Source organism: Amblyomma americanum, chromosome 1, assembly GCF_052857255.1.
Source record: "Amblyomma americanum isolate KBUSLIRL-KWMA chromosome 1, ASM5285725v1, whole genome shotgun sequence".
Classification (NCBI taxonomy): Eukaryota; Metazoa; Arthropoda; class Arachnida; order Ixodida; family Ixodidae; genus Amblyomma; species Amblyomma americanum.
The window spans coordinates 46,948,464-47,092,185 of NC_135497.1; the positions used below are offsets into that span (position 1 = coordinate 46,948,464).

The 143,722-nt window shown below is 48.1% G+C and overlaps 3 protein-coding genes, 2 long non-coding RNA genes and 1 pseudogene across 12 annotated transcripts; 2 read left to right on the forward strand and 4 right to left on the reverse strand.

Annotated features, from left to right (window-relative positions):
* Positions 1-6,881: 6,881 nt before the first annotated feature.
* LOC144132381 (uncharacterized) lies at positions 6,882-8,924 on the reverse strand. The gene is made up of 6 exons (XM_077664776.1): positions 8,722-8,924; positions 8,526-8,586; positions 8,172-8,280; positions 7,808-7,900; positions 7,262-7,461; positions 6,882-7,055 (listed from the first exon to the last, which is right to left on the reverse strand). The coding sequence occupies exons 1-6, from the start codon at positions 8,922-8,924 to the stop codon at positions 6,882-6,884; spliced, it is 840 nt and encodes a 279-aa protein (XP_077520902.1).
* A 4,042-nt stretch (positions 8,925-12,966) lies between these two features.
* LOC144132438 (histone-lysine N-methyltransferase set-17-like) lies at positions 12,967-16,422 on the reverse strand. The gene is made up of 3 exons (XM_077664888.1): positions 16,393-16,422; positions 14,880-15,065; positions 12,967-13,254 (listed from the first exon to the last, which is right to left on the reverse strand). The coding sequence occupies exons 1-3, from the start codon at positions 16,420-16,422 to the stop codon at positions 12,967-12,969; spliced, it is 504 nt and encodes a 167-aa protein (XP_077521014.1).
* A 30,308-nt stretch (positions 16,423-46,730) lies between these two features.
* Positions 46,731-105,466, reverse strand: LOC144112736 (HEAT repeat-containing protein 1-like). Of its 8 annotated transcripts, XR_013310426.1 has the most exons (18): positions 105,361-105,465; positions 105,074-105,243; positions 103,509-103,654; positions 102,020-102,112; positions 101,459-101,544; positions 100,811-100,996; positions 100,267-100,373; positions 97,679-97,828; positions 83,141-83,330; positions 82,343-82,503; positions 80,366-80,504; positions 65,775-65,903; positions 63,388-63,485; positions 61,594-61,720; positions 58,996-59,192; positions 55,829-55,957; positions 55,006-55,227; positions 46,731-46,776 (listed from the first exon to the last, which is right to left on the reverse strand). XR_013310426.1 is itself a non-coding variant. In XM_077645565.1 (12 exons), exons 6-12 carry the CDS (start codon positions 83,291-83,293, stop codon positions 59,133-59,135), a joined length of 864 nt encoding a protein of 287 aa, XP_077501691.1. In that variant the 5' UTR covers positions 83,294-83,330; positions 97,679-97,828; positions 100,267-100,373; positions 100,811-100,996; positions 101,459-101,544; positions 102,020-102,564; the 3' UTR covers positions 59,001-59,132. The 8 variants fall into 8 exon arrangements, 3 of the variants coding, with proteins under 3 accessions (XP_077501692.1, XP_077501693.1, XP_077501691.1); XR_013310427.1 differs by lacking the exon at positions 103,509-103,654; XR_013310425.1 differs by lacking the exons at positions 103,509-103,654; positions 105,074-105,243; positions 105,361-105,465 and having other exon boundaries at positions 102,020-102,552.
* On the forward strand, positions 73,584-76,246 carry LOC144132619 (uncharacterized; annotated as a pseudogene).
* A 128-nt stretch (positions 105,467-105,594) lies between the features above and the next one.
* Positions 105,595-111,695, forward strand: LOC144112743 (uncharacterized). Its single transcript, XR_013310434.1, has 2 exons — positions 105,595-105,835; positions 111,517-111,695. It is a non-coding gene; the product is annotated as an uncharacterized LOC144112743 (long non-coding RNA).
* On the reverse strand, positions 106,716-113,751 carry LOC144112746 (uncharacterized). The gene is made up of 2 exons (XR_013310437.1): positions 113,441-113,751; positions 106,716-107,111 (listed from the first exon to the last, which is right to left on the reverse strand). It is a non-coding gene; the product is annotated as an uncharacterized LOC144112746 (long non-coding RNA).
* Positions 113,752-143,722: the final 29,971 nt, after the last annotated feature.

Here is a 143,722-nt window from a genome sequence, read left to right on the forward strand (position 1 = left end):
GGTAAGAATAATCAGAATTACCGCACGACTACGAAAATCTGCTCCAAACGCCTGCGTTAGTAGGCACCTTTAGCGTATCACGTACCATGTTACCGTTACCGCCGGTACCGTACCGTAGTACCGGGACCCCGCGCAGCCAATGCACACTCGCACATCACCCTGACGGTGACAGACAGCAGCAGGTACCCGGCAGCTGCACGTGCGCATGCAGCATCAGGACCAATCAGCGCGTGCTCACCGGCGGTGGACGGGCTCCCGGTAATTCGGTGATGGTAGCACGGTACACGGTAGGCTAAATATGTCTAGTTATGTCTGCACATCTCTTTCAAAGTTATGATTTCGCCAATGACGTTCACACCTTCCATCTATATCACTGCCGCTGGTTTTAGGCACATGTTCGCCTGTTTCTGACGCAGCTCTTCCGCATAAGCTAACGTCTCACGTTTGCTCTCTTTCCGCTCCTGTTAACGTTTCCTTCCTATGTCCTCGCTAAGAGAACCTCGGTTGACCCGTACTTCAGTTGTAATGGCAGCGACTCAGCAGTGATTATAATCAGGCACCACTGCTGAGTTCAGCTCTGCAAGTACTGAAACACACACGCGCAATGTCACACTCAGTTCTTTAGCGTCCAATAAAGGTCAGCGCTTATGATGGGCTGGCCACAAGGCGACCAGATTTCGTGGGTGGCACGCACACTTGCGCCAGTCCTCGTGAGAGGCCGCTACCAAAATCACCAGCAGGGCCATTTCGCACGCGGTAGACTCGCTCAATTCTCACACCGCAAGAGCGGCTTCAGACTACCAATTCGCATACATTGGAGGAAGCAAATAACGGCAGCGGTTACAACTAACACTCGCCTATTACATATGAAGGTGGTGCTACCGTAAAAATTTGTATAAGAGGAATGGCACCGCGTCTCAGATATAACGAACGACTGCGGCCGTGCAACTCGGTTAGGACAAACAAGGAGCCGCCGTGAACTCGACCCCGCTGTCCAAAAACTCGCGCTTCCCGTGACCGCAGATGGCGAACAGCGCCACCCAGCCCCGGTGGCATCGCTCTGGAGAGAACTTCGAGACAAAAAAAAGCAACAAAAGGCAGCATTAAAAACACGAAAATTCGCTGTCGAAGCGCACGCCGACGGGTTAAGGCATAAAATGTTGATCACTGCGTAAGGGTGTGCCGGCTGGGCAAAGGCTCGAAAGTGCAAGTGAGATTACAGCCGGGTCGGCGATCAGCCAATGGTAGCAATTAGACAAGCTTAACAGCAGTCACGTGGAATACCTGGCTTGCCCAGCCGATCACCTGGCAAGCGTCACCAGCCCAATCGGTTCTCCACATTCTGCGCTGCCACCGTGAGTAGACAATGCCCAGACTGTGCAGTTGATATGTTCTGTGTGTACTTGCGCTAGCTTCTCCACCGCATGGACCCAGGCATGACAGACGACGGTGACGCACGTGGTGTTTGTGGCAACGTGTCGTTATTGCGCAGCTGGCTGGCACGGGTGACTTCGTTAATGCCGACATCACTGAGCCACGAACTGATGAAGCATTGTACGCTATGTACGAGCACTCCCAGACTGCCAGGAACATTATGAAGACCACGACGCGGAGGTCGACCTATTGCCACCTGCCTTGAACCCGTCAACCTTAGTTATGTCGCATCCCTAAAGCAGATTGTTGGCGGCAAGGTTCTCGGCCGGGAGCACATGACCACCGTGGACAGCTAGCAAAGCAACGCTATAGGGCTTGCTTTCAAGTATCAGACGCACATAACTCACTAAATCCCTTTTTTAAAATATAGGTATTGCTTTTCTTACTTAATAATTTGGGTGTAATGTTAGAAGTTCACTTACTACGAACTTCAGATACAACAATGCAATCAATGCGACCGCCAGGCTCGTTTGGACTGTGTTTGTTAGCTTGCTGGAAAAAAGGGCGCACTGTTTCTTTATGAAAAATGAGCACAAAGCGCGCACAACAAGCACGAAGGGACACTTTCAAGTGCGTTACTGCTACAAGTGATGCTGATGACTGCGTTGTGCACTGTCCGAAAATCGTGGCATTCAAACATTCAATTTGTATTTGCACGGCGACTTCACGATTTGTGCTTTTATAACATATTTACGGCTTGAAAAGGTGGCTCGTCATCAGAAAGGCCATCTCTCCAGGGGCCGTATTCTGTACCGCTCTCAATACTAAAACGAGACTGAAACGCTCACAATGCCGCCATATTGCCCCACTCCTAATTTTTGCGTCACCGGCGGCTGATATCTACGTAGTGAACACGGCTGAAGTGATGACGTTGCGCGCTTAATTATGCGGTCTTAAAATTGAAAGGGAAAAAGGTAGCACTTAAACCGCTCGCAATCTTTTTGTGAGCGAAAATGGCGGCGAACGTGGCGACGTACTTTGCAATACGCCGGTTGCGTCGGCACGAGCAACGACGTATAAGAGTGCACGAAGACGCTTTTGACTTGCCGGACCAGTTGTTTCGGCGCGAGCTTCTCCTGGCGAAGGACACTGCGTGGCGGTTGTGTCACGACCTTTGCGATGAACTGGGAGGTTTGCGAGCAAGTACGGTGTCTGTTGAGCGGCAGGTTCTGTGCGCACTGCGCTTTTTCGCCACCAGCGGTCCTCAGAGCGCCGTAGCCAATGAGGGCAATGTCGGCGTATCGCAACCGACGGTTAGTAGATGTGTGCGGCGGTTTGCCGAAGCCATCGTTCAGGTTGGGTCGCGGAAAGGGTGGGTTCGCTTTCCGGCGAGCCCCGAGGAAAAGGCGGCGGCGAAGGAGGGTTTCCATCGCTACGGCAGCATACTCGGCATTGTTGGGTGTGTCGATGGCACACTCATCGCCATTAAGGCGCCGCGGGGCAATGCTGCACACACGGCAGCCTTCTGGGGCCGCAAATGATAGTGAGTAGACTTCATCTGCTGTTTTAGACTGCACGTGTTCGCCTGCAAGTCCAGGCCGCCACAGCAGTTCATGCCTAAGCTTGTTTTGTACCAGCTGTTTTCTTTCAGGTCTGCGACTCCAACCTTCGCATCCTGGCCGTAGACCCCGGCTGCCCCGACTCGTGCTACGCAGCCTTCGCCTGACGCTACTCGTGGCTGCGGCGTGAGGTCATGATAGGCATGTTGGAGGAAGGAGAATTTCTTTTGGGTAAGCAGCAAAGAATGCCCTAGTCTTGGTTACATATATCCAGTTACAGTGGTCCGCACGCACTGAAGCTACAATCGTGCTAGTTGCTCATGCGCCTCGTGCAAGTTTTCGCCCCTGTATTGTCACCGCATGCAATAGAAACACAAGGCACATAAAGCATTTTTGGAATGCTTGCTATTTCAAGCCTAAGCCAAGTCAGAAAGCGTTTGTACGACTCTTGTGGCGTATTGGAATTAGTGAAACGTTTACTTCAATATGAGCTTACAAGGGTGTCCTTATAGCGGTGTATGCCTAAACATCTCAGTCATGCAGTACCTACACGCCCAAGAATGCCATGTTCAGCAAAACCTGGTAGTGGGCTACTTAATCTGAGTCTTCCATTGTATTGTAGGGCATACTTGAAGGCTGTTGAAACCAGTAACGGCAAAGAACATTGTTAACAGTGCATGATTCTGGTTATGCAGGAGACAGTGGGTACCCTCTGGAGTATTGGCTTTTAACACCTGTGCCAAGCCACCCAAGCGCATCGAACGTGGTGCACGCATCAATGCGTTCGGTGGTCGAGCGCGCCATTGGCGTGCTCAAGAGCCGCTTCCGGTGCCTGCAAAGGTACCGGACACTCTATTTCGTGCCGGAGCAACCGGCTCTCATCATCACAGCGTGTGCCGCGCTGGACAACCTCTGCTTGGAGGCCGCTATGTCAGCAGACGACGAGGATGCCCCTGCCCCAGAAGACAACAGCCTGCCTCTGCCTGCCGGCTATTTGCCAGGTACTGGGACCCGCATTACCTACCTGCGAGGGAAAGCTGTGCGCGCTCATGCAGTCAGCCAGCTGCGGAAAAACAGTCTGCCGCAGCGGTTGGCACGGTTGCGCAGGCTACAGCAGCATGCGCAATGAACTAGCCGGCCAAGTCGTCGCAGCCACAGAAGGCAGTGTCCAGCCAATGCTTCTGTGTGTGTGTGTGTGTGTGTGTGTGTGTGTGTGTGTGTGTGTGTGTGTGTGTGTGTGTGTGTGTGTGTGTGTGTGTGTGTGTGTGTGTGTGTGTGTGTGTGTGTGTGTGTGTGTGTGATGGCTGTTTTAGTTACAGCTAGCCAAGTGGCGGCTTCTTTTTATTGTTTCTTGTTCCCGGTATGTGTCTGGAAGCAAGCGTGCACACCACCTGCCACTTCACTGACAGTGCATTTGCACGTACACCTTCCAGTTGATCGCATAACTCGCCATGCACCCACTTCACAGTCGTCTTCTTCAGTCGGAACTCTCGCCAAAACAACTCGTCCAGCAAGCCAAAAGCATGTTCACGCACGCTCCTACACCATTGCCCGTGTGGACCCACCCGCCCCTCCACTGTCATCTTGCATCCTGCCTGTGCTGTGTGTAGAGCTACCTGTGCTAGGGAGGAAATATTAGCAAGGGAGGAAATATTTGTGATGCCTGTTGTAATCAGAAAGTAACACCGAAGCATTTAATCACTGTGCACCAGTATTTTTTTTCCTGCATGCTGCACCATTTCACACAAGTGGTCGCATCACCAAAGGCATTAGCAAACATTTTGCACGGCATAACATGGGCAGTAAATTCCATGCCTTGTCCAGTGCAGCACAATCTGTCATGCAGACATGATAAAAAAATATTGCCAGACTGCAAGCTTGCATGGTAATTATCCCGGCTTGTGTAGGCAGGAAGGCCACTTTTGCACATAACCATACAAACATGGTACGCAACTAGTGCCATGTTCAGTAAGTAGTGCATAATACATAGGCGCCGACTGCAGTGGGGCTGGAGGGCTCGAGCCCACCCAAAATTGATTACCCCCAGGGGGCTATTGATACGAGATTAAAGAGTAGTTGTATCATGCAATGCATATTCTAACAATCGTATCATAGCATAGTACACAAGACTGTTGTGGACATACCAGTACATAAAGCTGGAGATAAACAGAACCCATCTAACCACTGACCCATTACTTTGATATGAATAGCATGCAAAATAGTAGTACACATATTTACACGTTAATTTTCTGGAGGATAGCAATTTCTTCAACAGAGCATGGCTTCCAAACGTCTTTCTCTTCTGACATTCAACTACTTTCCTGCACTTACTACTTGCACTTCTATTTCGAATGCGCTTTTCATCTCACTGCATATTTCTTGACTTTGCTAAACCATTAGATAAAGTTAATAACTAACTGCTATTACATAAGCTGAGTGTGCTGAACATTGACCCTGAACTTGTGGATTTCCTTCTTCTCGTGTTGAATTTGTCAGCATTTATGATGCTGAATCCTGTACTGTAGCTCTTGGTGCTCGGGTTCCTCAAGGGTCAGTACTTGGCACCCTTACCTTTATTCATCTTCTATATTGCTGTGAATTGCAGTTCCTGTCCGGAATGTACTCTGTATCCTGAGAGTAAAATAAATAAATATCTTTTGTCGAGGAGCATGCCCAGAGGTGAAGAAGGCGAGTGAAAAAACAGAGAGGATGCTAAGTGGGCCCCAGTCCTCCGGACAGATTGAAAACTTGGTGCCTATGACTTAATGCATTTTACACGACTGGACATGTAAAAAAACTTGAATGTCACAATTGGCTGTTATCACTAAATATGATAAACAGTGCAGTAGTTCCCATGAAAATGGCACATAACCAAGTGCATGACACTTAATGCAAGTCGCAGTACCCACAATACTTGCAGCATGAGTAGAAAGTCCTCATACATATATAGAGACATGTAAGCATCACAGTCACATCAGTGAGGTGGTGTGTGAGTAGAGGTCTGATGATAGTGAATTTTTTTGACGCAAGGGCATGTGTGGCCAAAGAGCACCACGGCACAAGGTATTTTCGTTTGCTCAAGGTGTGGTCAAACACCCTTTTCCCAAGCATTCCACCCTGAATAAGCCGAGCATCAGGCCAGGGGAACCATGTACCCGTTGTATCACCGGTGGGTACACGGCAGCACTTGGGATCGAATCCCGCACCTCCCGCATGCGAGGTGGATGCTCAACCACTATGCCACCACTGCAGTCATTAGAGGTTTTCACCGAACAGCAAAACATGAAGCACAGTCATGCAGAGCTTTACAAAATATGCAGGCAACACTGCATGAAAAGCCCCATTACAGCAGGTGTATGGTTTGGTCACTAACACCTCTGCATCTTGGAGAACGTGAAATGGTAACAAAATGGTAAAATGGTAACAAGAAAAATGCACATACAGACTGACTAGATATTATATATCTGCGTATTGCACAATGTAAAAAGGCAAAATTAGAAATATGCATAAACAAACCGACTAGAAAATATCACACACGTGCATGTCGCTGAGGGTAAAAAGGTACAGTAACAAAAACTACAAACCTCCTGCGACTTGCAGAAGGCTATAAAAAACAGTACCAACGATTACAAGCCTTCAGCGACTTGCAGAAGGCTATCAAAAAACAGTACCAAAAACTACAAGCCTTCTGCGACTTGCAGAAGACTAAAAAAATGAGTAACAAAAACTACAAACCTCCTGCAACTTGCAGAAGGCTATAAAAAGAGTAACAAGAAATACAAGCCTTCTGCGACTTGCAGAAGGCTGTAAAAAAAGCAGTAACATAAGCTACTAACCTTCTGCGACTTGTTGAAAGTGATAAAAAACAGTAACACAAACAACAAACCTTCTGCGACTTGCAGTAGGCTGTACAAAAAATAAAGGCTGCACAAACATGACAACCGGAACTTAATGCGGTGGTGGATGTATCTGGTAGTGGAGCATCAGCAACAGGAAGGAGACGGCCACCACGAGCTGCTCGTGCAGGCGCACAGACTGCTCCCTGGTGTCCCGAACTGCTGCCGCCAGGTCTGCTACAGTGGCTGTTAATTGCCGCCTGTCGGCAGCAGCCTCGTTGAGGTGCTGCACATACAAAAAGGGTCGACTGCAAAATCAAGGTCCATTTCTCTTTCATGTTATCGATGACGTACTGAAATATGGTGAGCGACGTCCCACAACAGGTGATCATACAGAGTTAAGCACGGATTTGGAAAGGTGAATTTGACAACATTATGTTGCATGGAACTGCATCTGCTGTACAAAATGTGGTGCATGGTGTCAGCGCGTACCTCCAGGAGGCGTGCCTGAAATTCGGCATCCCTCCTGTTGCGAGCCTCAGTGAGGTCCGCTGTGCGCCGTGTCTCGCGAAGGAGATCAGCCACCTCCTCGTCCCGCTGCCTCCTCCGCCACACAGGACGACCCGGAACTGGTGGTGAGGGCGGTGAGGCAAATGAGGGCAGTGTGGACAGAGCAGTCGGCTGCTGGGTGCCTGCCGGAGGGAAAAAAGTCTGAATGTGCAACTTGTCATACAATACAGCACAATGTGCAATAAGCAAACTGTTGAGTGCAATGTCTGAGGGCAACAGAGCAGAGTACATAAAAGCAGTTACAATCAGTGATATGACAAAGGCAGCATTGTTTCAGTGTACTCAATGTGCACATCAGCCCTGTCACAGCTCCCACTGTAAGAGGGAAACAGCTGAAACAACGTGCCAATGCTGGATGTGCAGAAAACTTGTGCACATTGTAAAACAACTGTGACTATTAATTTGAGGCAGCTAGCAAAAATGGTAATTTGCACTCTGCATAGCATCTATACTGGCAGGTGAACTCACTGGCTATCTCGGCATGCTGGTGTTGCTGCTCCTCCTCCAGCAGCTCAAGAGGTGTTGTCTCACTTGCCCCTGCCCACGACATATTGGTGTCATCTAGATGAAATCATTACACAAGACACAACTGCTCAGTGAACAGTTTCAGTATAGCGGGAGATCTGTACGACTAAAATGTGAGCTTAGTGATTAACGCGGGACAATCAAGGCGAAAACACACTACCAGAAAAGAGAAGGTAAAGAAGCTGAGGCTGCATTTGCAGTCACCAATTTATGCACTCTTACACCTTCCAAATTTAGCAGGAACACATATGAGGTCATCACCAGCGTACACAAGCTGTAAGTCACACACACAGAATGGTTCAGCTACCAGCTGCAGAGCGGTGCTCCCTCTGTAGGCCGCTGGTACCCGGTACGCTGCCCACTGAAGCTCTGTGGCCGCGAGGTGGGCTGAGGGAATGAGGTGGGCTGGCCTGCTCCTGCAAGTAGGAAGGCACAGTACCTCACGTTCAAACATGAATGTCTTGCAGTTCATCAGAGGGCTGCATTGCTTACTGCACATGACCCTGAGGTTCGATCAAGAACCCTTCATTACCAGCAAGCTGCAACCTTTGCAATTGCTTGTAACGTCACAGCAGTTGACTAACGACAGTGGACATACCAGCTGCTGGCGGGGGGAAGCGACCTGCTGACAGTATGGCCTCCCGACGCTCCCGGCACTCACTGGCCCGACCAGCTGCACGACGTGGCCAGCCCTACCCGATAGCCTGCCGCCACTGGTGCCCCTGCGATATATGATGCGGAAATGTACGTTCAAACGGTGCTCCACAGACCACTGTTGACAGGCTCAGCCTTGGCTAGCTTGCAGCCGCGCCAATTCTATGCACCACTGGGAGGCCAACACATGCCAAGTGTGGCACCAGAGCTCAGCCGACTTCACAGCCGGACCCTCTCGATTCAGTGCGGCGGCAATCCGTTCCCACAGCTCCCCCCTGCGAGCCGCCGGATACTCGGGCGAGAGCTCTGACGCAGCCCGTGCCAAGGGCGGATGCTGCTCGAGAAGCTCGATCAGCAACAGCCCCTGGGCGACGGACATGCGTGGCCTCTTCGGTGGGGTCGCCATTTCAAATGATAACGGTTTTCACCCCAGTTCCCTAGGCGATTTCTCGGTATCGACCTGAGAGAAATTAATTTTGTAGAAAGGGAATTGTAGGAAATCTGCAATAGTGGTCACTTACATATATATACGTGTGCTGCTTTGAAACAACTTGTAGCAAAGTTATGAAAGAACACAGATTAGTAAGACGGTTTTAAATGTGCGCCTAAGTGTTTGCTCACCCTTTTTCGTTCCCATGCTCATATTCGTTTACTTTTGTCATGTCAGTAAGCGACCACCAACATAATTACCTCCACATGTCGTTTTCGTCGATTTTCGTGCCGACAGCTCCTTGCACGTTGATCTCTGCAGGCCCGTAGCAGTCACTGCCTTCAAACGAATTTTTCTGTGCACTTAATACATGCGCAAAATGCCTTGATTTTAGACGACACGCAAAAAAAGACAGGAACAGTAGCTGTGGGATCAGCGGCTTTCTAGCAGGCCACCATGTTAACTCTATACCACTGCCAGCGTGCCCTCATGGCGAAAGAATTTACCCAAAAGCAAATTTAATTGCGAACTGAGAACGCTTCTAATTTTCCTTCATGTTGTTGAGTTCGCAGCACAGTTTATTACCAAAATAAGCACTAGTTTTTTCCTTCATTGCATTTGTTTATTTTTAGACTGACATATTCACGCTTTACCGCTGACACCACACCTTCGAGGCAACAAAAGTGACTGAACAGCAAACTTAATTGCAAAACTGAGAACACTTATTGATTTCCTTGGTCTAGTTGAATTTGAAATAGTTTCTTAACAAAATAAAACAATAATTATTTTATTCACTGCATCTTTACAGGAACACGTTAGCCTGCGGTCCCTTGTCGTGCGAATAAATGCTTTCGGGGCGGAGCCACCGCAACACTGCTACTAATTGGTTGATCCCGCAGTTGGCGTCTTGCGGTGCCGTCATTTTGACGTCACGCTCTCAAACTTGAGAGCGATTTAGAGAGCGGTACAGAATACGGCCCCAGTTAACTTGCCACGATGAACAAGCAAGGTGCGACACTATAAAAATGTTTTAGGTCTACCTGTGACTGCTCGTGCAGGTGCAGTACGTGCAGCTGCAGATTCCCTGCGTCCTATGCCGGTGTTTCCGCCGGGTATGCATTTCTAAGTTGTATTGCGTAGAGAAGAGGTCTCCGCACTTTTCACAGGCGAGCAACACGCTGTGCAAGGGAACGATATTGACGTCCTCTGAAAAAGAACCAACCAGTGGGAGGAGTGAATGAGCACATGTAGAGTGAAGAACTGCCCAGAGAATTCAGTGTTCTTAATGAGTACTGTAGAAGAAAGGAAAAGGCCATCAGTAGTACTTTTTCACATCAGTTCCTCAGTATAAATTCTGTGCATGGCAGTTTTCTTAAGGTAGTAATAAAAAAGTACATCATATTAAATATTTGCCTGTTCGCGATACAAAGGCAGCGTGATTGTACTAACCCGCACAGAGCAGTCAGTAGGCAATATATACAATAAGATAAAAAGGCAGTGCCTTTCCTGGAAGCGCGATCGACCAGCTTCGCATCGGCACACATGCATCGAATGAGGAGTTTTCACAATGCTGATGTCTTTTTCATGCACTATGGATATATACATAAAAAGCAAGCACCCATTCTTTTTAATCAATAGTTTAATACCCCTGCTATTCAGGCAATGTGTCACTGTTCCTTCACCTTTTGCCCACATGTCCTCGCACAAAAAGGTCCGCCGTCTCTGCTGACATTCATAGTGTTCATAACTAGGCATATTCGAATTAGCTTAGACTTGAAGAGGGAACGGAAGAAGCTAGTGAAGAGGAAGTCCATTAACGGGTTAGCAGCAAGAAGGAAAATAGAGGAATTCAGGATATCGCTGCCGAACAGATATTCAGCTTTAACTGAGGAAGACGATCTTAATGTACAACAATAAACGATAATCTGACAGCTGTCATTACGAAGTGTGCAGTAAAAGTAGGCGGTAGGACGGTTCGACAGGATACCGGCAAGCTATCTCAAGAGACAAAAGATCTTATCAACAAACGCCAAAGCATGAGGACGCATAACCCTACAGACAGAATAGAACTAGCAGAGCTATCACGGTTAATAAATAAGCGCAAGATAGTTGACATAAGGAAGTTTAATATGGAGAGAATCGAACATGCTCTAAAGAACGGGGGCTGCCTAAAAGCGGTGAAGAGGAAACTAGGCATGGGTAAAAACCAGATGTATGTGTTAATAGACAAGGAGGGCAATGTCATTAGCAATATGGATAAGATAGTTAAAGGAGCAGACGAGTTCTATACAAATCTATACAGAAGCCAATGTAATCAGGACGGTAATGAGAGAGAGTAGCCCACACCAATGCATCGTCCCTCCAGTAACGAAAGAGGAAGTAAAGAAAGCCTTAGGAGCAATGGAAAGGGCAAAAGCAGCTGGGGAGGATCAGATAACAGCAGATCTCTTGAAGGACGGAGGGGAGATCGTGCTAGAAAAACTAGCCACCCTGTATACGCAATGCCTTATGACCTCGACCGTACCAGAAGCCAGGAAGAACGCAAACATTATCTTAATTCATAACAAGGGAGACGTCAAGGACTTGAAAAATTACAGGCCGATCGGCTTACTCTTCGTTGCCTGCAAGATATTTACTAAGGTATTCGCTAATTTATCAGGGCAACTTTAGACTTCAATCAACCAAATGATCAGACAGGCTTTTGTAAAAGATACTCCACAATAGGTCATAGTTACAGTGTCAGTCAGGTGATAGAAAAATGCGAAGAATACTACAAACCTCTATGCACAGCCTTCATTGATTACGAGAAAGCGCTTGACTCAGTGCAAATATCAGCAGTCATACAGGCATTGCGGAATCAGGGTGTAGAAGAGCCTTATATCAAAATACTGGAAGCTACATATAGCAAAATGGCATTGCTCTGGGACAGTTGGTATGAATCCATCTTTGGGCCAGGGTGAACTTTGGGACGCATCAACGTAGGCAGACGCATTGAAACACAGAACACCATAGCTACCTTAGTCCTCCATAAAGTCGGCAAGAAAAATCCAATAAGGAAGGGCGTCAGGCAAGGAGACACGATCTCGACAATGCTATTCCTCCCCTGTTTGCAGGAGGTATTCCGAGGCATGAAATGGGAACAGTTGGGGATAAGAGTTCAAGGGGAATACCAAAATAATCTGCGATTCGCTGATGACATTGCCTTGCTGAGTCACTCCGGAGGTGAACTACAAATCATGATCAATGAGTTAGACATGCCGAGCAGAACGGTGGGTCTAAATATTAACATGCAGAAAACCAAACTAATGATCAACAGCCTAAAAGCCTAGCAGGAGAACAGCAGTTCACAATTGGCAGCGAGGTTCTGGAAGTGGTAAAGAAATACGTCCACTTAGGGCAGGTAATGACGGCTGATCCGGATGATGAGAGGGAAATAACTAGAAGGATAAGAATGGGGTGGAGCGCATATGGCAGGTTCTCTCAGATCATGAATAGCAGGTTACCGATATACCTCAATAGAAAAGTGTACAACAGCTGTATCTTATCGTTAGTCACCCTACAGGGCAGAAGCGTGGAGGCTAACGAAAAGGGTTCAGCTTAAGTTAAGGACAACACAGCGATCCATGGAAAGAAAAATGATAGGTGTAACGTTAAGAGACAGGAAGCGGGCAGAGTGGGTGAGGGAACAAACACGCATTAATGACATCCTAGTCGAAATCAAGAGGAAGAAATGGGCTTGGGCAGGGCATGTAATGCAAAGGCGAGGTAACTGCTGGTCCTTAAGGGTAGCGAAGTGGATTCCAAGAGAAGGCAAGCGTAGCAGGGGGTGGCAGAAGATTAGGTGGGCGGATGAGATTAAGAAGTTTGCAAGCATAAGGTGAGCGCAGCTGGCAAAGGATAGGGTGAATTGGAGAAACATGGCAGAGGCCTTTGCCCTGCAGGGGGTGTAGTCAGGCTGATGAGGATGATGATGTTGAATCAGGCGTGTTCGCAGCTTGCATGCCCTATCAGCCAATTGTTATCTACCAGCTAAGGACTGCAGGATAAGCTTCTCCTCACCTTCTTTCAACGCCCCTCGTCCTCTTGGGTTCCCGAGCAAACTCTTCGCGAACGATGCTGAATATCCAACGAGCAGTTCTTCGTCGGGGCCTATGTTTCTTAGTGCGCGGTAGTAGATGTCTTCGTTGAAGAGCAAGGCCACGAGGTTTTGTTTGCACTTGCTGGGTGAGTAGTTTATGTTGTTCATCCAGTGACTGCGGTCTTGATTGCGGCCGTCTACCACGAAGAACTCCCCACATCGTCGCACCTGTGCAATGCAGAGGTTCAACCGTCTAAACGCTCAAGTCAAATTTTTTCTCTACCATACTCAGGCAAAACAACGGACGCAAAAAAACGTGGGGTAAATTTTAAGTGTCCGGAAACGGGCCAGTATTTTGGTATCTAATCTGATACCTCTGCCACTTGGGCATTTCGAACGCCCTCGAACCGACCAGTCTATCCTCTCTAAGGCCACTGAGCGCTGTTACACGGAAGGGTTCTTTGGCCATCGAGACACCGTTAGCGTACCGTGTACCATATTACCTTTACCGAAGTACCAGCCCGCCCACCGCCTGCGAGCACGCGCTGATTGGCTCGGATGATCCAGGCACGCCTGCCGGGTACCTGGCGCCATCTGGCGCCGTTAGGGTGTTTTGCGCGTGTGCATTGGCTGTGCGCGGGCTCCCGGTACGAATCAATGGAGCAGCGCAGAACTCTGGAGATTTCGAGGGCCTCCCAGCAGTTGCCGTGTGAACTCTCGGACGCGATTGCTCGCAGCAACGAGTAGGAGAATAAAACCTGGGCAGTATCATTTTTGAAAAAGTGGAACTAAAAATATACAACTTATTTAGATGATGATGATGATGATAGTAAATTTTTATGGCGCAAGGGCTTCTGAGGCCAAAGAGCGCCATGGAACAAGGTATTTTGGTCTACTGAAAACTTATTTTGCGGAAAAAAAAAGGGCAGCCCGGGCTACCAAACACTTCGACGTGCATATATGTGCCATTCTCAGCGATATAAAACAACCAAAACCAGCTTCCTTAAAAGTGCATGAATGCTACTACATTCATCTAACGAATAAATATTTTGTTTTTAACCTTTTAGCTTAGCCTTCAGCTTACACTCAAGAGAGCAAGCTGCCGGGCTAGTTGGTGATGCATGTTGTAAACTAGGAAGCGCAAAATACCGGACGAGGGACAGAGTAAGGGACACAAAAAACAGGTTCACGAGCGCCCGTGAACCTGTTTTTTTGTGTCCCTAACTCTGTCAGTCGTCCGGTATTTTGCGCTTCCTAGTTTACACTCAAGCTTCGAGCTTGGCCTGTGAGTGCAACTCTTGTACGGTGAGCGCGACGGTTTAGCGTGAACCAGCACCGGTAGCCGTACCAGAGGTTTCCCAAAAATTTGCAAGGAAAATGAAAAGGCCCCAAATGATGGACCTGGTGACTCATGCAGCGATGTCCCATGGTTTTGTTTCATGCTTTGCGTGCCAAAGAAGTTTGGCAAAATGGTTAGGCACTGACAACCATAGGTGAGCGTCGTTACATATTTTTTTTCTTTTTCCTCTGACATTATAATAACGCGGCCTTTCAGTGCAGCCGTACAGTATTATACAATGACGTTGGAAAGTCCGCATGCTCACTGTATCCTCGATATGCGGTTTGCAATTGTAGTCATCCGCTGTAATCTTTCCTTCTAACACAACAATGGCACGTATTTCTGCATAATCTGTATCCGCGAAAAAACTCCCCTCGAATGCCCTTGCAAGTATGGGACAGAGTAACAATGCGAGCAGCGTAGTGCAATTGCAACCCAAGTGTTCCGAACGTTGTCTATAAGAGCATTTACAACCTGAGTCTGAGTATTCTGCACACTGGCCGGGCAAGCTCACCGGCCAGGTGCAGCCGCCATTTTCGATGCTGTCCACCTTGACTGCGTGATACGGGCCCAAGTGCAGTCCCTTGGGCAGCGCCTTCAACGTGAACACTCCCAGCGGGACGCCCTTGACTGTAGACTTGCCCGAGGCCAGGAACTCGAACAAGCTCGTACCTACGAGACTGGAGTCTTGCGACTGCACCTGCGTATAGGAGTATTATTCTGCCGTGTTCAGCAGCCGCTGTACTGCTAAATGGGGGCTCGGGCATACAAGTTAAATATTATGGCGCTGGCTGTTAGTGCTAGGATTGCCGTGTTTCGCGCCGTAATAGCGGTCGTCATCCCGGCGCGTGTTTGCGATTAAGTACCCGTTACCCCCTCCCCCCCCCAAAGAAACGTTCGCGTGAAAACAGGTTGACTAGTGCAGGCCAAAGCTTGTGACCACCAAAAACAGACGAAAACGTGTACACGGCCTGGTTAATAAGCCGTATATAGCACATAAATGGGTGGACGCTATGATTTCGCGGGTGATTTGGAGCGCACATGGGGTGATGCATTTTTGGATTTAGTATCGCGTTCAAGCCGGTATCGCAACGTTCTTGAAATATACTCGACGTTTTTTCATTGATCCGATTTACATTGTCTGAGCTAAGGCGAGAAAGGACAAGCTACGACAGCGTTGAGGTTCGAACTGTTTTTAATTGCGCTGCTACCGCTGCATCGCCCAACTTGCTCTTTCTTGTCCGGCGCCGCGTGCCATGGCCTGCGAGCCGAGCGCGGCGCGAAGAGCGCTACAGCGCCCCCCCTCCCCGCCACCCCCCCTGCGTAGAGCGGAAGCCACAGGATGCGCCCAGCGGATGTGCTTGGAGGAAGGTGCGCACAATGATGGCGCAGCCGAAGCGAGAGTGAGTGGAGAGCCGACGGGCAGAGGAGTGGCCACGTAGGCTGGTTTGAGTCGGTCAGCAGCCACGACGTCTTCACAGCCGTTGACGTCAACGTGAAGCTCTTCTACGCACGATGGAGCATGCGGAACGGTCCTTCGTAGGCCGGCGTGAGGGGTGGACGGACATGGTCACGGCGGATGAAGACATGGGTGCACGAGGCCAGGTCCTAGCTGACGAACACGGACTGAGGTTGACGGGCTGCAGCGGTGACAGGAGTTATGTGGCGAAATGGGTTGCGTAGGTCGCGTGGAAGCGTCATGGATTAATGGAGGGTGAAAAGAGAAAAGAATTAATCAGGGAGACGAGGGAAACACCGTAGTCTACCTCAGCAGAACAGCTGCCGAGGTCAGCCTTCAGTGCCGAGCGAATGCCCAAGAGGTCCCGTGGGGAAGGTGGTCGGACCAGCGCTGCTTTGGCTGATCAGTGGTAAGGGCAGCCTTCAGTAGTCGATGCAGACGTTCCACCATGGCATTGGCCGAAGGGTGGTAGGCGATCGTATGGATGTGTCGGACGCCCAGAATATTGGCCAAGGCAGTAAACTGGGCCGATTGAAACTGGCGGCCGCGGTCAGTGGTGACGACAGACGGGCAGCCGAAACGAGACCCAGCCAGCCATGAAGGCCGAAGCAACGGTCTCGGCAGTTGTGGCAGCAATGGGCAACGCCTCAGGCCAGCAGGTGAAACCATCCACACACGTAAGCAGATAACAGGCCACACGTGATATTGGGAGGGGTCCAACAATGTCTACGTGAACGTGGGAAAACCGTGCGTCAGGCGGCCGAAAAGGAGAGGAAGGCGTGACGGTACGCCGGTGAACTTTGACGCGCTGCCAGTGAAGGCAGGTTCGTGCCCAGTGCGGATGTCGTCATTGATGCTTGGCCAAAGGAAACGAGGTGTGGGTGTGATCAGCTTCTGCCTCACACGAATGCCTGGGTGGCTCATACGGTACAGTTTATCAAAAATGGTGCGACGGAAAGCCAAAGGTACGCAGGGGCGCTAGACGCTAGTGGACGTCTCGCACGTAATGTTATGGGAGGAAAACGGCAGTGGACATTCGGCGGAGGACAGGCACATGGATAGGTGCGAACGCGATGCAGATATGGATCGTTGCGCTGTGCGGCCGCTAGCTCGGCCATGTCCACTGGTGATTCGGACGACATGAGACCGACACGAGAAAGTACATCAGCAGCAGCATTCTCCGGGCCATGGACGTGACGGAGATTCAGCGTAAACTCGGAGATAAAACACAGTTGGCGGACCTCACGTGCAGTGTAGGTACTGTGGTTCCTTTGGAAGGCAATCTCCAAGGGCTTATGGTCCGTGATGACGTGAAAGTCCCGGCCCTCCAGGAAGTGGCGAAAATGCTTGATGGCGAAGTGCACAGCGAGCAGTTCTCGACCGAAGGTGCTGTATTTAGTCTCAGGTGGCTTCAGATTTTGGGAGAAAAACTGAGAGGCTGCCGACTAGAGACATGCTGCTCCAGAACTGCGCCGACGGCAATGCAAGAGGTGTCGGTGACGAGGCGCAGTGGAGCATCAGGAACTGGATGTATGAGCAAAGTGGTATCTGCGAGCGCCTTCTTGGCAGCAGAAACTGTAGTTGCAGCGTCTTCAGTCCGCTCAAGTGGCGCAGCAGAACCTTTTTTAGTCGCCAAAAAGATCGGTCAGAGGCTCGGGAAAGCGGCGCACTTCGGAGGGAAGCGGCGATGAAAGTTAAGGAGGCCCAAGAATTCTCTGAGCTTTTTAAGTGGCGGGGGGTTGAAAAATCTTGAATGGCTTTGACTTTGCTGTCGAGAGGCCGAATACCTTGTAGAGTGACGAGGTGTCCAAGGAACTTTATTGTAGCTACACCAAAGAGGCACTTGTTCGGGTTGATAACGAGCCCATATTCATCACGTCGGTTGAAGAGGGCGCGCAGATGAGCTTCGTGCTCAGAACCTGATGAACTTGAGACGAGAACATCATCGATGTAAGCGAACATGAAGTCGAGGCCTCGCGTACCCTCGTTGATAGCTCGCTGAAAAGTCTGTGCGGCGCTGCGCAAGCCAAAAGGCATCCGCACATACTCAAAGAGGCCGAATGATGTGGTAATGGCAGTCTTAGGAATACCAGTGGGCTCCACAGGAATTTGATAAGTCTTCACGAAGTCTATATTAGAGAAGACCATGCACCCAGCCAGATTTGATGTGAAGTCCTGTATGTGAGGAAGTGGATAGCGGTCTGGTAGAGTGTGAGCATTGAGGGTGCCGTAATCTCCACATGGTCTCCAGTCGCCCGCATCTTTCTTTGGGACCATGTGAAGTGGCGATGCCTAGTTGCTTAAGGAAGCGCGTACTATGCCGAGTTCTAGTATTTTATTTATTTATTTATTTAAATACCCTAAAGGCCCAAGTGGGCATTACATAGGGGGGGAGGGCATGAAAACAACACAATACAGATTATTGGCACACAGTACTTAACAAATACAAAGAATAACTATATATACAAATTGCAAGTACACATCACTGCAGTCGCTGACAGATACATAGGTTGAGCGTATGAGACTTAATGCTTCAACAATACTGAAAATATCACGGTGAATTTTCTAGGCCAAGGTGCGATGAAAGTTTTGTTTGAAAATGTGATAACTCAGTTTCAGAAACTATGTCAGCCGGTAACGAGTTCCACTCTGCCATAGATAATAGTAAGGGTGATGTTTGATATTTCAGTGTTCGTGCGAAGATGGGTTGCACTTTGTGGGAATGATCAGACCGGGATGAAACATGATGGGCAGGGGCGATGCGATCAGCTGTGAACGGGGAGCCATCGTAGTACAAGGAATGAAAAAACGATAAACGAGAGAACTTGCGTCGAGTGATAAGGTCGGGAATACTGATAGTTTGCTTCAATAATGACACGCTTTCATACGGTGAGTATGAAGAAAGGATGAACCTCACAGCTTTATTTTGCACAGACTCAAGACGGTTAATTAATGAAACACTACTTGGACTCCATATTAAAGATGCATATTCTAAGGCTGACCTTATGAGTGTAGTATACGCGCGAAGCTTTGTCTCGGGGTTGGCAAGATATAGACGACGTTTGATGAGTCCCAGTTTCTTAAATGCTTTGTTTGTGATGTGATTTATGTGGGTGTTCCAGCTTAAATCTGCACTGAGATAAACACCTAGGTACTTAAAACAATCCGTTCTTTCAACTGTATTCTCATTAATTGTGTAGACATTAGAAGGTATATTAGTGCGCGTGGAAAAGGTCATCAACATTGTTTTTTTTATATTAATTTCCATCTGCCATAGCTGGCACCATTCATTTAGGCGCACTAAGTCGGTCTGTAGAATAACTGCATCAAGGGGGGTGACTATCCTTCTATAGACTACGCAGTCGTCAGCGAACAGTCGCACGTTAGATGATATGTTAGATGCTATGTCATTAATGTAAATTAAAAATAGTAATGGCCCTAAAACGGATCCCTGTGGGACTCCCGATATGACTCGTGAACTGCTCGATGAATACTCTTTAATTTTGACGCTTTGGGAGCGATTACTTAGGAATTCTCCGATCCAACGGGTGATATCGCGGTGCAGTTGTAGGTTGTTAATTTTCTTCATTAGTCTTATGTGGGGAACGCGATCGAAAGCTTTTGAAAAATCTATAAATATGGCATCAGTATATATTAATTCGTGTACCGATTCATGAAGATCTGTTAAGAGCTCAAATAGCTGTGTTTGGCAGGACTTTTTTTGCCTAAAGCCATGCTGGTTAGCAATAAGCAAGTTATTGGCGTTTAGGTGGGCCATTATGTTTGAGTAGAGGATATGTTCAAGCAACTTGCAACAAATCGATGTTAGTGATATGGGGCGATAATTTTCCGGTGACGTGCTATCACCGGATTTAAAAACTGGGCTGACGTTTGCGGTTTTCCAGTCATCGGGAATGCATCCTGTATCTAAAGACTGCTGAAATATTAAAGTTAGTAAGGCAGCCGACACGTGCTCGGTAAGTTTAAGAAGTTTGGTATTGATACCGTCTGGACCAGGGCTACAATTAAGTGGAAGTCGCTCAATAGCTCGGGCAACACCAGCTGCGCTAATGATGATTGGTTCTGATGGATGAAGCACTAACGGTTGTTTAGGTTCACGATAATTAAAAGGCACTGATTCGGTTGTAAAGGTGTCTGTAAAATGCTTGTTGAATAGGTCAGGCATTGCCTCTGGAGGTGCCACACGTCCGTCCGCATCTTTCAATACTGGTATCTCATGGCTGCCCTTAGGGTTTATCACTTGCCAGAATTTTGCAGGGTTGGTTCTTAACAATTCGGGTAAAGTGTGGTTAAAAAATTTGTTTTTAGCCTTCTTTATGGCGATTTTGGTCGTAGCAGATACGTCTTTGTACTGTTGCCAGGCGCTGTCAGAGTTGACTTCCTTAGCTCTACGGTACACTTTTTTCTTTTTGTTTAGACACTTCTTAACATCTTTTGTGAACCAGGGGGAGTCAGTTCTTGTTTTGATGTGTAATTTTGGGATGCAGGCATGCTCGATTTCCTTCAACTTATCGCGAAATAACAACCAATTTTCGTTTGCCGTGCGAGTTACAAAGGTGGTTTGAAAAATATGCGCAAAGTCTCTTAGCATGCGGTTTATTTTTTCATGATCGCATTTCGGGTAGTTTAGGATACATTTGGTCGTAATATGCTTGGCAGGAACATATATGGGTACTAAACTGTGGACGAATCTGTGATCGCTTATCTCTTCGAGTACGTAGGTGCGGGAATGAGTAGGAAGGTTTGTAAATAACAGATCTAGAACGTGGCCACCTCGGGTGGGCTCCTGTACCAGCTGAGTTAAATGAAACGCTGTCATTGTATCAAGCAGGCGGGAACATTCATGGCGATTCGATCCGGAAGTGACAGATGACGTTTTCCAGTTAATAGCGGAATAATTGAAGTCGCCTCCTAACAGTACAATGCTTTGGGGGTATGTAGCGAAAATGTATTCTAGTGCATCCTGCAGGTGATCGACAAAATCGGAAAGACTGTTTGGAGGCCGGTAGCATGCACCTATGATATATGTGACACCTTTGAGCCGAACCATGACCCATAGCAGCTCAAGACACGTTTCAAAGGCGACGGGACATGGCTGATAATCGCTCCGTATGGCGATCATTACGCCTCCTCCCCTACCCTCCTTCCTGTCTTTTCGAAAAACAGTTAGGTCCACAGGAAGTGATAGTTCGCTGTTGGTAACGTCGGGCGTTAGCCATGTCTCGGTGCCAAGAATGATGTCTGGAGAGCACGTAAAAATTATGCCTTTCATGGTGTCAAGTTTGGGAACAATACTGCGGAAGTTTGCAAGAAGAACAGAAATTTCTCGAAGCTTGCCGGATGACCACTTGCTTTGAGTTTCCGGTCATTTAGGACTGCGCGCTTCTTGTTCGAGTACCTTCACAACTTGTTCCAAAGCGGGGTCATATTTGTAGGTTGCACCACGCAACTGCAGCTTATTAAACCGAATAGTAAATCGCTCATTTTCCTTCCGAATACTTTTTGCATAATCCCTCAGTTTTTTTCGTTGTAGTTGGATTTTGGGTGAAAAGTCTTCTTCCAACCACATTTTGGGCACGACATCTTTTAGGTTGAATGCATTCCGTAGTACTTCTTCCTTTACCTTGAAATTTAGGAACTTGATGATGATTGGACGCTTGTAACCATCGCGACGCCGGCCGATGCGGTGGGCTCGTTCAATGTCGTTTGCATCCAGTTTAACTTTTAGGTGGGTGGAAATGAATTCCAGTATTTTGCTTTCGGTATTTTCATACTCTTCGCCTTCTGTTTCAGGCATGCCCTTTACCAACAGGTTGTTTCGCCTCATTCTATTGTTAAGATCGTCAACTACATTTCCAAGATCATTGCTTGTGCTTGCAACTACAGATTTGACTTCAGTAATCGCCCCATGAACAGAACAGACATTTTCCTTAATGCCGGACACGCCACCCATATTCTGCTCAATGACATCAATCCGTGATTTAATGTCAACAACATCGCGCTTGATTTCTTCCAACGTGGCTGTCGTAGCCTTGAAATTTTGGTCGTTTTCAGCAATGAAGTCTTTCAGCAAGTTAAGAACGTCCTCTACCTTTCCAGGTCCAGGATTGGCCTCAATGTCTCCAGCAGAAAGGAGGAGCAGCGCTAAGCATACAGATGCTAGTACATAAGAAGGTCGTGGTAAAAGAGCTTGTAGTAGCGCGGAAACGGTATTTCTTTGGACGGTTAATGTACTGCAACGATGTGAAGATGGTAGAAAGGTGCCAATGCGAGCGCGGTACGTGTTCACATCAGTGCCCATTTTGCAAGGTGCGTTTACAAGTTGCAAACATCCAACAGACCAGAACGGGATCAGCGGCCACAATGTACTAACAAATATAGCTACAAAGAAAAAGACAGAACCCTACCTACAACAAAGCAGGAGCAACTTAACACGTGTCACCAGTGGCCGCAGATCCCAAGGGTCCGGGGGCTGTCCGTTCCTTTTATGTATCCAGGTGGCGCGGTCAGCAGTGATGACGTCACGGAGACGACGGCAGCGCCGCTGTCACCACCAAGGGCTAGTTTGCAGGTCGATAAGGCGCAGATTGCTGAACTGATGTGCTGCTGACTGGCAGCGGCAAAGGCGATGACGTACTCGGCAGGAGCTGGATACCTACAACAAAGCAGGAGCAACTTAACACGTGTCACCAGTGGCCGCAGATCCCAAGGGTCCGGGGGCTGTCCGTTCCTTTTATGTATCCAGGTGGCGCGGTCAGCAGTGATGACGTCACGGAGACGACGGCAGCGCCGCTGTCACCACCAAGGGCTAGTTTGCAGGTCGATAAGGCGCAGATTGCTGAACTGATGTGCTGCTGACTGGCAGCGGCAAAGGCGATGACGTACTCGGCAGGAGCTGGATACCTACAACAAAGCAGGAGCAACTTAACACGTGTCACCAGTGGCCGCAGATCCCAAGGGTCCGGGGGCTGTCCGTTCCTTTTATGTATCCAGGTGGCGCGGTCAGCAGTGATGACGTCACGGAGACGACGGCAGCGCCGCTGTCACCACCAAGGGCTAGTTTGCAGGTCGATAAGGCGCAGATTGCTGAACTGATGTGCTGCTGACTGGCAGCGGCAAAGGCGATGACGTACTCGGCAGGAGCTGGATACCTACAACAAAGCAGGAGCAACTTAACACGTGTCACCAGTGGCCGCAGATGTGTTGTAACTCACGGCGAGCGATAGGAAGGCGTTCTCCAGACAAGCGGCGAGGGCGAGCAAACACCGGAGGCCCCGAAGTCACAATGTGGCGGGTGATCGAGTGCTTCACTGGTGACTCTCTGGTGTGCGGCTTTGTCAGGTTCAGAAAATCAGCGAGAACTTTCGCATACGGCGAAACAGGGAGGAGAGCGCCAAGCCCCGTCGCCGCAGCGGTGGAGAGTACGCCGTTGACGAAAAGGTGCGTGCTGAGATATATGGGCGATGAGCTTGCATGTCGACTTCTATGTTGAAGAAGCTGAGGAAGTTTGCGCCGAGAAGAGCTTGCGAGACGTCAGCGGTAGTGACAAAGGAAACGTACGGCGCAATGCCAGGTTAAGCGTAAGGGACCGTTGGCCGTACGTGCGAATGGGCGAGTTGTTGATCGCTTGAAGCAGGGAGGTCTGGCTGTTGCGACAGCGATATGCCCAAGAGGCAGCTATGACGCTGACCTGTGCTCCCGTGTCGGCCAGGAAGCGAGCGCCAGTGGTCTTGTCTTAAACATAAAATAGGCGGCATGCCCGTCCACCTGCACCATGCACTTGCCGCTGTCAGTGGCCGGTCGCAGCGTTTCCACGGGTGGGTGCACTTGCGAGCAGACCGAAGGTACGGTGGTACCAGCATACAGCCGAGGGCAAGGTGTCGGGCCGCACGGGCGTCAGATGGTTGGGGCTCTGAAGAATGCGAAGGTGGCAGGGAGCAGTGGAGTGACCAGAAATTTGGCGACGAACGGCGTGATAAGGGCGCGGGGACATCGAACCGGCTGGCATGAGCATCAAGTCGACATTCGATGCTGGCAAGCTGGGAGTCTGCGGCAGTAGTTGGAGGCGAACTGGTCACAGAGCTGACGTTAGGGAGCCGTGAGTAATCCGCAACACGGTCAGCGAGTTCAGCGAGCTTGTCTAATGAAACATCACCCTCAGCTGCGAGGATGGGGACCATGTGTTGGGGACGGATGGACGGATGGACAGACAGACAGACAGACAGTCAGAAAAACTTTATTGCTGAAAGTAAGTTTTATACCCATTGGGGAAGAACCGTTTGTTGGGGAAGACACTGAAGGAACAACTCACGCAGAAGGGGGTCGTGCTGAGCAGCGCAGCCCACAAGAAGCTGGCGCATGCGACCGAGGAGCTGCGAAGGGCGGCTGTCACAAAGCTCTGTAGCGCTGAGGAGCTGCAGGAGTTTGCTGCCCTCGGACACTGACTTGCGGTCGATGATAGCGGCCTTCAACGTGTCGAAGGGTCGAGCCGAGTCCGGCGAGCTGACGTCCGCGAAGTCCTCAGCGACGTCAGGAGGCAGGGACGACACGAGGTGGAGGAACATGGTCTCCTGGCTGGTGATACGTCGCAGCTGGAAATGAACCTCAACCAGCAGGAGCCAGGCGCGGGGGCTATTGGACCAAAATGGCGGCAGGCTGACTAGCTGGAACGCGGCCACCGAAGCACCAGGAGCCTGAGCGTTCTGGGACTGGTCACTGCCGGTAGGAAGGGCGGAAGAGTTAGGGGAATCCATGTAGGAGGATGGGGTTGCGTGTTCGAAGCCGGGTCGCCAAATCTGTCGGAGCTAAGGCGAGGAAGAACCAGATCCGACAGCGTTGAAGTTCGAACTGTTTTTAATTGCTGTTGTTTTTGTTGTTACCCTCATACAATGGCACATGCCCACATGGGGGATTGGCCAAGAATTGGGGGCACAGAGAGTTTTTCAGATAAATAATTCCTGGGCGAAAATGAAATAAATGCTGAGGAAGGAAGAAGTAAACAAAAAGGAACAGCGAAATGAAACGAGAAATGCATAACGCACGCAGGAGATCGACACTGAGCTTTATAGCCATGTGGCTAAATGACAATGATAATTGTAAGAATAATTCACATGAGGTTCCATATAGTGCACAACCATGAAGGGGCAAAATGCAGCCCCCCCCCCTCCCCATTTGTGTCCTGTCTTTTCGTAGCTTCGCTATGGAACCTCATGTTCGACAAATGTCCGAGACGTGCCTGTCCTGGTAAAGGGGCACAAAGAGTTCCTTATCCTAAACAACGACAATACTGGCGAGAATGAGAAAGTAATTGCGCCAAGCTGTCACGTGCCCACCTACACGTCCAGTAGAGTACTCTGTATAAGCTTACGTGCAACTATAAAACCCCTCCTTGCCGTTTCTGTTAACGTCTGCGTTTAAAAAAAAAGCGCGGCTTCGACGGCCTGCATTTGAAGTTACCTATGTTTCTCAGATCGGAAAGAAAACCGAAGCTTATTCACGGTGTTTGCGGAAAGACCAAGTAACACACAAAGACCACGATAAACTGATTATTCCCTCATGATTACAGGGGCAGCGTTATTGACTGTCATAAAACAGGTCATGACTTTATTCGTAGAGTAATAAACAACCCTCGTCATAATCTTTTTAGGTATATCTATTTGCCTGTGATTAGACATTTCTATCTAGTGACAGTACATCGAATATGAGATATAATATGAGGCAAAATGTAAACCCTTCTTACGGAACAGCTTTACTGAGCTGAAGCGATGACCATGAGGCAAGCAACGTGTCCGTTCCGATACGCTTCGGAAACGCCATCGAACCGAAGACCGCAAATGGAAGAAGCTCGAGTATGCACATGAGCGTATCGACGCCAAAAGGTGCCTGTAATGACCCCACCGGGCAGTCGCATGTGAAACGTCAAAATCGGCGTGCCGCTAACTCCCGACCACTAATGCGAATGAAGAAAATTGAGAACTGGTTTTAGGGGAAACGAAATGGCGCAGTATCTGTCTCGCATATCGGCGGACACTTGAACCGCGCCGTAAGGAAAGGATAAAGGAGGGTGTGAAAGAAGAAAGAAAGAGGTGCCATAGTGGAGGGCTCCGGAATAATTTCGACCACCTGGGGATCTTTATCGTGCACTGATATCGCACAGCACACGGGCGCCTTAGCGCTTCCCCTCCAACGAAACTCGGCCGCCGCGGTCGGGTTCGAACCCGAGTACTCCGGATCAGTAGCCGAGCGCGCTAACCACTGAGCCACCGCGGCAAATCAAGCTTTCGCTGATTAATGTGCTAAGCCAACAAGTGCAGATATAATTATTTTTAAAACTGCCTTCGAAGTAATTAACTACGGCGCCTCAATTTGAATTTGGTGCCAAATATTCCAAAACTACTCGAAAACCTGAGAGCGCAGTCGAATTCGTTTGCAAAATTTTCAACATGTACTACTTCATTCGCTCTGCGAATCGAATACAAGGGTATCCGTGCAGCTATCTAAAGATTTTGGATATTCGCGCACCGCTATTAATGAGTAATGTTCGATGCACCGAGGCTGCCCTAAACAATACCAATTACAGCTAAGAACCACAAGGTAAACTTAAATATATGAGGAAATTTTAGTTAATTACGCAAGATGTTAATTTATTGCGCTCGTTTCATGATGTCCGTCAACGTCGCCGGCATGACCGCTTAAAAGCGATCGCTGTATCTCAAAAACCGTTTTTTGTATCACTTAGTTTACCAGCGAACATTCGGTAGTGAGCGTAGTCTCTTCTCTCGCCCGCATTATCGACCGGCACATTTAATTTTTGCACGAGCCCACACAATATATTAAACGTGCGCCGCGGTGGCTCAGTGTTTATGGCGCTGGGCTGCTGACCAGAAAGACGCGAGTTCGATCCCGGCCGCGGCGGTCGCATTTCCATGGGGGTGAAATTCTAGAGGACCGTGTACTGTGCGATGTCAGTGCACGTTAAAGAACCCCAAGTGGTAGAAATTTCTGGAGCCCTTCACTACGGCGTCCCTCATAGCCTCAGTCGCTTTGGGACGTTAAAGCATAATAAAACCAAAATAACACCAAATTTATTGAGCATTAACGCCAGCTGGGGCCATCAGGTCTGACCATGCAACGCACATCAAAGGAAAAGGACAGTGTGAACACGGAATGTTGTCCTCACCTCACTGTGCTCGACAACCATAGGTTCGTCCTCTCCAGTGGGAACTCCTGGGACAAAATGCAAGAGGACATAAGGTGTGGCGAAAACAGCAGGCGCAAATTCTAGGTGTGGGATGTTTACGCTGAGCCGCTTTGCAAAAAACACACCTTGCACATTTCTCAGGAAATGAAAATATTCTATCCTTCGTGAAATGCGCACGTCCAGCGCACCACCAGCTCTTATTGGGTCCAGGTCATTGAAAACTTAGAGGGCATGATCTGTCATTCCTATATCGCGGGCTTTACGGCAGGATTTGTTCGTTGCCTAAGCGTGCCTTCCTGGGGCATTTTTTAAGGCGAGAATATTAGAAGCCTTGTCGAAAAAAATATTATTTCGGTCATAAAATTCGCTGATTGGCTGGAGGAAAGTGATGTCACCGGACCAGATATACACACTGGCAGGAGAAAAGTAACGTCCCCAGACTGGAAATTACGCGACTGCCAATAAAGGCATAATTAGCGTCCTTCTAATGCCATTGCATTACCAGCACTATGTAATTAGGGGTCGCTGTGGTATAAGACACCCCCCGGAACTGCACGGCGAGCGGTACAGCACCACAACTGTGATACGAAAGTCTGGGAAGGCGTACAATGGAAGGTTACTATATCGTCGGTTCAAATCCTTACCGCAAGCTAGCCTCCGAATTGACTAGCAGATGCAAGCTAAATGTAACGATAAATCATATGACACCATCGGAAACATTGCGCGACAAATGGTTGTGTAACAATTTGGGTACGAATCACAGCAAAACTAGCGCCTTATGGAGGTCGGCCAGAGGCGAGTGTGTGTGTGTGTGTGTGTGTGTGTGTGTGTGTGTGTGTGTGTGTGTGTGTGTGTGTGTGTGACATGTATAGAATTGTCTGAAGTGGCGGTGCCCGGCTGGCTGAGTGCGTCTTACGGTCGCTGATGACATCACCCAAATGTTCTTGTCATCGCTCGGATTTTGCACACACACGTCACCGCCTTTTATCGTAATGGTACTAGTAGCAATGTTTCCTCATTAAAATGAGGCACGCAGTATTTATTTAGCAAACCCTTGATTTTCAGCGCCGCTGTTCGCTGGCCGCCCAATGTCTGCCTATCGTAACACAAGGTGGCCGAGATGAGCTCTGCATCATCCACTTGGGATAACCGCGAAAGGGCAGCTACACTCTATTTCACACACCAGGTGTAACGCTGCCAAATGTAGCGCTCTTGATTGCACCCATCTCCTTCCTCTTTCACTCCCGCCTAACTTCCTTTCCTTTTGGCGAGGTTGAGGTGCCCACCGGGAAGTTGTACAGTTAGTGCGCCTTTGCTTTCATCAAAACTAATTGGCTATGAGCATTATAATAAATTATCTCTTATTGCCGACATGCTGTCGCTTTCTCGTGCCTTCGACCACTCGACCAGAAAAAAAAAACGCGAAGTAACACGCCTTCCTTCAGTGTCATGGCGTCTTCCGTAACTTTCACAGCATTGCACCTGAACGAAGTACAGGCGAGAGTACTACACTCTCGCACCGTGACCGGTTCGCGCGTACTCTGGGGCATCAGGGGCCATCTTCCCCCTGGCTGCCAAACCACTTTTGCGTCATGCACTACAAGCAGGCTTTGTAGTGCTTAAACATGTGCGTGTCATCCTCCTGAAAGTACAAGTCGTCAGGGCACGACTGCGTTGTCTACGTATGTACTAACAGACGAAAACCAGCAGCTGGGTTGTGGAGCGCTGTCTGCGATGTACGCGACGTGTGTCGAGATCTCTGCTGCTGCGGAGTGTTCAGCCTGCATCGTTTCCAACTAGGTGTTAAAAATGCGGACCTGCGTCAACCCGACCGGGGCTGCTGCGTTTTTATGGAGGCAAAACACTAAGGCGCCCGTGTGCTGTGCGATGTCAGTGCACGTTAAAGATCCCCAGGTGGTCAAAATTATTCCGGAGCCCTCCACTACGGGTACCTCTTTATTCTTTTGTTCTTTCACTCCCTCATTTATCCCTTCCCTTACGGCGCGGTTAAGGTAGTTAACGTGTCCAACGATATTTGAGACACATACTGCGCCATTCCCTTTCCATCAAGACCATTTATTATTATTATTATTATTATTATTATTATTATTATTATTATTATGACGGACTGCTGCTTTTCAATGTCAGCGGCTGCACTTTAAAAGGACAGCAGTTATTTGTGTTCCTTGTTAGTGATAATATGGACTTTATTAGGGTCCCCGAATTCCATACAATTATGCTGTTTTTGTTGTTTTGAGCGCAAATACTATTCACAAGGCCCCAAGTTTCTCTTGTATGCAAGTAGCACGGAGCATGCATGACATGCAAAATATAATATTTTTGCGTAGTCAACGTCCACTTTTCCAACATTCTCTGGAGTGACTATCTTGTTGCTGCACCGTATGTGAAAAATTCCACGTAATGTCACATTTCCCTTCCAAGTAATCTGTCGCCTTACTGGTCTGGAGTGAAAAGCTGAGGAAACGTCTGAAACCAAATGGTCATATTTTCTGAACTGCTTCCCTGAGTGGCTTGTGCCCCAACAAAATAATTCAATTGTCTGCGTTTCCTTTTGAATGGTGTTGACTACACGTAGACTGATGATGCGTTGCGACGACGTCTTCCTAATTCGTTATGACTAAGCCGCTTTATTCGAGAGCAAATTTAACTTATAATTTATTTTTCCTTTCAAAGCATGAAGAAAAATCATCAAAAGCGACTGGCTCACAAGGAGACCTCACAGAAATCAACCCCTGATAACTACTTATTCTCAATCTCATCGTCCCTGCCAGAGTAAACTAAGAGGTGCCGGAGCAACACAGGAAAAAAAACAGAAAATTAGTTTTTGAGGAAAGGAAATGACTCAGTAATTGTCTCGCAGTCTCGATGGACACCCGAACCGCGAAGTGAAGGAAGGAAGGTTAAACTAAAAGAGGAAAGAGAGAAATAGGCGCCGTAGTGGCGGGCTCCGGAATAATTTCGACCACATGATATTTAACCTGCACTGACATCGCACAGCACACAGGCGCCTTTGCGTTTCGCCTCCGTCGAAACGCGGCCACCGCGGTCGGAATCGCACTCCTTACTCGCTTCTGCGGAACCGTCTGCTCCAGTTGCTAAGAGACGCTTGCTTGCGGTCTCACTCGATAGTCGTCTGGCAAAACAATAGATTTCTCATTAAGGAATGAGTCTGGGCTAGCTGCAAAACCACGTTTGAGGTACAGCACGCAGGAAGACGCGGGCTGGTGAACAAGACGAAAAGCTTTCATCAATGCTGCAACAACCATCAAAAGAGAAAAAAAAAGTAATGTATAAGATACGGTTGCCCAGAAACACTCATGACGAATTTTACTGACGTGGCTGCGTGACGGCAATGAAAATAGCCTTTTTTTCTCTTGTTGTGGTTTCCTTAAAAGGGATACGGAAAGGAAGCAAAATAAACTATTACTGGGGGGGAAATCCATTTTTCTTTCTCATCACGCAGCCGCGGCTTCTTTGCTTACTGACGCACAGAAGATAGGTTTGGCGCCAGGATATCCGTAGCGAGCTGGCGCAAAGATGTAGAGAGAGGGGACGGGTAATAATGCCATCGTATCATTATTATAAAAAATATACTAAACAAAACACTGCGATGATAACTTCACATACGCTTACCCGCAAGAGCGCCCGAGTAATACGGCTGCCTTATTGGGAAACGCCTTTGAGATAAGACTGTGAAGAAGCCACTCGGCAAATTTTGATGTAGCCTGGCAGATTTTAACACTCGCCTTTCACCCTTCATGGCCTAGTGCAAGCGCTTGTGGTCTGGTGGGCAAAACATGCGACTCCTACAGCGTGGTGCAGAACGTGCGATGTGTGCCGAGACAGCTGTAATCGGGAGAAGGCCGCGACGCGTAACGACAGCGAGGTGCCTCTAATGAGAGGAAATGCGGCGGAGAACGCACAAAATTTGCAAAACCGAGGCGAAAACGGGCCACACCTCTTTGCTTGAAGTGAGCTCGTAGTGTGTGTGATGCAGCAGTCGAGACAAAGTTATGAGGGACTGTTGAGTTCCCGGGTATTCTGCCTACACTATTAAACTGCACCGGCTATTTGGCTTTGCTCGTGACAGCGCGAGCCGAAAAAATTGCCAGTCGCAGGTGAAGCCAAACTGCCTGACCAACAGTTAACCCCAAAGTAGGAGAGGTAAGGCATGCGAAATTCTTGTTTTCCAGAACCATATCTGCTGGGGACGGAGGCATAATGCACAACTTATCTTTGCATCCTAATTATTAAATTTAGCAGTCATAAAACGCACCTTCTCGAATTGATTTCATGGCTCAAAATAAGTACACCTGAGTTTTGGAAAAGTAATTGAAATGTAGAGTATCCCGGTCAATAGATTACAATAGAATATGCTACGGAAGTTGTAAGAATGCTACTATGAAGGAATACGGTGGAAAATGAACGCTGCAGAAGAGAACCAACACGCTTGAGTGCACAGACTATTCCCATGGCGCCGGCTTTCTCGGCAGATTAGCTGCGAAAGATAGTATACTTTAGAGTAACTACCTCTGATTCACTGTTCAAACAATCTCTGGTACCACTCTGTCTCAGCAGAACACCACTTTTCCTGAATTCCACGCGGCAGCTGCAGTTTTCACTGCGAAACAGCGCGCCACCGCGTTGCGCTCAGTGCAGCTGAACGGGAGAGTGGGACCCAACATGCCCCCGCCGAAAGCGGTGTCTGCACCCTGAAAGCGGCGCTGGCCCATCAGCACCCTACGCTTAGCCAGATATCTGCGTCTCCCTGCGTCGGCTTGCTCCAAGCGCCGGAATTACGCCTCTGGCGACTCCAGTAGCCGAAACGCTGACGCGACGCAGAAGAAACCCTGCCTTGTGGTTCGGCCTTGAAACGCGCGGCAGGTCGAACAAAAGCCAAACGCTATTGGCAAGCTGCACTTTCCGACACTAACCTTTCGGAGCAGCAATGAATGATTCGGTGGGCAGTCAATATACTAGCGCATGCTTATGGCACCGTCAAGTGTGTGCTCGATCAAAGCAAGCGGACACCTCACCAGCGCCTCAGTACAGCTTTTCTATGTCCGTTCCTCTCTCGATGAGGGCGCACGATCGAGGTAAAGCCACCGCACGTTAGGCTCAAGTCCGTTCCACTACATTTTTCACCCTACAAGGCACTCGTAACTCCGCCAGAGCGACCAAGCAACTGTCACCCAATCATGTTAGACAGCACAATTAAAATAAAATACAGAAAGCTCAAAAGCAATGCTGACAAGTTAGCACTCATCTGCTCGACCATAGCTGTAACCATCATTGTTTGTGTTCACGTGCACCCGCCGTGAACACAAATGAGTTTTTTTTTTCAAGTGTTTACTGCCTCGGCGTGGTTTTTCCTGGGCATAGCATTTCACACCACATTGACCGTAAAGAAACACAGTCCAACACACAGTTTGCAAAGTTTCAACGCGGAAATTTAAACTCATCCCGCACAAAAAAAATGAAACAGGCTGGGTGAATGTACCCAAAAATAAATCAGTAAGGGCCAAGCGAGCCTAGGTAGAGTGATAGTGACGGGACCCGGGACATGGAAACGAGATGATATACTTCCGCGCCCAATGTCCGGATTAAACCAAGGAATTTCGACGGAGGCGAAATTCTAGAGGCACATGCAATGTGCGATGTCAGTGCACGTTAAAGAACCCCAGGTGGTCGAGATTTCCGGAGCCGTTCTCTATGGCGTCCCTCATAGCCTGAGTTGCGTTGGGACAGTTAACCCAATCCCCCTCAATAAGGCAAACGAAACCAAACCAAAGAACAAGACTGCCAGTATCGCCGACGCGTTCGCTGTTGTCAGTGACCGCTAAGGTCAAGCGAGTGTAGTCCGCGTTCGGAGACAGCCGTTCTCTAGCCTTCACCCTCCCTCCTGCTTTCCCTCCACGATGCTTGCATTCGCTCGTGATTCCTCCTCCTGCACTTGTACACGCCGCGCAGGGGGAGACAGCGTAGTGGAGGACTCCGGAATCATTTCGACCACGTGGGGATCGTTAACGTGCACTGACGTCGCACGTGTGACATCGCACAGTAGTGCACGTTAAATGTACCCAGGTGGTCGAAATTATTCCGGAGCCCACCACTACGACTGCTTTCTTCCTTCTTTCACTCTCTCCTTTATCCGCTTCCTTATGGCGCGGTTTGGGTGTCCGCCGAGGTATGTGAAACAGTTACTGCGCTTTTCCTTTCCCCAACAACCAATTTTCATTTTTTTGACAGTGGAGATTTAAACCCTTGCAACTGAGGACGACCATATAGACGCGCAACCTAATCCAGACGGAGTCCCTCGACTTGCCAGGACATTCGCGATCCAAGCACTTAAAGCGCAGCATCCCCAGCAAGTACCTCCGCTAGGGACGCATAAGCAACACGCAAGCCTGCGGCTCTGCGACAGGGAAGAGGGGTCGTTAATAGGGCGTCCTTCACTGCGTTCTTGCTGCAGCGTTCGAAGCAAGCAACGAACAGCTCGACGCCGATAGCAAGCATGCACGCCAGGACATCTAAGTTGGTTTGGTTTATGGGGGTTTAACGTCCCAAAGCGAGTCAGGCTATGAGGGACGCCGTAGTGGTGGGCTCCGGAAATTAATTTCAACCCACTGCAGTTCTTTAACGTGCAGACATCGCACATTACGAGTCTACAATTTCATTCCGCATTTCGATGGAGGCGAAATTCTATAGGGCCATTCGCGCTTGACACAAAGCATAGATGGGAAATGCCTGAACATCCCAAGGTTCTATCGCGCAAAGGTGATGCAATAAAATCCATTCAGCAGTTCACAAACACAGGCAAAAACAAACAGTGTACAAAAATAACTAGCACTCACATTTGTCGCTTCAGGGATGAGCATTGGTCGTTTTTTATCGAAAAAACTAATCAAAAAAATTTCCCTCTGTGTAAGCTAGCGAGGGAGTCTGCCTATAGTCTGCCTGAAGGCAGACTGCACAACTGAAACGCGTTTTTTGCGCTATCCGCAGAACGCTTAGGTATCGCATTTTGGTGCGGCTGATCTGCAACAACCCGCCATAAACTTTTGTTTGGAGGACGACTCAGACGGAGCTGTTCACCTACGTTCCAAGAAAAAAAAAATGAGGTTCCCGGTGGAGCCAGCGCGCAACTATATGCATGGCGTAAGTAGTTATACAATAACGCCTTTTTGTAGCCCTAAGCAGTACTACTGAACAACAAACGCATGGAAAAAACTAGTAGAACAGGGGCGGACTTACCATTTGTTGCCGTTGGAGGGCAATCCTCCTCGAGGTTTGATTCTTCACGCTTGCACTCAAAGCTCCTTTTGGTGTCCATGTCGAACAGCAAAAATGACAAGAAATCCACCGAAGCAAAACGCTGACTTCTCACCGTCACTGTTGACTTTGTCCTTTGTGACGCTAGTCGTGAAGTGATGCAACGCAGCGATGCTGAACTATTAATTATTATGGAAATTGCTAATTTCTAGGCGAACGGTGTCTCATCAGTACATCCAACTGCTTAAGAGAGCGTGTCCGCACGTGGGCCCAGAGGCTTGGGCGCTGCCAAGACAATTCTCTGAGGGGGGTGGCTTGCGAGAGGCTTGGACGCTACCAAGGCGATTAAGGGGGGGGGGGGCGGGGACAGGTACTGAAGAAGTTGGGAACGCGTGCCGCTAGGTAACAGGCCGGCGTCTTTGGCTCGCCAGCGCGTGCGAAAATTGAAAATTGTTTTTTTTGGGGGGGGGGGGGGGGCGGGGGAAGGAATTGGCGCAGTAACTCTCTCACATATACACCTGAACCGTGCCATAAGGGAGCCCCGCCGCGGTGGCTCAGTGGTTAGGGCGCTCTACTACTGATCCGGAGTTCCCGGGTTCGAACCCGACCGCGGCGGCTGCGTTTTTATGGAGGAAAAGCGCTAAGGCGCCCGTGTGCTGTGCGATGTCAGTGCACGTTAAAGATCCCCAGGTGGTCGAAATTATTCCGAAGACCTCCACTACGGCACCTCTTCCTTTCTCCCTTCACTCCCTCCTTCATCCCTTCCCTTACGGCGCGGTTCAGGTGTCCAACGATATATGAAACAGATACTGCGCCATTTCCTTTCCCGCAAAACCAATTATTATTATTATGCCATAACGGAAGGGATAAAGGAGGGACTGAGAGAAGAAAGGAAGAGGTGCAGTAGTGGAGGGCTCCGCAATAATCTCGACCACCTGGGGATCTCTAACAAGCACTGACATCGCACAGTACTCGGGTGCCTTAGCGTTTTGCCTCTATCGAAATGCGGCCGCCGCGGTCGGGTTCGAACCCGGGTACTCCGGATCAGTAGCCGAGCGCCCTAACCGCTGAGCCACCGCGGCGGGTCGGGTGTGCAAAAAGCGCACTTGTGGAAGGTGGCGTCTCGCGCTCGCAGCTTCCACTCCATAGCCATAGAAAGCTGTATCTGCGTATAAACATTTAATCAGCCGAGGTGCACGTGTGTTTTCCAAGGTGAAAGACACGGACGCCACCGCATTCTCACAGCCGGCGGCAGCGTATTGAAATTCATGAACTGTACTGTGGGATGTCAGTGCACGTTAAAGAACCCCAGGTGGCCGAAATTTTTGGAGCGCTTCAATACAGCGTCCCCTATAGCCTGAGCAGCTTTGAGACGTTAAACCCTCATAAATCATAAATCTTTTGCGTGTTTGGCGGTTCAGCGTTCGACTGACACCACACACGGCAGTGTCAAGCAGCCAGGCATCAAGGTGGTAGTGTCATGTAGGAACATTGAACGAGTCGCTATTACTCAAGAAAACCGGGCAGCGTAGCCTCAGCATGCTGAGACAGGTTTACCAAATGCCACTGCCGCAAGCAATATTCGTTACCATAGTTCCCGATCATGCACCATGTTTTTTTCCTGTCACCTGCTCCTTGCGGGGAACATTTTGCTTAACACAGACGCTGAGCACAAGTGCATGCATTATTTTGTTTGCTAGAACTTACACTGGCCATTGCCCACATTTAGCCGTTGTCTGTAGGAATACGGCTTTATGGCAGGCTCCTTACCTGCCCGCGTATTTTGGGTGGGAAGGTAAGGAGCCGTAACCTGCCCACCGTGTCAGGCGGCCGCTCAATTAATCGTGAGGGGCTGCCCGGGAAGAGCAACCTGCATCGCAACCCAAGTCCCACCGATGGCAGAACCTGCCATAGGTCCAAACCATTACGGTTTCCAGGACCAATGATCGTCGGTACGAATTCCTCACACAAGTCAGGGTTCAACTCGACTAAAAACTTTGTGCGCAGACTCGCGCAGTTTATTTGAAATCGCTCCAAACCCTCTGCGCCAGACGGGTGAGCCACAATTTTGTCACCAATGGCGACACCAAGTGGCACCACTTTCGGCACACGCTCATGTTTTTTTTTTCTGTGGATCAATGGAGATTATTAGTGTATATTTTATCACTTAAAAGTGACTGAAAAAGTAGAAGAAAAAGAACCACATGCTGCCGGTGGGAACGGAACCCACGCCCTTCGTATTACGCGTCCGGTGCTCGACCAACAGAGCTAAGGCGACAGCTGCCAGACCTTTTGCTTTCTTCATCACCGTCATCATCAGCCTGACTACACCTACTGCAGGGCCAACGCCTTTCCCACGTCTCTCCAATTATACCAGTTCTTTGCCAGCTGCGGCCATCCTGCTTTCGTGGGTATTTAAGTTCACGTGTGACCTAGCCTTGAGAGTGCTCAACAGCGTCACCCTCATCCATAAGTGGCTGACGTAGTACGCCCTGCATCACTGCTGGTGTGACATGGAACGTCACCGAACGGCGAGGACGGAAGCTATGCGAGGACCCTCTTATGCATCCTAGGGCATCAAGGCTGCCAAAACTGAGAGCCTCGTTAAGCCATTAAGCAGACAAGAGAACCAGACATGAGGGGCTCGTTATCCATATGATGGAAGCCAACAGCCACAGAAAACAAGGAGCATAGCATTTTTAATTTGTGGCAATGATCAATGAAGATTGTTAGTGATATTTTATCACTTAAAAGTAATTGATTAGAAAAGCAGAAGAAATAACAACCACATGCCACCGGTGGGAAACCCAAGACCTCTGAATTACATGTCCGGCACTCTAAAAGCTAAGCTACCAACTACATGTACCCACTCTATATAGTGCTCTACCAAATATACATATATATATATTATTACTCCTGTACTCTCACAGCCGAGGTTTATTGGATGAGTATTTGACGAGCAAGGCTTCCAAGGCATCACGCTCGGCACTACTCAGAGATTTACTAATCATCCAACGCAGTCGTGAGTCACTGGCTGGAGCAGCAGCAACTTTATCAGGTGCGTGAGCACACAGAGCCCCCGAAGCAGGGCCATCTTGGTTACATAAGGCGATCTTCATGTGAACAGGCAAAACCACAGGTTGCGAAGAACAGTTGATGGCCCACAATTGTGCCCTGCCCTGGAACACCGTGACAGGCAATGCGAAACCAGAATGAGTATCTTGGCGCACTTAAACGAGAGAGGCGCCACTGTGGCATCGATGGTATTGGAAACATGGCTGTGGCATAAATCTGTCACGCACATTATAAAAAGCAGAGGCACATTGGTATCCTCGGATGTGCAAAAAACACATCTTCTCGAGCCGGCGGCTCCTCTAATAGTCCAGACGGAAGGGAACCGTCAACGCAGAGTTCCCGAGAGTGACAGTTGACCGGTGCATCACTCATTCGAAAAAAGTCACTACCAAATATAATATCATGCGTGAATCTTCAAAGCACTGCATACTCCACCGTAAAAACCGTTCTGCCAGCTCTGCATACCCCCAGAGTGCACAACAACTCACCGCCCGCGCCATGAAAGTCCACAATGCGGTCCCAGAGAAAGATAAATTTGCAGTCTTAGCAGGTTCTTAAACGACCAACTTATAATAGAGACAGCTGCACCCTTATCAATTAAGGCCATTGCGGGAACACCATCCACACACACATGAACCATATTCTTCAACATAACAACCGATGGAAGAATCATTGCACAAAGCGCACAGTCTTCAGTGGCCTCACCTCTAGGGGCTGCGCTGACTAGTTTTCCGGTGAAGGCAGTGAGGAACGTCGCCATGGTGACGAAAGATGGAGCGCAGAGGAGGAAGGTGGCGGTGAGAAACTTCGGTCGGAAACAGGAGAGTGGCTGCGTTGTCTGTCGGGCAAGGGATAATCGCTCGAGGTCGAGGGCTGTTGCCAAGGAGAGTCGTAAGAACGGTTATTTGGAGAAGCAGGAAAGACGGGACGTTCGTATCGAGGCGATGGACGGTGACAGCAGTAGCGAGCGATGTGCCCCTCGATGCCGCAGCGGTGGCACACGGGTGTCATGCGAGCAAGACATTGTTCCCTAGAAGACTCCGACGAGGCAGGAAGCACTGATTACCCACACGCATCATCAGGCCTTCTGGCTGGGCGCCGGAAAGAACAGGCAGGTGTTCGTAATCCCCATCGTAGTGCAATTAGAAGCCAGCCACGTGAGTGGCGTGAGAGCCACGACCAAGGCCAGCAAACCTAAACATTAGGTCATCGGGGCAGGCGCCAATGTGTGCAACATTTACTGAACTTAGACCGGGCATCGAGGGGACTAAGCAGGAAAACCCTTAAGAAATGCAAACGTCAGACGGCACGGATGGTGGACACCGTGCATGAGGCTCGAACCACAGGAGTTCTTCGCGAATGATCTGTCGGGTCGTCGATGATAGATCCATAAAGCGCTCAACGTTGGCTACAGGCCTTTGGCCATCCACCCAAATTTGGGCGTAATACGAGTCTTCAATGTCTTGAATGTGCGGACATGCTGAATTACATCTGAGACGGCTCCCAGGTCATCTTTTGCAATCAGAAAATTGTAAACGTCTTCTGCAAAGCCCTTCAGATGATGTCCTACTTTATCGTTCTCAGTCATATATGGTATTCGTTACTCTGCATAACTTGAGAACGTCCTCTATGTGGAAGTCTCTCCCGGTAACTGAGCCCTGCGAGCAAGCGTTAGTTTGGCCCGCTTGCGTCGCTCGAGGCAGTCGCTAAAACAGTCGCAATCTGCTAACAAAGCTGTCCGAGGTGGTAAACGAGTAATCGTGGTTGTCAAACCAGACCAAAGCAGTATGTGTCAGAAAAAAAAACACGTTGGCAAGATGAGAGGTGACGTCCCACCGGTTACAGCTGCTCACCCTTTGATAATGGGCCAACCCCTCATCGACGTCCTCGCCTGCTGCTCCTGCGAAATGGCAAGGCTCCTGATAGGGCTGCAAGGAACCGGTCACTGTGCCCACAGGCCGGTCTGCAGCTTGGATTGCAGCATCACGTCGTGCTGCGGATGGCTCTTCGGCCGGTTGCATGGTGCTGGTCAGCGATTCAAGGCTGGAAAGACGACGACTCCGGCGAGGTTCCAGTTGCAGCTGCACTGTTTGCAGCTGCGATCGTTACCCAGCAGCTCCACCACAATGTTACGGCTGTAATCTCCCAATAGAGGCGTTCTATCCGGTTCAACAGGCCAGGGACAATTCGCGAGTGGCAAGCACAGTCGAACTGGCCTGTTGTTGTTCGTCTTTCAAAAGATGGCACATACCCACACTGGGGGATCAGCCAAGAAACGAGAGGCAGAGGTTGCTATTCAGCTGTACTGAATAAAGGCAAATGAAAAGCACGCGTGATTGCAACAAGAGGAGCATGGAATGAAAAGGGATAAGAGTTTGGATGTAAAGAAAAGGAGAAGGATTAAGCCAAAATATAAGGACGCATAGAAAAGTAGGCCAAAACACCTCATCTTTCTCTTCTTTTCTCCATCTTTCCCATCCTAGCTCTTCAAGCCCGTAATACATATATGCGAAGGTGGCAAACCCTTCATTTAGATAGGGATGCCAACGCCTAAGAGAAGCAGGAACCGTGTAACTTCAGTCTTGAGAAAGGACAGGCTCTCTATAAAACGTCGACTCTACTTAAATGAAGTGTTTCAATACATATATATATATATTGTAAGTCGACATTTTTTTAATTTGAAAATCCGAAGTGGGGGTCGACGTACAATCAAAAGGAAAACATCGCACTATAACTAAAGGTGAGACAAACGAGATATCGGGCATGCTCCAGCAAGGCTGCATTTTTGCTGTGCGGCTCCGTCGCATCGTTCTTGGTGCTGGCCTTGAGCAACTGCTATGTTAACACGTAGAACTGGCATACCCTCGCTGCTGACTGCAGTTGTTGATAAGCAGCAGCGGCCTGATAACGCAATCGCATTCTATGGGAAGCTCAAGCGTCCAACAAGTTCTCTTTTTACTTTCAAATGTGCGCTCGGTGCTCAAGGGAGCGTTGATAGTTGATAAAAGACCCGCTGTTTCAATCGAGGTGGCACACCGACTCTGAACGGCAGTGGTGCTGGGAGTGTTGATAGCCGACGGAAGAGCCGGTGCCATTCACGCGTAGTTTCTTTGGCTCTGGAACATTTGACTACTGCCAGCCGTGTGCTGGGCCGCAAGTTTGACATTCGCAACGGGTGATACAGGAGTGGCAGCTGCTGCGAGGAATATTTTCAGCAGTACCACGTGATGCCGTGATGTGGCTGTTTGCGAAGTGCGGGATTTCGCTAGATGACGACGTTAGAACGACGTGCTCTGGGACCACAGCAGCGATCACGACAGCAGCGTTAGTGAGGACGATAGCGCAAGTGTGGACGAGTAGTAACTAATACCTTTTCGCTTTGAAATGTGCCCACGGGCATGCCCGCGCACGCCTGCCGATGGCGGCTGGATATAAACAGCGGCCGCTGAATAATGCTATCGTGTTCAACTATTAAAGGCCAAGCTTAAACAACCTTGGAAGTTTTTTTTTTATTTTTCGGAAATGTGATTTGGGGGGGTCGATTTAAATTCTTGTCGACTTACAAGCGTTTAAATACGGTAATATATATATGTGTGTGTGTGTGTGTAAGTAATCCCTATGATCCTTGGTATCTGTGGCTGTTGATTTCTAGCACGCTTCTAGAACGCCTAACTGCTAATTAAGAACAGCTAGCGCACCTAATTCGTATTTGGCCTAACAACATAAATCCACGTTAGCTCTCTAGCCTAGGATTATTCATTTGTGATGGGTTTGCAAATACTGGAAAAGAATCTTATGATATCTGCCTTCTAAAGAGGCTGTGTGGAATAGTGAGGAACTTCATAAAAAAAATCCCAACAAACCTCCCTTGGGAACATGTCCAATCGATGCAAACGGAAAAAGCCGATGATGTCTTGTTTGCCTCTGAAGCACAGCTAGCAAGAAAAGGTTGTTTCCTTTTCTCGAAAACAAAAACTGTGAAAAATTCTCGTAGACAGAGAAGCACAGAAGGGCAGCTGCACCGGTTTGGGAATCGAAAAAGGGGTTGAAACAGATATCAAAACAAATTGTCTCCTCTCTTAGGCTCCATTTGTGACCTGCATACTAGGCTTGCAAAAATTATATTCAGCGCTACTATTTATTTCTTGTAAAAAAGAGCAGTTGCAATAACTTTATAGGCCTAGCAACAAAAAAAAACATGTAAGCTTGTAATAAGGGAATAATTACTCATTGGCATCCACCCAAGCGTAGCCATACGGCCCTTAAGTATTTGACCAACATTTAGAGCCTCCTATTGCTTACCGAGTGTAGGGGAACCCTGAGGCACTGCAGCATTTCTGAACTCCCAACTTATCCCACTAGTACGAATTGGGTTCGTACCCCGGTGACCTAAACAATACCCCTTTGAAATATCAAAGTTAAGAGCCACACCAAACCTTGCAGAATTGTGCAGGTAAATGAAAAGTGGCAAGCACATTCTTTTTATCAGAACAGAAGTGGGCAAAGTCATCAGCACAAGATAAAATCGTAATTCCACATTGAGGAACTGAGAAACCAAAAATAAGTGTTTCCAATTATACAGAAATAAAGGGGCTCGAGGTAAAAGGTGTGTGGTTTTAATATGGAAGATAAGCACGTTTTCCCGCCCATTTAACCACGGCTGACACAGTTCAAAACCGCCGGACCCCCGGCCGGACCCCGTGATCGCGCACGCCTACCACGGCGGGCCTTGCTCTGAGGGAACAAAGGATCGACACATTGGTTGACACAAGCAGGCATTTATTGCTAATGAATCGAGGTCGTTAAACTCACCACCAAGGTTACGAGCAAATGTTTACCCACGCTAGGGCAGGGTATACTCCAAGGCCGGACGGGACGAGATGCAGGAGAACGGTCCTTCCCACGAAGCCTCAACCCGCAGGCGGTACGTCTGCTCCCGATAACGTTCTACAGCTGAAAAACACACAAAACGTGTAAACAAGCATTAATACTTGACAAATGACTCAAGATAAGCAATCTCATTTTTTGTCAAGGTAATAGATTCTTCTTCCTTTTTACGTTTTTTGTCGCCTGTTTCCATTTTACATTGTGTAGCGATCCCAATAAAATCCAGTTGAGAGAAAGTGCTCGTTAGTGCCCCCTTTCTTTCATCGCCATCCTTTTTGCACTATTTTTCCAAAATGCAACTCGGAAATACCTTCCATCCTGCTCTACTCATCCAATTAACCTATACATGCACTACATTACCTTAACCTATAAATTAACCAATATACATCCTACATGTAGCACACTCTTTTTTTGCGCAGTAGCTCTAAAAATTAAAAAGCTTGCCTCGGCTAACGTACATTCAAGAGCATCTAAACTTTTCTTGTGCCATTTCTGAAATTCGATCCCATTGACATTATATTTCTGCAAGAAAAACAAATAATTTTTGGGCGCTGCCATAAGAAAAGCACCATGCATGATGAGAAATGTGATTTTAAAGTCGGTGTCAAATTTTTGAAGCTTTACCACAAGTAACAGGTGGCGAATTTGCATAGTATCCTACATTGCAGAACGGCTCAAAAGTCAGTGTTGAGAAAAATACTATCGCCGATAAAAAGATTCTGAATTGTGGACGTGAAATAAACATTTTATATCGAAAACTATTTTAATTCTTTCAAATTTCTGAAGTTTTGGCATATATGGGTTAAGTGCTAATTGTTTATTTTAAGGTATCACATTTCATGTTAGCACGGTTTTCGGTTTCATCCAAGTTGTAGAATTACTGCATCTGCACAAATAGACCCAGCCACGAGTATATGAAGGGGAAGTCTGATTCCATATGAAAACGAAGGCGCTGCGTGAACACGGCATTGTCTTCCACGGCCTCAGTGTCATTTAAGAGGCAATAATGAAGAATCGTGCGCAGCTAAACCCCCCTCCCCCACTGCTGCTTTGTGCTTCACGCTGTCCAGTGCTGCTACTGTTCACCCCCCTTTTTTCCTTTCCGTTCACTGCTCAGTTGCTGCCTTCCCCTTCTCAGCAGCTTTCTCCACATTCATAGCTAGTTTTTCTTTTTCTGTGCACAGCACACGCATTTCCTCATGGCCTCAAGGCCTTCAAAAGTTGGCTTCTGCTTGCAATCCTGAGAATGATGGTTAAGCCATTTCAAAGAGCCCCACTGCACTGCAGCCGACTGTTAACCTTGAGATTATGCCGTTGCATGTCTTGTTCCAAGACGTTCTTAATCAGGGGTCTCAAAACACTCTCCCAGTTTCATTTTTTAGTGCCAGCTTCACGAGTCAGATTCACCACCAGACTTAATTTACAAGTGAAATCGGCCAAAAAGTTACGTCCGTAGACGGCCCTCATTCTTTTTTTACTACTACTACTACTGTGTGGAAAGGAAAAAAGGGCCCCTTTACGCAAGTTACCTTCTGGCAGACATCAGCTGCCTTCAAGGGGGCTTAAGGAGCAAGGTGCTGTACAACCCTTTCTCTCGGCAATAGCCTGCTCAACTTGTGTTTCACTTTTGGCACACCTATACAGTAGCCGACGGGTAATTCGGACTCCAATAATTCGGACTTGTAGGATATTTCGGACCTCGATAAGGCCCCGTCAGTCACCCCATAGAAGCACGTACATATTCGTTACGGATATTTCGGACTTCCAAAGTCCGAAGGTTCGATTATTCGGACTAAATTCAGTCGCCTGCTGGCCCAAATCGGCAATCTTATTGGCATTTCGCCGGCAAAAAAAGGCGCCACCATGGATTGAGGTGGATTTACGCTGCAGTTGGATTAGTTTGACATACTTTCGGTACCTCATTGTTGCCAGCGGACGTCGCTGCGATCTCTGACACTTCGAGGGGAAAAAACAACCCAACGACAAAACAGCACGTAGGAGTACGGTGCAGCACTGCTGTAGAGGTGAACTATCATAGCTGTAACCGCAAACGGCAAATCACAACACATGTGGCAGCGACCTCCAGAGTTAGCGAGTGCTCATTTCACAGCATTGACTAGGAACGCACTAGGGTAATAATTGCGATCTCAAATATTGGCTTTTTTATGATACGTAATGGAATGAATAACGTTTAAGTTGTTCTGGATGCATCGATTCTGCGGGTTGACCACCTTGGCACTGAATTCTGGCAAATATGCCCAACACAGGGCTCTGGGTGTACCAGAAGTTCTCATTCATCAAAATTTTTGGTGTTGTCAATTGAATCTTCAGCAATTTTGTTTGCAGTGAGCTACAGGGCCTTCATACACTCAAAATATCCGGTATGCGATGTTTAGTTTTAAAGAAAGCAAGATTGCCCGAGCCAACATTTTCAGGCTGTTTGGTGTTTAACCAGGACGCTGCCTACTGGTTGTACGAGGCTGACCGGCAGTTACTTTACTTTACGAAATGGGCTACACTGCTTACCAGAAAATTCATCCATCAACGTGCATTTGTTGAGTCTAATTTTATACTGAGGCCCTTTTTTTCACTTCGAAAAGAATTATCTCGAAGCATCAATTTTCGCCACATTTGAGCAAAGCTACTTTTTTCCCCCTAAAGCCAACCTTATTAAGACATCAATTTTCACCAAACTTGGCTCTTCTGCACAGGAACCACAAGAAACTCCTAACACCACACACTTAACCTAACAAACATAGGTGGGAGTCTAATGAAGCAGAGTTGTAGAATGAACGCAGGGATTTCGTTTCACAAAATGATTACTGCCAAATCGGGCTTGAAGAGTGGGAGTGTCCAGCAGAAAAAATAACAAGAATAACGAATTGGTAATATGCTACAGTTTGCTTCATTATAAACAGCAAGGAAAGCTGGTCATAATTATACCGATGGGATGGCTCCAACTCTGACAGTAGTAGTAGTAGCAGTGTGAGGCATTTATTCAGCCAAGAGCTACAAGCTGAGTATATTTCTTGTAGATACTCGTAAAAAGAGAAGAGCTGCCAACTGCAGGGCTTCTTTTCAGGGTATTTAAAAATTACCAATAAAAAAAAAAGCTGCCCGAACTAAAATACTGACCTGAGACGTTACTGGCATCATCGTTTCAACTACTATACAAACACAACGACTTCTTACTATAATGCCGTTATGTGTTCAAACCAAAGCTATGACGTTGCATATTCTTTCACCGAATAAGCACGGACTTCTCTAAACACATTACATCAGCAAGCAATATACAGCCAGCATCATGAAACCCATTCGAAACAGCAAGTGCACTAAGATAAACAACCCGGGGCATTTGCCCGCAGAGTGGATGCTTGGGCCATTTTATCTGTTTCCCAGATTCTTCTTACATACAATACAGAAAGAAACTAGATAGTTGTAACCAAGCAAGCAAGGACTACTTAACCACTACTTCTGCCAAATTCACCGTTCACACAATGCTGTTACTGACCAGTGCCCAAAGCTGTCCCATGTAGCAACTTTAGTGTTACAAATAAATAAATAAGCAACGCTGTTACTCAATGAATAAGCCTGCCCTGTTTCTTAATGAACCAGCAAAATGAGCTCTCGCTAACACCAAAGGTCGGTGCCGCATGAGTTGTGATTTACCACTTGCGGTTATGGCTGTGATAGTTCACCACTCCAGCAGCTGTACCGTACTCCGATGTGCTGTTTGGTCATCGTGCTGTTTTTCCCCGCACTCTTCTGTCGTCATGCTGTTTTTTCGGTTTGCTGTTTTGTCACTGTGCCGTTTTTTCTGGCATGCTGTTTTGATGCGTGCTGTATTTTCCCAGAGCTGCTTTGTCACCATGCTGTTTTTTCCCTGTGCCGTTTTGTTGCTGCATCCTTTCTTTCCCTGCGCTGTTTTTTCGTGTCCCAGGCAAGCATCACCAGCCAGTGAAGAGACACCAAACTCCAACATCTAATAAATGGTACCAAAAGCCCCAAAGTAGCATTAGGACATGAAATGCACTGCCATGCTGCAAACATGTGCTTAATACTTAATACACATACATAACTAGGTACAACCACTACCGATCACTTTACATATGAGCAAGATTAGATTAACAATAACGAAATGTACAAGATGGAACTGTTTGCGTTGCAAACAGACCACACAAAAAGAAAAACTATGCTAGCAGACTACATTCCAGAATAACAAGCCGTGCCAAGCATGCTTACAATCACAACACCCAAATGATAAAACTCTTGTATCGTCTGACGTACCCTTCAAGTCATCATAACCTCTGAACCCATATGCAATAAATCAATGCTGAACACTAAAGATTCACTGGTACACCAATAAACCCATCAGAAAGAGATTACGAATTTCTATGAAACTTTGAAAGACAGATAAAGCAGCACCTTACCATGAGCACCTCAGGGTAAGTCTGAATTTCATTCTTCCACTCATATCTGCAAGAGAACATTTATTTTTTATTTAGTAACAAATACTAAAATCTCATGACATGGGGACATTGCGGGAGTGGGTACAGAAATTTTGACATAAAACACAACATAAACATAAGAAAGTATGTACACGATTAGGTAATTCTCACACAAACTAATTGCCAAGCAGTTGATGTAGCATGCCATCAAAATTGTTGTGTAATTAAACTGCAAAGGCAAAAGAACACGGGAGAAATAAATTTCCTGGTTGATAATCTTGTGAAGAAGGATAATGCGTTCACAAATGCGTTGTGAATTTCAGCAAGGAAGCTTATACTAATACAGAGAGACAGACACAGCAGCTTTTGTGGTCCTTGCTGTGTGCCATTTATGCACATACGAGAGTTCTTACCACCGTTTCAGTAACCAATGTCGTTTTGGCCGCAGCTCATATCCCGAAAGTTGCCACCACCACCGTAGCACCCAGAGAGCAATCGTTACAACAGTTTTCCTTTCCACCAACACAAGCTATTGCAACATTATGTAAACCTATTCAGTAAGATATCCATCAATATAAAACCAACTGCAGATTTTGTACAGTTATCACAGCGCTCTTAAAGGCACAAACTCCTGACTGAGCACACTACAAGCTCAGAAATAAGCTTTCTCAACCAAGAACACCACTCACATGTGCCAGGAAAGTGTGTGGGTATTTGTGGATTTAAAAAGTGACAGCATGCAGAACAGTTTTATGCAAAGGGGTGCCTGTGGAGAGAGCAAAGCAGCAGAATAAACGAGAAAAAAGGAGTAAGGAAGATTACTGTGAAATTTAAGGAGCATATACGGAAATATTCAACAGTGCTGTAGACATCACCGGCCCCCATTCTTTCTTTTTGGATGGTTATTTCTGAAAAACCGTGAAAAGATTCGGTGCAAAGGTGAACTTGGTTGCTGACACCACGCTGTGATAATATTTGAAGCAGTAGTGCATTTAGATTGCATTATTTTATTGACTGTGTTGATTGTTTTATTGTATCGGCCTGCGTTTAGCTCAATTTGATGCTTGAACCCACTACTATGTTGGTTTGGATTGAACCGACAATATGTAGAAATACAGTCGAGCCCACTTATAACAGAGCTGACGGTCATGCGCATTCCGTTCTTTAGATCCCATGTTCGCAGTAAGTGGACTTTCCGTATAACAGCCAAGAATAATTAGTCTGCCAAAAGCAGCAGTTCTTTTTTAAAAACTGCGTTATGCGCGCCTACTTGTTCAAAGCTGTCCCTTCAGCAACTTTTTCCAGGCTCTCCAGGGTGGTCATCTTCTCTTCGCCTAGACCACTGCTGCCAGAAATCAGCTCTAGGGACAGCATATTGTAGCATGCAGCGTTGTGCCCGGCTCCAGAAGACGACATAACCCAGCATGCCCGGCAGGCGCGCACAGATCGGATCTCGGCACTGCACCTTCTCCGCTTGCCGGTGGCTGCGCTCCCACCTGGCTGAACGAGTCCTCTTAATAAATATGTGGACTCCAGACACCTTCGGCTTGTGTGCCATATGATATTCGTGGTTGAAGCACCCATGGTAGCTGGTGGCAGATGAGCCAGATTTACCAGAATCCTAGTGGTAGAGGAGTGCTCGTCCTATAGACGTTCAGAGGCTTCGTCAGAGTACGCAGCTTTGCGATGATGTTGCCTGCAGGAATGCAGTCATCCATAGAAACATGAGGCCAGCTATACATCAACAGCGCATTGCCACAAATCTACATGCGTCTGATCATAAGTGTTTTTGAGCGCTTCATCCATCCTTCCTAGGTCCATGCAGTGACGGAAGTAGTGCAGCGTTCGTGGCACACAATGTATCAGCTACATTGTCCACTGTCTGACGCTGCCTGCACGTAGCAACAGCATAAGAAATGGAGCCGAATGGGCAGGAGACGCATATCATGTGACCAGCATGGCCAGCAAGGCATTCAAACTTCTGAAATTGGTGCGGTTAGTTGATCCGCGGCCATGGGCAGTAGCTTCACTTGCAACAATTCCTTTGTCTCGCGTTCACCGTGCTCTCGCTTCTACTTGAGATGCTTTGCCCATCCAGCAAACATGCAAGCAAGAAGGGTTTTCTGGCGGGCTAGTTGGTGCTTCTTGGTCATGATTAAACTGCATGAAAGAACGGGGACAGACACAAGAAACACGTACACACACAAAGCTGGAAGTCTGCACTCTGTGTGTGTACGTGTTTTTTGTCTGTCCCCATTCTTCCGTGCAGTATAATCATGAACGCAAGCAATGGTTGCCCTTGTAGGCTGTTGGTGCAAGCTTGGATGATGGTTACTTGCTGTACCAATGGCTCCTTTTTATTGCTTTTTTGGGCCGACATGCTATTTCTGAGGCACTGTCGAGAGATGAGAGATCTTCTTCGATCTCTGCTTGCTGGAAGTACGACCTCAACTTCGGGGAGGAGAGTTCACAATAACCGAGCGATAAGGCCAAAGTTGTTCATTGTACAGTTGAACATTGTTATAACAAACACTGATATAGCGAATTATCGGTTATAGCGAACTAAATTCGAACTTTGGTAGGCCACGCTTCATTTTTACGACATTTACTGTTTTATAATAAAACTGCAAAAGCGAGATGCGCCGTGATATTGGCTGTGACAAAGAAATATTTGGGTTACGCGAGGCTCAAAACGATAAAGGTAGCATAAAAAAAGAAAATAAATATTGGAAGCCAATTCACAAGCACACTTTTTTTTTATCGTTTCAAAAGGTTGCAGAAAGTTTGGCGGCCTGGCACATAAATTGCACGTTTTACTCATCGTGCCACCTATGAACAGAGTGCAAAAACTGAGAGCTCATATGACGACAAAGGGCCGAAGGGCGGCGCCACTTGTCCAGCGGTGAAGGCAAGCACAGCAACACTGGCAACGAAGCGGAAGGTGGTCTCGCTCGAGAAAAAACTGCAGATATTGAGAGCTGTGGACAGTGTCCGCAAGAAAAAGGGTGTTGCAGTGGAGTTCAGCCTTCCCCCAAGTACCTTATCCACCATTTTGGCCGTAAGAAAGAAGATTGAAGGCAACACCAAGGACGCTACAAATGCTGACCGTAAGCGAGTTAGGCCTTGCCATCACCCGGACGTGGATGTGGCTTTGCTTTCATGGCTTAAAGACATAAGGGCACGAAACTTGCCAGTGTTGCGAGCACTTCCTCAAACTGAGGTCAACAGCGTGGCCTGAGCACTAGGGCATGACGATTTCCATGCAAGCAGCGGTTGGCTGCAACGTTTTAAAGATGATGATGATGATGATGATGGATTTTTATGGCGCAAGGGCATCTATGGCCAAAGAGCGCCATGGCACAAGGTATTTTTTCAAATTCTCAAGGTGGGGTCGAAGACTCATTTCCCAAGCATTTCACCCTAAATAAGCCGAGCACCAGACCAGGGGAAAGCTTGTACCCATTGTATCACCGGTGGGTACCCGGCGGCACTGGGGATCGAACCCCGCACCTCCCGCATGCGAGGCGGATGCTCAACCACTTGGCCACCGCTGCGGTGACGTTTTAAAGACAGACACGAGATCGCATGCCAGATATTGTCTGGCGAAGAGTCTGCTCTCGATGTGGAGACATGTGAAAAGTGGCTAGAGAACTTCCGGCCTCTGCTCCAGGAATACGACGAGTGCAACGTGTACAACGTCGACGAAACCGGCGTTTTTCACGTTGTTGCCAGAGCGGTCACTGGCAGTAAAAAACGAAACCTGCCATCGAGGCAAAAAGAACAAAGACCGGGTGACGGTTGTCGTTGCCGTGAACATGGACGGCTCAGACAAAAGACGACTCACCGTTATCGGCAAGTCTGCACGTCCGAGGTGCCTGAAGGGCGCCCGTAATTTGCAGGTTGCTTACTTGTCTAACAAAAAAGCCTGGATGATGGCCAAGCTTTTCGAAGGCTGGTTCACAGCTTTCGACCAGGACATGGAGAGGCAGCACAGGATAGGTCCTGTTGCTCTGGACAACTGTTCGGCGCACAAAGTCTTGATCGTGCTGAAGGCAGTTCATTTGGTGTTCCTGCCACCAAACGCAACTTCTGCTTTGCAACCAATGGACAAGGGCATTATCCGTTCGCTCAAGTGCAATTACCAGAAGCGTTTGGTGATGCAAATGGTTTTTGATATCTATCGACGCTGATTAACAACCATCAACATCAAGACGACACTTGAAATGTTGTATGGATCACGGAATGAGGTGAGGCAGTCAACAATAAGGAACTGTTTCGCGGATGCCAGTTTTATTTTGCCTGCCATAGAAGACAAAGTTCAGCCTAAAAACCTGGTAGAGCTGGACAGAACTTGGAATCGACTGGCACTTCCAGGCATCGCATTTGACGATTTCGTTTCGGCTGATGAGAACTTGGCCCTGGCACCTGAGCTGACAAATCAAGAAATTGTGGATCGCGTTGTGGTCCACGCGGATAACAGCAGCAGCGATAGCGGAGGTGACAGTGAACGTGATGGACCATCGATAAGCAGTGCTGATGCCATGGACATGGCCAGGAGGCTGAAAGGCTATTTAGAAAAACTGCGGACAACCAAAACTGCTGAAGTAGAAAAGGCCCTCTTGTGCTTGGGCACTGTAGAAAACTTTATTCTGCTCAGTGCTGTGAAGTGAAAAGCCACCAGACGAAGACCAGATCCTTCTTCAAATAAACGAACGCATACCTGTTTTGTCGAACAAACTTTGTTTTTTTGTAATTCGACTTTCCCATACTCCGGTCTATTTTATTTGAAATGCCACAATCCACAAGGAGAGAGGTAAGGATTACCTCGTTTATAGAGGGTTCGAAGCCCAGAATGGATTTTAGTATTTAGAACATTTTGCGCGAGTCAAATTGTAGATTTGTCAGAGGCGATATTTATGTATACAGTTACAACGAATATCGGACATAACGAACTAATTTATGGTCCTGATGCTACTTCGTTATAACGAGGTTCAACTGTCTCTGAGACGAACTGCCACTGTCCTAATGCATATTTTGACAGTAGCAATGCACTCGTTTTTAATAAGCGAGCACTCATTATATCTGAGCCGTTATAACTGAGCATGACTGTAAATAAATATCAAATGTTTACAATAGCTGTGCCCAATGCACATGCCAAGTCGGATTAGCTACACTGTACCATACACAAAAAAATTTCTGGCTACATGCCTGCCGTGTAGTGCTGGGATGCGCTGTCCTGGACAATGACGACGAGGCCGTGATTTCAATGAGCGTGCTGGTGATAGATGTGGATTACAGCTATGCGTCCCTTTCCTGGTGAGCAACCTCTTATTCACTTCTTGCCTTGTGTTTGTATACAGTTGTGAAGGAAGGCTAAATACCCTTACAGCTGTTGAGCACATCACACAGCAAGAATTCATTTGCTTTTCTTAAGTCAACGAAAAGCATTGTTCTCCACTAAAACGAGAAACTGACAATAAAGGGGCATTAGGCAATAATAAATCAGTTGGTCTGCTGTGGTATGAGGCACTTAGCATCCTGCATCACGCTTTAAGGGGGGAGACAGCTCTTGGAGGCAAAAAAATCACGAAAAAAAACGATTTTTCAAAAACGGAATTTTCGAAATCTGCAGCTGTTTCTTTACCAGCCTGTGAATTTTAAAATCTCCAGAGCCAATATTTGAGCTGTAAAATGAGTAGAAAACTTGCATCCGAGCTCTCTCTCGGCAGATTTTCGCTCAACAACAGGGCTTCTTCCGCGATATGCTTTATCGTTTCACTGCAGCGATCGGTGCCATCTTGGTCTCATTTGGAAGAGCTGCTTTTCGCTTTGAATTTCGCGCAGTTGCTCTCTTTTATGCTTATTGGATGAGAGAGAAAATGCCGCCAAAAAGCAGTTGCAATGCGCAATGCTATTCGCTAGTCGGTGCACGTGACTGAAGGCTGCTATCTAATTGGCTGAAGGGCTTCGTGTCGTATGCTGGAAGCATTCGTTGAGCGCAAGCGGTAGCCATCTTGTCAAGGTGTGTTCGCTAGTGTGTCTCGCAAAGATGTCAACGCCGGCGCCAAAGTTTGGCACGACTCACAGAAACGGGAAAAAGAGGAAAAAAATCGCTCGTTAGCAACCTGAAAAAGAGTGCCACGGTCACCTCGAGCAACCGCAAGCCCTGTGGATACGCCTCCGCCAGCGGATCGGGAGGTGCCGACCGAGCTAGGCCTAACTGCGGCGCCGGTCGCGGAAGCCTCATCGGGCAGCGGTCGTGTTCGTCATGATACCCCAATGCTGCAACCTTGTGAGATTGAAGAAAAGGGCAAGAAAGCTCAGGAGGAACTTCAGCAGACGGCATCAGCAGCAGCAACAAAGCGCAAGGCAGCGTTCTTCAGTGGAATGGGAGACTCCGCAACTGCCCCACTCGGCGACAGCTTCTCCATCGTCAGGTTGCATTTGGTGAACGAGATGCTGGCATCAGTGAAGTGCAAAGTATGCAATGGCGACGTGACGACTGAAAAATCCGACAGAGAGTACGGCCTCGCCACCAAACCGACCCTGACATGTGGGAACTGTGGCGACATCTCATCGCAATGGAGTTCGCCGCGTGTGGAGACCGACCGGACAGTGAGCCCGTTCGTGGTGAACATCCTCGCCGCGCCCGCAATGCAGTCAACGGGAAACCAGCGTGCCGCATTGAATGACATATTTTCGGTGATGAATATATCCCACTGCAGTCTGCATTCAAAAACTTGGCAGAAATACGTCAAAAAAGTTGACGCCCGTGGTGGACCATGCGGCTCAAATTGACTTCCGAATGTGCGCGATCAGTTCGAGAAGTTCACACGGAGTTGAATCTGCAGAAAATCTGCAGTGCACACTGAAAAAGCGCCATTTTAATCACTCTGGTCAGACACCCTACATCCCAGGAGGCTATTACGTGTCTGCTAGTGCCAGTTTGTGAATAAAATTGAAGTACTTTGCCATAAACAACACTTCGTTTGATTTTGCTGTTTTTCTCAAAATGGAAATTTTGGACTCATAGCAAATCCTAAACTTCCTAAACTAACATATCTCGGCGTCTATGGCAGATAGAAACACAATTCCTTTTTTAGCACGTAGCCATATGTGTAGACTAGGCAATGTTGGGAGCAGAATTTGTAATTATTGTTCAGAAATTTTTTAATTTGCTCAAGTTTTTGACTGCAAGTTAGGCATTTTTCGTAGTTTGAGTTTCAATGTCTTTAAAAACTACCTATGGTGATAAAATTAAAAAACTGTTTCCAACATTTCATCCCTTTCTGTTTCAAGAACCTAACCAAGTCCTATTTATGAACGTTTATAATGTGCTTTTTCTCTTAATTATTCTTATTAATGAGAGCATGTTAATTCAGTGTACCTCAGGAACTAATCAGCCTATCCTGATACCAATGACATTTTTGGAATCAGCACGAAAAACTAGTCAAGGTGGTTTCAGTTCATAAAATTTAGTGCAGAAACAAAAAATTTTTCTTTAAGAGCAGTCTCCCCATTGAATAATCAGGAAACCCCCCTCATCGGATCTGCTCTGCAGAAACAGACGTCCATCACGGACTTTTTCGCAAAGAAAAAATTTACTGTTTGGCAAGCAACTGTCTTTAAAGCTGTGTTCCACTTACTACGAACTTCGGGATATAACGAACTGACGCCGCGTGGCGCTCATGTTCATTATAAGCGGGCTCGACTGTATTGAAGCCCGAATTACCCATCGGCTACTGTACATCAAAGACGCTTGCAAGTGCTCAAGTAAACGTTTTCAGAAATATCGCTTATGACTAAACTCTGCACCCCCTCATGTTTTTGCTGACAGTTCTAATGTTAGGTAGCTTCCGAATATTTTCTTTAAGCAGACATGACAGACAAGACAGATTTCGGTGAGAGGGAGAAGAGTGTCTTTTACGTTTTTAAGCCCCTAAAGAAATGAAACCAGGCCCATCCCAAGCTGCGTCACTTTTCCACTACAGGTGCGAATATTGAACGAGTACATGTGTCTTTTTTTGCACATACGCACATTGTCTAAGTGGAAAGCGAGGTATCCAGGTGGGAAGCGCAAGACAGGTTTTCCAGCTGATCAGCACACCGACGGCATTGACCCCACCAGTCCTTTTACATATGGCATCAAGACTGCCAGAACTGAGACCCTGTTAATTAAGGTGTTGAGCAGGCAAAGGCATGACAGCATGAGGAAAACTTAAGGTGCCAAGAAGTACCAACATCTGACAAAAGTCACCTCGTCCACGTCCGTGCCACCCATCTTGGTGACTTGGTGCTCTGCCATCTGGGCAGCTAGGATCCAGAGGTGATCCCCAGCGCCAAGGGTTGTGGCTAGCTTGGCAAACAGTGACAGCCACCAGTGCTCAGGAATGTCCGGAAATGGGCCCACAAACACTCGCGTCACCGATGCCACTGCGCTCTCTGCGGCCTCAGCTGACTTGCTCTCTCCAGTGCAGGCCTGCACAGGCAAGATGGCACAATGATTACATAAATACTCACAAGGTAGAGCTACCTGCCACAGTAAAATACTCGACGCAGGCACCACCTCATTCATATGCAGATCTACTTGAAGTGGGTTGCGTGCTATGGCATGTTTTAAAAATGATTTCATGACACGGTCTATATCAGTGCAAAAGCTGACATTGCTATTACAGAGATGGTTAAATGCTCTGAAGTGGAAGTGTCTATAAACAAATGAGTTAGGCCTTCATCACTATGGGACAATCATTAGCACAACTTTGGCCTCACATCAAACTTTAACACAGAGGCCACTTTAGTTTCTGCCGACGAGCATAGTCCCACATATGACACCACAATGTCCACACAAATTTTATTACTACAGCATTCGACTTCACTAGCTGCCGACCAAGGTTACTAAAGCCCAACATGCCTGAACAAATTCAAAGTGAAGTAAGGTTATTGATATGCTATGCAAGCAGTGTCGACAAGAGCACAGTTGACAGAAAACATCAAGTGCATCCATTCTGGGACTAATCAACCTATTCGCACGAATCAGCTGTTTCAAGCCAGAGAGTCCCAAGTGGTGAGCGATGACCTACTTGCAGCAGGGCGGGCATGACAGTCTTGACGGTCGGCATGACCGTCTGGAAGCTGCAGTTGTCGACCTGCCACAGAAGGCTGGCCCCCTTGTAGGTGAACACTGAGGTCACGTTGTGCAGAACCTCCTCCTGTGGGTGCACCAGCAAGGCATATCATTGCTCAGACATCATAACCAGGGGCATGCAAATACTAATTTCTTTTTATGAATCAAATACAAATAGAAGAAGAAAAAGTCTTCAAATATAGCAAATTTTTCAGCGCGAAAAAATTTTAAGAAAAGTAATACCATATTTACTCGAATGTTACGCGACTTTACAAGCTGCTCAGCAGGAAAAAATGAAACCACGAATGTAACGCCAGGCTTAATGACGCAAAACAAAGTACCTTTAATAGACATCGTGGCCAACATGTTTATTCATATTCCTTGCTTTCGGAGGCCGAGTTCTCGGAAACAGAGTCCTCCTTTTCGCTATCGATGTCTCCTGGTAACTTCTGCCTTATCGATGTTATTCACCGCAAGAAAGAATCCATTCCTCTTTATGAATGTTTGGGCCCACCCAAGAGATGCTCTGAACCTCCCATTTCCCGAGCAACATTAACTTTTCAACGGATCAGCTCAACACTGACCCCATGCGACAGCTGCGCTGCTGGCTAATAAAGTACGCCACTTTTTTCTCTAGCTCGACGTGATGGCCGTGGTGAGGCCCACGAAATCCTTTGCACTTGGGCTCACATTTAAAAAGCCCCTCCCGCTGCAGCCGACCTCCGCGGATGGTTGACTCATTGAGGTCAAGTCTTCGAGCGGGTTTCGTAAATTATTCTCATGCGAGACGCAACTTCTATGCTTTACACAGGATCTTAATTTCATTCTTGACCGAGGTTCCATAGCTGACTGTATACAGTAGCCGACGGGTAATTCGGACTTGTAGGATATTTCGGACTTCGATGAGGCACCGTCAGTCGCCCCATAGAAGCGCATACATAATCGCGACGGATATTTCGGACTTCAAAAGTCCGAAAGTTCGATTTTTCGGACTAATTTCAGTCGCCTGCGGGCAAAAGTCAGCCATCTTATCAACTTTTCGGCGGCGCAAAAGGCGCCATCTTAGATTGAGGTGGATTTATGCTGCAGTTGGCTTGGCTTGACACACTTTCGGAACCTCATTGTTGCCAGTAGAGGTCCCTGCGATCTCTGACACTTCGAGGTGGCAGCCGGATTGTCATCGCCGCCTACTTGCGTTTGTCACCGACATCGTCGCGGGCAGTTATCGCTTGTCCGATGCATTGAAAATTGGTTGTTGGGAAGGAAATTGTGCAGGAGCTATCTCACATCTCGGTAGGAAAGGGTAAAGGAGGGACTAAGAGAAGAAAGGAAAAAAAGAGGTGCCATAATGGAGGACTCCGGAATAATTTCGGCCACCTGGGGATCTTGAACGTGGACTGACATCACACAGCACACGGGCGCCTTTGCGTTTCGCCTCCATTGAAACGTGCCCACCACGGTCGGGTTCCAACGCACCCCCGGATCAGTAGCCGAGCGCCCTAACCACTGAGCCACCGCGGCATGTCTCATACGTTCACCATTCGCCGTTTCGTCACTTGGGTTTTTCTGACCGCGTTGACCGAGTGACGCTCAGTCTTCACGAAGTTACATCTGTTCACCGTTTTGTGATTGTGAACGGCGGTTTCGCCGCTTTGAAAGAAAAGTGCCTTATCTTTGCGTGTGTTTAACGAGCGATGTGGTGCACACTCGGATTGTGGACAACATGGCCCCACCAGGTCCGTTAAAGAAGTGTGGGAAGTATTCCAACTAAATGCGGTGACCTTGCTGCCTAGCGTGTACTGTGAAAGCACAACCTTGGCGCAAATACGGGTGCAAATCGTCGCCAGCAAGAGAAATTTGCCGCAAGGTAAAATCAGCGACATTTTTAAGCCGATTTCATCTCAATAAAGTAATTTTTTTGTACTTCGCGGATTTTTCGGACTACAGTAAAAGCTTCGAATTCCACGGGGCCGCCAGGCCAGTTCGAATTAACCAAAATTTGAACTAATGAAAGTGAGCAAAAATGGACGCGTTTGATGCACGGAGGGCACAAAAAATATTTATTTAGCAAAACAATCTGTTATCTCCTGCTTTTTATCTCTGAGGGCTACCGTAGTCACTCGGTCTTCTAGAAGACAAGATTATGTCTGTCTCGAAAGCGGTGAAACCATCCTTCGGAGGCGACAAAATCTTCCACATTCATGCGCAGGACGAAATCGGCCGCCTTCGCCATGATAATTGGGCTGCTCAGTGGAATGCCTGCGCTTCTCATTTCCTTCACCCATGTGATCACAGCGGTCTCAATTTCCGGATACTTGGCTAATCGGAGCCTTTTTCTGTTGCTGGCGAAATCTTCGGCTTCGTAGGCATCCTCGATGGCCTTTCTATTTCGGACGTAGGTCGACAACATGCTTGGTGGAATCCCGTGCTTTTTCGCGATTTCCACTTTGCTGGCCTTCCGTTCGTCCACCTTGCGTAAAATCGCCACTTTCTCCTTCACCGTCTTGGACCAGTATTTCCCACGCGAACACATCTCGCGGACACAAGCTCACAGCAAGCGGCGTGCAAAACGAGGGCTAAAACACTAAAACGTCGTTCCTCGAAGCAGTCGCGGCAGGAAAGACTGGTTAGTACTTGTTCCAGCACCCTAGCAGCACCCCGATGATTGTGCCATCTATGGTTCTGCTGTGAAAGCTTCCAACGATGGTTTTCAACAGCGGCGCGCAGTTCGAATTATGGGTGGCGGCGCCAATTTTTGAGTGAATTAACGAGCTGTTACGCACATAGACTTCTATGCACTGCAGACCGGACCACGATGACTATTTCGAATTATCCAAAATTTCGAATTAACGAGTTGTGAATTAACGAGCATTCACTGTATTCAATTATTCGGACCATTTTTCGGGTCCCTTCGAGTCCAAAAAATCGGTAGGCGACTGTATTTGTCTACACACAGGGTTCCATTGCTATGCCCGGTTCCACTGCTATGCCCAACAAGTGCATGCAACCTCTGCTGCCGTCACAAACAGGCACTGTGGAATGTAGCCACTGGAAACCCTGTACTGCACAAAATTGTCAAGACAGCAAGAAGGAGCGGTGGCAGTGGCACTGCATTTCACTCACGGGGTAGTGGAGGGCGGCAAGGCTGAGCAAGCCCAGGACAAGCTGCTGGGTCTGGGCAGTCTGGGAGATGCGCAGGCACTTGACCAGGGAAGCAAGTTCCTGGCGGGGTGCCAACAGGCCATGCGCCTGCAGGGCCGTCAGCACGCACTGGTGCAGGTATGTACTCGGCATGGGGGGACATGCCCAGCTCCAGGCTTCTGCACCACAGGGGAGAAGGGAGAGGAAACATTTATTACCCCATCGCCCGTTACTGCCAGCTGTTGTGCCCACAAGATTTGTAAGATGTGATAGCAACACCCTGTTATTCACTCGTTTCACAGCGATAGCTGTTAATGAGAGGACCCTCCAAATCCGCAATGTTGGCGTAGACATTCCCACAACAAGGTAGGAAAAAAAGGAAGAAGGAAATTGCAGCTGCTGCATAGCAAGAGCGAGAGGGAAGCACTGCACTGCAGAGGCACAGCGCAGAAAGTAAGGCACCTGGAAGCTGCACAGTGGCATAATGCAGAGGTTCACAGCAACAACATGGCATGGAGGGAGGGTATGAGGCCCCAAGGCATGCCACAAGACAGCACTGCACTCGCTTTGTTTAACTGCAACAGCCTGCGAAAAGGCTTTCCGAGGCCCAAGAAAGGCCGCTTCCCGGAGTTGGAGCGTCGCCATGCAGAGTTCATTAGCGAGCAACGTTCCCGACTAGTTGGAGTAAGCATTGAAATGCTTCAGTGCAAAGCACAGGAGCTTGCGCGGGACACGGTTTTGGCCTAAAACCAGTTTAAGGCATGACGAGGCTAGGCGCAGAAGTTTATGCGAAGGGCCGGGTTCTCCCTTCGACGCATGACTTCTATTTGCCAGAAGCTGCCCGGGGACTTCGAATCAAAACTTCGAGAGTTCCAGCACTACGTCATCGATCTTCGTCGCTCTACCAACATGCCACTTGGACATATCGGCAATGCCGACCAGACCCCCGTGTATCTGGACATGCCTATGTCCAGAACAGTGCACAAGTCTGGCGAGCATGAAGTTCGCCTTAGAAGCACTGGCAACGAAAAAAATCGGATCACCGTTATGCTGGCATGTTTGCCTGACGGCCGCAAGCTCCCTCCATTCATCATTTTTCGCTCGAAGACGATCCTGAAGAAAACTTTCCCGAAAAACGTTATTATGCGCTGTCACGAAAAAGGTTGGATGGGCTCGAATCTTGTCATAGATCGGATTCAAAGCGTGTGGGACCGAAGGCCAGGCGCATTGCTGCATCCGGAACCAATATTGGTTCTGGACTCTTTCCGAGGTCACCTGACACCCGGCGTCAAACAAAAGCTGCAGCATGACCAAACGCATCTCGTTGTTATACTGGGTAGCATGACCTCCATTCTCCAGCCTCTGGACGTTTGCAAGAACAAGCCCTTGAAGGATTGCTTGCGACAGTTATACTGGGAGTGGATTGAAAGCGAATCAACAACAACACCTGCAGGCAGGCTGAAATGCCCAAGTGCATCTACCGTTGCCCACTGGGTTTCAGCAGCCTGGTAAGGGCTGCCTCATGATTTGGGCTACCGCGCATTTAAGAAATGCTCAATTTCAAATGCTCTACACGGAAGCGAGGACGACCTGCTGTGGGAGGCAGCTAGTGACAAAGTAAAGTCAAGCTGTGATGATGACAGTGACGGCGACAACTGCCGTGAGGATGACGGTGTATAGGAATGCCTGTTTGGCTTGTATTTCAATAAAGTTGTCTTTGACCCTCAGAACAGTGCGATGTCGGTTCCTCGCGTCACATTCAGGTTCTTTCGGTTTTTCTGTCGCACGCCCGAAGTCTACCCTCGCGTTACAATCATAGTTTTCTTTTTCCCCTTTTCACACCCTAAAAGTCGACCCTCACGTTACAATCGTGGTCGTGTTACATTCGAGTAAATACGGGACATAGCACAGCATGACGGGTATTGTTGGGTTCTCGCGTTACATAGCATAGCGCAACTGTATGCCAGTTATTTCTTTCTCAAAACATTGACAGATCCCCAGCATCGCAGGGTGCCCACCGGTGATGCAATGGATACAAGCTTTCCCCAGGCCTGGTGCTCAGATTCTTTAGGGTGAAATGCTTGGGAAATGGGCCTTTGATCCCACCTTGAGTAGAAGGAAAATACCTTGTGCCATGGCGCTCTTTGGCCACAGATGCCCTGGCGCCATAAAAAATCCATCATCGTCAAATCACTAAGCACAGAAGCAGAGACCTCTTAAAAAGTTTCCCAATGTGTCCATTGCACAAGAACTCCTCCAAGCTACATGGTTTCAGGACACAAAGGGTGTTAACAAAGCAGTTCTCTGTCAATGCCAAGAGAGTGAGGGTTTATTGACTTGAAAGGCAGAGAGGTTGGCCTGAAAGATATCTGGACTGCTACTCTGCACTGGGGAACGCAAAGAAGAGAAAAAAGAGGGTCACGATGGAGGTGATGATGATAAGAGGAGGCAGATGAAAAAATATATTAAAAAATGCACACTTTCTAAGATCACGAACATGAGACAAGATCCGTGTCACTTAAAAGCGTTGTCAATGCCAATGTAATGCAGCAAGTGAACAAGGATATGCAATGACTCTACCTCTTGAGCAGCGCATAAAGTGGCCCAACCAGCAGCATGACCTCTTCGATCGACTTTCGGCTCTGGATCCTCTCCAGCAGGATGAGGACGCGCTTCCACTGGGGAGACTCTGCTGGGTCCTGTTCTTCTGTAGCATCCATGAGCCCGCCAGCAGGCGAAAGCAGGAACACAGATTTTTGCGAAAGCAGTTGGGATTCAAACACTACGAAGTTGCTAGATGGAAGTTTCAAGATAAGCAAGACAGTCGAGCCCACGTACAATGGCCGCATTTATAATGAACATTCGCTTATTACGAGTGAGAGTGATGCTAGTGTCAAAATATGCTTCTCTAATTACACTGAGTCTTTGCTGAAACAAACAAACAACCATGGCTACAACACTGTTAGGGCAAAACAAGGAAGCTTACACAATGCACCACAAGCCCAAACTTCCACACGGTGTGGTTCCTCTTTATCTATGGCACTCCTGCTAGCATGACTCACGTATAACGTCAACACTCTGGGCCTCTCTACCGTGTCGGGGCATAGGATTTACTTATGCACAGCGGCACCCTCTACATGTGCCGCTCAGTCGCTTCTGTTGCGGCCCCTTCATATACAGAATTGTCGTTCTCTGCTCCGGCACCTATCCCTGCCACATACCTCTCCTTGCCCTCTCCCTTTCCAGAGCCTCCTTTCCAAATTTTTTTTCCCCATTTCTTGGTAGCTATTTTACAGCCACCGCTGTAAAAGGAAGTGAGGCCACAACCCCTAGCAGAGTGAAAGCCTTCTAAGGCTAATAGCTGGCCAGCAGAAAAGCCCACATAGCTACACCCGTGCCCTGCAAGGAATGCCTAAAATATCACCACCACCATCATCATCATCACAACCAACTTGAATATGCCCACTGCAAGGCAAAGGCCTCTCCCATGTCTCCCCAATTAGCCCTGTCCTTTGCCATCCACAGCCGCCGTATCCCTGCAATCTTCTTAATCTCATCCGCCCAACTAACTTTCTGCCGCCCCCTGCTACCCTTGCCTCCTCTTGGAATCCACTCCGTCACCCTTAAGGAGCAGAGGTTATCTTGCCTTCGCAGTACATGCCCTGCCCAGGCCCACTTCTTCCTCCTGATTTTGACTAAGATGTCATTAACCCGCATTTGTTCCTTCACCCACTCTGCCCGCTTCCAGTCTCTCAATGTTACACCTATCATTTTTCTTTTCATAGCTCACTGCAATGTCCTTAACTTGACCTGAATACTTTTGTTAACCTCCACGTTTCTGCCCCATAGGTGAATACCGATAAGACACAGCTATTGCATACTTTTCTCTTGAGGGATATTGGTGAACTGCCATTTATGATCTGAGAGAACTAGACACATACGCTCCACCTCATTCTTATTCTTCTAATTATTTCCCTCTCATGGTCCTGATCAGCAACCACTACCTGTTCTGAGTAAAGTATGCCAGTTAGAAAACAAGAAACTGAACCTTGGAACCTCCTTTTTGTTCACAAGGTTTGCCTTGAACACATGTCGGCTCTAAGAAAAAGCAACTGTTTGCATGTAAAAGTGTGAAACTTCTGCAACCTCAAATTTCTGGCGTCCAAAAAGCTTGCTTGGCAGTCTGTATTATCTTTATTACTAAGTGGCTAGTGGGCAGGAACTTGCATGCAACTACGTTTCACCAGTACGGCAAGCTCATTTACTTTAACACAAGCATCAGTTTAATTCAAAATCGCCAATTCAACTCACAAACAGAAGCGCTGGTACCGAAGAAATGAACCTCAAAGCCAACCAAGAAACCAGCCTAGTCACCTCATTTTCTTGGCCTCCCGAACCGTCCGGGCTGGACACTGCAGTGACACGCCAGTACGCTGCAGAGGTTCCACGAGAAGGCTTCCGAAGAAACACACCTGCAAGAACACACAGGAAACGCTTGAATGTCATGAGTGCTACGAGGCAAAGGCGAACTCTCTGTGCTGTAAAACAAATGTTGCCGCTCGACTGCAGCATCGTGACTGTCACAAGGTGTAGGTGTCATCTCATTCTCCCCTTCATCTGCATTGTTTTCTGTGCTTCTCCTCTATGAGCAACTGCCCCCTACTGTACCTCCCAACTATCCCGCAGCAGCAATGCTGTCTAGATTCAATAAGGAAAACACCAGGAAGTCCAAAGGCCAATTTCAGCAAGAATATTCTTTACCTGTAATGGAGCTAATGATGCATTTACCAACCACCAAACATCAGCTTACGGATACGCCAAATCAACGCAGATTGAACCAAAGCTGATTTAAGCACTCTACAGGAAAGCAGCTATCCACTAAATTTAACTCCAGATCAGGAGCTAAAGAGAAGTGAAGTAAAAAAAATGCATTTCACAAAAACTTAAGCAGAGGTGCCGAATGAGCAAGCAGATTTTCATGAAGCATTTGACTCTAGCCCCAGTCAAATTAGGAACTTCTATGAGGCGTCCATACATGTAATGTCATACATTAGATACCTGTGACTAACATGTGCAAGAAATGATGTTTATTTTCCAAGCCTGCACCACACATCCCAAATTAATGCCATTTATCAGAATGAAAGCTACTCATAAGCTTGAATCCATTCACACCAATACTGCAATACTAAAATCGCCTTGCACAGAATAAAATTCTTTTTAACCTGGAAAACTAGTTTTAAGCCAGTGCAATAGCAAAACAGTACCAGTCGGAGATGCAAGCAGAAACGGTGCCTATATCATCAAGTGTGCTGTGGAGATGCCTCATTTGACAGTTATGAATAAAATTTTAGCTGCTTGATAAGATGCTGCTGGAAATTGAATAATATGCTACTGCATGTAGGAGACTGCAACTGCAGAACAGTACTCATTCCATAAGCGAAAGAGCCGAGGTAAATTTATCAAACTGTAGATACCTCATGCCAAATGTCATTGAGCTTGCTCACGCAGCCTGACATCGAAAGGCTTTACAGCTAAGGGCGTGAGAGGGCTAGAGTCAACTGCTGCTAATCTGAACCCTCTAAGAGGACCAAAAGTTTCTTAATATTATATGTAGTTCGTGAAAATCTTTTTTTAGGAGGACAGTTATCATAAGAGCCGAATATTCGAAAAATAGTTTTTTCACTTTCTAGATTACACGAGTTTGAATTACCCAGAGTCCACTGTAATGCTGCTGTAGAACCTTGTTAACATGAAGCCCGTCAGAATGCAACATATTCTAATTAGGTGGGTTTAAGAATTGTCGAAACCTGAAGGTAAGCAAAGGAGGCAAGTACAAAATGTTGTCTAACCGCTTGTGGCACTGTTAAGAGTCGCTATGACTGCACACAGTAAAGCTGCGGCTGAAGTTAAACGAACAACTCTTCCTCCATCGGGAGCTCATTTCGACTCATTATGGTTGCCACATCAATGCCGGTTGCCCAAAATTTGGTCAGGCTGGTTTCGATATCTGAGGGATATTTTCGATGTTACCAGCGCACCAGGGCAGCGGCCAAGGTCAGATACGTCAGGTTAATGGTGCAGAGCAGCTTTAACTAAGGTGCATGCGCAAAACAGCAACTGTTGGTTAAAGAGAAGCAACAAGAAGAGTGTGTATGCAGTCTATCTCGACTATCCAGGCACTGCACAGCACAGCGTATTTTGTATCGATGAACTCGGTGCACCACACGAGGTGCAAGAGATGAAAACTATATTCTTTATTGGTGCCGGAACCTAATGCCACCAAATGCTGATCAGGCACCGGTGAACCACAAAGGGTCGCCATGACCAGCACAATGTCACCGTGCTGCGCACCAGTGCTGCCACTAATTGCACAATGGTGTGGGAAGCAGTGAAAAGTACAATATTAGACATCGCGCTACTTAATGTAGACTTGCGCTCTAAAATAAGCGGTATGACATTGTGTTACTATAGCAGAACTCAGGTGTTACCAAGTCTGGGTGACGGCAAACTTGGCAGTTCCCACATAGCACGTCTTTGAATTAACTGAGCCAGAGCAAGATGCTGGCTCAAATTATTTGGTAGAACTTACATTACAATCTAATGAACCTTAGAAACGTTTTTAATTATCCTGGATCTCGAATCAGCCGACGCTGACTTATCGAGGTTTCAATGTATACTTCTGTGCCTGTGTGGCATGGTTACACAGCAAAGAGAACCACGAAAGCAAGGAAGTTTTGGGCAGCTCAGCAGATCTTGCATACCTTTCGCAGTGCTCCGCTGACAGCTGAGTGCTGAACAGAAGGTGGGGTGTCAAGGGCCAAGTCGACCAAGGTGTCCAGAAGCATGGCCTGGTTTTCTTCGGGCAGCTTCTTCACCAAATCCTTGCTGACCTGCACATTGTGGAATGCAGAAGTCTCACTGCGTGCAGAAGCACTTAACAAACTAGTCGTTTTTTATATAAGAGTAGCAATCAGGGATACCTAATCATTTTAACCTCTCAGAACTCCATACTCCAAAAGATGCTAATAAACCCTTGTTTCTTGGCTTAGATTTCTTTGTGCCTAAGATGCATGCAAAAAAGGGCACGTAGATGCATGACCCGTCAAAAAGAACATACTGGCTAGCTGCCGAATGCTAGAACCTGCTGTGAGTACTTGTAGGCACGCATGAATTTATAGGTGCTCCTGCTGTGGAGCACTTAAGAGTATGAACAGTCCTCAAAACGAAATATGTAAAAGAAAGGGGCAGAAACATGCATAGATTCAGGTGCTCAGGGAACCTAAAAAAGCACTCCAAGGAACCAAAAGGTTCTGCAGGAACCATTCTAAGGAGCCATGCTGCAGGCTCGTGTCTTCTGACAAAAATAAAGAACCCACAAGCGCAAAAAAAAAAAAAACCTGCTCAAAGATGAGCAGGTGTTTAGCAATAGGCAAGATTCAATGCTTGAAGCACCACGGTGGCTACCAATGCAGCGCCTTTTCCAGCACCTCCACTGCTCCCTCCGCATCGGCCAGCCGGGTTACCCGGGGGTGTTGTACTTGGCACAGCAGGCCCTCAGCAGTAGCGCCTGACTGGAGGGCAGCGGTGTCGCAAGTGCGACGTCACGGTCTTCTGGACCAAGGGTTGTCGAGCTCAACTTCACAGCTGCTTACAAGGCAGCCTGGAATTTATTTATTTATTTATTTACTCAAATACCCTCAGGGCCCGAAGGCATTAAAGAGGGGAGTAGGAAGGACATACAGTGGGTCCGATACAGTGCAGCAGAAAAGCAAGATAGAAGAAATGAAAACGCGGCGAAAAATGAACAAAACATAACACAAAATAAGGCAAGAGAAGGCAAAGGGGAAAAAACAGCAATTCCCAAAAAAAGAGATCATTTCCGGCCGACAGCAAAAAGACAACGAAAACGAACGCAAAACAAAACTGACTAAAACCTACAAATAAAGATTACATAGGGCAGTCTTAAAAGAACTTGGATTAGAAATATCGACAATGTGCCTGGGAAGGTGGTTCCAACTGTCAGAAGTTTCAGGGACAAAAGAAGAAAAAGCGTGTTTAGTATGGAATGACGGAACACCTACTTTGCGAAGATGATCAATGCGGCCTGAGATATATGTAGGGGTAGTTAGTAGCCAGCTCTTAAGGAAGGGTTTTGTAGTAATAGATCTTATGAAATAGGCATGAGCGTGAAATTTTTCTGCGGAGTGAAAGAGCTGGCAATGATAAAGTAGTTTTCATAGCAGTAACACTGGAGATATGGTGATACAGTTAAAACTCGATTTAACGAAGTTGAGGGGAGCCGTGAATTATTTCGTTAAATCGAGAACTTCGTTAAATTGAATGAGGCATTTCTTGGGCACATAATTCAGTACATTCGATTACAGTAAAACCTCGTTAAAATGTACCCGCTTAAACAGTACTTTCATTTTAAAAGTAGTAAAGTCAAGTCCCCGACTGAGCACCCATTGAACATAATGCATCCGCATGAACCGTACCAGCTTATCGCGGTCGTATCGGTTAGCACGTACCATTTTCACTTTTCGTCGCACTCGCGCGTGACGAATTCACGCCGGTAGCACCGACCCAAAGGACGGTTCGGCTAGCGGCGCAACAATCTTCCCTAAATACCGCCGACGGGACGGCAAGCCACACAGCTAATGACAAATTGGCGCCAAAGTTGGTAATCATACAACTAGCGCAATCTTTGGGGGTCCGTATGGTCATCGTCATGACCCCCCGCGCTACTTTCGAGTGGGTAGCGCCAACACCACGACCGGCGCCGCTAGCGCGTATGAAAAGAAACAACAAAAATTCTTACTCTACAAGAAAGGCCCGAGGGGACTACAAATTTATTTTCCGCCAAAGAACTCGGTGATCTTTGCCTGCGTGCGCTTTGTGAGCAACGGCCGCACCGATTTCTCGTAGGTCTGAAGTGCGTCCAGCGCGTCTTCCGTCCCCTCGTGTGCGCCGGCAAAATGTCGCAGCAGATCGAGAGCATCCATCACCTGACCTGGTGTCGGCACGGGAGCTTCGGCACCTGCAGGGTCGTCGGCAGCGTCTTCAGCTGTCACTCCCTCCACGCTTCCTACAAGCCGCAACATATCGGCATCAGTCAAAACTTCCGTTGTGACTGCGTTTGCGTCGGCGTTCACGTAGTCTGAGAAACTTATGCCTGTGGGCACTTCATCCACTGAGCGAAGGTGTTCCCAGGCATCTTCATCCTCGTGCACGAGCTCGCGCAGTCCGGACCAGCTTCGGCAGTTTCAGGGCCTAGTGTACCGAAACCGGCAGTCCTGAAGCCGTTGACAATTATCGACGGCCTCAATGCTCTCCACACACCACGTCCGCGGTCACGATAGCAAGGCTAGACTGATGGAGGCCTAACAAGCTGAGCTTGACAAAGACGTGCGTTCAAAGGCACGGGGAAATCCGCACAAGAGCGAACACAGAGCACAACACACAAACACACACACAAAAAAAACACGCGAACTGCAACAGCGCCATCTATGAAATGTGGCACTTTTTTACTGCTGGCGCCATCTCGTGAGCGCGACTCAAAATTAAAACTCGTTTTGCGCCGCGCAGTTTGAAAAAAGCGACGGGATGAAGATGCTCCGCGCTGTTACCGCTGACTCGCAATCAATAAATTTTGGGGTGCTGTCTACAAAATAGACCAAAAATTAACACTTTTTCACCTTTATTTCTCGAAAAAAGGTTCGTTAAATCGGGACAGATCACGGAATCGGTTTCGTTAGTTCGGGTTAGTCAAAGCATTGAACCCTATGGGCGTCTGAGGGGGAATTAGGATACCTTCGTTAAATCGAGATTTTCGTTAAATCGGGTTTCGTTAAATCGAGTTTTGACTGTAATTGGAAAGTATGAAACGTGACACACGGTTTTGAACAGATTCGATTTCAGTAGCTAATGATGACAGGTCAGGGTCCCAGATAGATGCTGCATATTCCAATTTAGGCCGAACAAGTGTTTTATATAGGAGCAATTTTATTGAAGTAGAAGAAAGGGAGAAGTTTCTGCGCAGGTACCCCAACATGCGGTTAGCATTGTTAGCAATAAATTTCACGTGCAGATTCCAAGAAAGATTAGAAGTTATGTGCACACCAAGGTACTTATACGACGGCACAGTTTCAAGAGGGATATTATTAAGGTCGTAAGTGGCTATTCCAGTGTTACATCGAGAAAGATGCAAATGTTTACACTTATTATTGTTAAGTTCCATGTGCCATAATTTGCACCATTCTGAAACTTGGTTGAAGGACAGAAGTGTCAGAGTCACTGTTAATTTCACGGTAAATAACGCAATCGTCGGCAAAAAGATATACGGAAGAAGCAATGTTGTTAGGCAAGTCATTAATATAAATGAGAAAAAATAGGGGCCCTAGGACAGAACCCTGGGGAACGCATGAGCCCACTGGAGAGTAACGAGAGTTGGATTTATTAGCAGTCACGTATTGAGAACGATTAGTTAGGAAAGACTGAAGCCACGAGACGATGTTAGGGTCGAGATTGAGATTATTTAATTTGAAAAGTAGCAATTGGTGAGAGACTTTGTCAAAGGCTTTGGAGAAATCAAAGAATACAGTCGCCGACCGATTTTTTAGACTCAAAGGGACCCGAAAAATGGTCCGAATAATCGAACAGTCCGAAAAATCCGTGAAGTAAATCACTTTATTGAGATGAAATCGCCTTAAAAATGTCACTGATTTTACCTTGCGGAAAATTTCTCTTGCTGGCAACGATTTGCGCCAAGGTTGTGCTTTCACTGTACATGCTAGGCAGCAAGGTCACCGCATTTAGTTGGAATACTTCCCACGCTTCTTTGACTGACCCGGCGGGACCATGTTGTCCACAACCCGAGTGTGCACCACACCGCTCGTTAAAGGGACACTGAGGAGAACTCTATCATTTTTTTTTTGTTAGCAAAATCTGATACTTCGGCATTTCATGGCTTTGTTGCCGCTTGTCCGGGCGCGAAAGATGCATTTATTTCAAAGATATTTGGATTCGGAGTTGAGAAAGTTTTTCCCGCCGCTCTGATTCAAACTCGAGAACTCTTATGACGACATGGAGAACTCTTATGACGTCACAGAACGGAGTGACGTGATACGTGACGTAAACGCAGACTCCGTGATTTCTGACAGCTAGCGGTGCGGTGCGCAACCTTCCTTTGCCAGCCTCAGAGATTCGTCGCTTCCATGAAGTAAGGAAAATTCCTCCAAGGTGGCGCCTCTTGTCCTAGGAAGTCATCACGCTTGTACTTGCGAGATTGGCCTGTGGCGGCGACACCTGTATTTTGGTTCTTGCTATTTTCTACATTACAAGAGCTTTGTTTTCAGTAAGAGTGGCGTTTTTGTGATTAGGAGCTGCTATTCTATCGATACAAGCCAACTTCAATTTCTCCTCAGTGTCCCTTTAAACACACGCAAAGATAAGGCACTTTTCTTTCAAAGCTGCGGAACCGCCGGACGCAATCACAAAACGGCGAACAGATGTAACTTCGTGAAGACTGAGCGCCACTCGGTCAACGCGGTCAGAGAAACCCAATTGACGAAACGGCGAATGGCGAACGCATGAGTCCCACCGCGGTGGATCAGTGCTTAGGGCGCTCGGCTACTGATCCGGAGTACCCGGGTTGGAACCCGACCGCAGTGGCCGTGTTTCGATGGAGGTGAAACGCAAAGGCGCCCGTCTGCTGTGTGATGTCAGTGCACATTAAAGATCCCCAGATGGTCGAAATTATTCCGGAGCGCTCCATTACGGCACCTCTTTCTTCCTTTCTTCTCTCAGTCCCTCCTTTATGCCTTCCCGCTAAGATGTGAGATAGCTCCGGCACAATTTCCTTCCCCTCAACAACCAATTTTCAACATATGGGACAAGCGATAACTGCCCGCGACGACGTCGGCGACAAAAGCAAGTTGACAGCGATGACAATCCGGCTGCCACCTCGAAGTGTCAGAGATCGCAGGGACCTCTATTGGCAACAATGAGGTAGCGAATGTGTGTCAAGCCAAGCCAACCTCAGCATAAATCCACCTCAACCCAAGATGGCACCTTTTGCGCCGGCGAAAAAGCCGATAAGATGGCCGATTTTGGCCCGCAGGCAACTGAAATTAGTCCGAAAAATCGAACTTTCGGACTTTTGAAGTCCGAAATGTCCGTCGCAAATATGTATGCGCTTCTATGGGGCAACTGACGGTCCGAAATATCCAACAAGTCCGAATTATTGGAGTCCGAATTACCTGTCGGCTACTGTATACAGTCAGCTATGGAACCCCGGTCAAGAATGAAATGAAGATCCTGTGTAAAGCATAGAAGTTGCGTCTCACATGAGAATAATTTACAAAACCCGTGTTGGCAATGACTGAAAAAAAGAATTTGACTCAAGAAAATTGGCAAGGTGAGAGCAAATGACATGTTCCATGATCTTACAAGAGATGCTAAGAAGTGAAATGGGTCGATAATTATTACGAGTTTGTTTGACACCAGCCTTGTGCACGGAAACCACCTTGCCCACCTTCCAGTCGCTAGGAGTACAGCCAGACACAAGAGATTGTTGAAAGAGTTCAGCAAGAATAATAGCACTGTACACTTTGGTATTTTTCATAATTTTCGAGTTTATGCTATCCACTCCGCATGATGATGACGTCTTAAGCTGATCAATTATTTTTTCGATGCCAACAGAATCTATTATAATGGGGTTCATAGACAAGAAGTCGTGGGGTGGGTAAAGAGGAATTGTGGTAATTAAATCGTTAGGAAAAGAAGCTGTAAACACATCATTAAGAACATCAGCACACATTTCACTGGGAATTACTTGATCGTCTAAAGTTTTAAGATTAATTGTAAATCGATCAGTTTTCTTAACCACGTCCCAAAATTGTTTGGGATTATTTAATAGCATCGACGGGAGAGTATGACTAAAAAATGACTATTTAGCTATAGCTAGTTTTAGTGCTGACTTATATTCAGATGCAGCGGAGTGATAAGCATCCAACCAGAGCACAGAATTGGACAGTTTGGCGGAACAAAACAGACGTTTCTTTTTGTTTGACAGCCTTTTCAGTGAAGAACTAAACCAGGGCAAACATTTGTTAGTTAATTAAAAAGGTTCCATTTAATTTCGTTTGGACACTCGTGAAAAGACGGTAAGTACACATCGATAAAACCAGCGAGTTCACGATTTATGGCCCTAAAGTTGGCATTTTTGTATTCACGGATGGATGTATTTAGAATCGTTATTTTGGCGTGGTGACACGACGTTCAATGAAAAATGAAGCATACAATGATCACTTAAGCCCGGCAAACAAGATATTAGAGCAACAAGATCAGGCAACATGGTAAGAATAAGGTCTAACAAGTTCGACGATGAAGATGTAATGCGGGTAGGCTTAGTAACAAGTTGGGAGAGATTAAAGTCGGCACATAAGCGCAAAACACCATCGCACTCCGTAGAAAAAGGGTCGGCATAAGAACGTACATTGGACCAAATAATAGTTGGAAATTTGAAGTCTCCAACCAAAAGAATAGGAACATTTGGAAAGCGAACGGTAATCGTGCAAACAGTGTCATGAAGTTCTTCAATGAAAGTGGCAATGTACGAGGGAGGGCGATAGCAAACGCCCAAAATCAATTTTTTCACGCGCGTGCGCAGTTCAACCCAAAGAAGTTCTAATCTAGTAACAACATGAACAGGAGAAGAAAAAAGTGTGTCAGCAACAGCTAACAAAACACCACCACCGTTTCTGTCGCCCCTGTCATACCGATAAGTGGTAAAATGTTTGTGGCAATGGAATATTTCCGAGCTATCAACTTCAGCTGAAAGCCACGTTTCAGTAAAGCAAACGATGTCGGCATCACATGCGTCGATAGTCGCACAAAGCTCATCACGTTTAGGCAGAACACTACTAATAATAGTACTATACAGAAATGATAATGAGCGATTGGACAGTGACGGGTGCCCACTACGCCTCGCGCATCGTTAATCTGCGGGCGATTCGGATGAAAGGCATCCAACACCGTGAACTTCAGAAACCCTGTCGTTAAGCTGATCGTAACAGTAACACCTACCGTTCATGTAAAGCTTATTATAGCGCAGTTTGAATTTAGACTTTTGAGCGATACCAAATTCAACGAGTTTTTTCCACGCCTGCCGAGTCATGAGAGAATAATCTTCACCTACACTAATGTCATTATCTTTCAGTTTAGAACTTCAGAAGAAAATTTTTTGCCTTGTTTTAAAAGATGAGAACTTCGCAATAGCTGGCCTGCTTTTCTCTTCAGAAAAAGCTCCAAGTCTATGACCCCGTTCAATCGATAGTTCCGACGGTGGCAAATTCAAGGCTGATGAAAGTACATTCACTAGTTTTTTTTCAGTCTCATCCCAGGACTCAAAATTGGCATCAGAAAGGCCATAAAACAGAAGATTATCAAGGCACTGCTTATGTTCAAGTTCCGCCTGATTAGCCCTCAGTTTCGAATTTTCACTAGCTACGCTATCAGCAATACATCGTAATCGTTGGCACTCCTTCTGCAAAGATCCACTGGTAGCAGGTTTGCCTTCAACCACAGTTAGCCTACTATAAATATCAAATAAACGATTCTGAATTGCCTCCTGACTTCTCTTGATTTCATTGACAGTACTGATTAAGGGGGGACATGGCTCTTTGGCACCGAAAATCGGCCCAAAAATCAGATTTTCAATCTTTTCATTTTCGTGTTCCTTGCACCATTCCGCATCTGTATGCAAATTTTCATCATTATACCCCACGTAATTAAGAAGTTATAGCAATTTAAAAATGCAGTACCACACCCACTGCCCTTTAAATTGTGGACAAACGACCCCCAATTTCGATCGCCCGGCGCATCGAAACTACGTGCTCTACAGCGGCCATTTTGGTCTCGTTCGAAAGCGCGGGCTTTCGGCTTATTTTTTCTTGCGAGCAGCAACCCTGTACATGCCGCCTTCGCCAAAAAAACGAAAGAAAAAATAAATAGCGGCGCGCGCTGCTATTGGCCGGTTTAGGCACGTGATCAAAATTGCGTCGTCTGGTTGGTTCCAGCAAGCTAGCCATGGAAAACGGACGCCTGGCGACGCCATTTTGTCTTTTTGCCGACCACGCTAGTGCAATGCGAGAAACATGCCAGGAGGCGCGAAGAAGTACCGCTCTGTGCACAAGTTCGGGCGAAAGCGTGCAAAAGGAAAAAAAAACGGGTTAATGACGCGACATTGTTGAATACTGTGCAACAAGCAAGCGCCAGTGGTACGGGATTGCGTGACGGCCACGTTGTGGACGGCGACGCTTCTCCGTCTCCGCTGGATAACGGCGGTGTTCTTGGTGCCGATTGTAGTCGCGTACGAATTGACACCGCGCCTGTCACTAACAGTGACATAACTCAAGCGAGTGCCCGTGAGCAGTCTACACTTGATCGACTGGAATCAATGCCGGCGACGGCACGAAAGACCGCGCTGTTCGCCGATGCAAGTGGTGCGTCCGCAGGATCAGACGCAGACGGAAAAGCCTCCTATGCAATAATTGACCTCAGCGTTGCAAACGTCCTCTTGGATGCCATGCGGTGCAAAACGTGTCACGGATGTGTGCGGTTGATTACCAGCGATCAGAGCTATGGCCTCGCCGTGAAACTGATCGTGCTATGTGACAACTGTGGTGAGATTGCGGCCGAGTGGAACTTGCGGAGGGTTGACGATGAGAAAAAGTGCAATCCTTTCGAGCTCAATATTCTTGCTAGTCAAGCAATGCTGTCCACCGGTAACGCCCAGACAGCAATGAACGATATCTTTTCGGCGATGGGATTGTCGCGGTGTGGCATGCACAACAAGACGTTTCAACGGCACTTGAAAAACACACTGCAACCTGCTGCTACTCAAGCAGCCGCGGCAGCTATGGCACAGGCCGCGCAGGCAGTGGCGAAGGTATATGACGACTTGTGTTTTGGACACAGGGGGAACATTGCCATGTGTTATGACGGCACATGGATGACGCGCGGGCACTCGTCACATATAGGCGTCGGTGCCGTAGTGGAACTCTTCACTGGTTATGTGCTCGATTATGTGCTGCTGTCAAACTTTTGTCTGGGCTGCGAAACTGGCCCACAGCTAAACACTGACGGCTATGAACTCTGGAGATCGCGCTACGAGTGCCAAAAGAACACCAACTGCAAGGCTAGCCAAATGGAGGTAGAGGCAGGCAAAATTCTATTTGAGGGGTCTCTACAGCGCCACAACAGGCGCTACACAACGATGTTATGCGATGGGGACAGTCGCACGTTTAATGCCCTTCAAGATGCTAAAATCTATGGCTACATTGAAGTAGTCAAGGAGGATTGCATAAACCATGTGCACAAGCGTATGGGAGCAGCTTTGCGCAACCTCTTGCAGAGGCACAAGGGTGCAGGAAAACAAAGTCTTGGTGGCAGAGGAAGGCTCACAGCTGATCTAGTTGACAAGCTAGCTATATATTATGGCCAAGCGCTAAGGTCAAATGTAGGTAATGTGGATGCCATGAGCGCCGTGATGGCAACATATTACCACATCACGTCTACTGATGACTGCCCCAATCACACTTTGTGTCTCACTGGTGAGCAGTCTTGGTGCCGCCACAATGCTTCAAAAGCAAAAGAGGAGCCCGAACCGAAGCATAAGTACAGTCTGCCAAGCGATGTGGCTGAAGCTCTTTTGCCTGTGTACAGTCGCTTATCAGAGAAGAGCCTGCTGCAGAGGTGCATTCGGGGGAAGACCCAGAATTCAAACGAGAGCTTCCACTCGACCATCTGGACCTTGATCCACAAAGAGCGGCATTCGTCACTGTTTGCTGTGTAAGCAGCCACAGCAGAAGCTGTGCTGCGCTTCAATGCCGGCTGCAAGCATACAACAACAGCAATTCTGCAAGAATGCAACGCGAACGTGCCAGCAACTGTCTCCAGGAGAGCTGAAGAAAAGGACTTGCGCCGTAACGCGTGTTCTGCGAAGAAGCGGGCGGCTTCGCTTGGCTTTGCTAAAGCGGAAAAAAAGAAGCGCCGCGACAGCATGCACCCTGACTATGCTCCTGGTGCATTTTGAAAGCATGCAAAGGTCCTTGGGGTTTTCTTTCGTGATTAAATATGCTGTGAGGCTTGAGTGCTTCTCACAATCCCCCAATTTTGGTGGTGTTGCATTTTTGAAAGATTAATATCTCCGGTCTTGTTCTTGCTATTGCTATAATTTTTTTTTTTTTGCTAGAAAGAGAACCTAGTGAGTCACATGACACCAAGGTAAATGCAATGACCACAAGAACAAATTTATTGAGAAGGTTATCTGTCTAGGGTACCTAAATGGACCTTTCCTTTCAAAAGTTTCCTATTGCATAACTTAGGCTGAAATTGGCATAAGCCACTAATTTTTGCTTTAGTTCACTTTCCACTAGTTTCTGATCATGTTGACATATCAATCATTGGCATAATTTACATGTAGATACTGTGAGATGTTTTTTCTCGTTTTCTCAAAACTGCAATTTTCAGGGTTCTGCAATTTTGGAGGAGCGATATCTCTTAAACTATTTGTGCTACAGTGCATTAAGACTAAAATATGTTCAGTTATTACAAGGCAACATTTACAAAATTAATTATCAATCTTGGGTGCCAACCGGGGCTTTTTGTCACTAAGGTTTTACTAGGTGTAACTTTGGCTGAAATTCTTCTAGCACATTAATTCTTGTCTTGTTGCACTCTATGATCCTTCTAGATCACTCTGGCAGGTCTATTCTCATCATGCCATAGAGTATTTAGTAATTAGCCCACCTCCAAATGAGCAACATGAATTAGGTGGAATTTTGAAAACTATTTCGTCTACAAGAAAACTAATCAGATATTTGAAATCAGCATGCAAAACTACACAAATGGTGCAAGCTTCAACCAGATCCACCTATAAATAAGGAAAAAAAGTTCTAAGAGGGGTGTCCCCCCTTAAGTAGACTTGGTCTTTCTCCATTTTGTTGGTTCGAATATTCATATCCTGTAGCAACCCAAGCATATCACTTAGCTGCCTCTGCTGTGCATCGTCGTCATCTCCTGCATCGTGGAAACCGGTATTCCATCGCGGTCCTGGGTTTTCTTCCACATCACCAGACAGCAGAAACTGCTCTTTAACAACAACGCAGTCACATAGCAAAGACAAAAGTATTCCCGGGCGTGGGAGCAGCAACAAGCAGGCATTGTCCGATTTACTTGCGTAAAGACAAGAGTCATGACTGACCAAGCAAAGAAACGGACGAAATTGAAGAGCCGCATCACGTAGCCGCACCACTGAACAGTTCCGGGACACGCCAGCAGTTCTTATCGATGAGGAGTGTTGATGACATAGTTGATCCGGATGCCTTGATCCACGAGGAGGCGGTCTAGCAGGGTTGCCAGTGATGGTCAAAGTCTTCACCGTGAAAGCTGGCGAAACTTGTTGGCGAGTCGTTGCATTCCCGTGCTTCCGAAGTGTACAAGGCGCCAAGCTGGAGACATGAAGTAACCTGGGCAAAGAAACGGACGAAATTGAAGAGCCGCATCACGTAGCTGCTCCCACGCCCACTGAGGGTGGCAGGGTGGCAGTCAGTCATGCACCTATGAAGCAAACAGTGAAAGGAGGCAGGTGCTTCTGGCAAGAAGAATGTGATGCACCCTACCCCAAAGCAGGGCCACTGTCACTTGTGATGTAGCAGTGCCATACTCTACTTGAACACAGGGACCCCGTGATCAGTACCTTGCGCACTTCAATTCAATTTTATTTACCTTGGAACATACACATTTACAAAAGTGGGCAACAAAAGCATCTGGACCCTTAGCCAGTTGCTAGTTTGGGTCCATGCAATGAGTGCACAAAATAGCATACCTGGGCACTAGTAACAAATAATTGTAAAACTTACTTGTTAGATCAGCAAGCCTGGTCCCATTTATATAATCACTCTCCTTTTTGTGTCTTCAGGCAGTAAGCACTCATAAAGAAAAAAATACAATGTTTGTTCATATGCTCCATAAGCATAGCTTGTTGAAAGTCCACTCTCCAATGTCATGGGAATGCAAGGAAGATGATGAAGACCATGCAGCCAAGCCACATTTCATCACCATCACTGGTCGCCTCCGCACGAGACTCAAGCTTAGGCTGCTGGCATACGTCGGTGGTTCCTGCCTACACTACCTTAACTGCTTTGTGCGCTAGTCTATTCTCCCCCGTCAATAAGTCCCCTCTTCAGAAGTTGCAGCCCGTCAAAAAAAGTCCATTTAGCGGGAAAAGAAGACTAGTAGCCATCTTGACTACAAGCAATACAGATGTACACAAACACACAGTTGCTCAATGACAATCTCACTGTGTCTGTACCATACATATGCTACACCCACTTCAGGCATGCTCAAAACAGACCAAAGTATCCACTAATGATTTTCTTATACTGAACATTAAACTCTTTTTCCACTAGGTTAATAAACTGCCAAGTAAAGGTAGACAATGCTGCTTTCTGAATAGTTCCTGAACTGCATTTGCCATTTAACTCAATTTACGCAGCCCTTCAACATTTCCAAGTATTTGAAGCTTCAATACCTTTCAAAATTAAAAATATCTCTGTTCATCCCACCTTGTAGCCAAATGCTGCGGCATTTAAAGCATCTTGCAGCTGTCACGTCTATTAAAAGAGTATAGACAACGCATTTTGGTGGCATGTTGTGTTCTTCGCAGTGATGTGTAGGACATTACTATAGATGGCTCACCACGTGGTATTTCCGTTCCGCAGCTAAATAACTTATAATATAATTTTCCTCCCATGCTCCCTTGGTTTGAGTTTCGGCAGCTCTGTGATGTCAGTTTCGCATGCGTAAGGCATAAAAAAAATGCAAGATAACTGCTGCTGCTTCATGCGTTGTCATTCCAGCTCTTGAGGTGGACTGGCTTTAACGTATTGAATTAAAATGATGAAGCAGTGATTACATCGCATTTTTTGTGATGCCTTGTGTGAACTGAAACTGCAAGTTGGCATCATTCAGCCACTGAAAGTGAAACTAAAACAGCATGAGAGAGAAATGAGATTTTAAATTATTCAGCAGTTGTAGGTGAATGCCATGTGGTACTCCACGTATACTAATGCCTGGCGCATCATTAGAAAGAAGAAAACACACATCCAAAAATTAGCTGTCTATACAGCTTTAATTAACTAAATTAACCAACACAAGGAAGCAAGTCATTTGTTCTGACCACCAAAATGAACCAAAGGCAACCTGCACCCACATCTTGTAAGCAGCAACCAATGCCACTATCAGTAGTGGTGCGAATGGCGAAAGCTTTTACAGCGAGCTTTGTAGCAGAAAAAATGTCAATACAAAGCAGCTTCCCAGTGTTTTGCAACAACCTAAAGCTGAGAAATAAAATAAAAATGCTAAATTATACCTTTAATGTGAATGTATCTATTCACCACAAGCACAGATACCAGAGTGCCTCACTTCTGCTGAAGTATACTGTGTAATGTCAGCACCAGCTAAGGAATCTCCAGGTAGTCAAAATTTATCCGGAGTTCTACACTGCAGTGCTTCTCAGTGCTCGGGTGGAGCTTCAGGACATTACCTACTCTCACCAGGCCAGAAATATGCTAAACAGGCAGCTCAGGCACACAGATAAAAATTGACAAAAAAATTTGATACCGAGCTTTGCCTGCACATTCTAAATGTTCAAAGACTGTGACACTTCCAAGTGGCATTTACTGCACCTTGCTGCATACAATTGATTTGTACAGTTAAACTGCAAAAGGGGGCATGCCATTTGCTTTGACTGGCGATATGAATGGAAGGCAACTCACACCTATGTCTTGTAAACTACTATCTGAACCTTTATCTCAACGCAACCAATGAAAACTACTTTTGAGACAAGGAAGTAACGCAATGAGCAACTCAACCAATCTCAAAAGAAAGCTGTCAAAGCAAAGCTCTCTTACTTTCCATTCTGAAATACTTTGCTACACAAAAGACATTACATCAGCCTTAACACACGTGGCACAACCAAAAGCCCTCGAAGCAAAATAGGTAAAAAAACCAACACTGCAGTGATGGCCTTGACCATCTGCTTAGTACGGAGGAGGTGCAGGGTTCGATACCCAGTGCCACTACCCATCAGTTTTCTAGCAGATACAAGTTTCTCCTTGGCCTGGTGCTCAGCTTTCTCTGGGGTGAAATCTTAGGGAAAAAAAAACCTAGTCTTTGACTCCCACATCGTGCAGACCAAAAACATGACAGCCACTGTGCACCTTTGTCGCAGTGGCTTTCTGCCACCGAAATCAAAGCCCCCCGTCGTCATCATCAATAGTCCACACACCTTGGAGTCAACGTGCGTCACCAGTTGGAGTATGCCATTCTGCATCGCCACAGGAACCTGAGGGTGGTTCAAAAGCACCAGGAGTGTATTCTGCTTCTTCAGGCCATGACTCCATGTGACTATCAGCTCCAGCAGCTCCCTGCATGCAGGCACGACACAGAGCAAGGCTTTTCAGACACTTCATCAACAGCTACTGTTCATAAATGATGGCCAATTTTTCAAGCAGCTCCAGTCGGGGACTGCGGAACACTGTGCTGTCCTGGCACTAATCGACGCCTTGCTCGTTTGACATATATACTTGTGTAAGGGCTGTGTTAGTGCAAGGGCCGCAACCACGGCTTGGCAGCCAATAATTTAGAAAGAAATAAAGTCAGCCAAAAGAATTCCACTTCACGTATGTGTCATTTAAACACATGGTGCATTCCACCCGGAGCCAACAGATGGTGAAACCTGCCTACGACACTCTGTACAACCAGTGTGATCATGCTGATGACGTGTTGTTTCGTCAGACTGCCTCACTTTCTACTTGTGAGCAGGGTGTTACACCAAAAAAGGCAGAACGTTATTGGTATTATCTCCAGCAGCACAAAAGTCGGAACAGGGTGCTCCCATGCTAGTGCCGTACTTCCCTGCACTGCCCGCCTGGCTCAGACGCTAGCGGTTGGGCATGCTTCGCATAGAAGTCGCAGCAAAGATGCTTTGAAACTAGTCGCCGTTTATCATAAAAGGCATAACCATGCTACCAGTTAAGCACAACACAATACTCTGACATTAAAATGAAGGTACCACTGACGTTTTTCATGCCTTTGCCAGTGAAGCGATCAGAAAAGCGACCCAGGTAAGGCCAGCTCCCACCAATGGCTTCAGATCGCACAAGCTAAGCATTGTATCGAACCTTTGGCCAAACCATCATTACTCTCAGTAAGGTACTATGGCCCAACAGTTGTATGCACATACCTCTGCCAAAGAAGGGAAGGAAACTTTGGCCAAAAAAGTGGCCTACCAGCATCTTATTTTAGGTGGCTCGTGCTGGCTATCAAGTAATATAGCATGTCACTGTGCACTGTACCGTCCATACCTTTAATTAATGCACTATGTACTTAAAAGATTCATCACAGAAGTGCTAATACGTCATAAAAAAACGTGCCACCCCATAAACAGGGCACGGGTTCCATGTAATGGCTGCACACCGTCAAAATCGCAAAGATAAAGAGCAGTCCTTACACGAATGCCCACGGTACTTTTTACCTTTTTTAGTTTCTTTTCATTCTGGCACCTTCTTTGAATTTCAGTTTGATCATACTTCAGCACAATGCACCTGTAGGGACCCTAAAGACAAGCATTGTAACAAGCTACTGTATAAGAAACTTGTGTAAGGGCCGAACTTTTTATTTAAATTTGGGAGTGAATTTTGTAGATGCGGCTCATACACGAATTAAAAAAAAAGTACAGCCACATTTTTTTTCTCAATTATATAGTTCAGAACAGAGGGTGTGGTCCATACATGGGTGCAGCCCTTACATGAGATTATAAGGTATATATTTGTGGATCATCATTCTAAGAAATTTGTCACTCTACATAGGAACAATCGTCCACAGACCAGAAAAAAAAATTCACATCAAAGGCAAGTGCCAAATTAGGAAAAAAAAACAACAAATGCTATTTCACAAAAATGTGCTGGTTAAACTGTCCCTTCCAATAAAAACATTTCCCCAACTTCATCAATTTAACTCAACTTGGGGTAGGCATGATGCTTACGTAGCATTGCTCCTCATAAAAATAAAATGAAAAGAACACGTTGTGAAGGCAATGTCCCTTTACTAGCTGCAATTTAATGTAAAAAATTCTACCAAATTCTTGTCGGGTAATGGAGCAAGCAACCAATTACTTGTTTGGGGTGGCGAGCACCACCTCTGACCTCCCCTTGTTGTCATCACTGAACCTGAAACACCAGCATTCGGGTTAGCAAGCACGTACTCCGTGTCAGCGGCCACTTCTGCAGCATGCTGGTCGATCTCCTTGAAAAGAAGATGGGGCCTGCTGCACCCCTTGTGAGACGAGTTCAATGCCACCTGTGCAGGCTGACAGACAGCTCTCGGATCCCTTGTACTGGCGACAGTAGTGACAGCACGATGGCACTGCACATGCGGACAAAAAAACAGAGTTGTAACTCTCGCTAGTGGTGCTCGTAGTCTACTATATTCGGCTGCCATTCTGTGCTAGATAAGGTCACATGGTGTGGGAACGCAGGATGGCATCAAACATTTTTAGCTTCAAAAATCGAAAAAAAGAGTAAATAAATGAAGAAGAAGCAATAGTGACCTACACACGCAGAGAATAAGCCTCTGCATTCTGTGTTCTCCATACCTATCCACAATTCTTGATTATATTTTATTTCAGCAGAGTTGACTACCAATGTCTTCCTTTTTTGCAGAATATTTCTGCCAGACTTCTTGTGCACCATACAATGCACTGCTTCTGACACCCTCACTATGTAACTTCTTGCAAAAATACCGATCAATGACTTTCGCTGTTTGGCCCTGCGCATCACGGGAGTTAAAAGGTGTGCACTGCAACCAGCCACCACTTTTTCATTTCTCTGTAAACATTTTACTGTGCACAACATTCTTTTTTTCAGTCACAAACCACCTAGATTACAAGAAGCTCCTCCAACCACCGAGTGTATCCCTTAAGCACTCCCATGATTCCCGTCCCTTTTCACAATTCAAATATGCTTCCTTTATTTTTCTTTGCTGTACAGGCCACCATACCCACCAAGATTCTGTTCGGCCAAGATCCACTTGATGTCCTCGGCTGTCTGCAGCAGCTGGGCCGAAACAGCGAGAGCCAGAGACTGAAGCTTCTCCTTTGGAAGGGAGAGTGACGCCCCCTGGCGACCGCTGCTGGCGACGGCACAACAGCTGGCATCCAGGTGCAACAGCCACAGGCCACCCAGGAAGTGCACCTGGGGAAAGCAGGAAATTGAAACAGAACAACGGGCTTAGCCAGAAATGGCAGAGGAGTGCTAATATGTTCTCTGTTCAAGCAAACGGAAGTCAAATAATAATGACAAACTAAATGACTCAGTTCAGCATTTAGAGATATAGTATATCTGCTTTCAACTCAGAACAATCACGAATGCCAGCGTGGCCTTTAAGCAACATACCTGTTTCTTTGTTCAATTATTCATTTAAAGTAAACATTTACATATGTATTCTTTTTCACCATGAGTGGTGAACCCAGTTGTGCTTACGGCACAAAATGCCCTACCCCCCATTTGCAAAAAAAAAACAGATAGAGGGAGAAAATAAAAGGCATCAGAATGACCTAATTGCATCATATTACAAGGAGCATTGCCAACACTGAAACAGCAAAACTCTCGGTTCAACGAACTACAGTCAACTCCTCTTGAAACAAACTCAGTTGGGATGAATTCTCAGATGAGGTGAACAATGTGTGATCATTTGGTTGGTTTCCCATAGGATTTGTGGGATACACGGGTATCCCCTCCTCGTCCCCCGCGCCAGCGGCGACCGTGACCTATACGGGCGCGCTGGCCACCAGGAATGTGGAGAGAAGGCACCCCCGCGACTCTGCTCATTTCCGCCCCAGCACTGACGTGACGTCACGGCAGCGCGTCGCCTTCTGCGGAGAGGGTAGCACGCCTAAGCTTGACGGTAACGATTTGCTGCGAGGGAGGCAATGACCGAGGGGATAAAAGGCGTGATCGCGCGGCGGGAAGGTCTCTCTCGCCGCCGGACCTGACCTAACTACCCCACGGACCCCTTCCGCTGCCCGCCGGCCCCCGAACACCAACGCCGGTCGACGTCAACGACTTGGTGAGCTACTGAACATCTATTTTACGGATAGAACATTCTTCCGCAGTGTGCTTTACCTCGCGTTAGGATAATAAACTGTTTCCTAGCGTGCCCTGCCGTTGCCTATTTCGTCCGGACCTGCCGTGGCTGCGACCCTGCGCCACGGGTTGGGGAAACGTGTTGCGTGCTTAAGTAACGCCTGCGTGTAGCTTGCACGGAAGCTCGCCTTCCCGGCCGGCTGGACGCAGAGTGACCCCATATCTTGTCGCCCGAACGTGGGGCGAACTAGGCAATCGAGCAGTGACCTTTGTTGGAGCGAACGACTACCGTCGCCCTAACAAAGGATGGCAGCCGACAGGAGTGACTTGCAGTCTTTGTTTATGCTGTCAGAGCCAGCGGCACATAACCAGGGCTCCCTACTTGACGCGCCGTTGGAAGGGTTTGAATTTGTGAATCTTGGGCGTTCCACGCGGAATAGCCGAGTAACATCCCCTGACGCGTCGGTAGGACTTAGGCCTGGCATGGGGGGCTCCACATCGGGCGCCTCGCCGCTCCGCGGCGCGAACAATGAGGCGGCTAGGCCACATCATTCGACGCCATCAGCGGCTGCGCCCAACTCCGGGGGTGTTAGTCCGCAATCATCCGAGGTGCTCTTGCAGAACGCAATGCAGGTTATGCAGAGTCTAGCGGGTATTTTGCAAAACAATTTGCAAGCCCCAGCCCAGTCACCACGTGTTAGGATAGACTTGCCTACCTACACGGGGTACCACGACATTGCGGGAGCAAACGAGTACCTCGACCGTCTGCTGCATTATCAGCAAGTGACAGGAATCGCAGACGCCGAAATGCTCGCGCGTGTTGTGCCTGTTTCTTTGACGGAGCAAGCGGCCCGCTGGTACCGACTAGCCGGCAACCGAGCGAGGACAATGGAGGAGTTTTGCGCAAGCTTCCGCGACGAATTCCTTCCCGCAAACTATGAGTGGCGTTTGAGGAGAGAGCTGGAGCTCCGAACCCAGCACCCCGACGAGTCTCTGTTAGAGTACGTCCGAGCGATGGACGAACTTTATCGCCTCGCTGACCCTCGCGCCACGAACACGGAGAAAGTTGAGCGTGTCACGAGACAAGCGCACCCGACTTTCACGGCTTACCTGAGAGGAGTCAGGTTCAGAGATTTGGATGAGCTGGCAGCTGAGGCGAAGCGCATTCAGGGAGACATCCTCTCTGCGCGAGCGTATCGGCCGCCCCCACCCGCATCGCTGTCACTTGAGCCGCGCTGCGCGTGGAATGGCAGCTCAGCCCGCAGCCCCTCCAGAGCTGAAGCGTCAGCACGATTTGCTGACGAGCGTGTCCCAAGGGGTTGGGAGTTGTCCGACCGCGCTTTGGACCCATTCAGCTACGCGTTGCGAACAGCACACGCTGCCGCAGAGCGGAATGAACCGAGGCGAGATCGGGAGGCCGACACGCGGCCCCCACCATCCGCGCCGCGAGTTCGAGATGACCGAAAGGAACGGGGCGACCAGCGCCTAGCCCGTCGGGGCCCGGGCAACCGTTGCTACCGGTGCGACCAGCCGGGACACTTCGCCCGCGAGTGTGGCCGCCCTCCCGCCCGTGACCAAACACGGTCGGGAAACGGCCAAAGCCGCCGGTGATCGACCTTCGATTCCGCGCGGCGTGCACAGAAAACCCCGGTTTGCTAGCGCCTTTGGCATGTCGCGTAGGAAATTCTGTTGACCTGTCAGCGCCGTTCATTGAGCTAACAATAGCTCGAAAGAAATTCACCGCGTTACTAGATACAGGAGCAAGCGCTTCTTTGTTCGGTGACGAGGTGTTAAACCATCTCCGCGAGAACAAAATCCGGCTGAGAGAGTGCGATACCACTTTTCGCCTCGCGAGCGGCACAGCGCAATCAAGCGGTGCAGCTAGGATAGTGGTTCGCTGGGAAAGACGCGTGCGGCGACAACGCCTCGTTCATCTTCCCTGTTTATCCGTTCCTGTAATTCTTGGACGAGACTTCCTAGCCAAGACAGGTATTGTGATAGACATCAGCAGCGGAGGCTACAGGGAGCGCACATCAGGCGCCTTGAAGCCTTTCGCGAAAGCGCCCGCGGTGTCGCAGACCATTCAGACTCCGAACACGGCGCGAGCGGGGGGAGACCGTGACAAATCCACCGCGCCAGCCCGAGATCCAGGAGGCGAGCGGACCATCGCCGCTGAGGGAGAGGGCAGAGAGAAGGTTGCCGCGGTAGAAAGCTGCTCTGCCGCGCAGGGAAGGTCAGCGCACCCCTTGTTGTCGGAAGTGAACAGCGTGACGGAGAGGGAGAAGGCACGTTTGTCATCGCTCCTCTACGAGTACAACGCGACATTCACTGACCGCCCGGGCCTCACTACCCTAGTCAGGCACCGAATAGACACGGGTGACGCACTGCCTTGGAAGTGCAATCCTAGACCAATTAGCTTGGCCAAGAGAAAAGCACTGGACAGCGTCTTAGACGAACTTATCGACACTGGCGTTGTTGAGAGGTCTAACAGCCCTTGGGGCTTCCCGGTAGTCTTGGTTCCAAAGAAAGACGATACATATCGACTTTGCGTGGACTACCGCAAGCTGAATGAGGTTACGAGGAAAGACGCCTACCCTCTACCCACCATTTCTTCCCTAGTGTCCAACCTAGGTGGGGCGAAGTACTTCACAACGCTCGATGCTAGCCGCGGATACTTTCAGGTTGAAATGAATGAGCGGGACAAGGAGAAAACTGCTTTCACTTGTCACAGAGGCCTTTTCCAGTTCAAGAGAATGTCTTTTGGTTTGGTAGGAGCACCCGCTACTTATCAGCGCCTAATGGACCGTGTTCTGGGAGATGCGAAGTGGCAACATGCGCTCGCGTACCTAGACGACATCGTGGTGTACTCGAAAACGTTCGAGGAACACCTGCGCCACTTGAGGGACGTCCTAGAGAGGCTGAGGTCCGCGGGAATCACTTTGAACCCGAAGAAGGCACAGATCGCGGCGACCCGAATAACACTGTTGGGGTTCACGATCGACAGAGGCCGCATTCTGCCGTGCGACGATAAGCTTGAGGCTTTGCTTAAGTTTCCGTCGCCCACAGATATAGCCGGACTCAGGCGCTTCCTGGGAATGGCGAACTTTTATCGCCAGTTCATCCCAGAGTGCGCAGCGCTGCAGGCGCCTTTGACAAAGCTTTTGAAGAAAGGCGAGCGCTGGAGTTGGGGTCACGAGCAAGAGGATGCACTGCGCAACCTCACCAAAGTGCTCGCTGACACGGCTGAGTTGCAGCTACCCGACCTAAACAGGGAGTTTGTGATTCAAACCGACGCAAGCGACCTGGGCTTAGGAGCAGTGTTGCTTCAGGAGCATGAAGGCTTTCTCCGTCCGGTAGCTTTCGCGAGCCGTTCGTTGACGCCGGCAGAGAGAAACTACTCGGTGACAGAGAAGGAATGTCTCGCGATAGTTTTTGCTCTGCGTAAGTTCGACTACTACGTCGATGAGGTGACATTTGTGATCGAGACGGATCACATGGCGCTCACCTGGCTGAGACGACTCAGCGAGCCGAGCGGCCGCCTAGCGCGTTGGTCCCTGTTGCTGCAGCGGTACGACTTCACCGTGCGCTACCGCAAAGGGAAAAACAACGCTGTGGCTGACGCACTCTCGCGAGCGCCTGTCCAGTGCGAGGAAGGTCCCGCGACCGACCGCCCGACAGCCGGGGAGAGCGAGGGACTGACCCGAGCCGTAGCCCATGTAAGGAACGCGGACCAACCGTTGATCCAGGGCGAGAGCGTGAACCACGTGGACTACGCGAGTTCCGTGGGGATCGTGTTCAGCAGAAAGGAGCTGCTCGAAGCTCAGCAGAAGGATCCGTTTTGTCGAAAGGTGCTCGACGGGCTCCGGGAGCCGGGCGGCAGGGCCGCCGCGCACAAGGAGACAGCTGGTTTTGCTGTCGGTGCGGAGCGCTGGGAAACAGCTGGTAGTGCTGTGAGCGCGATGGATTCGTATCTGCTGGATTCCGACGGCGTCCTGCTGAGGTATATCCCCTCCGAGAACGACACAAACGAGGCGTTCAAGGTGGTGATACCGCGAGTATTGAGAGCAGCACTGTTACGCTACTTTCACGACTCGTGCATCGCTGGGCATGCAAGCGGCCCCAAGACTTACACTAAGTTGTGTCGCTTTGCTACCTGGCTTGGCATGAAAAGGGACGTAATACGCTACGCCCGCTCGTGCCACGTGTGCCAAAGTGTGAAGCCCCGAGGCGGACGACCACCCGGCCTCATGCACCCGATTAACAGCCAGACTCCCTGGCAAATCGCGGCGTGCGACATCATGGGACCGTATCCTATGACACCGAGTAGGAACAAGTTCTTGCTGGTGGTCACGGATCACTTCAGCAAGTGGGTTGAACTTTTCCCCCTTAGAAAGCTGACGGCACGAGTGATCATGGAGAAGCTGATGGACGTATTCACCAGGTTCGGTTTCCCAGAGCAGCTGATAACGGACAACGCGTCCTACTTCACTGCGAAGGTGTTCGTTGATTCGTGCGCTGCACTCGGCATTAAGCACAAGAAAACGACCACCTATCATGCTCAGTCGAACCCCACGGAACGAGTCAATCGCAACGTTAAGCACTTGCTTGTCGCGTACTCTGAGAGGCACAAAGATTGGGACTCCTATCTGCCGGAGATCGCGTTTGCTTTGCGTTCGACCGTTAACCGCTCGACTGGGTATGCGCCGTGTTCTCTCAATCTGGGTAGAGAGCTGCTAAATCCGATGGACCGGATTCTATCGGACAGCAGGAAGACGCCAGTCGCTTCGTCAGCACGAGCTGAGTACGCGACGCAGCTGCGCGCTAAGATGACGGAGGCCTTACGCAAGGCTCGCCGCAACCTGAGCACCGCTAGGGCGCAGCAGAAAGCACAGTACGACCGCTCGCACCGGGATGTTCACTACGAAGTGGGCAATCTGGTGCTTCGACGCCAGCACGTTCTCAGCGACGCTAGCAAACAGTTTGCGGCCTCGTTGGCGCCGAAATGGATCGGGCCGTTCCGCGTGCGAGAGAAACTTTCCTCGCTCGTTTACAGGCTCGAGGACTTGCGGTCGAAACCGACAGGCGGACCGGTGCACGTATGCGACCTGAAACGCTACGTGCAGCGAGATGAGTGGGTAGAGGACACAGCCCGACCCGCGCCGCAGTCGGATAACGAGATCTGCGATCAGCCGGCGAACCCCGCGTCCCGCTATAACTTGCGCCCTAGGCAGAAACAGAATCTGCCTGCGCAGCCTAGAGCGAGGGCGCGAGCCGGCAGGCAGTCTCGTTAGATGCATGAACGTACGGGCCGCTCATGCCGATCAGTGTCACGCAAGACTGACTTGCATTAACCCTCATGACTCTCGTGAGGGTCGAACAGCCACGCAGCACGCGCTGCGGGAGCTGGCCACATCTGTGTTGACCTTTTCCAGCGCAGATGGAAAAGAAGCAGGGCACATCGGAACGACACCGTTCCACTACCAGCCACCATCCAGCTTCGGCAACGCGCCGCGCCCAAGGCTCGACGCTACGCCCCGCCCGCGACCTGCAGTTGCCACCCTGGCCACCCCGGCTACCTGCCACAACGCATCGGAGCTGCCCACCCGTCGACTGTGCGCCACCGCCTGCGGGGCCCCATTACCACCGCAACCCTGGGTCCTCGCCTGCTGACCAGGTATGCCAGGGCAGCCCAACCGCGGCCTCAACCATAAAGCGCCGCAGCCCTGGCCCCTGAAGCCACCTGACCCAGTACCTCAGGGGCGCAGCCATGGACCTGGCCTCCAAGCCATCCCAGCCGGCGCCAAGGAGGCGGTCGACCGAATTCGCCGGAACGGCGCAGCCGCGCGCACTCGGAAGACCGTGAGAGGGAGCAAGATTCCAAGCGTCATCGTGCGGGAGGCCAAGCCCTCGGAGCGAAGCAGCTGATCGGCGGGGGCGTGGCGCGGCCGTCAACCGATGCACCGGCGGGAGCTGAAGAACTTCGATCCCAGGATGGCGGAGATCAAGTAATGTTGCCCCTGTTTCTGTGTTCGGGAGGCTTCTTAAGGAGGGGAGGATGTGGGATACACGGGTATCCCCTCCTCGTCCCCCGCGCCAGCGGCGACCGTGACCTATACGGGCGCGCTGGCCACCAGGAATGTGGAGAGAAGGCACCCCCGCGACTCTGCTCATTTCCGCCCCAGCACTGACGTGACGTCACGGCAGCGCGTCGCCTTCTGCGGAGAGGGTAGCACGCCTAAGCTTGACGGTAACGATTTGCTGCGAGGGAGGCAATGACCGAGGGGATAAAAGGCGTGATCGCGCGGCGGGAAGGTCTCTCTCGCCGCCGGACCTGACCTAACTACCCCACGGACCCCTTCCGCTGCCCGCCGGCCCCCGAACACCAACGCCGGTCGACGTCAACGACTTGGTGAGCTACTGAACATCTATTTTACGGATAGAACATTCTTCCGCAGTGTGCTTTACCTCGCGTTAGGATAATAAACTGTTTCCTAGCGTGCCCTGCCGTTGCCTATTTCATCCGGACCTGCCGTGGCTGCGACCCTGCGCCACGGGTTGGGGAAACGTGTTGCGTGCTTAAGTAACGCCTGCGTGTAGCTTGCACGGAAGCTCGCCTTCCCGGCCGGCTGGACGCAGAGTGACCCCATAGATTCAATGCAAAAGAAATCCGCATAAGACGAACTATTGTGCATGTCCTTCAGTTAAATAAAAAATAGTTTCACAGCAACTGTGAACCACAGCGATTCTGGTTTGGTTTATGGCGGTATAACGTCCAAAAGTGACTCAGGCTATGAGAGACGCCGTAGTGAAGGGCTGCGGAAATTTCAACCACCTGGGGTTCTTTAACGCGCACTGACATCGCACAGCACACGGGCGTCTAGAATTTCGCCTCCATCGAAATTCGACCGCCGGGGCCGGTATTGAACCCGCGTCTTCCGGGACAGCAGCCGAGCGCCATAACCACTCAGCCACCGCAGCGGACACACAGCGATTCTGCACAACAGTACTTACAGAATGTCCGCGCAAAACCTCCTAGGAGCGGAAAAAAAAAAAAATGTTTCCACGCCAAAAAGCGCAACTCTACAAAGTAGCTTCTGTGCAGTACCTTCACTCCTGGCTGAGCACGGCGCAGAGATCTGATACGGCCAGAGCTCGGCATCGCACAAGCCACATGACGCAAGCTGCCCTCCTGCTGACTAAAAGGCGTGTAGGTACGAAGTGGAGCTGCTCATTGATTCAGGGCTGAAACAGTTGAGAGGTGAATTTTTCAACTGATACGGAGCCGCAACACACATTATCAAGGTGCTGAGGCGGCCAAATACTATCGGCATCACCGGGGCATTGCCTGAGCCAGACGGAAAGGCATGTGGTGCAGCTGCTCATAAAATTAGCTGTACAACTAGGGAAGGATTGAGATGTCAGACACATGTGCATGCCTAATCATGCAGTTGTGCTTTTGATTGCTCAGAGCTAGGGGGAAAGCAAAAACAAAAAAGGACAAAATATCAGTCGCTGCGGAAGAGAGAGGAAGAGATGCCGCAAAAATAAAACTAGACTGGTGCCGTTTTCAAGTACAATTATCAGAGCTTATTTCATGCCCTCACTCATCTGCTCACTTGATCCCACAATAAATGTTGCATGTGTAACGGGGGCTTAGGTTAATGCTGAGGCGGCGGCGACCGAGTCTCTCATCTGTTCAGGTCAGCAGGCGCTCGGTCTGAGCGATGGCAGTGCGGCTACCTCTTCTTGTTGTTGTTGTTGTTGTTAGCCTATCAAAAGATGGCACATACCCACACTGGGGGATCGGCCAAGAATCTGCTTCTTTTCCTCAGTAAATATAGGATGATGCCCTTCTTCTTCTTCACAATGGCCCCGGGGAGAAAAGGTGCCATCCTGGCGACTCAGGGTGGCGACAACACAACCGGGTCATAGCATGGCTTCAGTCGTTGGACATGCCCAGTCTCGCAAACACGTCGGCGAAGATCGGAAGACGGTGTGAGGGGCTCAATAAGGTAGTTCACGGAGGATGTGCACTCCAGGACGTGGTAGGGGCCATGGTATTGTGAAAGAAGTTTCTTTGATAGGCCGGGATCAGTGGAAGGAATCCACAGCCAGACAAGTGAACCAGGTGGGAAATCCGGATCAAGCTGACCGTCGTCATGGCGGTGTTTCTGGCACCCCCGAGTGTCTGCCGTGAGCGACCGTGCAATCTGGCGGCAGTCTTCGGCGTGCTGGGCAGCTTCAGAAATAGTTGTACACACAGATGAGGCAGGGCGGTATGGAAGAACTGTGTCGACGCGAGCGGATGGATGTCGGCCGTAGAGCAGAAAAAATGGGGAGAAACCGGTAGTGGACTGAGTAGCAGTGTTGTAGGCGTACGTAATATAGAGTAGAACGAGGTCCCAGTTCGTGTGGTTGGCAGCAACGTACATCACCAGCATGTCGCTCAGAGTGCGATTAAATCGTTCAGTTAGACCGTTTGTTTGCGGATGGTAGGCTGTACAAGTCCGATGAATGATATTGCACTCGGCGAGTAGAGCTTTAACGACATCAGACAAGAATACGCGTCCTCTGTCACTGAGGAGTTCACGAGGAGCACCGTGGCGAAGTATAAAGCGCTGCAAAATGAAGCACGCCACTTCACAAGCTGTAGCAGCTGGGAGCGCGGCGGTTTCTGCATACCGGATCAGGTGGTCAATGGCAACAATGACCCAGCGGTTGCCAGCAGCGGTGCATGGCAGAGGGCCGTATATATAGATGCCAACACAGTCGAAGGGGCGAGGAGGACACTGCAGTGGCTGCAACTGTCCAGCAGAGTGATGAGGCAGTTGTTTACAGCGTAAGGCTATAGAGATAAGGTTGAAACTTTCCAAGGGCCCAGACAATGGCCAAGCTCTCTTATTCCGACACAAAGTAGTTGGATTCAGATTTCGTGAGGGTGCGGCTGGCGTAAGCAACCACATATTCCTCAAATCCAGACTTGCGTTGGGCGAGCACAGCCCCGAGGCCAATGCCACTGGCATCCGTGTGTACTTCACTTGGGGCTTGCAGGTCGAAGTGACGCAAGATAGGTGGTGCCGTGAGGAGACTGCGCAAGGTGTTTTAGGCATTGTCGCAGGCAGGCGACCAACTCGAAAAATCCACATTGCTGCCGAGAAGCTGAGTTAAAGGGGCAGCAATGGCCGCAAAGTTGCGAATAAATTGTCGAAAATAGGAACAGAGGCCTAGGAAGCTGCGCAGTTCCTTAATGCAAGTAGGTTTTGGAAACGCAGTCACAGCACGAAGTTTGGCGGTGTCGGGGCGGGCGCCCGCTTTTGACACAACGTGGCCTAAAATTGTCAGCTCACGAGCAGCAAATCAACACTTTCTTAAGTTCAGTTGAAGGCCAGCGTCCGTAAGGCATGTTAAGACGTGCTTCAGCCGGGATAGATGAGTGGCAAAGTCGGGCGAAAATATTGTGATGTCATCGAGATAACACAGGCACGACTTCCATTTCAGGCCACACAGAATGCTGTCCATCATGCGCTCAAAAGTAGCCGGAGCATTACAGAGGCCAAAAGGCATGACGGTAAATTCATACAGGCCATCAGGGGTGACGAATGCGGTTTTAGGGCGGTCGTCAGCTGCCATGGGGACCTGCCAGTACCCAGAGCGTAAGTCGAGAGAAGAGAAGAGTTCCGCTCCTTGAAGGCAGTCCAGAGCATCATCAATGCGCGAAAGAGTTTCATGTGACCTTATTCAGGCGACGGTAATCAACGCAAAAACGAATAGAGCCATCTTTCTTTTTCACGAGGACCACGGGAGAAGCCCAGGGACTGTGTGAGGCCTGGATCACGCCACTCTGAAGCATGGTGTCAACTTGGTCTTTAATAACTTGGCGCGCTCAGTGGCTGAGACACGATATGGGCACTGACGCAGAGGGGCGTGGTCACCGGTGTCGATATGGTGGGCGACAGTCGACATGCGGGTCAAAGCGGGTTGGTGTGAATTGAAGGAGGAACGAAATTCATGAAGCAGAGTGAGAAGTTGAGTTCGTTGAGGTGCAGGAAGAGAGGCGTCGATGGAGGGAAGGAAAACGTCTGGAGACGAAGTGTCGGGTGCAGGAACCGGCGGGCTGAGGGCATTGACGTCAAGGGACGGGGAATTGTCATTTTCATCGCGGTGGAGAATGAAGTCAATGATTTGCATGGTACCCAGGCACTCACCGCGACGCACAGCAGAAGCATATGTAAATGGATTGGTCACGAACAACGTGCTAAGGCGAGCTGACAGAGTGAGGTCGGCATAAGGTATGGAGCGGTACTTGCGGCACAGAAAGAGGGGCGATGGTGTAAAAAGTATGTTGCCGTCGCGAACAAGGTTAGAAGTGAGGGGCACAAGAACAGAAGAACAGGCAGGCAGTTCAGTGTCTTCGGCAACGACGGCTGTGGCAGGAGTAGCAGAAGGGGCATCGAGCGGCGAGGAACCGCTGAGCGCAAAGAACTCAAGTTCAGCACGAGCACAATCAATGACTGCGTTATGGCGGGACAGGAAGTCTCAACCCAAGATGATCTCAAGACAGCAGGTTGGTAAAATGACGAATTCAATCACCTAGAGGATTTCCTGAATGACGACGCAAGCCGTACACGCCGCTAACGGCGCAATAGCCTGCGTGCTTGCGGTGCGGAGCGAGAATCCAGAAAGTGGGGTCGTCACTTTTCGCAAGGAGCGGCAAAAGGAGGCGGCCATGGCAGCCGGTGTCGACAAGCGCCAGAACAGAAACACCCTCTACGGAAACGGCGATCAGATTGGCGGGACATAACTGAGGCCTTGGACATTTCGCTGGTGGCGCAGTTCTCGCCTCAAGAACTGCGGCGTCTAGTTTTCCTCTTGCGAAAGATTCGGGTGCCGACACATGGGAGAAAGGGAGCGGCGACGAGAAGGTGACCGCCGGGTGGAGAAGGTGGTGCGATCAGGGGAAAGCGGGCGACTCTGTGGCATCTCGGCTGGCGGCGAGTAGTCACTGGGAGGAGGCCAGTAACCGGCAACTGGGGAGATCAGCGCACGACGATGGCAAAGCCGGGCCACATGACCAGGCAGTCCGCAAGAGTAACAAATAGGCCGATTGTCACTAGTACACCAGAGACTGCCAAATTGCCGAAGCGGTCGCAAAAAAGGTGTCGGAGCATGAGGAACTTGAGGCACAGACGCTTGAGGTGGAGCGTAGGTTGGGCGGTAATTAGGCGGCCGCGGCCGTGCGACGGCGGCAGCGTAGGTCAGGGGTGCAGCGACAGGTGCGGGCGGCTGTGCTGGTGCGGGCAGAGGGGCCGGTGGAAGGGCCTCAGGCACTTGTTCGCTGATGGCAGTGCGAAGGTCGGGCGCCAGGAATGGAGATTGCACAGAGGGGGATGGCAGAAGCAACAGCTGACCTGCAACTTCCTCACGCACAAAATCTTTGATGTGCGCCAACAGTTGCGAGCGGTCAGGTGCAGCCGACAGGCCGGCAAGCGACTCGACAGCCGCTGCTGCGTGCTGCCGAGTGATGAGCCTCTGCTTACGCAGCTCGTCGTAGCTCTGGCAGAGACTGACGACTTCAGCAACAGTGCGGAGATCTCGCGACAGCAGCATCTGAAAGGCGTCATCCTCGATGCCTTTCAGAATATGCTTGATCTTGTCCGCATCGGACATCTGGGGGTTGACACGTGAGCATAGGTTGACCACGTCTTCAATGTAGCTGGTGAATGTCTCACCCGACTGCTGAGAGCGCTCGCGCAAGCGGTGTTCGGCACGTAGCTTGCGCACAGCAGGACGTCCGAACACTTCGATGAGGTTCGCCTTAAAAGCAGTGCATGTGGAGAAGTCTGCTTCGTGGTTTCGAAACCACAGGTTGGCAACGCCAGTCAAATAAAAGAAGACATTGTTCAACTTGGTGGTATCGTCCCAATTGTTATATGTGCTCACCCGCTCGTATGATGTGAGCCAGACTTCAGCGTCACGATTGTCAGAACCGCTGAAGAGTGCCGGGTCCCGCTGCCGGATGGAGCCGGAAGAGAGGCCTGGTGAGCCAACCTGCACGGCTTGGTGGTGGGCGGCATCAGGCATAGCGGGCATAGCGGGCGGCCGGTAGCGTGCGGTTGCACAGGTCCAGGGTGGTACGAGGATGCTAAACCGAACCTCCACCGAATGTAACGGGGGCTTAGGTTAATGCTGAGGCGGCGGCGAAACCACGGCGGTGACCGAGTCTCTGGTCTATTCAGGTCAGCAGGCGGTCGGTCTGAGCGATGGCAGTGCGGCTACCTCTTCTTTTCCTCAGTAAATATAGGATGCCCTTCTTCTTCACACATGAATGAATTTTTATGGCGCAAGGGCAGCTGTGGCCGAGTGCCACGGAACAAGGTTTTATTTTTATTTTATTCACGGTGGGGTCAAAGACCCATTTCCCAAGCATTTCACCCTAAAGAAGCTGAGCACCAGACCAGCAGAAAACTTGTACCCATTTTATCTCCGGTGGGTACCCGGCAGCCCTGGGGAACCACAATAAATGTTCCATTTGCAATTGTCCTCTCATTGCATGGCCACTTTATTCAATCTTTCATATAACATATATTCGGATACACTTAGCATTCTCACATATGCCTTTTATAGTGGTACATCTGCTAAAACAAACTTCTTATAAGACCCCAGACTATAGTCAGATGATGAAACAGTAAAATTCTGCTTCCAGGTGAAGGCCGAAATCTGCCAAAATGTTGGAAAAAAATGTGGTCCTTACCCACATATATACAATACTTCCAACTCCCTCTCAGGATACTGTACAATATAATGCAACAAATTTTCTTACAAATGAACGATTTCTGAAATGCGGGTTCTGCTTCAAAGAAGCATTCGCAAAACGAAACGAACTTGAAAGCTTATTCTGCAATACAACTGTTAACCAATTCTTCAGACTTTAAGATTGGAATGCATTTGATTTTTCTGACTTCTCTGTACCTCTGTGAGACATTGCAGTAAACTGTGACTGAAATTTCACATGCGCCACAACTTGCTGCTTGACTTTTCGGAATGCCTTCATGCTCACCTGCACGTCGCCCCAGCAATCATGAAGGCGAATTCTGAATCCTATTTGAACTAAAAAACTTAAAGAATTTGTTTAAATCAAACTCGTTAACATTGGTTTAGATGACCAGACTAACACGTTTCCTATGGGATGACACACAGCTCACTAACTGCACATTGTGCGCTTTTTTTTATTCTGCAACGCCTCCATTCTTTCATTTGTGCGAAGTGCCACACATGACCCTGTATTAAGCTTTATGTACCCACAGTTCCCAAAACTGGCTAAAGCAGCCTCTGAAACCCTAAGTAACTGAACACTTGCATTTCATCTCATGAGTGTGTTTCTATGTAAAATGAGGACACATACACACAAGCATGCAAGCACGCATGCACACGTGCAAGGAAGAAGGTTAGGAATGCACCTTGAATAACTTCTGCATCAGCTGCCGAAACTGATCGGCTGCTGCCCTTGCTGACCGAGTGCTCCACAACTGTACCAAATATGTTGGCAAGAAGGTCCAAAGTACTGCAGATGGCATCGCCTTGTTGCCTTAGAATCCACATGGGGCTTTCTGCAAGGTTTCAAATAAAAACGGTGCAGCACACGTCATACACAAAAGTTCACAGTAACTAACAAACACTCGCGCATCAAAGCAGAGGCAGCAGCTGTGAAGCAGTACGCTTGTTTTCGATCACTTCCCAAAGTGATTCAGACAATAAAGGACACCGTAATAGAGGGCTTCAGATAATTTTGACCATCTGCGGTTCTTTAATGTGCACTGACATCCCATGGTACACGGCCCTCAAGCATTCTGCCTCCATCGAAATTCAACAGCGGCAGCTGGAATCGAACCCACACCTTTTGGGTCAGCATCTGAGCACCACAACCACTGAGCCACCGTGGCAACTTTATTGACAACAAAGGATGGCTTATGTCATTAGTGAACTAATGAGAGTTCTGTCTAGAAAGCAGGAGGCAAGTAGCTGTTAGTGGCATCAGAACTGTAAACCTAAGCGGTCAAGTCCCATGGGTAGCATTTCAGCGCATCTTGTAAATCATCTGTGCTATGCAGTCGAGACCGCTTATAACAAACATGAGCGTCACACGGCGCCCGCTCGTTATATCCCGAAGTTCATAGTAAGTGGACCAGAGCTTTAAAGACAGCTGCTTGTCAAACGAAAAAAATTTTTCTTTGCGAAAAAGTCCGCGATGATCGTCTCTTTTTGCAGTGCAGATCCGATGATTTAGGTTTCCAGATTATTTTAAGCAGAAGCGTGCTATCACCGAGGCCCTTGGCATAGAAGAGTTGTCTGAGGCTATCTATGTAGCTCATTGCTACAGGCGCGCTTATGGGTGCTGGCTCCGAAGCTTCATCCTCATCTGAATCCTCTGCGTCACTCTCGTCCCGCACTTCAGAAACGATGCTCTCGTTTGTGCACTGTTCCGTGGTGTCGGCGTCATCAACAGAAATAAAATCATTCCAACCAATGTCATGACCCCCCATGTCGGAGTTGGTGACACGCCGCCACAAACTGCCGCTGGGCTGGTCATCTGCCGAAGAATCAGGCTTGGCATCAGACACTGTGTCGACGAAGCCGCCCTTGCGGAAGCAGTTTTGCTAGCCAGTGGCCGTCACCACCGCACAGGCCGCTTTCATAATCTCTACCGCTGAACACAATGGAAGTGGGCTCGGTGTTCCCGTCCGCCATGCCGAATTACAACCTGGGCCCAAGATTTGAACTAAGCCAACGAAACGTCCGCACCGCAACAAGAGTGACAAAAGCGCGTGATGGGGTGGGCGTGCAACATGCACAGGTGGCAATCAAGCCAATCAAGCTAAGGATACACACGCACAGCGCCATCGGAGAGACCAATGAGGGGCGTCCGTGAGTGTCAGTGCGGCCACCTCTTGGCTCCCACGGAAAGCCTGCTTCACAGTGCGTGGCCTCCGCGATCGATACTGGCGGCGGCGTGGTTGATCGCAGAGGCCACGCGTGGATTTGGAAGAGGGTGAGGATAAAGGAGTGGAGTTGCGAGGAGGGGCGGGAGGGCGATCTTGGAAGTCGCGTCAGCAACGAAAGGGTAGCTCGCTCAAGTGCGGCACGAAACAAGGCGGGCAGTTCGCTCGTGATGAGGCTTGGGAAAGCATACCGCACGCTGGGCGCACAAAGGGGTTGGAGGCAGGTTATCCCGCATCACAGCGCCGGGTTTTAACCGTCCGTTCGCTGTAACCGATCAGCAGGGCTTAATGACGTTTGTTATACATGTGATTTAGTGCCATTGAAATAATGTATATTTTGACGGTTGCGCAGGTCTCGTTCGTTACAACCGAAAGTTCATCTTAAGTGGGGCCGTTATATGTGGGCTCGACTGTACATGCAACAACTTTTTTAAAACGAAGATTTCCTGGGCCTGGTTACATGCAACACTGCACTGTGTTTTGCCGCTTGAAAATTCGTCATGTGGTATGAGATTACGGTGATCGTTGATGTTGCCAGCTTGCAGCTGGCTGTAATTTGAAGGCAACACCGAGGCTACCAGACAACCACGCCTGCACTCTATCACTCGTTCTGGAAGCAGCCAGTGGCAAGCTGCACTTGGAGCTGTTGCTGCATGCTGGCATTAACATTGCAGAACTCCATGAAACTAGTGCAGCCAAATCAAAGAGACCTTATGCTGTCAAAGTGTTCTCTGATATGAGGCCACCCGTTCGTCGTCCTGCCTGCCATTGCACGCCGTCAGAGGTAAGCAAGCGACTATGCAGCATGAAATTCAGGTTTGAGTAAAGCTATTTCGACGATCTCCTTCCGCACCATTCATACCTGGACACAGCCTCCATTCGGAAGTCCATTTGAATTAACCGGTGTGAGATCCATTGCGTCTGAATTAGCGAGCATCCGACACTCGCTGGGACCGAGCCGTCAGTTTGCATCATCCGGATTTCCGAATTAACGGAGGCCAAATCAATGAGCTTTTACTGTACTTGGGAAAAAAAAATTGTTAGCTCACCACAGTAAGAGGTTGGTCAATCTTTCCAGCAGCCTCCCCAAGATCAGCAAGAAGCAACTCCGCGATGGTGTCCACATCCTCAGTCTCCAAAGCGGCCGTTATCTTTTCTGCAACAAGAGTCAGAAATGAAATGGCAGGTGCAGCTTCCTTGGAACAGATCCTTCTCTGAATGAAGGAACAATGTTAATGAGCTTGCACTGCAAAACAGAGGGCATTTCCTTCCTTCTGTTGCCTCCTGTTAAGTACTATGTTCAAAGTCGTACAGTTTGGCACATTAGTAGACTGTGCTAGGTGCCAAACATGAGCCAAACATGTTGCACTCAACAAAATGCACAAGCAGAAGCATAAAAGCTCGGCAAATGCAGCAAGGCATCACACAGTGTCCTTGTCATGGGAAGATGGAAGCACTGCCAAGAACCAAGAAACCTCAAAAGTTCTACCCCAGTTCTTGGAGCCCTTCATTACACACATCAACAACTACTGCAGGTGATAATCAAGACCTCGCAGGTTCGTAACCGTGGCAAAGTAAAGCACTTGCACTCACTGTCAGCAGTGACGTTGGTGAGCTCTGGCAACCGCTGCAAGAACGTGCTCGCGTACGCCAGTCGAGCAAGAGACACCTCCGAGGCCTCCATCAGCATCAAGAATGGAAACACCGTTGTGAGAAGTTGCCCCTCGTCCAGTGACGAGCACAGGTCATCACACACAAACACCAGTGCGCAGGTCAAACCTACAACAAGCACGATGGCAGTTGTTGAAAAAAAGAATGGCTACTTCAAAAAATGGGCTCTGACTCGTCAGTTATGTGAGCCACTTTGATTAACTTTCTCCTTGCTTTCTTTCAATCTCCTTCTCCCCCATTCATGAAGAAGTGGGGTGAATGTATCATATTTGAAACTCCACCTACGTGCACACCTCAGGCATCAAACACACCACAAGACAAAGCCTGTGAAAAAACTTCTTAAGCTGGCATAAGTTATGCCTTAGCTAAGGCTCCATCCCAATCAACCCCAATCGAATGAACGTGTATGATGCCATTCTGACAACCCCTCATGAAAAAGAAAAAAAATGTGAAAGGAACCAGAGAAAAAGAAAAATATGCGAACCAGCAAAGGCCATGCGTCGATTAAATGCAGGACAATTATAAGAATACACGCATGCTAGGAGCAGAGAGGGGACATTCTGCACACACCATTTCTTGCTCTGCTCTGTGGGCTCAAACAGGAGGCGCCTCAAGGTGCCAAGGACAACTCCTTGCTCCAGAAACTTGCACAGATCCTGAAACAAAGAACCACTGCAGATTGAAAGAAACTGCAAAAGGATCCCACAGGTCAACTGGCATGTAGACATGACTGAAACATTACCCAAAAGATGAAAATTTACAGATGGGTTGTAATTCTCTTTCCTGGCTAGTTCTACCACCATGCAGCCACAATCAAAGAACCTGAACCGAGGGGCTACAACACAGTATTAAGTAGGGGAAAAGGCACAAACAAATAAAAAGAAAATCGGACTTGAATTACAGAAACATTTCTTTTTTTACTGTTTTGCCAACTGCTGTCACACTTATCCCTCACACTACTCCCAGTGCATATGTCATTCATAATAAACTGCTGTTAGCATGTTTTCTGTAATGCTTTTATGCAGCAACAGCAAAGCAAAGGTGAGTAGGCAAACAGTGACAACAATTCAAAGTGAAATCAGTGACAACTATTTAATGCAATGCATGTAACAGCTGACACAGTGCACTCACCTTGCCAAGTGCAAGCACTGCTTGCACCAGCTCTGGTTCAGTGCCAGCTAGCCGAATTTGGAGAGAATCCCGAGCAAATTTTTCATCCACGTCCTGCACAGTAAAGGCATAATTCTGAGCCAACCACAATAATCAAATGTGCTCGAAATGCACCCATCATGCTAGCTCAAACAAATAGTGGACATTTTTATCCACATACTATACATTCCCCCAAGACTTGTAATGGGGTTGGTTCATAGCCCTGAACAATCTGGATCCATGGTTATGCCAAATATGACCAGATGTACCAGCTGGCAGGTAAGCTTGGTCCAGCCAAGAGGTGAAAACTTTGCTGACAGATCGAAGGATCTGTGCTGACTAAATTAATTTACAAAAGAAACAATTGTTGGAGAGAACAGAGAAGCACTGAGAGAGGAAGAGAGGTGGGCACGGCGCCGACAAGGCAGAAAATAGTACGACACATGGCCCCAGTTGCAAAGGCACTCACTGCAGAGAGCTTAGTTGGAAATTGGTACCGATGAACTGAACATCACAGAAGAGATGAAGCTCTCGTTGCAGCTAGCACTTCTAACGTACCCTATCATCTCTCTTCAGTAGCCATTTAAGGTTCCAGTTAATAGCTCTGCCTTGGTGTCCCTTGTGGGTCTTGAACTATGGTCACTTCCCAGAAGGATGGTACCAAAAACCCAGAACTCTGAAGGTATGAATGGAGAGCTGAAGACTACTACAGAAGCTGCTACCGAGAACACTGAAAGTGTAGAACTTTACACTGCCTGCAGCCAGGACCCGACGTCCTTGAAGAAGAAAACCAGTTTCTGCACTAGAGCGACAGAAACACCGAGCACTGACGGTATTTCGTACCAGCATTACCTGTGCACTTTTCTCTTCAACTTGAAAAGCTTTGTCGTGCACGGCACTCAGCTGGCATTGCAACAGTAATTGAAATCTTGGCAACCCGCCATCCTCCCTATCCAAACCCGTAGTTGAGCTGCATGTTAATCTGACCATTCTTTTGATAGAGGCATCCCCGCCCAATGCGGAATATGAAAACAAAGAGCGCCTGATGACTGGGAGCTAGGAGCCAAGCTCCAAAAGCAGCTGGAAGCTGCGCCTCCATCTGTTATAGATTAATGTGATGCGAAAGGGATGCGGAACTGCAACATGCTACCAACTAAAATCCACGTGCATCAGTTCGCTATTGAAGCTCTCAGGATGCATCAGAGAGAAGCGAGGCCAATAGGCAAACTTTTTAGACCAGAAATCAGCAGGTTTGATGGAACTATGCTCATGACTATAGCTCCTGGGATCAGTATGAAGCTTCAATACATAGCAATGAAGCTCTATCAAAAGTCATAAAAAAGCTACTGCACTGGAAAAGCAGGAGATATGAGAAGTCTTTCCTTTACTGAAGAAAATGACCACAGTGCACCTGACCTAGTTAATGAGCAGTCTAGGAGAAAAGAACTTGCTCTAAATGATCACAACTCACCTGCTATGGCTAGCAACCATTCTGTTCATTGGCGACACAGAAGCATTACAGCATTTAATGATGAAGTCATTAAGAATGTAAGATGCCTTGGGTGTGGAGCAGTGGAGCGCAGTGCGTCACTCAAGAAGCCTGTTGAGAACTTTGCCCTGAGAAATGATAAAACAACAATGCAAAGACACAACCGAAGCAACCAAGACCGGTTTGAAGGGTATTCCGCATGGTTAGACTCTGAACAAAGAAGTTCACAGCAAAGAATAAATGCAAGAAATTGTCGGACTCATACAGAACCAAATAAACTCGGGTCAAGTCATTACAGGCATTAAAGCAGAGACTATTGCACTGCACGCACTGCATCTCGGGTATTTGAGCATCCTAACAATTCCTGACAGAATGAATAGGACTCCAGGCACGCTTCGTCATATATATACCGAAACACATTATGACAGATGCTGAAGGCTACATATATACCCCGCTACCCACAATGAAGTGCCTTCATTGTGGGTAGCGGGATTGATGATAGCGCACCTGCCTTAGAAATTTGTTTAATGTTTTTTTTGGTGTCTTCATTGTGGGTAGCAGGGTTGATGATAGCGCATCTGCCTTGGAAATTTGTTTAATGTTTTTTTTTTTAGGGGGGGGGGGGGTTTATCGCATTTGGGTGATTACAGTACATCTGCGTTTGACGGGACAATCTTACATGTGTGTGTGTATTGTATAAATTGACTTCTTACTGTCGAATAAAATTCAGTTGTAAGTTCAGCGCCTTCCGTGTCTCTCGTCTCGTCCTCTTGTGTGTGTTTTAACGCTGGTTTTTAATGCGATGGATAACCACCAACTCGCCCAATCCTCAGTTCTTCTGCAAAGGTGTGCATGCAACCTTCCAAATCCACGCAGATTTTTGTTTTTGCAGCCATACTCATTTTTGTTATGAAATTAAACTTCAGGGCCTATGTTTACGAACCGGTGTGGACAGTGGTGGTCCCCGGTCCGGCGCACCCATATCCCACATGCGGACGCTACAAAAACGGGCACTTCTGACCTCTTTCAAAATTTCAGAACCATTTTCTTGACGCTGCAACATGATGGCTTTATAACTTGGTAGGGTGGCTTCACCATAGAGCAGTGGTGTCGCGTGAAGAAGGCACACGCGAAGCCGAAGTTGAGTTTTTATTTTCAAAACAAAATAGTTGTCAAGGAAGTTGCCGAAAAGACAATAACATGCCTGACTAAGCGTAAACTTCCTATAACGTCGCACATCACAGAATGGACGGCGACAGATGCCACACAATATACATACAGGTTTATTGTCATACATGTCTGCCATATCCCCCCCCCCCCCCCCCCCCCCCTTCACCTTTTTCTAGCTATGCTCAGACCTGCTACTACATTTCGCTACATTTCGATGCATTTCGCATAGCGCAATCAAGAGGGTTATGCCTCAAAGAGACAACTTTAAATCTTGGCCGTGCACCCTAGTGACCACACTGCCGAAGCCAGCGTGCATCCAAGAATCAGCTTACTATGCATACATAGGCATGGAACAAAATATACAGAAATTAACCCACCTTAGTGCTATGCTGCTGTATTGCGCGTGCTTTACATAATACTTGGATCAGGCCTTTTGTTCTTAGATGAGAACTACTCTCGGCGAGCTGAGCGACCGTGCTTCCTGCGGGCTGGGATAATTGGGCTCTCGAACCTATTCTCTTGTGGCCTCTCGTGCTGAACGAGCAACCTGCGAAACGGCATCCTGAGTCGTGCAACTCTCACTGAGCACCTTTCCAATGCACCGTTCCCTCCTCGCGAAAGAAAAGGAGCGCGCCACAGACCTTATGAATGGAACTGCACTTACCGTTTGTGTCTGCCGAGCTAGCGAAGTAAAAAGACCGTGCACAAGGTGCAAGTCAACCGAGCGGCGCGCATTGACCCTTGGCAGAGCGGCACCATTTGCAAGCAGGCGCCTGTGCTGGCGTCCCATAGTTGTCATGACAACAAGTGCTGTACTTCAATGTCTGTGCTTCGAAATTATTTTTTTCTCGTAGAAAACATCACTTGCAACAACAATCTGCAACATTCGCTAAGTTTTCTTGACAAACGCGACACATCGCCGAACATGACGTACGGGCGCTCACAGCCAATCCTGCCTCGCTTACAACCAGGTCGAAATAACGCAAGCATTATTTCAACCCATGACGTCGAATCTGGTTTGATCAAAAAACTTCACATCGGCTTTTTTTTTTTTTTCCTGTTCATGTTTGAGCCGAGTTGAGCATTGCTTTAGTAGCACTACGGCCGGTCGGCGGGAGGAGTGTGCGATCGTGTTGCACGTGAGTAATTTGTTCTTGCTATCTAGCGTTTGCAAGTTGTTTCCATATTTTTGTTTTCCATGGGGGTGAAGTTTCATGGCATGTCCAGTCCGTCAACTATTTCTTACCGTTCTCAGATACTTTGTCCCCTTACACTTGAGCATTGTGGAAGAGCCGCAGCTGCTCTTAAGATGCTTTGTGTCCTTGCCTTTGTGCAGGGCAGCAGCGGCGTCTTCCGCAGTGCTCAGGTGCGTGTGGGCAAAGCATCCAAAAATGATGACTAGCTTGGCTGGTATTTTCTCTTGGTCTCTGAATGCATCATATGGTCACAATTTGGCAAAATTATGGACATGTATACCAGGGAATCGCTTCGAAAAGTTATCCAGAATTTGTATTGTGAATAAAAATAGCACAACACGCATAATTTTTCGTTTTGTGATACTGCAGATTACACGAACCAAGAACAGAACAGCAAGGTTCTACTGTATTTCTTTGAAGGGCTGTGACGGTTTTAAAGGGTGTCTAGCAACCTAGAATTGTCAAGAGGAATTTCGTTTACCTGGAAAAATCGGCGAGTTGTGAGGGATACCATCAAGAAAGTGGTCAAGTCTCGGAAAAGGACAGGCTGAAATTAACGCAGAGGTCTGCTGCGAGTTTTAACGATACTGCGAGTGTCCAGCACACGGTCCGTTCTTATTGGCATGACATATTTTTGCTTCTAATGAGTATTAGGCATGGCAGCCTGTCTGTTCTAGCTGTCTTTTTCTTGTCTTCAATTAAGTGAGCATTGTGTATACTGGTTCACTCTGTACAGGTTGCCACACTGCTCATTAAATTTGGTCTGGTGCATATGAATAGACACAGCTACATTCAAAAGTATTTTCTGTGGAATAAGCCGTAGTCATAGTAATGTGCAGAATTCATGCACTTTCAGTATACTGATGCGAGGTGCCACGCCACTCCAGTGTGGCATCAAAATCGATCTGTAAATCTTGCTCTCAGGCCCCGTCAATCTTGTAGGCTGTTGCAGAAACAAATAGAGGCTAGTTTCTCTGCGGTTCGAGCTGTGATGACGAGGTCGTAAAAAGCTGTTTCTTTTTGTGGAAATCGCTTGATGCTTGTCCTGTGGCATTGCTGCTATCGAAAGGGATGCCAGAGTGTGCCTTCATTGGAAAGGCAGTAAAAGGCAGTGCTTCTCAGTGATGAGCAAACCAACCTTTCAGCCCTCTTGTTCAAGGGTTCCTTCTTGAAAGCCTGAAGTATTCTTTTGCAGTACAATGAGCAGTGTATGGAGCCCCTGAAAGCATGCAGTGTGTTCCGTTTAGAAATTTTCCAGAATTTTTTCAAAGTAGAGTTGTTTGTTTCTTTTGTGAAAGCACATGTAATGTCAGCACATATGGCCACCACTCTTATGAACCATTAAAAGAAAGCAAGAACTTGTGAGCATAATTTTAACAGACTTCCAAATCTAGGACTCCGGATCGCCCAGGCACTTTTCATCTAGTGAGAAGGGAAACAGCTGCTGAAATTCCTGCACGGATTCCTAGTTGAAATGTGTCAGCATCTCTGGGTCCGTTACGGCCAGGGATTCCAGTGTGGTGAAACCCATGCACAAGAGTTAAGTGGGCCATGTCCCATCAAGAATGCTGCATCTGGGGCAGCATTCCACAGCTGGAGGTGTCACAAGGGGGAGTGGAAGAGGTCGTCTTGTTAATGCTCTCACTCTTGTTGTAGCTTAAAGGGACACTGAGAAGAGCTCTATCAATTTTTTTTTGTTAGCAAAATCTGATAGTTCGGCATTTCATGGCTTTGTTGCCGCTTGTCCGCGAGCGAAAGGTGCATTTATTTCAAAGAAATTTGGATTCCAAGTGGAAAAAGTTTTTCCCGCCGCTCCGATTCAAACTCGAGAACTCTTATGACGTCACAGGACGAAGTGACGTGAAACGTGACGTAAACGCAGACTCCGTGACTTCTGGCCGCTAGCGGTGCGGTCTAGCAGCTGCCAAAATGAAAGCTACCGCCGCCGCACGTTGAAGGCGTCTATCAGGGGTTGCTACCGTCGCTTCGTTTACGCTTGCACCGGTGTCTTGCCAGCGTAACGAGTGATCCCGTTCCCGAACCCGACGACGAAGTTCTCGCAAAAACTCCAGCCCACATTTCAGCGACCTTAGCCCCAGAGAGCGTGTGATGCTTTTCAGGGAGCACAGTTAGGTTAGGCACCGGCGGGTCGTTTCCCCCTTCCTCAGTGAGCAGCCGTTGATAATCAGATATCATAACCCCAGTGCGGGGAGTCGTGAAGGGCCAGGACAAGGTCGGCGCGTTGCGCCCATCGGAGGCTGACCGGGGCTTTGGGGACAACGGATTGTGATTCCTTTAACGGCGCGGTTGCACGGTGCAGCAGGCTGCATCGAGGTCTCCCACGGTTGCAAGGGCCAATTAAAGTTACTTATTTATTGTTTTGCCACAAGAAACGGGTGGGTGCTCAAGGGCGCTTGCGTTTAAAGTTGGTGGCTTGAAACTAAAGCCGACGCACTACGCTTCAACGGCTTCCGCTAGATCCAACGGGTCCACTGGATCGGGCTCTCGCCCACTTACATGTACCTTCAGATGTGTACTTTGAATGGATTAATTTAGCCGAGAGCTCGAAAAGAACAGCTCCGCCCAACTGCCGAAACTATTGAATTACGTCACAACGCGGACCTCGCCACGGAGCCGAATCGGTCTAGCCGGGCCGGCGGCGGCTGACGCATTCGGCGCGAAATAGAGACATGCTCAAAGCACTCCGCCAGTGCGGTCAGTGTGCGCCGAAGCCGCTGAACGCGTCAGCGGTCAAGCGCAGTTGGAGTATAGAGGGTCTCGCTTTGGCCAACGTAACGTCACCATGCAGCGTGTGCGCGCATTACGCCGGCGTATAAACGTTCCTTAACAGAGCCTGCGCTTAACCACTAACCAACGTATTCGGTGGCGGCATCTATGGGAGCCACTGAAACCCCCCGCCCACTCATTGAATAAAAAATAATCCTGCACCGAGGTTCGGGATCGAACCAGGGCCTTTAGCGTTTTCAGGCGGAGATGCTACCACTCCGCCACGACGGCTCAAGGTTAACCATTAATAAAGGCGCTTCTAGTGAATGCACTCTTCCGATGCAGAAGTCTTCGCACTTTCGTTACGTACATCCTGGCCTAACAGCACTAGGCCGTCAGCAATTTTTCTTAACTGCCTTGTACCTTATCTCCCGTCCCTAATAAACGATTTCCGTTAAGTAGTTTGAAGTTGCCTGGCACAGCCGGGAATGTTTCGCTGAGCGAGCGTGCGAAGAGCACAAGTGCTCTTTATACTGTGAACGGCCTTCTACGATCACCGACCATCGTGCCATCATAGTTTTTCATCGGCTGTGGCGATCACCTGACCAGCCTTAACAAGCTCCTTCAAAGGTTAACTAGCACTTGGAGTTCCTCTGCTGTTCGGCGCTTGTAAATCGAGGCGCGTCAAAAACAAAGCCTCGGGGCACGCAAAGCGCATAGACGCAAAGCGCCATATCAAATCGAAACTCTCCTGGCTGCCTGTGGCGCCGCCAAGCATCAGTTTTCTTTGCTTCCAACATTCAGGTTGCCTTTTGTCTGTCTTCCTTGTGTGATAAAAGTGCACTGTTGGTTTTAAAACAAAACTTACTTTAATATTGAACCGTGCAACCTTCCTTCGATAGCCTCAAAGATTCGCGACCTCCATGTAGGCAGGACAATTCCTCCAAGGTGGCGTCTCTTGTCCTATGACGTCAGCACGCTTGTACTTGCGAGATCGACCTGTGGCGGCGATACCTGTATTTTGGTTCTTGCTATTTTCTACCTTACAAGAGCTTTGTTTTCAGTAAGAGTGGCGTTCTTGTGACCAGGAGCTGGTATTTTATCGATACAAGCCAACTTCAATTTCTGCTCAGTGTCCCTTTAAGCTGCTGTTCATCGATTTTTTGTGTCATTAATGTTTCTCAACAATGCCACATCACGTCATACGCCTTTTCAGTGTCTGAACTGTGACAAGAGCATCTCCACCGCAGCCGTGGGCTCGTGCTTGAGTGCTCGCCTCGACTATGGGAGGTCGTGGGTACGATTCCCGCGGCCTCCGGTCCACCAGCCAATTAATCCAATGGGAACAGGCGGCTCCCGGCCTAGTGCTCGGCTCTGCAGGGGTGCACTGTGTAGGAAGGATAGCCTGCGCCTCAAAATTCCCGTCAAATGCGGACACAAAAATGTCACCACGTGGTTAAAACCCGCAGTCCAAATCTCTCACCTTGTGCCAGTTACAAAACTTAACGTTCACTTCTCTAGCCTCAAGACAGATGTGCCATAGCTCTCTCCGCTCACAAACCTCCTTCGAGCAAAGTGCAGCGGTATTTTCTTGCTACCGTTGTGGCTGGCTCACACGCATCGGCAGGTGTGCATGACTGGTTTAAAAAAAAAAGATGGGACTTCTACCGCACCAGATGGATTTAGGGTTGTTTGACGCCGGAACTTATCTCTGATCCGTCAAGGCAACGGTTTGGTCGAAGACCCTTCTCCCAAGCATCTCACCCTAGATGAGCTGAGCACCATGGGGGCGAAATCTTAAAACCGGTGGGTACCCGGCGGCACTGGGAATCAAACACAGCACCTCCCGAATGTGAGGCGGATGCTCTACCACGAGGCCGCGCTTCAGTGCTATGATCTTTGCCAAAAGGCCGAGAAATGAACAGTCGAAAGATTGTTGTTCAGCGACTTACAAAGTCAAGCTGTCATGTTTTTTCCTGAACACAGTTATGGCTCAGACTAATTGTACCATTCTACATGATTTTTCCTCATTCATTGAGATGCTCAATAAGCTTTAGGATGCGATAAATTATAGAGAGGAATGACATGTGTCTTTTCATCACTGCATTTTGTGGAAACATGTTTGCGTTGTAATTTCAAATATCTGTTTTATAATTTGAACTAGTCAAAAATAAAGCATATCGCAGTACTGGCCGGCATTTCGAAAGGCCCTGATATGCACAGCATGTGTACGAGACCAGACGATGCAGCGGTTCCTGTGTCACTACTATTGGAGCCCACATGACCAGGGTTGCTGCTCTTCCTTGGGAGTGACGTCATAATGCACCCCGACACTCAGAAACCGAAATCGCTCAGTATAAATAATGCGATAATATTTAATGTGCATATTTGAATTGCAGAGCACGTATCACATGCTGGGTGGGAGTATGCAATGTTTGAAACTAAGAACACTCCAACCAAAAATTTGATGTCTTCACCCCGTTTAAGGTTTTGGGTTTAACATATGGAGCTTGTGACCTCCTGTGTGCCAGCTTCAGAAGCCTTTCAGAAACTCTTTCATTGTTTGTCTTGACTATTTTTATTCATTCTTGGTCTCTGCATTGTACACACTTCTTTTTGTGTGTGGTTTCTCTGGCACATCTTGAACAATGTTCCTTTTATCCTTTTTTTTTTAGGATCTTTCTAGTGTCCATATGCAAAGCCACTACAGGAGTGCGTGGGCTGCTGCTGTAGCCTGTTGGGAGATGTCTTTATCTTTTTTCCTTCATATGCATTCCATTACTTGTGTATTTGTTTGTGGGTTTCTCTTAGTGGTTTATTAGTTGCATTTTATTGTTCTGAGCTTGCATACTTTTTCTCTTTTCATGGCATCCAACCCTGTGTATGACTGATACTAGTGGAGGGACTGCAGCAGCTGACCTTGCATGGCGCGGCATTCTCTGGTCCAAGGCTCCTATTCCCCGTTCCAGGCTACTGGCTCAAGAATGTGCCCACAAGTCTGCACCTTGGCGTACAGGCAGTCGCATTAGGCCCACGTCGGCCAGGACTTCCTTGCCAAATAAAGTATTCCTACTGACACGCCTTGTTAGTAATTAATGAAGTGTATGAATAAATGAGTAACAACTTCGTTGGCCGTATGGAAAAACCGTGTTACAAAGCAATTTTATTTTTTTAAGATTATACCCAACCACCACATTGTTTCCTCTGAGTAACCTACTCATATTTGAGGTAAGTGCTTGCCGTGTGTCGCATCACAGTCTGAAGTGTTCCTGCAGAACCGCATAGTGCCTTCCTGTTTATGCCATTGCAGCAGAAAATGCTCCACAAAGCTAATGAAAACAAAGAAATTTCACTAACATACTGCTTTGAGACAACTTAAACGGGTGCTGAAGCCCACTGAAAATGTAAATCAGGGAATGAACAGGATGATTGTGGGCACTGCATGTGCCTACTTTTATTGCATAGGAGGGGCCAGTTTCAACTTTATTACAGGAGGGTAGTGACTTTTCTAATTGCATCATCACCGAGTGGGATGCTTGTACCCATACCACCACCTCATTCAGCACTTGAGCGATGACAGTGCTAGAGAAGCTCTTGCTGAACATTATAATCTAGGCCCTTTGAATTGAATGTTCATCGTAGGTATTTTACAAAGATAACAGCCCTAGCAGTGCTACTGGGATTGCAACTCGCTGCAAACGAGGCGGATTCTGTAGTGCTGGGCTCTTGCTGGCAGTTTGTGAAATTGGCATTACCCGAAACTGCACTGTAAAAGAGCATAAAGAAAACGATGTCTTCCGCAGTAATTCATGCCATGCAACATGACATGGAAACCATCACACGGCCAGTTAATTTATTGCCTTCAGGTTCAAGACGTCTGCCAGTTTCTATACGGTAGCTTCAGACTGTTGGACTGGAAAATTACATTCTCTTGAAGGCACTTTTTGAGCAGGAGCTGGACTTGACCTGATTTTCATGATTTGTGCTTCGGGTGCACAAACTGGGTAATATCAAGCTTTTATAGTCTTTTTTATATTATAGTCTTCTCTTATTATAGATTTATGGTCTTCTCTTACTGTTGTGTCCTATCTTTCCTCAAGCAGAACAGTGGCTTGAGCTATGTGGTTGAGTGAAGTTGCATCACCTGTTAATGTCGGATTAATTTTTTTCTTCTAACTTATCACAGCTGCTGAGGGCCATTATTGCCAGAGGGTTATGTAAGGTGTGTACTGTACACAGACAGGGAAATCTCTTAATTCCAACCTGCGGTATTTACAAACTGGCACTTCGCTTCCGTCAAAATCGCGTATTTCAGTGCGACAAAGCTGCGCCTTTACCCTTTGTTTCTAATCAGCATAGTTTGAACAAATTTTCGGTCACTTAATAGTTTGAAGTATCGAGACGTCGAATGCCTGACCAGAGCCGCCGCGGTGTCTGAGTGGTTATGGCGCTCGGCTGCTGGCCCGAAAGACGCGGGTGCCATCCCGGCCGCGGAGGTCGAATTTCGATGGAGGCGAAATTCTAGAGGCCCGTGTACTGTGCGATGTCAGCGCACATTAAATAACCCCAGGTCGAAATTCCCGGAGCCCTTCACTACGGCGTCTCTCGTAGCCTGAGTCGCTTTGGGACGTTAAACCCCCATAAACCAAACCAATACCTGAGCATTGGTACGTGGCCATATACAGTATTGTGCGTTTTTATCGCTGACACTTTTAAAAATTTCCCCGCCTCAACCGCTGGCTCGTTTGCGGTGAAACTGCACACAGAGCTTGCGTATTATGGTAACTTTTGTATCGTAGCAAGTTTGACAATGGTACTTACTTAGTTCAGGCGCACATGATGCGAAAACGTAAGCGTCTACGAGAGATCGACGAGCCAAAACCCGCAGACGACGCTTTTTCGCTGAAGGGCGGCAGTGGCGCCATCTGTTCGCGGTAGCGCAAAGCGTCACGACAAGGCCGTCGAGGAAAGCGTTGCAAGGAGCGCGGGCCGTTTGAATATGCCGTTCCTGTCGTTTCGTCTGCTTCTACTGAAGCGCTTACAACATTTTCGACTAATTAAGCGGAAAAATATCAGAACAAATGATTTAACGAGGCTTTACCTTTTAAAGAATATTGTTTGCAATGCTCGCCTCGGCGGCCTAGTCGTGACGGCTTCCAGTGCCCAAAACAGATGGCGCCACTGCGGCCATTCAGCGAAAAAGCGTCGTTTGCGGGTTTTGGTTGCCGATCTCTACGTAGACGATTACGTTTTCGCATCATGCACGGCTCAACTAAGTAAGTACCATTGTCAAACTTGCTACGATACAAAAGTTACCATAATACGCAAGATCTGTGTGCAGTTTCACCGCAAACGAGCCAGCGGTTGAGGCGGGGAAATTTTTGAAAGTGTCAGCGATAAAAACGCACAATAGTGTATATATTTCCCACCCTTTGCGCGCGCACAATTTGTCCCTAAACGTAATAACCGTTGGATATATTGTCTTCATCTTCAAAATACTTGTCGCGAATCTCAAAAGTTTATTATAACGACAAATTTATATATAAGACTGCTCAAAGGGAGCACGGCTACAACACAACCACCGTACACACGCGCTCACTCTTCGCGCTCTTAATGCAGTTCTAATAGACTGACCGAAAGTTTGAGCTATAAAAGCGAGTACGAAGCAACGAGAATTCACTGTGTGAGCGTGTGTTCGAGGAAGGATCGCGCATAAAAGGTTTTGTCACCAAATGCACTGATCGTAGTGCTTGTATGCGGCACAGCGAAACAGTGATATCGATATGAGATGGAATTCCGCATCTGGCGCTTCTAGCCCTCGCAATGAAAAGAGGCAGGATTAATTTTCCCTTTGCAGAACAAACATTCAGTAGAACCCGCTGTTACGTTCGCGGTTGCTCAGTTTTTCCCGGTACGTTTTTTTTTTTTCATATGAGCCAGATAGTCCAGCTGCCACAGAAGCCCCTACAACTGAAACTCGATCGCCTATATCTGTTGCATAATGCAATTGTTGCATAATTCCCTTGTCGTACGTCGTGAAAGTCACCTCACGATGGTAGTTTACACCGTCCCGGAATTCGTTCAATGCGCGCGTAACGGCGACGCCGACCAGAAAAAGCGAGACTATACACGTACTCTATATAGGCACTAGTTCGCAGCTGCGTTCGGCGACTTCTGGAAGCACCCAGGCCAACGCCAACAGACTTACAAACCACGTGATTTTTTGTGCGTGTGTTGTCAGAGTTACATCGACGCTTGCGCGAACGATAGCACAAAAACGAAACCATGCCGGGGCAGACGGCACAAACAGCGCTGTACGAAATGCGCTTGCGTGGGTTCGCTCCAACAATTTTGTTTCTGCCATCCGCTTTATTCTTGTCGCCTGCACCTTAAAATACACAATTTCTAGATTCAAATATAGCGATGATTCTATGGGATTAATGAGGCCACCGCGATAGCAGCGAAGAAGCGCGCGCGCGTACCGCATCTTCGCACGCTAGAGGCATGCTCCCCTTTCATTGCTAAATTCCTTCCACAGACAGCTGCTCAGGCTAACCGAGACTCATCGCAGTGCGTTTCTGAAGGACGGTATTTGCATACGTCCGCTTTGTCCCCTTTTCCCTTGTATATCATGTTCATTATACTTGATCGCCATTCATTGGGGGCTTTGCCATCCACTACCATTTTGTTCACTACCTCTATTAATGTTTGCTGGGGTTTTGGTCCAAGCTTTTTTATTAATATAATCGGAGTACCATCTGGTCCTGTCGACGTGTCACTAGCAACCTTCTCTTGTAACGCGAGCGCATGGTTGCGCTCTCTGGAGGGCCACTGCGCCCGACACGGCCGCGCATCGAAGCGAAGTGGCAGATGACGCGAAGCGTTCGTCGCGTTTTTAGCGCTCGTTGAGAGCTGCCAACCAGCAGAGGTGTCCCAACTTCAAGATGCACTTTGACAAGTTCGTTATTGGCAACAAGGTGTACATTTATGACGGTGTCTCCGAGTCCGTGCAAGAATTAAAAGCATAGCAGTCACCGCGAACGAACCGGCGCCCGGTCCTGGCGTTGTATACATAAGTCCAAGCTCCCATCAGTGCGTCCGCGTATGTTTTGAACAATGCCTGTAGTGCTCGCTGACGTTCGCGGTTTCATCCCAAAGAAGGAAACTGTGGAAGCTCTTTTAAAAAACAATCAGAGTGATATTGCGGTATTCACCGAAACATGGCTGACTCCGGACAGCAGTAATGACGAACTGCTTGAAGACATGTCATCTTTCGCCATTCATAGGCTCGATGAGGCTCGTCGTAGGGGCGGTGGGTTTCTCGTGCTGGTAAAATCGGGTTCACCTTCCTTCACTTGTTGATATTGGCTACCGCAGTGAAGTCCTCTGTGTAAATATTTCGCCTCCTGGAAGCACAAATATACTGATTGCCTCTTACCGCCCACCGAATTTTGATGCCTCTTTCACCAGCGATCTGCACTAGGTCTTTCTTGAATTTAATTTTCGCTTTCCTCACGACAATTATATACTTTGTGGCGATTTTAGCTTTCCTGATATTGAATTGATCAGCTTATCTGCATCCCCCTGCCGGTCAAAAGAATTTTTTTACCCCGCTTTTACTTTTAACATTTCCTGAAAAGTCAGCACGCTAACTCGCAATAATAACACATTGGATCTAGTCTTATCCACCCCTCGAGATTTGGTACAGTCAGTGCAATGTGTCAGTGGTGTGAGCGATCACATAATGCTGTTATTCGACTTATCCTTCCCCAACCCTGTCCGACAACCATCTGTCCGACAATACATGCGCGACTACAAATGGGCAGACATTTCTGGTATCAACTAACAGTTAGAAATATTTTCTCATTCTTTTCGCGAACCTGCCACTAAAATCTGTGAACAAAAACTGCTTGTTATACAAGCACAAACTTTTATCTCTGATTCACAAGTACGTCCCTCTCGCTTCTATTGATAGCAATACAGGAAAAGCGTGGTATTCGAACGCTTTGAGAAAGCTATCCCGAAAGAAAAGAACGCTTTTTTCTTGCAGCCAGGACATCACATTCTAAGCCCAAATGGGAAAAATACTTGCGTGATGCAGTACACAAAACTTTTAAGACGCTCAAAGGAAAAGTTTCATCAGCAGGACCTACTCTGCGTCCTCCGTACCAACCCCCTAAAGATTTGGAATATACTTACTCCTCACGAAAAGCCACAACATTTCCTTATTTAATCATGACAGCTTCCCTGTACCAAACGATCAGCGTTCTGATGCTATGAATTCATAGTTCTCTTCTATTTTCACATCTGAACCTGCCCTGAGCAGACCTACCCTGCCTCCTTTAGACCTCATCCAGATGCCCTCCATTCATATCAGTTCCGAAGGAGTCGTAAAACGTATTGACAGCCTTAACTCTCAAGTAGCCCCGGCCCCGACAATATCCCTGCAAAGGTACTTCACTCTACTAAAATTATTTCCAGCAATATCTTAAAGATCATATTCATCCAGTCCTTAGTTAGCAATTCGATTCCGGACTACTGGAAACTAAGCAGAGTAGCTTCTGTGTTCAAATCGGGAATCCATCCAATCATCGCCCTATTTCATTAACTGCCTGTAAGATCATGGAGCACATCGTTTACTCCAATGTTGCAAACCACCTTGAAAATAACTCTCTTGTTTTTTGCAAGTCAGCATGGTTTCCGCTCTGGCCTTTCATGCGAGACCCAACTTTGTTAATTCACTTCTGACCTTAACTTTAACCTTGACTCGTCTTTCCAAACCGAAGTAATTTTTCTGTAGTTTTCGAAAACACTCGATGATGTCTCCCACTAAAGGCTAATGTTTAAATTGCCTGCGTATTCTTTAAATGCCTGTGTATTGGTCCACTAATCTTATCCTGGATTAACTGTTTCCCCACAAACCGCTTCCAATGCACAGTCTTCGGAGAGTATCATTCCGCCACTGACGAAGTAACGTCGGGCCGTTGCTTTTTCTAATCTTCGTAAATGACCTCCCCTATATCATAGCATCATCCATTGGTCTGTTCGCCTTTAACTGCATGTTGCACCGTCACATTTCTTTTCACGATGACCAGCTAACCCTGGAGAACAACTTACGTAAAATTGAAAATTGGTGTTCAGATTGGATGACGGAACTGAACGTAACTATAAATTAAAATTTATGCACGTCTCAGGTAAAGGTTCCAACGTTTCCTATGCATATTCACTAAACTCAGCTATCATATCACAACTTGAGTCTAGGAGACCTGATCGTCAATAAACTAACATGGAATGAGCATGTCACAAAACTAGCTGCTGACTCTTGAACGCCGGGCTTCTCAAGAAGGTCACTTTCACAATCACCGCCATCCATTGGTAAACTTGCGTACGAAACTTTCATTCGCCCGAAGCTCCAATGCGCATTGGCAATGTGGTCTCCTAATCAGGCGCACCTCATTAACGAAATTGAATCCATCCAGAATCGCGCTGTCTGTTTTAAATCTTCAAACTATGACATTCGCTACAGCATCAACAGTATTAATTTAAGTCATCTCTCGGTATCAGCCCACTAGCCCTTAGATGCAAATTTCCTGCCTCTGTCTGTTTCATAAACTTTACCACAACTGCCCCAATCTCTGTGATTCTTTACTAGTGCCACCAGTGCACACGTACATCATCTCGTCTGTTCAACTTTATCAGCATCCGGCGCTTACATGGATCTACACACGCATTTAACAAATATTTTTTTACCAGGAGAAATTGGGACATGGAAAGAGTTTCCTGAACATGTTGTAATCGAACGTGTTCCTGTTAGATTTAAACAATGCCTGATGTGTCATCTGAAGTCATAAATTGTTGCTTCCTCTTCGTTTTGATTGCAGCGCCTGTATCATTCGAAGTGTGATTTTGTACTTGAGCCTTTTGAGTTTTGTGCTTCTATTTTGGTCATCAATTTTAGTGTTCTTTTCCTTCGTAACCTCCCCCTCTTTATCTAATACCACACCCGAGTTAAGGGTATAATAAATAAGGATGATGATGATCTGTTTACATTTGTGTTCCCGGCACAGTAAGCGCTTTAAGGGAACTAGTGGAAGCCTTTCATATTTATGAGACTTACACCGCGTGCATTAGTGAGCTATCCATCGCGCTGCAGAAGCATGGGATTGTGCCCTAGGTGAGCATTTTATGAGCATAGCCACATATGACATCATCATTGTAGCCTGTATATACTGTTAAATCTCGATATAACGAAATATTCTCGTTTTCTTAACTTCGCATTCATAGAACGTCATGTATATTCAGATTCTGTATAACGATGTAGATTGTACTGCACTTTCAATGTGACGAAATTTCATTGCTGGCTGAAAACGAACCTGCCGAAAAATTATCGCAGGCGCTCGTGGTTGAGCGGAGCCTGTGGTGAAGCGCGCATCATCAGAGCGTGTACGCAATATATGAGACCTGCCCGGATTTCCCATACAGAGTGCATAGGCAGACGCACTGCTGGCCACGGCATCTGGGGTAGCCGGAGCAAGGCTGGCCGAGCATCTCCGCAACCTCGGCAGTCTGACAGATCAGCCTGTGGCCGTCACTGTCTCACCCAAAATTGAATAAAGAAAGACTGGCTAATTGGCGCTATTGATTCACTGGCTGAAATATGGTAAATAGCGCTAGAAAATGCAAGGGACAAGAAAAAAATAAAAATGAGACATGCTCGACGTCAACTCTATCATCACGTCGATGTCTAGCGTGTGCCCCATCAGTATCTTTTCGTTGCCTTTGTATTTTTTAACGCTAGTTACGATGTTTCAGCCCAAAACTGGCACCGAATGCAACAAAACGCTGCCGGTGCTCAATGGGAGCGCACTGCGTTTATCGCGTTTACAGCTGCCCGAAGCTTGGTAAAAAGGACTGGAACGGTTAGTGCTTGGCACACCCGTCAGCTGTAAAGCCAGTTGTGTGCTTCACACCTGCCAACCTCGCTGCTCACTCACACGATGTGCGTATGTGCAAGAAGACACACACACGCGGTTACGGAGGAAAACATAAGGAGCAGGATCAGCCTGATTTTATTTCAATTGTTGGTGATTCAAGGACAGTCTTCTCGCTCTTGGCGACATGGAGAAAAAAGGAGAGTAAGAAGCGGTGGGGGTAGTCGACTTGGCCTGCCGCAACGCTCCCGTCACCGGCAGCGACTGAAGACGTCACTGTGTCCGTGGTGTGGTCGGAGCACTTACAAGATGGTGATAAGAGCAAAATTCGTTGGAGGCACTTAGATATAGCTTAAGTGCGGGAAGGCGAAAGCTGTTTGCGACTCATCGCGCTGGTTTGAATTTGCCGTGCTTGAATTCATTTCACGACAGAGGAGATGAGCAGCTGGCGCTCTCTCACGTGACCTAGGCGGCGATGTAACGAACGAACGGTAACAGCAAATAAGTCACGTGGCCCAGGTGGCGATGTAATGGACGGACGGTCACCGCAGTATGCGCCACTAAAGGCTATTGGCTTAGAACCAAAACACAAGACGGGTGCGTCGCCCTCTTTGTCCATGCTACGATGGTAGGCGAGATAGACGTGCTGAGACGGCTTGGGAACTCGCAACATAAGCAAGACGCGCATAACGCTGTTGTTCCTGGTGAAGAAAGGGCAGAAATAAAGGACCATTTTAATCGCAAATAGTTGTTTTCCCGTGAGCTATCCTCAGCGCGTTTTTGGCAGATTCTTAGCATGCTAAGTGACTAATTTCGATGTAGCGAAATTTCAGTACTACGATGTAAACTGCCAGTTTTACCCACTTTGATAAATCGAGGTTTAAATATATTTCTTTCTCTTATGGGTAAACGTTCTGCTAAAGGTTAGCGCCCATTCTACCTTAATTTGTGTTACCCTCTTTCTTCTGTGCTATGTTCTCTAAGCAGAAGGAACTTGCCCAGATTTGCATTATTCTTCAATGCACAACCACTCTTCTCAGAGGCAAAGCGAAGTTTTAGGATGTACCTTCTTTGCCCAAAGTAAGCAAGCTGTCTTTACCACCTCTCATTTTATCAGGAGGCTAGTTTTATTGAGAGCAGAATAGTGGCAGCACAAGTTCACGTCACGCAGGTTATCCTCGCAGATGCCAAGGGCTGACGACCGCTGCAGGGAGTATCCGCTGGTAGCCAGCTGCTTCCATGGCCACAGCTTCCTGGTTAATTTTAGCAGAGGGGGTACAGTTTGTTAATACTGGAAAAATTAAGGTAGATTCCATGAGAAGTTCTAACCTTGTGTGCATTCTTCGTTTTTAATGTTTGCCAACCTAAGGAATGCTTAGAGTTGGATGGTACTTTGTAAATAGCAGTCAATAAAGACAAGTTGTGCGGCACTATTAACCTTGGAAGTTTTGAATTAACTCTTTTGCAAATGGTGAGGTTTTTTACAAAAAAGCCGGTCAGGCGCCTTGCAATCATTATTGAAATGATTATGTGCTGGCTTCGCAGTTCTTCAGCAATGAGCTCACTAAATTGAGAAGTGTCAGCTGCTGCAGTGTGCCTTCCTCTGATGAAGAAAAGAGTGGAGGTGAGAATGGCTGCCACTAGAATGTTTTACCCTTACCGCAACAACCACCAGCATGAAGCACTATGCATGGTGTCTGTGCAACAGTAGTTTCATTTCCGCGGCGCCTCGGCTGTGGTTTGTACTGAATCTGCCTCCTGAAGCCTTGAGCAATAGTGGTTAGGGCGCTCGACTACTCATCCGGAGTTCCCGGGTTCGAACCCGACCGCAGCGGCTGCGTTTTTATGGAGGAAAAACGCTAAGGCGCCCGTGTGCTGTGCGATGTCAGTGCACGTACGTTAAAGATCCCCAGGTGGTCGAAATTATTCCAGAGGCCTCTACTACGGCACCTCTTCTTCATTTCTTCTTTCACTCCCTCCTTTATCCCTTCCTTTACGGCGCGGTTCTGGTGTCCAACCATGTATAAGACAGATACTGCGCCATTTCCTTTCCCCAAAACCTATTAATATTATTATTATTATTATTATTATTATTATTATTATTGAGCAAACACCGTTAGCGATTTCCTCTCATGTGCTTCTTTGGAACGTTAAGAAGCCACTGTAGTACTGGCTGTGTGCTCTGTAGTCATTGTCAAGAGTAAAGTTCCAGTAAAAGCCCGAAAATAATGGCTGTTGTAAAGGGGCTCATTATCTAATGCCACTAGCTCCTACATGTGGTCATCCTCGTGATGCAGTACGCCACACTCACAAGGGCTGATCGATGGTTATTTACCGGAGCCGCAAGCACCACCACTACCACTTCTCGGTGGCCACTGTCTGGCGGTGCGGTGTCTATGCCACACCAGCCATGCCTGGTAAATGTTAGTTTCTTTGTTTTGAAAGGATGAGAAAGAGATGCAACCATGAGGCAAGCTTGCTCTGTGTGAAGGGGTTTCTTTCTAGTTGTTTCTTTGACCAGTCTGGAACAATCAGGTCTAGTCTTGGACCTCACTTTCTTGTCAGGCAGAAGGAAGTCTGGCACAGGATCAAACCCGCATTTGTGCAACATCTCTGGGTGGCTGGCACAATCTGGGGAACCAGCCCAATATTTGCGATCACTTACATATGTGGTTGCTACTCGATAGCAGGCTAGGAAAGTATGAAAACTTAATGCACCGTCTTCATTTCGACATCAAGCAGTTCAGAGACTAGGCAAAGGCGACTCTGTCAAGTGATATTTTCATACAGCATAGATGGCATTAAGTCAAGGGGCATGCAGATGCATGAAAGAAGAAATTGTTTACTTTGGCAAACGTGTGCCCTTAGAATAAACTGGACTTGGCTGCAGCAGTAGCAAGGTGCATGCTTAGTGGTCTTTGGCCAAAGAATGGCCAAGCTTGTTGGCCCTGCCATGTTTAAAATGACAATCATGGGAACATCTTGTGCTTGCTTTGTGTTCGGACATTGAATCATCAAATGACCAAATCTCATGCAGTCAGAACATTGAACGGCCGCAAACAGGATCTTGCCATCAGCTTTTGTTCCCTGTTTAATTTCAGTTGCATCTGTGTAAGCTTTATCTTTTCCAGCTGAATTAGGAATTTCAAATTCTCGATTTCAAGCAGCTTTTCTGCCTCCTTCTGCTGTATCTTTACACGTCGAATCTTTCCTCCTGATCATCGTGCGGCAGTCATCTCCGTTTTCCATGCTATTGTTTCTAGCATGTAACTGTTACCCTGACATGGTGAATTTTAGAAAGCAGACAGGTCTCGTACCTCACTGGTTGCTCTCCTCCGCCATGACGATCTCGCCGTCCTGAGTGACAACGACAGGCTCCTCGATGTGGGTGAATTAAGCCCTGGCTCCCAGCAGCTCTCTCATTTGAACCTCCCCGATGATGCCGCCTTGTTCTTCCAGCAGTTCTTTAACTTGAACTTTCTCGATGCAACAGGCTGGTCCCTTCAGCAGCTTGCTAACTTCTGCCTCTTTTGACTTGCTGGTTGCTTGGTTCTCGCCTTTAACCTCCTCAACTTGGACACCTAGTTCCTTCCGTAGCTCACTGACTTAGCACCTCCACGACTCACAGGTCACCTATCTTCTTCAGCTGCTCGCTGACTTGAGCCTCCTGCTTCCGGTTGATCTCGGCCAGCATTCTCCGAAGCTTTCCTGCGTCAATAAGAACAGAAAGTTGGGCTAGTTGGTGTGGATTCATACTTGGCTGCGCAAAAAACCGAGGACAACAGCGAACGAGGAGACACAACACAAGCGCAGACAATCAACTGAACTTTTATTCACTGAAATGAAGCTTTATAGGCGTGACAAAACACAAAAAAACAACAAAAGGAACCGCCACAACCGATGTACAAAGAAATCTTTCCGCTCTCCGTCGGATGTCTCGAGCAGAAAGACGTAGCAAATCCTGTCTTGACCGTGGCAGTTGGTTTTCCCTCTCGATCGTATAGAGGGAAAGAGAGTTTATGATTATGGTTAAAGGAGGCTTGTCATCTTGCAGATTCGATATTGCTCAATCACGTTGCTCAAGGACACTTCTGAAAGGTTAACTTTTTATTAATAAACAAAGAAAGAAGCAAGCAAGGAGAAAAGTTGTTTCATTCGACTGACTCGTAGTGTTACCTGAACAAACCTGCCCTTTATTCCCACCGAGACACCTGGTTTTGAACCTTATGTCTCCACCCTCGGTAGGGACAATAACCACTTAGGTAAATTCACAAACGCCCACCCAATAAATTATTGGGGAACGGAAAACATAACCAGTGAACGATTGGGGAAAGGAAAACACAGCCAATCAATGATCGAGAAAAGAAGATAAGTAATATCGACAAGCACTGTACAAGTATGTGCACTCTTCACCATCAAGATTTCAGAGGATTCTTTTTCCTCCCTCGAGCTTTGCGAACGCTCTTGCTTTCCCATGGGTGCAGGTTGCTTCAACCTCTAGTAAACTCAGTTTCGAAGAAACGCAACCTTCAAGGCCCATCTGTTAGGCACTTTCCCTCACATATACTGTCATCATGTACAATGGACGCATGGAGAGCATCTCTTGTACAAAGCACTGCTCGCAAGTTCCTTCCCTGTGCCCATGAGCTGAGGTTGACTCCTGCTAACGAGCAGTCATTCTTCATATCTGCAGCTAGCGGGGCAATGTCTTGTTGAGCGCGTTGTAGGCTATCAACGAGCTCCGTCATAGACACCCTATGTTTTGAGCAAAGACGTCACAGACATGGGACAAAAGCCACGTCAAACGACACGAATTAAGGTGGTTCGTCGCCGCCCGTGTGTACCCGCCTCGCCGCAAGAACGTGCGCAATGAAATGCAACCTGACGTACACACCATTCTACGAAGAGCACGCAGGAGAGGGTGAAATACTCTCACACACGTGCACTGCACGACACTCCACTGTTGGCACCCTCCCCTGGACTGTTAACCCGGCGCGTGGAACAATGTCCGGCTGCTTAGCCACCGCTGAAGTCCGTGTTTGTGTTTGCATAACACAAGCTGCAATATTGTACGCAATGCCAGCGTCCTCTAGACATCAATGTTGTATTGCCGGTAGCGGCAGTAGTCGACGAAAGTAGAAAAAAACGCCACAGGTATGTACGCACACCATGTTCTGCGAAGGTCTCAGTGCGTCTGCGATGTCTATTTCTCCACCTCATTGCCGGCTCCGAGTTGCATTAGCAGTTTGCTTATTTGGTGAACAGAAAATACTTGCGCCAACAACAATCTTATGCGTCAACGCACTTTGTAAATGAAATGCAGACAGAAAGAAGCCTACTACCTATGCTTAATTGCAATGTGGAATGAAGCACGGCACCTGGTTTACAAACTATACTCTCCAAATAATTTTAAGAGATTAAGCTGTTGAATTGTTTTGGCAAATTTGTTTTAATTGGGGAACACACGGTGCAGGAGTTCACAAATTTGGCCACAACTTTGTTTCGCCACCCCACAGGCTCAGCAATATTGCGAGCGTGTAGGCACCACAACCTGAAAAAAAAACATGCCGTTAGTACAAAAATACGAATCTTATTTGCACGGCACGAATTAAAGCGGCAAGACAGACTTTTACCCAACTGCAAAGCGAGCAAAGATGCATCCAGAGCATTGTAAGAAGAAAGAACGCACCTCATGCACGGGACTGTAAACTTTGGCATGCATTGTAGAACATTGCACCACTGAAATCACTTCCAATGCACTGTAAAAAAGTCAACTTATTTAAGTGATGCATAACTGTGCCAGAGAGAACAAACGCTAGGACTTAAGGAGTGCCCCTCTCCGACTGAGGTTGGAATTCTCAATGCAGATGCAGCTATTCGGCCTGCCTGCCATTAAGTGGTAATAGCATTTCATTAGCGTACCAACCTATCAGTTCGTGTAATTACACATTTTCTGGCATTAATAAACCAGTGAGTACTGGCGGGGGTGGAGTAAGTATGAATGCGTGGTGCTTTGAGTGAACTGGTTTGCGCCACTCGTAGTGTGAACAGACCTACACGAGCAGCAGAGAACCGAATTTCAATGTCATCGTTCGTACTGTAGCAAACAAACGTTGCAATGATCACATGTTGATTCGTTTCGGTCACGTAGCTCGCTATTGTCTCCCTAACGTTCAGTTTGTGAACGGAGTGCTCTGTCAGTCTCTGCATCTAAACTGTCAAACTCGCCATGTCCAAGCAGACAGCAAAAGCGGTCATGAGAAACTATGCTCCCCGAAAAACTAGATATTCGATTGCTCTCTCTGATCTTCAGTGCCGGCACATTTTGCTTTCATTTTTTCATCATGCATAACAAATTCAAATCTTTGTTTACATCATTCAGATGTTAGGGGCGTAGACATAAAGCTCAAACTGCAGCTTGATTGTGCGCCTGCCCCCAGTACAAGGTTTCAAGTATTGGTACTTAGCCTTAGCATATACATTGGCAACAACATAAAAAAAATTAATTTCACTTGAGGAGATAATCAGCTAGACACTGTTTACAGAAAAAGAAAAGGAAAAATGCACAGCAATATTCAGACATAAAAATTGATGAGATTAAGAAAATGAGTTTAGTAATGATGGAAAAACATACCAGAGCATATGAGCCATTCTTCGGGAATTTGTATGGCATGAGTGTGTTCTCAAAGTTCTGGCTGAACCATATTCATAAGGAAATGTTGGTAGATAATGCTTTTTTACCGCTTTACTAGACTGGTACTGTATTGTTGAGGTATTGGAGTTATTCTAAGGGATTAAAAGAAGGTCTAGTTGTGACTTCTCGTGTGATGTTAGCAATACTTCATCTTGCTCTTTTTTGTATTATATGCAGCCTGCTTAGTTTAGGGTGTAAAGTATTTCCCCAGATAGCAGAATAATATTTTAGGACCGAAGCAAACATTGAATTATAAAAAAAAATTAGTTTTACCTTTTGCAGAAGAAGAGAGCGTACTTTGCTTAAGATACCACATATTTTTGATAACTTGTCAGCAGTCCTATCCACATGTGATAATCACGATAAATGCTTTTCAAAAAAGACTCCAAGTCTTTTCACAACAGGGACAACTTCCAAAGTCGCTGGCCCAATTTTAAGTAGAAGCTCAGCATCGCACACTAATTTATTTCTTTTGTTTCGTTTATGTCGGCAGTTGATGAGTTTAGCATGGGCCAGGTATTTAAAAGGTTGAAGAACCTGTTTGCTTCTTCGGTCAAGCGTTTTTGCTGGTAGAGGAGAATATAGGCTGGAGTCATCAGCATGTATTAAGAAAGTTGGTAGCAGGCCAATGAGAACGATTTCATTCATGTAGACGATAAAACGTAATGGTCCCAGTACACTTCCCTGTGGAACTCCAGTTGGAGCGGATTTTATGTCGGATAGTTTATTGTTCATTATGATTTGTTGTTTACGAAATGATAGGTATGACTTCAATATATACAGAAAAACGCCACGGAAGCCATCGAAATTAAGTTTAGCAAGCATTGTCTCAAGAATAATGGAATAAAAAGCCTTTGAGTAATCTATAAATGTACTACCTCAAAGTGCGATTGCGGCGTCCACTGCCCGCCGACCGTAGCGGCCGCGTTTCTATGGAGGCGAAACGCAAAAGGCGCCCGTGTGTCCTGCGAAGTCAGTGCACGTTAAAGGTCCCCAGATGGTCGAAATTATTCCGGAGCCCTCCACTACGGCATCTCTTTCTTCTCTCAGCCTCTCCTTTAACCGTTCCCTTGAGGTGCGGTTCAGGTGTCCGCCGAGATGTGAGAGATACTGCGCCATTTCCTTTCCCCAAAAACCAATTTTCATTTTTTTTCCCTTTGCGTTTCGCCTCCATCCAAACGCGGCCGGGTGCTGTGCGTTGCCAGTGCACGTTAAAGATCCTCGGGTGGTCGAAATTATTCCGGAGCTCTCCACTACGGCACCTTTTGCTTCCTTTCTTCTTTCAGCCCCTCCATTATCCCGTTCCTTACGTAGCGGTTAAGGTGTCCGCGCAGTGGTGACAGTTACTGTGCCATTTTCTTTTCTAAAAAAAACAATTTTCAATTTTGTTTCCATTGCGGTTTCGACTCCATCGAAACGCGGCCGCCGCGGCCGAGGGCTATGCGTTGTCAGTGCACGTTAAAGATCTCCAGGTGGTCGAAGTCTGTCCGGAGCCCATAGAAAGGCATCAAAACTGCCCTGGGCCTCGCACCGTACACTTCCACCCAGAAAATTCTTAACAAGGGGATTTCAAACACACTAGACGAGCTCATTAGACTACCAGAGTAGCACAAAAACAAGGACTCCTGCGTAGCCATTCGGGGCTAAAAATACTAGAAAAGTTAGGCTTCGAACCTCGAGCGCAGCTCAGACACAGACATAAGGAACAAACAGACGTTTCCCAACAGACATAAGGAACAAAAATTTGACTGTGCTTTAGCTCTGGTTAACCCTAGCTGAATTGCGAGTTTCGTTTCCTCTGCACGTCGTCTACACAGCGTCTCATTCCGATGCTAGAACTCAAACCGGTCTCCCGCAATTGAAGAGTCACTCCGGGACGTGGCACGACTTCTTCTAGCCGCATCTTCGTTACGACGCTTCTCGAGTCGCGCGGCGCGTTCTTCTGGCATCTCTTGAGCGCGTTCTCTCTTCCTCGCTTCATTCTGTCGTTGGTGCGTCTCTTTCGCGCTCTCCATAGCGGCTACAATACACTGAAAGCGCCCATATATATATATATATATATATATATATATATATATATATATATATATATATATATATATATATATATATATATATATATATATATAAATTCCCCGCGAGGCGACACCTCATCTCCCTCTACCCCAGCGGAGCACACCTGGTGGAGCGAGCGGCGACGGCAGCATCGTCGACGGCGGCGCCATCTGTTGGAGCGCGGCTGCAGCGTTGCTAGGCGATGGTGGCTCAAGGTCGTTCGTCCGCCACCGCACAGGGCGCGACGAGCCGAAATGGCTCGCTGGCTGGTGTAGTAAAGCTTTCGCATTAAAATCAAAATCCCACCAGAACCTAACCTAACCTAACCTAACCTGCGTCAGCGCACCTACTATGTCGCTCCGAAAAGAAAAAGTGAAATACCTTGGAGGCTAGGAGTGCTTTATGCTGTCCTTTGTCTTGTTTTTATTCATTTCACTCGTCACAATCAGCCACTCTGTTATGCAGGCAAGAACTCGTCATTGTGTGATGTGATCTTAGTGTCGGTCATGTATTTTTCGCGCCATCTTTCTTTCCATCCTGATATTTGTTTCCAAGTGCTCCAATAACAATTATCAGCCGTTAGCCAGCGCGATTCCGTGTCACCTTCTTCCCGTCCTCGTTTATTGTGCGCCGTTTCCCGCCTGTCTTCTTTCCGACTTCTGTGGCGAACCGTGACCTGCCTAGAGAGTCTTACGTCAGCTATGATATCGCTCTCCATGTGTCCTCGCAATCGTCCACTCGCTCCGTCAACGACGACGAAGGTCTCCCGGTGCGCTCGGCGCCGCTCGCAGCTATCTCGGGTGCCGTCATCTTTGTTGCTGTAAATGCTTGTAAATATATTTTTTTCGCTCCAGTAACATTATTATATATGATAAAAAGAAGAGGTCGTAAGATGCTACCCTGAGGGACAATCAGAATTACCTGCCTCACAAATTCAAAACATTGCTGAAAGATAGATAAACACATGCAAAATGTAATTCCAGAGCCAAAACAGCCTAAACTCACTGCTGCCACAATACGGCAGTCAGTTTTGCCCTTGACTACTCTCTGCGCCTGCGTATTTTTCCTGAGTTTTATAGTTCTTAGACATTCAGAAAGGGTCAAAATTAAGTAAATGGAATTAGGAAGTAGCAATATTTTTCCTTGATAAGTTTTTTAAGTTGCTGGAATGAAGAGATCATTAGTGATGAAATAGTTGGAGTTGATAACTTTGAACAGATGAATTGAATGCAAACGACGAAAAAGTGAAATAATATGCTACCGCTCCCCGGTAGGTGTGTGCCTTTTCAAGGGAAGCGATAACAGCAAGTATCCGTCATGTGACCATTAAAGTTGCTATTGTTGCCAGCTTCGAGAGACAAGCTGGTGTTTCGTCTACCTACGGCGACAAGTCAACCTTTCTTCGCCGTCGACACGGTGCCCTCTCAGGCCTCCTTGACCTCAGCCCCGCGTTCTTGAGAACACGACATCAAGCCGCACTCAGCATTTTCGCCGAGAATGAGTGAGTGTGGGGACGCGAGTCGGGACCCACGAGAGGAGGGCGACAAACAGCACACAGAAGTCAACGAGAGGGACCTCAATGACACCTCCCCTCAAACGCCAACGTGGCTGAGCTCTGCCCGTGAGTTCGAGGGCCCTGAGCTGCTTAACATGGGTGTCGACGAGGCTGGAGGCCGCATTAGGACACGCTCACTGCTCTTCGACAGAGAAGTTCCAGTCGACCGGCATCTTGAGGGCTCCAAGCACATACAAATCACTTCGCGCATAGACTTGCCCGTGCCGCCTCTGAATGAGGCTTCTGCCACAGACGGCACCCGTGATGGAACTCAGCCACAGTCTGCTGATTCCACTGATAGCCGAACAAAGTGGTACATAGACCTGAAAATTAGGGCTCAACAGGTGAGAAAAGACTGTGGGGAGTGGGGGATGCCTCTCGCAGCGATTATGGAGAAGATGTCAGACGAGAGAATCAAGCGAGTGAACCTCACTGCAAAATGTGAAGCGCTCGAAGAAGATTTAAAGGAAGCCTGGCGGCGAATAGCTTTTCTCAAGATGGCAGCAAGTGCAAGACACCATACTGAGCAAGGACAGCCGGTGCCAGATGAAACCTGGGACCGGCAGCGTGAAATTAAAGAAACTCGAACCTTCCCACCACAGTCAGAAAAGAAGTCTGAGCAGACTACAATGATCTTCGAGGATCTTTAAAATCAGTTACTGCGTGGCATCGAAGACCTAAAGTCAACTGAACGCTCCCGTCGCACTGCCGAAGCAGAACGTGATGAGCTTAGAAATGTGGCGTCCTCTGCTTCCTGCATGCTTAGGTTTCTTCAGAAAAAAAGAACGTAAGCTAGAGTGCATCTTGCATCCTGCCGAAGAAGCGCTCAAAGAGGAGAAACAAAACAGTCAGACAGCGTGCGAGGAGCTACGTGAAGTCACAGCAGTGGCGGACAAGTTGCAGGTTGACCTGGAACATGAAACCTTCACTGCCAAGCGCCTCCAAGCAGCAGCTGTTTTTTATGAGCGCCAGAATGAGCAGCTGCGCCGTGAACTGGACGACGTGAAAAAGACCTTTTGCTCACAACTGGGGTCAGCTACAAACCAGTCAGAAAGCTGCTCGCGCGACAAAACATCGGCGCAGGGCGCACATGCGCCTCAGTGCGCTACCACGCTGCGTGACCCGACCTTCAACAGAGCTGCCCTCCGCGAGGCCTACGTTGATACCACTGAGCCCATGTGCTCGTTTGAGAATGTGCCAGGCTGGAAGCTTCAGCTTCACGTTGAGGAAACTTCGAAGCTCCGCGAGAAGTGCACCAGTGCCCTAGCCGGTGCCCGTAGCCGACTCTTTCTACCTCGTGCTGGCCCAGTTGGTCCTTGTAGCACTGGACACTTCACTAGCACTGCTCAAAAGCCGGGGAGCCATTCTCGCCTTCCTGTGGACGAACACCCTGATTTGCCGGACGATGAGTTGGACGAACAACTGGATAAACTGCCTTTGTGAATAAAGCTTCTAGCGTCGCTGAGTGAGGAGTAGACTTTACAAAGAGCCTTTGATAACGCTTAGTGTGGACATTGTATTCTTGTTGGCCACTTAAAGCGGGGGTCAATTCGTTGTATCTGGCATTTTGCCCTCACCTTTGGGATGCTCTTTAGTCACGCCCACGCTCCTCCGTAGTGTACGACGATGGCATCGGCGTTGCGCATGGAGCCCGTGTGTTTGAACGCCCTAGCCGTTTTTTGCGTCACGAAGCTTGATTTCTTTACCCGCCGGTAACTCCTGTTTCCTAAAACGGTAACCATAATGCCCACGTGTTTCCCTCATGAAATTTCGGTATGCTTAGTCTGCCATCCTTGCTCAGCTTCCATGCTCTCAGCATCGCCTTAGTCGTGTAACCTGCTCCGGAGGTTTAAACGCAAGCTTAGTAGCTCTAAGACAACGATAGTAGTTCGTATTGTCTGGTTTTTCTTTGAGAAACAGGGAACCGAAGCTCAGATCTTAGTCGGTGAAGAGCCGTTTTGGTACTGTATAAGGCAAGAGGTTCTATTCTGTTCCGCCTTGCCACGCCAAACTCTCTATATACGTGCACTGTTGTGTGGCTCTTCCTACGCGAAGTCTTAAACTTTCTAGCCTCTTCCGCATTTCTATCTCCAATTTCACAGAAGTGGATAGTTACGGTGCACTGGGCGTCGTTGAGGTAGACTTTATTAACCTGAATGGTCGTTAGTCAGTCAGCATCGGCCAGGCAGCCGACTTCATGGCCAGGATTCTGGTTCATCCGCTCCTAGTTCACAACGCCGCCACCACGGGCCGCATGAAGTTGAGCTCCTCCTCCTTCTCTTACATTCTTCCTCCCGGTATGAGAGAGAGACGCTAGTAAGCTTCGCCCATTGTCCGCTTTGTGTGTCCTCCCCTCAAGCCAAGCTCCTCCGGAGGGGGGCACCCTTCGCGTTTCTGTTTTTTTTTTCCACCCAGCGTGTTCGAAACGGGCTGACTGTGCGGCTCCCCTAGTCTGTTCCTTTACTGCGGTGCAAGAAAAGAAAGAAGTCGGGTTGGGGTTGAAGCGGTGTTGTTGCAAATGGGTTGCAAGCCCCAAGGGTAGCGTTGGCCTGGCGGCCTGGGGCAAAGCTGGAAACATCCGAAGGTCCCGGCAAAGGATGAGTCGACTGGCAACAGAACAACTTGTTTATTCTGGCATCGCAAAAGAGCAGCCGGTCAGGGCGACCACGTTACTCGAAGGGCGAAATCGAAGTCTCTCTCGGCGTCCGGGGCAGCGGCGTTTTATACCCTCGGAGTCGAGGGCAAGAAGGAACGGCTTGGGAAGAGGCGTCCGATACGGCGACGCTTGAACATGTCCAGACGTGACGGGCGCGTCCGCCAGGCCGGCGCCGGTCAGACCTCCTCGCCTCCCAGTTGGGGAGCTCCTCTCCCCGGCTGCCGCGCTTTGACAAGCGTGGGCACCAACATGCACACACACACACGCACGCACGACGACACGTGGCACTGAAACCTGCCTGGACGCGCTTGGCGGGAGGCGTTGCGGCAGCGATGAACGGGTCCAAATGACCGCCGCTTTGAACAAAGCCGCGGCGTCCGTTGCATTCGCGCCGGCTATACCGCGCGTCGTAGGCGAGACGTAACAGACCGCCCCGCCGGGAGAAGGAGATCCCGATGGTCAGGGGACTGCATCCGCTGTCCAGAGGGATGTCGCTCGATGATGCTCGTAATCGAAACCGGTCGTCCCTCGACGTTGCTTGAGCGCAGCGCACAGAGAAGGCCTCGTTCTCGGGTTCAGGATCACATAGGACACTGCAAAGTCACTTCGGGAGAGTTGCCATTTTTGTGCTCGTTCCCAGCAAGCGTTAGAACTACGCCGAAACGCAACCGCTCAGTCAGCAAGCACGAGACAACCCTCACTAAGCTCTGCCAGGCTCTTTCCCCTTTTATACTACTGCCTAGTTCCTTACAGTAGTCAAGCAGCACTCAGAACGCGTCCACAAATTGGAAAATTGCACTAGAAAGCACATAATCACTTTGAAACACTAAACAAAAGCAATATGTTAAAAATCCTGCCTCAGGAAGAAAACATCAGTAACCAACAACTTTGAGGCGGATTCCTACGTTAGGGGCTTCGACTTAAGCCATCGGCGTTACCGTTGAGACTCCCCTTTTTGTAACGCACCTCAAAGGAATATTGTTGCAAAGCGAGGCTCCAGCGCAGGAGGCGGCCATTTTTGGGAGAGATGGTCTGCAGCCATTGGAGAGGGCAGTGATCCGTCTCAATGATAAACCTCGAGCCGGCTAGGTAGCATGACAATTTCTGAACGGCCCACACGAGACACGCACACTCTTTCTCGGTGGCGCTGTACGCCTGCTCACGACAGGTCAGCTTACGACTAGCATACAGGACGGGGTGTTCCACTTCTCCATTGTCCCTTTGGCACAGTACAACGCCCATGCCTCGCTCACTAGCATCGCACTGAACAACGAACCCTTTTGTGTAGTCTGGCGATCGTAGCACAGGCTGGCTTGTTAGGGCGCTCTTTAAGGCGCTAAAAGCTCTTTCCTTTGTCTCGCTCCAGACGACTGTTTGGGGCTCTGTTTTTCTTAGAGCATCCGTCAGGGGAGCCGCGATATCGGAGTACCTGGGGATGTACCTCTGATAGTAGCCGGCGACACCTAAGAACGACCGAATATCGGTCTTCGTGCGCGGTTGCGGGAATTCTCGCACAGCGGCCACCTTTATTTCAGAGGGGCGGCGACGACCCTGTCCAATCACGTGACCGAGGTAGACAACCTCGGCCTGTGCTAATTGGCACTTGGGAGCCTTGATTGTCAAGCCCGCTTCGCGCAGGCGGGTTAGCACTGCCCGCAAGTGTGCCATATGCTCAGACCAGGATGCAGAGAATATCGCTACGTCGTCTAAATACGGTAAAGCGAATTCTTCCTGTCCCCGCAACACTTTGTCCATGAGGCTTGAAAAGCAGTATGGCGCGTTCTTCAAACCAAAACTCAAAACTTTAGGACGGAATGTTCCCATTGGTGAAATGAACGCCGCATACCTACTAGCCTCTTCTGTAAGTGGAACCTGCCAATAACCCCTGACAAGATCTGGGGTGGAAATAAACTGAGCGCTACTAACTTTCTCAAGGCGCTCCTCGATGTTAGGGATCGGATAAATTTGATCCTTAGTGATGGAATTAAGCCTGCGGTAGTCGACGCAAGGACGAGGTTCCTTGCCCGGTACCTCAACTAAAATCAAAGGGGAGGTATAATCACTCTCACCCGCCTCAATAACTCCGAGCTGTAGCATTTTCTTTACCTCGGCCTCCATAATATCGCGCTGGCGGGGTGACACCCGGTACGCCTTGGATCGTACTGGCTCTGGGGAGGTAAGTTCTATATCATGAGTAAGGACAGAAGTCCTACCAGGCCTCTCAGAGAACTGACCTTGAAACTCTTGTAAGAGTTGGTGTAGTTCGGTTTTCTGCTCAGGTGACAGCGGTGCTTTACTGAGTAAGTCACTAATGACCTGATCAGTGTCTTCCCTGTTCGTCACTGAGCTTAGTCCCGGAAGCTCGACCGGAAGCTCTTCTAACTTTCCCTTGTCGGGCATTTCCTCTCCAGTACCTGGTGCCTTCAACGCTACAGGCTCAATTTTATTCAGTTCGGACGTGCTCTGAATATCAGCTTGCTGCGCCTCCGACCCTTTCTCATTGTTCGACAACGTCGGCCCCGCAACCACCGCCTTTGCAGCGAGCTCCCGAACTCTCGGTCTGGTTAAGGCCTGAACGCTAGCCTCACCAAACAAAAGCCCCTTCTCGCGCAGGAGGTGATCGGACCTGTTCGAAAATAGGTACGGGTACTGGGGGGGCAGCATAGATGACACTACGGCCTCCGTCTCAAGTGCTCCGAAAGGTCCTTCAATAAGCACTTTTGCTACGGGCAGACACACGCTATGAGCTTCCAAGGCTTGCTTGATCCATGCGCACTCGCCCGTGAACATATCGGGTTCTACGTAAGAGGGGTGAACTACATCCATTGTAGCTGCGGAATCACGAAGCACTCGGCACTCTTTCCCGTTCACGAGGAAGTCTCGCATGTAAGGCTCGAGAAGCTTCATGTTCTCGTCAGTGCTACATAATGACAAACACACGACTTCTCTTTTTGTTTCTGGACACTGCGCCGAAAAGTGACCCGGCTTCTGGCACGTATAACACACGCGCGCTTGCCTCGCCTCGAACCGCTTTCTGCGTTCGGCTTCGGCTGCCGCCGTCTCCTTACGTTCGGTCGGACTGCTTTCACTCGCATCCGCACTACGCGTGTCCCCCCTTGCTCTCATGGGTGTGAACTTCGGCCTCTCAGACTTGGAGCCAAATTCACCCTTTTGACCGTCCTTAGCTCCGCGAGCCCGACGCGTCACAAACTCCTCGGCTAGCTCGGCGGCTTTAGCCACTGTACTAACGTCTGGCCTATCCAAGACCCAGTACCGCACGTTCTCAGGTAACCGACTATAAAACTGTTCCAGCCCGAAACACTGCAGAATTTTCTCGTGGTCACCAAACGCTTTCTCTTCTTTGAGCCACTCCTGCATGTTTGACATAAGCCTGTAGGCAAACTCTGTATATGACTCATTTCTGCCTTTTTCATTTTCCCGAAACTTCCGACGGAACGCCTCCGCTGACAGCCTGTACTTTTTTAGCAGACTCGATTTCACTTGGTCGAAATCCTCTGCCTCCTCTCTCTTCAAGCGAGCGACTACGTCGGCCGCCTCGCCGGGTAACAAAGTGAGCAAGCGCTGTGGCCACGTTTCCCGAGAGAACCCCTGCTTCTCGCACGTTCGCTCAAAGTTAACCAGGAACAAACCAATGTCCTCTCCAAGCTTAAACGGCCGCATCAGGTCAGTCATTTTGAACGATACTCGTTCTCCTGCACCGTGTGCCTGACTTCCATTACGAGCGCGTTCCATCTCTACCTCGAGACGCTTCATTTCCAAAGCGCGCTCTTCTTTCTCTTTTTGCTCTTTACGTTCGCGCTCCTCTTTCTCTTTTTGTTCTTTACGTTCGCGCTCGTCTTTTTCTTTTTGTTCCCTCTCCTCAATGGTCTCAAGGCATTCCGACAGCTCGTCATCCTCAGCCTCCAACTCAAGAATCGCCCTTAGCAGTTCTGGTTTTCTGAGTTTGTCTGAGACATCAAGACCCAGCTCTCTTGCAAGCTCCAGCAATTTCGGTTTGCGCAACGACTTCAAATCCATGGCTGCTCCGAATGCTGCTTTCTCTACTGCCTACTATTGTCTTGCCGCAAACTAACCCGGCAGCAACGACAACCACAATTACCAGCTCTGTTTCTGACACTAACAAAAGCCTGGCAAAACTCAGAAGAAGAAAGTCCCGCACTCACCAAACCTCGCAGCCAAGAATTCAGCGCAGTCGTTCCGCTGCAGGCAACCAGTCATCACACAGGGCTCGTTGCACTGCTCCCGGATGGTCGTTGTGCTGCTCAGCATACAGTTGACCGCATATCTTCGCTGCTGGCCTCCGTTGTCGGGATCTCACCGCTGGCAACCAGTTGTTGCAAAAGGGTTGCAAGCCCCAAGGGTAGCGTTGGCCTGGCGGCCTGGGGCAAAGCTGGAAACATCCGAAGGTCCCGGCAAAGGATGAGTCGACTGGCAACAGAACAACTTGTTTATTCTGGCATCGCAAAAGAGCAGCCGGTCAGGGCGACCACGTTACTCGAAGGGCGAAATCGAAGTCTCTCTCGGCGTAGTAGTAGTAAGTGGATGAAAGGGGAAGAGGAAAGGAAAATGCACGGGCCTGTGACTGGTGTTAAAACACCACCACCACTGCCGGCGTGCAGATAGAGAGAAAGATAGGTAGGGTTTCAGAGGAAGAAAGAAGAACGCGCGCGCAGGGGCGCGCGGCGTCTCCTCTCTCGGCGTCCGGGGCAGCGGCGTTTTATACCCTCGGAGTCGAGGGCAAGAAGGAACGGCTTGGGAAGAGGCGTCCGATACGGCGACGCTTGAACATGTCCAGACGTGACGGGCGCGTCCGCCAGGCCGGCGCCGGTCAGACCTCCTCGCCTCCCAGTTGGGGAACTCCTCTCCCCGGCTGCCGCGCTTTGACAAGCGTGGGCACCAACATGCACACACACACACACGCACGCACGACGACACGTGGCACTGAAACCTGCCTGGACGCGCTTGGCGGGAGGCGTTGCGGCAGCGATGAACGGGTCCAAATGACCGCCGCTTTGAACAAAGCCGCGGCGTCCGTTGCATCCGCGCCGGCTATACCGCGCGTCTTAGGCGAGACGTAACAGTGTACACGCCCCGTCTTTGTCCGACTTTGAGGGGCCATTTGTCAAAAACTACTGGCGGTATATATGCACATCACACAAGATATGGCTAAACGTTCCAGAATTGTGCCAAGGCCCAGCTATCACTCAGTGAGTCCAGAGCATAATGCGTGGAATAGAATTTTTTTAGCGCTGCACCCAACTTCTCCCCGTGGGACGGTCTGTGTCTTCATGGTAAATGGTGTTTTTTAATTGGTTTTTTGGGGAAAGGAAATGGCGCAGTATCTGTCTCATATATCGTTGGACACCTGAACCGCGCCGTAAGGGAAGGGGTAAAGGAGGGAGTGAAAGAAGAAAGGAAGAGAGAGGTGCCGTAGTGGAGGGCTCCGGAATAATTTCGACCACCTGGGGATCTTTAACGTGCACTGACATCGCACAGCACACGGGCGCCTTGGCGTTTTTCCTCCATAAAAACGCAGCCGCCGCGGTCGGTAAATGGTGTTTTGCTGTACAGAAAATCTGATGACTGGTGACAGAACAGAACTAGCGGCCGTATAAGCATCAGTAAGAACCTTGTGTTGCGCATTTCTTTACACGTCAGTGTTTTTATTTTTTCGAAAGAGGTTGCAGTTATAACCTGACTCACCATAATTGTCAAGTTTTTTCGCAACGGGGAAAAAAATTACGGACAACAATTAAGTCTACTGACGAGCTGTGAAGGAGAAAGCTTGCAGCGTGGTGTTCGGCTGCGGCGATGGCGTGCTGCTCTAATGCAATGGCCAGCCAAGCGGATCAGTTCACGCCGCCCGAATGGAAGTTGATGAAGGCGACGATACCCAAACCCAGCTCGAGCCCCTGTGCTTCCTTTTTTCGAGTTGAGTTGAGTTGTCGACAGAAGGACGAAAGGAAAAGCACGGGCTTGCTTACTGGCTCAATGCGGAGCCACGCCCTGCTGCCTGCGTGCTGATAGTAGGAGGTGAAAGATGGGAGTAAAGAGACAGAAGAAAAGCGCACGCAATAGCCCGTAGGCCACGGGCCAATCCCGGAGGCAGTGCAATACCGGGCTGACCTGTGCCAGAGTGCGTTACGCCAAGCACTCCGCCATACTTTAAAAAATATGCGTAACACCCAAGCCTCAAGGGCCCATATGAGATATTAAGCCAGGTATGTGAATGGCATCCCCCTTCGAAAGCGGACCGGAGATTGAGCCACACCCGAATACTCGATCCTGTGCTTCCTTGCTATCGCTCCCCTTTATATTTCTCCTCGATATCATTTCCTTTTCTCCTCCGCCGGCTGCAGCTCGGGTGGTTAAGATATTAGATAGCAATTGCCACGGCCGGCAACATTATTTTCCTTCACTTTTGATGCGAAAGCTTCACTATGCTACCTCGTAACGATTTCGCGGTGCTTACGGTTTTGACCTTCAAGTGGGCCAGAGGTCAGTCCTCTCACGGCGTGGTTCGAGCGTCCACCGATATATGTGAGACAGTTACTGCGCCATTTCCTTTCCTTAAAACCAATTTTAGAAACTAACCTTGAAAGTAAAAATTGAAAATTGGTTTTTTGAGAAAGGAAATGGCGCAGTATCTGTCTTTCATATCGGATGACACCTGAACCGCGCCGTAAAGGGAAAATGGAGGGAGTGAAAAAAAAAGAAGAAAAAGGTGCCGTAGTGGAGGGTTCTGGAATAATTTAGACCACCTGGGGATGTTTAGCGTGCACTGACATCGCGCCCTATCCACTGAGCCAATGCGGCGGGTTCCCTTCGTGGGTGCGGAACCCACTTCGGAAAGTATTTTATTTACGAAACTTAATTTTTCTTTTTCTGATTAGGTCGCGTGGTTTTTCCAAACCTCTGGGGAGGACAACGCCTGATTTTCCTCCTTATGAGCTGCTATGCTTTCGCAAAAATAAAAATATGCTGCCTTCTACTTACGAACGGCGGTGATCATTTTACCTAGGCTGCTTGCACACAACATGTGTTTCCTGCATTTATACACAAGTATGGTGACAGGTTGCTCAGCGTACAAATTATTGAATAATACCATTTAAACGTGTAACCATTTTCGGGATGCGCTTGTATAGGAATTGTACCTGCATGCACGTGACTTTCTGGCGCCCTAGTTCACTGCCTTTTTCTGCATGTGTGTGTGTGTTGGGCTGAGTGTGTGGGAGTGCGCGCGCGCGCCACGGTAGAGTCCATTGCATGCAGTGGCGCAAAAACGCGGAGCTCCCACTTGGCTTGTCGCAAGTTTGGCTTGGTTAGGAGGGCGAGGGCCGGCTCATGATGTGAAGCTTTTAAGTTCCATGGCTGATCACCGGCCTGTCTTATGACGTAGGGATAATGTAAACAGGAAATTCGAGAATGTAACATGCAACCAGATGGAGAGTTTTTCCGGGCGATTCGCCGGCGTCGGCGGCAGCGGAGCGCTTTTTTGCCGCCGTCGACTGCCGCACCGCCGCAGCCGAACATTCTGCGTCATAAAATACAAGTCTCTTGCACTGTATTTTGGATATCGTCGTCTTCATCAGCTGCATCTAAGCGCAACGGAACCGAACACTGAAACAGCACTGAAAACCGAAGTGCTAGCACTCCTAGTTGCAACTGGCGTAACCACGCTAACTCGACCGAAATTGATTTTGGTGGCACTGTCTACCTGTGCCATGCGCTGTGCTTTTAACAAGGCTGGTGGAATTCCTTAGTTTGGCGGAAGGCAGTAAAGAATCTTCTGCAGAAATTCTGATGTCTTTTTTGGGAGATTTTTGTCTGCGTGTGGAGAAACCCTTTGCCAGGACTGACACATTAGCGGTTGTAAGTTTTTTTTTTGACAGCCTGGAGGCAAGAGTGCGTCCATGACCTTTCCGGCCCGTTTTCGCAGAGGCGCCGACTATGTCGTGCAGCTCGTGCTTCGCACCATAGGGAACAGAAACATAGCGCATCCAAAAAGCAACCATGGACTGCGCTCCACGATTCGAGGAAAAGTAAAAGGAGAAAAAACAAGAAAGGAAGGCAAAGGCACAGCAGGAGACCCCTCCCCACTGTCCTTTTCTTCCTCCCTCTTACCACCCTGCTACCGGCTGCCCGTGTAGCTCTTGAAAAAGAATTTCTCCGTACCTATGCACCTGCTCAAATCATCCTTGGCCCTTTCTGTTACCGCCTCTCCACGTTCTTCATCCGTTTGATGCTGCGTGTTGTGCGTCTTGTTCCCGTAGCCTTTTTGGGAGGAACAGTGCTGAAAATTGTGCCCTAAGGGTAGGGTGGAATTCAAGCAAGTTTTGGTTAAGACGATTCCCAATTCTTGCATATTTGTTTTAAAATCAGCGACAACAGCAATGACACATCGCTTTGAGCATGAGGCTCGAGGACGGTGTGTGATTCGTTCCGCAGTGTCGCCGTGTACCCACTGATTTCCAATGGGTAGAAGTTTTCTCGAAGCCTGGCGCTTGGTTTCTTTGAGTGTAATGGTTTCGCTAGAGTGTGGAGCTTTACTTTTTAAATTTGAGCATTTCTCATAACTATTCACCCTGTCCCTATTATTTTCAAAATATAGTCACCTTTTCTCCCTAGCATACAAGTACTTTGACATAGATATTACAACCTTTAACAAAAATTCATGGAAGTCTAATATTGACTACCTAACATGAAAATCTAGTTGCATGCTGCTGCATTTATTACACAATTTTTTCAGTGAAACTGAAAAGGCCTACCTATACCTGGCTTAAGCTACGATGTCCTTGTTCTATGTGGGCCATGGCTGGTCTCCTTATAAATTCCCTCAAGAATTTACAAGAATTTATAAATTTTATCGCCTTATAAACATCATAGACATGAAAAAGCCAAATATCCTCCCTCACTCTTTGCCATAAGGTGTCTTCTGTCTTTTTCAAAAGACCACAACTGGCTCTGATTGCTCTTTGTCATACCTGCTACTTCATACCTGCATGCACCAACCACCCTCCTGAAGTCAGCATACGTCACCCAATATGGTGATATATGCATGCTCATTCCTGCTGAAAGCCTGCTGTGATTAGCACCACTGTCCCACTGCAGTATTTTTGGATACGGCTTAAGAACGAAGCGACAGATGTCCCTCCATCCAAAGGCGGGGATCGATTATTATGCCAAAGTGGTTAATCCCCTTTCATCTACGACGTCACACTAGCTGGTGCAAATGGGGTAACACCCATGACATGAGAATCTGTTAATGCTAGTGGATGGAGGGCCTGCTTTGAGAAGGCATTTGCCACTTCATTCTTGAGTTTTATCCGAATGCAGTCGCCAGCCAACATTATTCACTATTGCTCTGCACATTCTAATTTCATTGCAAAAGTATGGTCTCATATATGTACTTGAAATTCTTGGTTGTCGTCCTTGTGTTTGTTTGCTGAGGCTTGGGTTTCTTTCTTTATGTTAAGCATTCAGGCTATTGCATGTGATCTTTGTACTCTAAAACCCCTGTCTGGATTTAGTCTTAGCTCTGGTAAGGCTAAAGGTTATAGTGGAGGCACGTTTGTGTACTTGGATTCTATCGCATGCTTTTTTCTTCATTACTTTTCAGAAAAGATACTAAGCCAGTTGGGTGAAACATTAGCTTTTGCATATTCTTGTGCACCCATTTTTGTCCATATTTCCTGCTGTGTCATTAATACTGTTCAACAGAATGCACTGTTATATTCACAGGCCTCCGAGGACCTGGAGTCAGAGAATGAACAGCGACAGATGGTGATCATTATGGCTACTGGGCAATAAAATATGGCTGAGGGCAAAACAAGTGATTGAATTCCTTGGCGTTCTTCCGTACTCGAAGCCTCTGCCTGTGCATACTCCTTGCCCGCGTACTGCCTTGAGGTGCAATATTCTGAAGAAACGAGAACTGCAGCTGTTTGATTAACCTTTGTTATTTTATGCGCTGTACAGCTGACAAGAACACAATGGGTATGATGAAAGATCACAAAGTCACAGAGAGCGCAAACTAATGACTGTTCTATCTTGCACATACCGGAAATGACAGTTCAAGTAACTTGCATAACAGAAAATGACACTTCTTTGTGACATGTTTATGTTCTTGCATTGATCAAAGCCCAGTGTGTAATTTTCTCATAATGCACCTGTTATTTGAAATGTTATTCCCAGATCATGTACAAAATATCGAAGTTTCCTGTGTAATGAGCAACTGTTGGTTTTTGCTTTGTATCTCTCTGTCATATCTTGCATCATATTTGTTTTGTTGTAAGCTGTACAGCGCACAAAATAAATGGCACAGCATCCAGCCCCCAACCTGAAAATAGATTGGCAGAATATCTGGTTAACATCCTCTGAATGTCTAGGAATCGTCACATGTGGGCACAATGAGTGTTATATGGACATCCACAGTGATCAAAATGAACATTGTATGGACATTACATGGACATAATATGAGCATTTGTGAACATCTGATATCTTGTGGAGGATATTATATGAATATCAACTGGATATAACTTGCTTTGCTGAGTGCTGTTAGTGTTTTTCTGTGTTCATCGCATCCGATAGCTGCGATCTCTTTGGTATGCATGGCAGCCAGTATATCCATGATGCTGTCTTGGTGGAGCTTGTTAGAGCTGAAACACCCTGTAAATATGTCCTCAAGGTCAGTAATAAACTTAAAAAGTTTCACGGAGGGATACAGTAGGCCACCGAAGTCACAGTTCCTCCATTCTGAAGCAGGGAGTAGAAGCTCGTTCGTGCAGTCAAGGCACTTCGACTTTAAAACGCACTTCCTTGCCACATAACCAGCCACATAATAGATGAGTCTTGAGTCACTTTTTTGTAGGTTATCGTGGCTTTGTACAGGCATATCATTGATTGCAGATTACACTCCGGTAAATCCAGGGAACTCATGCAGCGCCCAAGATTTCGAAGGAGGTGTGAGTCCACGCAGGTCGGCGACATTAACAACTTTGTCCGTTTCGGCAACAGCTTCGCATTCTTCGTTGCCCACTGCAACGTCCGCGCCATGATCTCTCTCTTGATCGCGGTCCGAGCGCCCAACTTTACATCTGGTATCGCATGGCTCCTCTTGCTGCCGTCTTTTTCTTTGGAGTCGGAGTTGTCTCGCTCAAATAGGCGGGCAAGTTCGGGAGAAGGGTTGGAT

Coding starts and splice junctions, on each gene's coding strand:
- LOC144132381 (XM_077664776.1), bottom strand. CDS start 8,924: ATGGCGACCCCACCGAAGAGGCCACGCATGTCCGTCGCCCAGGGGCTG. Junction 7,901..8,171: donor GGAGCACCGCTCTGCAGCTG/GTAGCTGAACCA, acceptor GATTTCATCTAG/ATGACACCAATATGTCGTGG. Junction 7,462..7,807: donor CCAGCATGCCGAGATAGCCA/GTGAGTTCACCT, acceptor TCCCTCCGGCAG/GCACCCAGCAGCCGACTGCT.
- LOC144132438 (XM_077664888.1), bottom strand. CDS start 16,422: ATGGCTGGCTGGGTCTCGTTTCGGCTGCCC. Junction 15,066..16,392: donor GGGTCTCGTTTCGGCTGCCC/GTCTGTCGTCAC, acceptor TCCTATACGCAG/GTGCAGTCGCAAGACTCCAG. Junction 13,255..14,879: donor ATGGCGGCTGCACCTGGCCG/GTGAGCTTGCCC, acceptor TGCATTGCACAG/GTGCGACGATGTGGGGAGTT.
- LOC144112736 (XM_077645565.1), bottom strand. CDS start 83,293: ATGCCAGCTGTTGTGCCGTCGCCAGCAGCGGTCGCCAGGGGGCGTCAC. Junction 82,504..83,140: donor CTTGGCCGAACAGAATCTTG/GTGGGTATGGTG, acceptor CCGCATGTGCAG/TGCCATCGTGCTGTCACTAC. Junction 61,718..63,387: donor CGGGAGGCCAAGAAAATGAG/GTGACTAGGCTG, acceptor ATGCTACAGAAG/AACAGGACCCAGCAGAGTCT.